This window comes from Cyclopterus lumpus, chromosome 7, assembly GCF_009769545.1.
Source record: "Cyclopterus lumpus isolate fCycLum1 chromosome 7, fCycLum1.pri, whole genome shotgun sequence".
Classification (NCBI taxonomy): Eukaryota; Metazoa; Chordata; class Actinopteri; order Perciformes; family Cyclopteridae; genus Cyclopterus; species Cyclopterus lumpus.
The window spans coordinates 10,446,398-10,549,607 of NC_046972.1; the positions used below are offsets into that span (position 1 = coordinate 10,446,398).

Consider the following 103,210-nt stretch of genomic DNA (forward strand, 5'->3'; position numbering starts at 1 on the left):
TTCTTATAGTTTATATATACTGTATATATATTGTTCCACCCCAAACTGTGAATGCTTTGTGAATCTTTCACAAAGGTATGTAACAACTGTTATTTCCTTTGCTGAGACTTAGTTGGTCTGTTATCACAAACACAGGCCATGTTATTTGAAGTTTCACTGACTTCATTTTACAAATTGTGAGTCAGATTAGTAGAAGTTGTTGGAGAGGTTTATGTGTAGTCATACACTCTGAAAGTTACTCTGTGTATTTCTTGTTCATTTGTATCATCAACTGTAACCACTTTTTAAAGTAGAATCTTTATGTCAAAGCAATGAAACTGAAAGATCTTACCTCAAAGTCCACTTAGTAGCATTTTTTCTGAGCAAACTCCATCTTCTAAGTCAGACCAAGAGAGCTTTACTTTACATAGCATGGCCTGATAAAGCACTGTCTCTTCACGGCAAAGAAATAAATAAGGAAAATGGCATTATGTTTATTAAAAGCAGGTTGATCCATTCAGACATCCTAAGCAACGTAGGTACGTACACTGACCATCTCATGCCAAACAGCAGCTAAACAGTATTTTACTAGATAGTAAAATACAATCCCTACTTTTTAATAAGCTACGTTAGAAATGTCAGTAATCTCTGCCACGTGTACTGTATTACAATGCGCATCATGAAGACTTAGGAGAAAGGCATGTTGTTTCTGAGACCAAAACGCCCACAAATATAATCTAAAAAGTAACAAAAGTGAAAAATCTCAACAAAGCATACAGTAAGGTCAGTTATTCATAAATTATAGCATGAGTGAGCCAAAATACAATGCAAATAAATAGAGGAAAATAAATAAAACTCTCTTCAATCATAATAACATGGATAATAATCATAAGACTTAAGGCTCATTTGGGACCTGAGGATTTCATACATACAGTGAACAACAATGCGGCTCAAAATGCTTAGCGTGCCAGACTTATCATGGATGAGGGAGGAAGGTAAGACATCAATTAATCAACACAAGGCTGCTGTTTATAATGGAAGCCATATTGGGTGTGTAGGTGCTGCATTTTCTCACAATGATACAACAGGTGGTATTGAACCAAGTCGGCTTTACCTTTGGTTACAGTTTCATGGCAACTGAGCTTTCGATGTAATGTGGTGTAACATAAAAGCATGAATAAAATCCATATAAAGTTACAAAGCTCCCAAATTCTGGTTTGTCATAAAGCAATGAGGTTTAGCTCAGGGATTAGTAACAGTTGGTTTCCCTTCAACAGGTCAGGAAGCTTTCCAAAGACTATCGTCTCCAGAGAGGAGGGAAATTACTTCATCCATTGCTCGTCTTGAACCGAACATAAATATAACTTCACTCACATAAATATGAACTATGTCCGGTCTCCTCCAACCCCAGTTTAGATCAAATCCCAGCATCCAAGAAAAGTCCAGAGCTACATACAATATCTGTTTAAAAGAAGCAGCACAGTCCCACAGAGAAAAACATATACACATCCTATTGTGCATCACACATTGCTGGGCCTCCAAGGTTAAAACCAAGTGAGAATATCCACTGGTCAGAAAATGGCAAAGAAAGAAACATCTTCAAAGAGACTGCAGTCGAGTCACGGTTTCCTTTCACTGCCATACATACTTCTGAAAGAGCCAGTTCCTTTCAATAACTCTTAGAAAGATGGAGGGACAGATTCTTCCTCACAAAGAGATCTTTGTAGAAAAAATAGGAAATACACAGTAGGATAGGGAAGGGAGCAGGTGGAAATGTGGCTGCCAGCCTCTTGTTGTCTCTGACCTGCTGTTTCTCCTTTTTCAGTGATGAGCAGCTTTAGTGCCTGGTTGATGCAGGTGTTTGTCATAGTACCGTCCTGGCTGTGAGGATTAACGCTGCAAGGTTGACCAATGGAAATGCAGAAGACCCTGGGGCTGCTCCTTTGGCTATGGAGCCTGAAATACAAAAAAAAAAAATGGCTACAAATGTTGCTCTTTAAACGTGGTTAAAGTTGACGTGAAGGTCTCGCATTAATTATCACAGTAAAGAAATACAGCAGGCAAAATATGAAATGCATTCAGTACAAATAACTATAGTGTTGTGTGAGTACACAGATATGTCAATAGATGGCACTGGTACGCTGCGCTCAATTTTGGCTTCCGAGACGATGGCTGTAGCTACTGCCAATATTCTCTACATGTCTCAGCCCATTTTGTTGTTGATGACATGTGTATTGCTCAGACTGTTATTTTACAGCGGAGACAACTGTAAACAAAACATTCATACTTAGCTTCAAAGATAAAAGGCTTATTTGAAGACTGACCATTTTGCGGCCACATTTAATGGTCGGGAAAATACCTCATCTAAATGTCAGGGATACTAATTTATCTAAAGACAAGCCGCCTAAAAAGACCATAAAGCAATGCAGCTACAGAAAATGCTGTTTACAGTGCATATTTTTACATTCACAGACTGGTCTTTCAAGTCAGAGAGTAGCACGCAATATATTATTTAGCGTGCTCAAAACACCAGTTTATGGGTATCTGCAGTTACATTTTTCATTAAATCTCAAAACTAATAAACGGAACTGATGCCTCACAAACAGACACAGGGTTCATTTTCATGTTTCATGTCTCTGTCCCAACCTGCTATCTTGGGGATGGTAATCTGGCGGCTGCTGCTGCCTTCCCCTCCCTCGCTGAAGGGTTTAATCTGGATAACGTAGTCCTGGTTGACCGGTAGTGACAACTCCAAGGAGGTGGTGTTGGTCTCCACCACGCTGGGATGGCTGTGTTTGTCCTGGCTGTACATCACCTGCAGAGAGGTACAGATGACGACAGCGTGAGGGATGGCATGAAACCACTTGAGAAACAATGAATCATATGAGGGGTTTCAGAGCGTGCTAGTTGGTGCACTGACAAGAAAATCTAAGTTCCAGCTTGTGTTTCTTTCAGACAGCTCTGTGAGATGTAATGCGCAACCACTGAAACTAACAAGATGAATCTTACTGGAGATAGCTGCACATGTCTGTGATGGACCACCAGAGTAGAGGGTGCAGCAAAGATAAGGGGAGTGTGGAGATGCATCAATCCAGTCAGCTGCAGCGTGACACTGGGCTGCGGATGAATCTACCCATTGTACTATACAATCAGCCCCCCACTCAGGAGACCCCCTTGCATGTGGTGAGAATAATGTGCAGCGACCGCTTTTGATATTCTCAACCCATAAAACTGCAAATTTATGTGTGAACTTTCTTTTTTGAAGTAATCATTAAAATATGTACTAGGCTTTTAATACTGCCATGACAAGTCAAATGTCCCAATCTGGGAAGATGGCAGTCAATGCAATGACTCCTCTCTTGAGAAACAATCAGAAACGCTGTGGATCTTTGTCTGTTGATGAAATTATGTGGCAAAAAAGAATAGGATGTGGGCGTTGTGGCTATCAAGGGATTATTATTTTAGGAAAGTAGGCAATTTGTGAAGATCTTCACAAATTAAATGAATATGCAGCTACACATCACAGCACCCCAACTAACTTTCATATGAAATAGTTAGAGGCTAGCTGCACTTCCAAATTTAATGCGGTTAACTTTGACGGTAAGAAGTTTAGATGCCTCCTTAGTTATCAGAGTATCGTATCCATACATAACTGCATTCAAAACTGGAATTTACAAAAAAAAAGGTGTACCGGTACTCATATAATACCTACTCTATAATACCATTCACTCATCAGAGAGGTCCAGTTAAAGCACTCTCTCGTGGAGAAGAGGAAAACTCTCCACTTCTTACCTTATATCCTGTGACTTCTGACTCATTCTCCAGAGCGTGTACTTGGTCCCACCTCAGGATGACCTTGGAGTTGGAAGTGTTCCACATTATTTTGACCGGGGCTTGACTGGGCGCTGGAGGAAAAGAGGAAGAGGAGGCAGTAAAACAACATGCCCTCTGGTCGATAAACGGTAAAGTCCGAAATCAACTCAGCATGAAGGAGTTTTCTCATCAGTCTATCATCCCACTGTTAGGAGTGAGCAGTGACTCTAGGAATACTGTATGTGTGTGGGACTGACGGTACTGACGGAGGTGGTTGGGGAGAATGAAGAAGAGACATGCGAGTGTGAAACAAATGAAACTGTGATATTATTTCATTAACCTATTTGAATGTATGGTGCTCATCGGTCGGAGCTCTGCTCTGCAAGCGCGCACACAGGTGTACGTTCATTGACATGCAGGTGACTTATAGAAAGAAAAGTGTGGAACAATATAACGAGGAGTTAACTAATGTTTATAGGAAACCTGTCAGCGGGGAACAACATCATTTTCCAGCGAGGCCTGCATGTCAAATCACAGTGTGACCGTGAATTAAACAGGCACTTACATCAGAGATTTACCATGTCAATCAAATGACAAGTGAGTGCTATATGTTGTCCCTCAGTTTCACATTATTCATGTTTGGAAGACGGGGAGAGAGAGAGAGAGAGAGAGAGAGAGAGAGAGAGAGAGAGAGAGATGCGTATGACGATCAACAAGGGTTCCCCGGCCAGGACTCGATCCGCGGGGTCAGGCAGTAAAATAAATAATGCACTTTATGGTGCTCTTGTGTAGTGACTATTCTCTACTTTCACTCCAATTGGTAAAACATTATTTCTGAAATTATATATATACCAAATGGACCGTGCACCTTTCGCCAGAGGTAACAAACATGCACAAAAAGACAGTCAGTCCCCACACTGAGTTGAGAGCCCTTACGTGGTTTCTTGGTTGTGACATTGACGATGATGCTCTGCGGACCCACTCCAGCACTGTTGTAGGCGCGCAGAGACATGTAATAGGTACTGCTGCCCTCCAGATCCCTGACGAGTACAGACGTTTTATTCCCTACTGTCCTGATCACACTGGCTGTGTCCTGCTTCTTCCTCTCACCCCAGTACTGCAACTAAAACCACACAACAATACACATATTATACTTTAACAGCTTGCATCTGATTTGTTACTCAATACTTCCATCTGTAACTGCACCAGTGTGTTCATGAAGCCTGGGGGGCTTCATCATGCTCATCTACGGTGGTTAACTTCATGCACGAACAATCATACAGACACTAATACAAAAAGGTTATTGTATTGTTATCCAAGATATGCCACGAGCTGTTGGCAATGTCCACTACATTTAAACAACTCCTATTGTGGGGGTGTGGGGGGGTGTTGGTTTGACCTCATATCCCAGGATGCGTCTGCGGTTGTTGCTCCAGGCCAGCGGCTTCCAGGTGACCTCTGCCTCGGACGCTGAAACACTCTTTGCCCTCAGCTTCCCTGGAGCTCTGCTGGGCTCTGAAAGGCACGTGTGCAGGATAGTCAGGATAAGGAAGAAGGCACAGATTCACAACACCCACGTCTAAGAATGACTTATTGAGTATAATACAGCTCCATCCAATCTATCTGTATCCCTGTGTGAGGAGGAGGGAGTGTTCCAACATTAAGTCCTGGAAAGTCCACCACTGAATAGAACATTACAGCCCCTAAAAACTTAAGTCTTTAAGTATTTCTCTACAGATAAATCTCATGTATTTCTCTGTAATATTACATTTTCATGAATAAATGCCCAACAACTTTAAGGTTTTATCCTATCAAGTTGTTAAGGAACAGGATTGTATGCTACATAGAACATTTTCCAGAGTTCACTTTTAGTGAAAGTTGTTTGAAATTGACAAATGTTAACAGTTGTTGGCCCACTTGCTCTTCATGCATGGCTTTGAGGCAGTAGGTGTTTAAAATGCAAATGACTAAAAGTGCAATCAAAATAAAAACTGATCTGAAATGACTAAGTGCAGCACATTCCCGGAGTCAAGCTGAAGTTGTAATAGTACGCACCTTCCTCCGCTGAGTAGATGGTGGTCACTGGACTAAAAGGGCCTTCTCCCTTGTTGTTGTAAACCCCGACTTTGACTTGGTAAGGGGAAAAGGGAGGGATGCTCTCATTCTTGAAGACATATCTAGAGGCGTCCGGAGACGTGACAGCAGCCTGCATCCAGCCTTGCGCCCCAAGTGGGCGGAAAGCCACCACGTAGCCAAAGCCCGGACCACTCTGCAGCTCCTCTGGAACAGGCTATGGAGATATGAGTCAGAGGAATGACTCAAGATGACTGATCTTACAGATAGAACATTAATACCGAAAAGAAATGCAGCTATGCACGGATTAGTGAAGCAATACTGCTGAGGGCGGTAATGTTCTTGCAAGCCTTGCATGAACTCCTCTCTCTGTCTAGTTAAGTGGTTTTATACCGAGGAAAAATAAAATAAAATCATGACTGTATGTTTAATTTAACATGAATAAGAAATATACAAACATTAAGTCTATTATCGAAATGTTTAATATGTGTGTGTGTTTGTGCAAATATATAAATAAAAAATATATAAATACAAGTTTACCTCCCAAGTGATGACCAGCTCTGAACGTCCCCCACCGCCGCCGTTCACTCTTGACGGAGTCACCCTGGGAACTAACATATCAACCACAGTGTTTAATTAATTACCTGCAATAAGAAATGACAATGTGGAGTATTCTGCTGCTCACCAATAAATAACATGAGTTAGAGGTATTGATAGATAGATATATACTTTATTCATCCCCAGTGGAGAATTTGGTTGTAGCAGCAGCAAGCAAGGTTACAGAGTAAACATAAAATATTGAGCATGTTCAACGTTTTCAAGAATTAGACATTTCTTAATAAATTTAGACTGCTCCATCCTTGAGCTGCTAGCCTCAAGCAGATATAAGGAGTGGGCTACAGCGGTCTGGTGATCTCACCTCTTTCTAACTTCACACCAACATTTATTTTTCCTATTCAAACTTGTAGTCTTTAGCCCCAACCAATTGTTCACAGTGGCATCACTTAAGCCTTAAGGCAATGTAATAGATTTAGTGCAGCCTCTGGACCCACACAACGGTTTATACTTTTTTTCCCTTCCCGTTACCAGACTTTGTATAAAATCAGAATTTGCCTTTTGATGTGCAGCAGAGTGGATACAACAACTTTAATTTCAAACATCTTATGAAGCCTTAAAGGACTGCCCTGCTCTTGGTTAGAGGGTCTTTTTATTGGTTTGTCATTACGAGACAATATATTGCTGTATGTTTTTATATTTATCCATATAAGTGTTTTTTAGTATATGTGTACTTATATATTCATCTGTATACGTAGGTGTATGTACCTGCAGTTGTGTATAACAACTCTGTATGTATGGTCACTAATTTACAAATTCAGGGTGATTAATTTAATTGTATTTTTTTGTATTTGACAATCTCTTTTTAATCTACTCTGTTGTCTAGATTTGATTCATTTTGGTTCTGAACCAAAGATACTGTATCTATTAGTATTTTCTATGCACTGCCCGTTCTCCACACAGACATGGATGACACAGACGAGAGCTGCAAGGCATCAACATATTTATTGTGTACTTAATTAATTCATGTGTGGCCCTGAAGAAGCAAATAATTCTCTGAAATGCAGTCGTACAATAAAGTTCTTTGGAGGAATCTAATTGCCGTCCTGGGCATAATTTGCAAACAATTTGTGGCACTGTTGGCAGCGGAGGAAATGTAAGGAGCTTCTGATACATACGCATTTCTTTGGTGCGGGCCTTTTTGGATGGTTTGCTGGGCTCTCCTGTTCCTATGCTGTTTGTTGCCAGGACTCTGAACTCGTACTCCACCCATGGACTCAAGTCAATGACAGAGGATGACAGCTGCTTCCCCCCAAGAAGCTCAGGAACTGAGAGACATCACAGAAATAACCTTTCATCAAAACCCTGCAAGAGCTGTCTTTGAAAGTTAAGCTAGCTGATGATGTGTTATTTACCCACTTCATGTGTGGCATTTAAAAAGGACACCAGTCACATCCCCTTGCCCCTTTTTTTAATCTAATAACTTCACATTCACTCAACCCACAGTCAGACTTGTCAGATGAAACCAGCCTACCGGTGGTAACGGTTTGCCACCCGAGAGAGAAGGGAGTTCTGGCCTGGATGGTGTAGCTGGTGATGGGGCTGTGATTGTCCATCCCGGGTCCCCAGAACAGAGAGGCAGTGGTCTCGGTCATCGCAGTCACCTGGCAGTCAACAGGGGGGCCCGGGGGACCTGGAAGGATAATTAGTGAGAGTGTATTTGCACAGGAAGATATATACTGTAGAGATTAATGAAGACAAGAGGCGGAACCGAGATACATAATTGGTGAGCCATAATTAGAGCAGATGTTACAAACTGATTAGAGAGCGAGTATTAGGATTAGTATTAGTGCAAAACCGAACTACCACCAGTCCAAAAATGACATTGTTTACCCTAGTAGCAGAAAATAACAAACAGTCTAAACAGGGGAACAAAAGAACACCATTTTTTCTGAAGTGCAGTTTATTGCAATACAATTAAGAACATCAAAAAAGATCATAACCTGCCCTCCGGCAGGGGTTCCCCACGTGGCGGTTTGCAAGGTTAATCAGAGAGGGTTATTAGGATATGAAGAAAGAAAAAAAATACCTAAAAACATTTGTTATTCACGTTTTCTAAAGATTAAAAAGGAAATAGTCGAAGGATACTGCAAGGGAAACGCACAAATCCTGAACATATGTCAACTTTTATAAGGGGTCATATATTAAATATTATATATAAGTAAAAAGGTTGGGAACTAATGCCAGAGGCTTATGTGGAATCTTACTGTGTGTCTGCATCGTGGTGCATGGTGGTCCCACAAACGTTGCCTCCAACATGGGAATTATATGTACAGGCTATAACCATATATCACACAGGGACTTTATTCATGTTCTTTTGTTTACTTTATGATATACAGAAAAGTGTTAAAGTGAAGGTGTGTTTGTTTCACTAAGAGACGATTGCCATTCAGTTACTATGACATTCTTTGCTAGCAGGGAGTTAGCAGTATAAATGGATTTGCTAAATGTAGCTACATATAGCGATGTTGCGTGTAAATACTGAGGTTGTGACATCGACAACAAATCTGACTTTCAGGTTTGGTTCATTTATTTTAAATATTTGAGTTTGGGGGGCATCCTTACCTCTGACAACCACATCAGTGGCAATAGACACACTGTCCACCTTGGTCTGAACAGCACACGTATATTTCCCAGCATGCCTCAGTTGAATGTTCCGGATCATGATGTCACCAGCCGAGCGCTGTCAGTGCACAAGTTAGGAAAAAAAAGAGTAAGAAAGTAGAGTAGAAGGTCAGTAAAATGTTGCGAAATGAAGAAAAGAACTGCAGAATGTCAGTGATTTATTTTGGCATTCAATTTATTACATCATGAGAGAAGAGAAAGGGAAAACACAAGTCCAGGGATGAAGCAAATGACTGAATGAAGTGTTTTTTTGATCATTTATGAGGATAGCTTTTTGCTGGAAATTAAAAAGCTCTTCTTTCTTCTTTCAGCTCGTTCCCTTTTATTCCTTCTGATTCAATTTAATCTACAGACAACCATTCAATGCCAAGTGCATTATTAGCTTTGAACTTTAACGTTACATTGATGGCTTATCTATGAAAGTAAGAGACTGTGAAACAAAATTAGACTCTATAATTACTTTGATGTATAATCAGGGACATTTTATGAAGATAAAAATTCAGTTGCTGCAAGTCATTCACTCTTTAAAACTCCCTGCCATCATTAAAATAATATAGCTGGGGATGGAGCGGGTCACAGATCTCTCACTCTGGCAAATTTGAGATACAGCAGGAAAACATAACCTCGAAGCATACTTATTAAATTAAGTGAGACAGTAAAAAGGCTTTGAGAGCTTCTCTCTCCATTGCGGGTAAAGTCTGTATCTAAAAGGCAGTGATATTGCTTTCTGTCAATGCTGACATCATTTATGGGGTGTTGGGTTACATAAAACATTTTTTTTATAATTACAAAGATGTACAGTAACATTCAGTTTTTTTAAATATTTTTCAACTCAATACTGAACACGCCTCCCTTTCATCTTAAGTAATATAACATATCAGACCAAAGATATTCAGCATCTTATTTCTGCTGCAAAGTATATTTCACTGGTGTTCTTAAAAACGTATTTCAATTCCAGATATGAGTCCCATCATTTTATTAATCCCAGCCACTGCAATAGTGCGACAGCAGCTCTGGCAGCAGCACTACGCTCCACAACATGCAAGGAGCACATCTCTATTTGGAACTGTAAAATGTTGGAGTTGCTGTTATCAATAAACCCTGATGATAAGCAGCCCACGGACTGAAGCTACCTTGCCCGGACAAGGGAAACCGGGGCACCCTCCCGGAGCCAGACCCAGGAGGGGAGCTCGTCGGCGAGCGTCTGGTGGCCGGGCTTTCGCCCATGGGGCCCGGTCGGGCTCAGCCCGAAAAAACATCATGGAGCAGCAGTCACCCTATGGACCCACCACCCGCAGGGAGAATTATCGGGGTCGGGTGCTATGTAGACCGGGCAGCGGGTCAGGCGGGAGACCTGGGCGGGCCGATCGCTGGCGGCATAGACTAGCTCTAGGGACGTGGAACGTCACCTCACTAGCGGGGAAAGAGCCGGAGCTGGTGCAGGAGGTGGAGCGGTACCAGCTAGATATAGTTGGGCTCACCTCCACGCACAGCATGGGCTCTGGAACTAAGCTCCTGGAGAAGGGTTGGACTTTGTCCTTTTCTGGAGTTGCCCAGGGTGAGAGGCGCCGGGCGGGAGTGGGGATACTCACGAGCCCCCGGCTGAGCGCCGCTGTGTTGGAGTTTTCCCCGGGGAACGAGAGGGTCGCCTCCCTGCGCCTACGGGTTGCGGGGAGTAAGGCTCTGACTGTTGTTTGTGCTTATGCACCGAACAGCATTTCGGAGTATCCGGCCTTCTTGGAGTCGGTGGGAGGGGTCCTGGAATGGGCGTCGCCTGCCGACTCCATAGTTCTCCTGGGAGACTTCAACGCTCACGTGGGCAATGACAGAGAAACCTGGCGGGGCGTGATTGGGAGGAACGGATTGCCCGATCTGAACCTGAATGGTGTTTTGTTGTTGGACTTCTGTGCTAGCCACAGTTTGTCCATAACGAACACCATGTTCGAACATAAGGTGGCTCATAAGTGTACCTGGTACCAGAACACCTTAGGCCGGAGATCAATGATCGACTTTGTAATCGTATCATCTGATCTGCGGCCGTATGTCTTGGACACTCGGGTGAAGAGAGGAGCAGAGCTGTCAACTGATCACCACCTGGTGGTGAGTTGGATCAGATGGCGGGGGACTCGGCTAGAAAGACCTGGCAAGCCCAAACGTGTAGTGAGGGTGAACTGGGAACGTCTGGCAGAGGATCCTGTCCGGGAGGTCTTCAACTCCCACCTCCGGAAGAACTTCTCACAAATCCCGAGGGAGGCTGGGGACATGGAATCCGAGTGGACCTTGTTCAAAGCCTCTATTGTGGACGCGGCTGCTCGGGGCTGTGGCCGGAAGGTCATCGGTGCCTGTCGTGGCGGCAACCCGAGAACCCCGTGGTGGACACCGGGGGTGAGGGAAGCCGTCAAACTGAAGAAGGAGGCCTTTCGGGCCTGGCTGGCCCAGGGGTCTCCTGAAGCAGCTGACGGTTACCGGTGGGGCAGAAGGGCTGCAGCGGCGATGGTCGCGCAGGCTAAAACTCGGGCATGGGAGTTCGGGGAGGCCATGGAGAAGGACTTTCGGTTGGCCTCAAGGAAGTTTTGGCAAACCATCCGACGGCTCAGGAAGGGAAAGCAGGGTCTACCCCAGGCTGTTCTCAGCAGGGGGGGGGAACTGCTGACCCGGACTGGGGACATCGTCGGGCGGTGGAAAGAGCACTTTGAGGAACTCCTAAACTCGGCCAACATGTCCCCCGGAAAGGGGGCAGCGCCAGAAGACCCATATCCCTGGCAGAGGTCGCTAAGGTAGTCAAAAAGCTCCTTGGTGGCAAGGCGCCAGGGGTGGATGAGATCCGCCCTGAGATGCTGAAAGCGCTGGACATTGTTGGGCTGTCTTGGTTGACACGCCTTTTCAGTGTTGCATGGGGGTCGGGAACAGTGCCCATGGACTGGCAGACCGGGGTGGTGGTTCCCATCTTCAAGAAGGGGGACCGGAGAGTGTGCTCGAACTATCGTGGTATCATACTGCTCAGCCTCCCGGGAAAAGCTTATGCCAGGGTGCTGGAGAGGAGGCTCTGACCGCTTGTCGAACCTCAGATTCAAGACGAACAGTGCGGATTCCGTCCCAGTCGTGGAACAGTGGACCAGCTCTTTACCCTCGCAAGATTACTGGAGGGGTCCTGGGAGTTTGCCCAACCAGTTTACATGTGCTTTGTAGACCTGGAGAAGGCTTTCGACTGGGTCCCTCTGGGGTTTTTGTGGGGGGTGCTGCGGGAGTATGGGGTGCCGGACCCGTTGGCACGGGCCATCCGGTCTCTGTACGCCTGCAGTAGGAGCTGTGTTCGTCTCCTCGGTAGTAAATCAGACACGTTCCCGGTGGGTGTTGGCCTCCGCCAGGGCTGCCCTTTATCACCGGTCCTGTTCGTGACCTTCATGGACAGGATATCTAGGCGCAGCCAGGGGGCGGAGAGGATCCGGTTCGGGAGTCTAGGGATCGCCTCTCTGCTGTTTGCGGATGATGTGGTCCTGTTTGCCTCCTCGGACCGTGACCTCCAGCATTCACTGGGGCATTTTGCAGCCGAGTGCGAAGCGGCAGGGATGAGAGTTAGCACCTCCAAATCTGAGGCCATGATGCTCTGCCGGAAACCGGCGGATTGTTCCCTCCAGGTGGGGGCAAACTGCCTACCCCAAGCGAAGGAGTTCAAGTATCTCGGGGTCTTGTTCACGAGTGAGGGTAAGGTGGAGCGGGAGATCGACAGGCGGATCGGTGCGGCTGCAGCAGTAAAACAGGCACTGTACCGGTCCGTCTTGGTGAAGAGGGAGCTGAGCCGGAAGGCAAAGCTCTCCATTTACTGGTCGGTCTACGTTCCAACCCTCACCTATGGTCACGAACTCTGGGTCGTGACCGAAAGAACGAGATCTCGGATACAAGCGGCCGAAATGAGCTTCCTCCGTAGGGTGGCCGGGCTCAGCCTTAGAGATAGGGTAAGGAGCTCGGACATCAGGGGGGAGCTTGGAGTCGAGTCGCTGCTCCTTCGTGTCGAAAGGAGTCAGCTGAGGTGGTTCGGGCATCTAGTCAGGATGCCTCCTGGACGCCTCCCATTAGAGGTTTTCCGGGCACGTCCAACTGGTAGGAGGCCCCGGGGAAGACCGAGGACACGCTGGAGGGATTATATCTCCCGGCTGGCCTTGGAACGCCTCGTGATCCCCCAGAATGAGCTGGAAAGTGTTGCGGGTGAGAGGGAAGCCTGGGTCGGCCTGCTGAACCTGCTGCCACCGCGACCCGACCCCGGATAAGCGGGTGATAATGGATGGATGGATGGATGGAAAATGCTGGAGGCATATCATGTTCATATTCAACACTTGCAGGATACAGTAAATTATCTACCAGCAGACTTCAATTAGGTTTGTTGCAGGCTTTTTCAACATTACTACTCTGTCTTCATTTTAATAGTACATTTGAAAATAACATAAGCCCATGATATATACTGTAATTGTGCCAAATCTGTTTCAATTTCTGAGCCATCAAGTTTATGTTTGATGTTTTCTGAAGTTATAAAATTACAATATTACAAGGTATTAGGGTATGACTCACTCACCTTCTTAAAATGTATATTCTTTTACTTGTTTACTCTGTGTTGGATAGAAAAGGCTTATTCCATCTGTATTTGCAACTGATATCTGAACATTTAGAAAATGTTACAAAGGGTGTAAATATTCAACGATAATGCTTCCCCCTAAACACATAAACCAATGACTCACCGCTATTGTATGTTCCATGCTTTTAAGTTCACAGCAGACTATCAGCGTAGTGAAAAGCATGACAGTCCACTTCAAAAGAAACTATTTGTACAATGTTGTATTACCCACAACGTTTCCATATAGATCAGAAAGCTATCAGTAATGTGACCTACTATCAATATCTGCGAAGGAGTCAAGTGTTTAGATGAACTGCAGAGCTAAATGCAATTAGAAAGCTCTTGTTGTCGTTATCGTGCCAAATGCAAACAAAAATTGCTTTTACTAATTAAAAGAGAAAAAATATATTTGGTGTTCGATGATCAAATGGAATGCATGGCTGGACGTTGCATAATTAATTCCTTGGTTGCTGCATTTGTCAATGGAGGAAGTGTTATTAACAAGCAAAACAGGCGAGTACTTCTTGCTCATTCAAAAAGAAAATCTAATCTGTATGATTCATCATGAAGTGTTCAATACTTTGCCTCTTGAAAGATGAAGCTGAAATTAAGCTGTGGAGGAATGAGACGTAAATGTGTTAGCGATTATTGTAATAGGTTTCAAATAGCTTACTTCCTTATGAGTCACTTTAAACCAGATGGTGTTAAAAAATAAGGCCCCAGGGCCAGAACCAGCCCACCAAAAGGGCCAATCCGGCCCAATAAATGACTTTGCAAAGTGTAACAATTGCATTAATTACAATTTTCTGATATTTATTCACTGGGTGTCCTAATAAGAGCAGCAGGCCCTATTTTAGATGCCACATGCTTAAATACAGGCTATGTAACACAACACCATCAAGACGAGGCTACTGGTCATGCAGGTGCCGCCAGTGAAAATAGGTGTCAAAAAGGAGAAACGTGTACTCAGTGGGGTTTTCCCGAGAATAAGAATATAATATTCGGGGCCACTATCAGACTCATCATGGCGAGACGTACAAGAACTTGCAGGGATCAATGAGTCCAGAGAAAGATTACTCGTTGTCAGGTTTGAGGTGAGAGCCGTCTGTTGTTAGTCGAAGACGAGAGATCAGCGAGACGTCTCAGGTCGCTCATCATCTGCTTTGCAAATGGATTGTTTATTAATTGTGAATGTTATCAGAATGTACTTGTACTTGTAAAACTAAAAGAAAGTGGGGTTGTTACTTATAGGTTATAATGCAATGGTTGTACTGGTCTGGCCCGCTTAAGATTAACTGGGCTCAATGTGGCTCATGAACAAAAATTACTTTGACACCCTTGATTTAAACTACTGTATATATGTACAATTATATGTAACTGTTTGCATATGGCTTTGCTTTAAGCCTGCCTTCAGATGCAGGGCACTTTTTTAAGTCATAAGCAAAGAGTCACCGTGTTCAAATAGAAAGGTTGTCAAGAAAATATAGAAGTGTGTGTATTTTTTTTTATCCCAGGAAATGTTACTTGGCCAACAAAAGAATCTGGTGCTTCAAATGCCATTTCTAGTTCATAATGAAGTGTTCAAAGGTACTTTAACCTTTTAAGCCCCAAGCTATTTTCTAGGTTTCTGCTCAAAATAACTTGTTACTGGTTAAGAGTAAATAAAGATGAAAGACAGCAAAAGTTGAATTTCCAGGTTTGCCTAGAAAAAAAAGCACTTTCAGGGTGATTATCTCTTGGAAGGATGTACAGAAACAGAAAAGCACATCAGATATCAGAGCACAATATGGGACCAGTCTCTCTGTAAAGTTTGACTTTGAAAAAGTAAAGCAGAACAAAGTTAGAGAGGTTTTAGTACAGATTAATTAGGCGAAATGGGCATTTGGGCAATTTGAATTTTCTCATGTACTAAACCATATAATTCACTTGTATATTACATATGGTGTTCAATGCATCCAAATATAGCAGTCTTTGTTGATTAGAAGAAGAAAAAGTTTTTTGTTTTTTTTAAAAAGCCAAAAATAAGCAAAATTTGTGACTGTAAGCGCTAAATCGATTAATGTTGCTGTGTTCTTTGGCTCATATCTCGGTGATGCTTTGGTGCAGAAGGATTTTGAAAAGATATTTAGAATCTGTGAGGAGTCCTCTTGCTTTTTGCTATCTGATAGCAGCGAGCTACGGGTTGCTAGTTCCGGAAACGTGCTGAGTGGGCTGACTCCTCACAAAATGATGATTATGATATTTTCATAATTCTTTCAGTTGGTGTTTGAGGTGTGTGGAAATGGCTTACTGATTCTTGTAGCAAGTTCTCTTGTTTAATTTGATGTACAACATCAATATATTTACTCATGTTTATTGTAAGGTTTTACACAGTCTAACTATAATGTGTAAATCGGCGCCGTGGGGCTTAAAAGGAACTCAACAACAATATTTCTGTACCGGTAGCTCACAGTTGCAACATATCACATTCCCTCTAATGATGACATTATTGCACTTACTCCACCAACTTTTTCAAAATACGCCCAGTGGCTTCCAAAGTGGATGAGTTGCTCGTTGAAGAACCAGGTAAACTTGAGGTCCAGCGTGGGGTCATGAGACACCTGGCAGGGCAGCACGATGCTCTCCCCCACGGTCACGTCCAAATGACCTGCTGGACTGGTGATCCCTGTTGGCTCTGTAAACAGAGAGCACCGAGTTAGAAAGGTGGCCATGCAACAGCATAGATATACCTTTTTCACACAGTCTAGACTCTAGACTGTGTTCTGTATGTATCGTAATACACAAGTTTGTTTTATACTGCGTTATGTTCCCTGAACATTGAGAAATAATTGCAAAAACATGCCACACTCAACAACAAATCCTGCCCTTTGTCAAATCCTGTCCTGGATGTTAAAATAAACAAGATACATTATTTTCCATTCAGCCAGTGAGCTTATATTGCATCTCTTTCTTTGAGTATAATAAATCAGAGTATGGTCTGATGTATCACTGAACAACGACAGAGTGAAATAAACAAACAAAAGGAAAAACTCAACCATTACGGCAGGTCAGAGCCGAGTCTATAATTTGGCTGTTTGTGCCGAGACAAAAAGCCATCCTATTTCATCCTCAGTGTGGTGCGCATCAACATAATCTTTGGCTGTATGTCTCATTCAACAGAATATAGCACAGGCTGAGAGGCCCATACACTAGTCCACTGTGAATTATGCATGCATGTCATAAGCAACTAATGGACAGGAAAGCCAATGCAGCATGTCAGAGGGAGTAAAGGTCTATATTCAGCTCTGTCAAAACAAGCCAGCTTGTTTATCTCGCACCCCGGATGGAGAGCCGACTGGTCATGGAAGAGCATTCCAGGTGAGTCTTAAGGAAGTTTGGCACCAGATGCAAAATGAGAGGGGAAAACTTTCTGCTTCCGATTACTAAGCTGTCACGCTCATTTCGTGTTATGACTGGAAGGAAAATCACAAATTGGCTCCCTCGTTACTACCTTCAGTATATTCCGAGCATGGCCCTGCTTTTTATTGTATGGATACATGCAGGATTTTAATATTTCCAAATGAATTAGCATATGAATTTCTGGAATGTGTTGCTATGCCTATATACCTGAAATATATTAAATACTTGATTAAAATTGCAAAAAAAGTAAAAGTATGAAACAATTGTTGTCTTACATTTTTCTTATCAATTTAATCAAATTCAATAATTACCGGCTTATTAAACTTGAAAAAGTCCTGCTTTAGTCTGTTTAATGGTACTGTTGTAAAAACAAAATGCAACCTTGGGCTGTAGGACATTGTGATGACTAAACAATTCAGCAATTAATTGAAAGTAATCAAGAATGCAAAATATTCTTTAGTTATTGTTAATAATGTTTCCTTTCAATTCTAATGATTAACATTATGAATACACTGATATGTAAACAGTAAGTAGCATCATGGTGGCGAGATCAAATTCACAATGACTAATATTTTAGGAGATCTTTGTGTTTTTCTTACAATGTAATATGCTTTTGCAGTTCCTTGAATTCATACTTAAGGACAGTACCAATTATATTAATAGATAGACATACAAATATACAGTACACTGTATAACAGTACAGTAAATGTACAGTAAGGCATCGTTGCATGGGAAAAGATTGAAATTGTGCTTCTATGCAAACTAATTTGCAATTCAAAAACACTTGTGAAGAGGAATCACCAAAAGGCATTTTAATATAGAGTACTGTTGTTGACTCTGCTCTTTAGAAAGACCTAGAAAAATGCATTGCTCTGCAGAAGTGTGTGATTTAAATGGATTGAAATCTTAAACAAACCGAGCATGGCTATGAGCCATGGAGCAAACTGAATTAAACATAGAGGCGCATGAGAGCAATGAGCTTCATGTCTCGCTTCCAACTAATTGGACTGTATATCTGTCAGGTAAAAAGAGGGCAGTCGTGCTTGGACATCAAGTGTGCAGTAAGGGTCAGTGTTGGTTAATCTTGAATGCAGCACTGGGCGCTCTTTTGTTTAGTGTCCCCCCAAAATACTGACAAATGTAAATTAGGGTTAGTGTATTAAACGGGCTGGATACGTCCTGATGTTCAAATGGATTATATAACACTTTTTAACAAATAACCACCAATCCCATTTCTAGAATACATGACAACAAGCAGACCAGCCGTTAATGTTTAACAGTAATTGTACTGTTTCATATAATAGCAATATTATCTTAATAGAGGGACATTGTTGCTGTAATATTTGTCATCTAAGAACACCAATGAAACAGCTATTGGGGATAACAAACAATAAACAAGCAATATCTAGCTGCCTTTTACAGTAAACCAACAAGGGCAGATATTTGAAGCCAAAGTAAAAAAAATAAATATATATTTTACCTTTAACCAAAAGGCTGCCAGCACTGCTCGCTACTCCAAACTGGTTTCTGGCTACACACGTGTAGAGTCCAGCATCCATTTTAGTAACATTGGAAATCCGTAGGCTGCCATTATCCAACACAGTAACTCTGTGGGTAAAAAGAAGAAGAAAGTTTAATATATATATATATATATATATATATATATATATATATATATATATATATATATATATATATATATATACATACACATATATGTATATATATACATACATACATATCACTGTATCAGGCCAACTGACAGTACACCAGTGTTGGGTTGATATATAATTTTATCTATTCAAAATGCACAAACAATATATCTAAATGAGAGAGTCCAGTGTTCTAAAGCATTTCTACTTTTGCCTCAATTTATTTCAGTGAATTTGAATTGTGTTCCTGTGCTTTAGCGTGACATAAGGAGAAACTCTTACAGTTTGATTTCTCAGCACCAAGTTGACAAGAAGGGTGCACTTTGTGGGAGGAAAGTCTCCTTCCTTCTAAAAAACTGAATGTTATAGATCTACTCACACTGTATAAGTCTTACATGTTACGTTGGAAATATTGCTTCAGCACTAAAAACATCAAAATGCAATGAAAACATTTAATTACCTAAAGAAACGCTGGTTGTCACATAGGCTGTACTACATACAAAGGTGTTCATTTGAACGCAGTTCCTTCAGGTTTCTTGCATACGGTGCAACATGAGCTCGCTCCTCCGGGTGCCCAACACCAAGACCACCGGGCCTGCAGTGCCGCGCGTAAGGGCAACACTCTGGTCAACCTCCTTGACCCCACTTGTCCCCCTCCTCCTTCCACCCTTCTACCCTTCTACCAAGCCACTTCGTCGACTACTTTACAAACAAGATAGATGACATACGCTCCTCCTTTACTAATCCATCTTCTATCGCTACACGTCCATCAACTTCTTCTTCATCCTCTTCGCTTTCCCCTTTCACCCCACTGTCTCCTAATCAAGTTCCTACCTTGGTAATCTCCGCCCGCCCGCTCGCCCGCCCTGCTGCCCCCTTGACCTCACCCCGTCTCACATTCTCCAGGCTATTGCTCCTGACCTTCTTACCTCACCCATCTTATTAACAGCTCCCTCTCAACCGTCTGTTTCCCTAACTCTCTGAAGGAGGCGAGAGTTATGCTGCGTTCACACAACAACAATTATTATTATTATTATTTAAGACACCTTACTCTAAATACACCATTAAGAAAAGAGGTAGGTGCAGCATAATACTCAGCTAAAGTGCAGACAAGTACCACTACTAAGATCCAACCTAAATAGTTGGATTTAAACCAAAAGAGTCTTTCATGCCAGTAAAATGTCACCAGCAGAGCAACAAGCTGGACCGCTTGTTGTGTGGTTACAAGTTGAACCACGCTTACAGATTGCACCAGACTCTCATTTCATCTATTGGTGTCATTAGTGAAGCCAGACAGATTTCCTCCGACAGAGAAAGTACTGCTTCTACTTCACCAGCCAACAAGGTGCCTGAGTGACGTAAAGCCAAATATGAAAGATAGGTCAGCAACAAGGCACCGCTTGAACAAAGTGCTTATGCTTCCAGTCTTCCATGTTTAGATTCCATCTGAAGACTATTATTTCATCTCAGAGCATCAATCAAATTCATACATGAGTGTAGTTTTTTTTCTCCTTTCACTTAATTGAACTCAATCAAACATTTGAGCTAAAATACAATACTTTGCAAATGATGATGGCCACCGTTGACAATTTGGAGGGGGATGAATCCTTAAAAAGCATATCAGCAAGGTCTTGAATAAAGTGTGTACAAACAAACACGTGCAAAAAGAACACATAAGGAAAACTACATGACATTAATGTTGCACTCTGCAATCTGTCAAGGATGGAGGATAAAAGAAGAACGTCAATAAAGTGAAAGTAGTTTGGTGAGAGCCACAAACACCTAGTTTATAAAAGGGAAATTAATGGCAGAGTCACAGGTGACTGAGGCAACAAAACATTAAAATAAATGGTTTGATTAATTCTATTTACTGTAATGCCAAAAAAGCATTCCCTCGCTTTAGTGGAAAACTGAACACAGCTGTCACGCTGCACAGAATGCTTTGATTAAAAGCTAAAAGGATTTATTCAAGCAACAGATCCATTCATTTTAAACCCTTAATTTATCAAGTAATGATCAGCTATAAACAATATTAGCTGGTTGTATTGTATCACAAAAGGATTTATCTTTGATACCTGCTCAGGTTTGATCCTTTTGTCTTTCTTGTTATCAAAGCATTTCTGCTTGTTTAGAAAACACGTTTTCCTACTTCTTTCTATTTTGTCTCTGTAAATACTGGATGCTTACATCCTAAACTCTCCTCCTGTTTCCCAGCTTCTATCTGGCTTTGTGTTGGCAGTAATCATTGCTTTTCCATTATCTTGTTTGTCAAAGTAAACAGAAATTAATGTCTGAAATTAATACTGACTTAATATGTTTGTCCTGATAAAGAGGTGTCAGAACTGAGCTTTAACTGTGTATGATCAAGCTACATTTGCTTTGTTAACTGTACTAATTATAGCTGAAGTAGCCATCTTGATGTGGCTTATCTGTCAACCTGAATGGGGTTACAGAAGAAAGGTCCTATAATGTCTCTTTCAAATCTCTAGAGAATATCAAGAATTAGAGAGGCTAGTTGTTACTGAGCTCATCCTCCAGTCGTCACTATGAAGTCAATAATCTGTTTTGCCGAGATGTCCTAAAGCAACACGGAGCCTTTACTAGCTCTTTATCTCCCCAGAGGGGGCGGGGCATGAGAAACATCCCCTGCAGGGATCAAGGAATACCACAGTGTTCGACATGAATTCCCTAGAGCTAACAGGACAGCCAGTGCTCGTTGAGCTCATAATTAATTTGGCCTTGTGTTATCAAAGTTATTACAAACAAGCAATAATCATTAAGTCTCATTTGCACAGATATGTGATGATGGGAAACAGTTGTGACAGACTTACATTGTGATGCCACGGTTTAACAGACAAAGGGAGGATATTCATGATCATTGCCATATGATTTCTGTCTTGAAGCGCTGGGTAAACATTCAATGCTCGTGGGAGAAATGTGTTATTGACTTTTTTTCATGAATGCAAAGCACAAAGAGCTTTACCTCTTTTAGAGAGTCGAGCCACAATAGAAAATCTATCAGCAGTTAATTTCTTTGGTCAGAAAATCCGTGCCAGTTGATCGACTTGTATTCCCCCAGTCTGTTGATACAGCCTGTCAATCGAGGCTGTACAGTGGAACAATTTCCTGACCACATTGGACTCCGAAGATTTAATTACCTACTTGATAAATGCTTTGCCCTGCAAATCCGCACTAGAAGCTCCCATCTCATCTTCTGAACTGCACAACAGTGTAATGAGGTTCAGCCGGTGTTTCAAACATAACTGCTTTCAAAGTAGAACTTAAACCCTTTTTTTCTTAAAGATCCCTTGAAGGCAGCCCCTGGACCTCGTCTTAAAAGCTGGAAGAATTAAATATAACCCTGTGGAGCCAGGGGTATATTCTCCTAACTGAACTAAGGGCCTTCTTTTGTAATGGGCTATAACAAAGAGTTATGGATATGGATATGGCACCGGGATAAGACTTGCCATTAAACTGTGCGGTAGCCTATGTCAAGCTTCCTCCCCACCAAAGCAAAATTTGGGACAGTGCAAGATAAAGATGTAAGGTGCATTATCTGTCTGAAATGATATCACTGTGTTCCCTTTTCTTTCAAATGTTGCCCTGGAGCAATTAAGATATTGGGGGAATTTGTGGGGTGCATTAAACTTTAGCGGTGTGATATAGTAAACAAGCACTTTACCTCAACCTTATTGGCCTATTGAGCTATTGGCTGTAATCTAAAAGCCTTCTCTGCCTCTCCATGGTGTAACAAAAAACTAAGAGGCCAGGCCGTAAAGGAAAAAACATTATTTGACCACTTGAGAGGGATTGCATAATTAACTCAGTATATTACGAGGAACTGCTTATTTAATTCGCTAGGAATGCACGTTCTGTATTGGCAACACATCCAGAAAGCTCTTGCTGTGTTAGGAGCAGGATTACAAATTGATTCACATTACATGATGACGCAATACATACTGTTCCGCGTAACAATCTTAAACACAGTGGTTCAATCCAAAGGTAATATTCCTAAGTGCTATTTCCTATATCCGATTTACAATTGCTGGCATCGGTCAGCAGAGAAATTAAATTAGGGTAAGCGCTTTATCGTTAACCTCATAGCTCCCTGCATAAGTGCACAGTAACCCTGTAATAAGGCAATCTTGTTTTACCTGCCTGGTATATGAGCTGATATAGGTATCACCGCAACGTGATTTCATTAACTAATCAGATCCTGCTATGTTCTTAGTTGATTTGTTCTCCCCTGCTCCAGATCCTTGAAAACATTATCCCTGGAAGATTAGAAGGAATTATGGGTATTTTAGTTGAGCCAGTGGGATGGATTAGTGTTGTGCCACCGCTTTAATAGCATTGGTAGCAGCCCCATTACGATATGGAGGGAAGTAAATGCTAACGGGCCAGGAACGGGGGAATAGGTTTGTGGGAGATGCTGCGATAATGTCAAAGTCTAACATCTTGTATGCAGCTCACCCACTTCAGGGTAGAGCTGCGACGTTAAATCTCTAATGGGAAATCTCACCTTTATGAGCGCGATTGATATTGCACATTGCGGTCTGGATGCGTTTTCCTTTCAATAGTCAAGAGGATGATAAATCTGCAAGATGAGTCCAACATTTAGCAGGCGTTTGCAATACACAGTCTTTATGCAGAGTCCACCTCAAACAAACATCTCTCTCCATTAACCAAATAGTCTGGGCCTGGCACCTTCACTCACAATTACACCGCACCTTTAGTTTGCTAAACATAATGTTTGACAGGGGGAGTTGGGACTAAACTAAACCTGCTGGAGTCCCACTGTGTTGGTTATGGATATCCCAGAGGTTAGGTATAGAAAAGCTGCTGAGCCAGTTTAACAATTAATCCCATATCAAATGAGGAACCTGAATGTGCACGCAGGTGGGCTCTGCCTCCTGCTGGTACATTCCTGCACACAATGAAGACGTTATCAAACAGAATATGGAGATGCATCATTGAGTGATTTGTGAAGACAACACTGGGTGTTATACAAATGACATCATTTGAAAGCACACTAGAAAGTTAAAGCTCTCCCAGCAACTAAAAGTGCAAAAGCACATCAGGGCATGTTTGGCTCTTCCACTTTTAAACTTGTTGAATGTTTCAAACGTGTGAGAACTGCAACAGTGCAAATATCATCAAATGGCGACATTTCAGAAAAATGGCAACAGAGGTATCACATTCTATTTTCTTTAATTGGTCGTTTGTGCATTTGAAGCTGAGCAAACATTTATGTCCAATTCCCTTCCAGCAATGCTAAAGATATAAAGGACATGTTGTTTGAAGGTGCATTCTACCGTCACTGCGTATTTCCGTGAAACATAAATCCTGATCAATCACTGACATCCTCCTGGTGCTTTGACCAGCATTGTTGCTTCGGGGGAGGTGGGGGTGGAGTAGGTTTTCCTTTTCTGATTAACATTTGTTTTTCCTTTTTCTTCTCCTCTCCAGAGCACAGAGGCATTGCATTGATCTGCACTGAACCTGATTTCTAAATAAACAAGGTGTCCAGCTAGTTTCCCTGGTGTCACCACAACTATCACACGAGAATGTATGTTGTTCAGCGGCTGGCCATTGATCAGTCCTTTTGGGGATTTCACCTGTTTCTTCCTTGTCTCATCGACTGCCTCGCGCTCTAATGACCCTCCATACGCCTAATGAGCTGATGGATCAGCGCATTGATCCAAGTGCCGCAGTCTAGGAACGGCCAATTACCTCAAGTAAACAGCACCGAAAACCAGCTCTGAGCACAGCCGGGGGAAAAAAAGGACAATGGAGGGCACAAATGTAGATAGCAGGAGCAAAGTGGTGGAGTGCAGAACGTGTTATGCAATTCAAATTGTATTGTGTGACACTGTGGTTCTGTTCTTTGCTGTTGGTCGCCATGAATACAAAGTAGGAAAAAATTACAAAACAAGTCGATGAAATACGATTCTGCAAGTAAAGCAAACAAAACTAAACAATTGTGGTCCCACACACACACTTGAGCTTACTGCTCTACACAAAGAAACATGTGGTACCTGTGGCTCTCTCTCAGGGCTTCCTTCCCCTTCCTCCAAGAAATGACACCCCGAGGAGACATCCTAGGCTTGCATTCTATCAGAACGTCGCCACCCTGTCGGGCCAGAGTTTGAGTCTTCAACAAGTTTTGGGAGAAGTCTGGAGCGATGGCTGAGTGCAAAGAGATGAGTGTAAGTATAGTGAGGGAGACAGGAGCAGAAGAAAAACAACAAATTAGCCAGAAAGAGCATCCTAAAAACATACAGGTCACTGCATCCATTAGGCAGTCAGCTCTCACGTCCTCTTCTTTCTCCAACACATATGCACGCGTTTGCACACACACACAGACGGTTGCAGGAGAACACACATGGTACATCATTTTGAAAAAGACATTTTATTTGAAAGACAGTGTTTCTTTTCAATTCCGTGAATTTTCCTTAGGAGGACGTTATCCATTAAGAATTGAGACGTGGGGCTCCGAGGCACAAATGAGAGAATGTAAAACAAGAGGGAGGCTTTGTTGCTGCTCCTCTAGGCCTTAATTACCACGGCGCCGCCGTCTGGAGCTGTTTTGTATGCGTACCGACTCAGCAGAAAGCTCTTTAAAGTGAACACACAGCCTGGCGCCAGTGACATGGCTGAGCACCTGCCAACGTATCCAAATGCACGTCAATACACAGCAATACACACCATGATACATATGGAATAAAACGCACATGGCATCTGACAATTATGTCTTGACACTGTGTGAAATGCCAGGGTTTTCCTCTAACAGGACAGGGATGTCGTATGTGTACAGATTGTAAAGCCCTCTGAGGCAAATTTGTAATTTGTGATATTGGGCTATACAAAATAAACTGAATTGAATTGAATTAACAACAGACATTTGTCTTCTCATAACACAAGAGTGGAATTTATATGAACTCATATTTTAAAGCAGACTTGGAGGAGTTGTAGTTTCAATAAGATCGGTTTCTCCTCATGTATATTACATGAATGTGGTAAACAGATCCTCTAGTCTGTAGGGGACCATGTCAACAAAGTAAGACATTTATACCATGTATTCTTTTTTATTTATGTTTTCACAACTGTATAATAAAGAGGTATCATGATGGTGGCATATACGAGGATGGGAATTTGAATAGTTCAGCAACACTGACAATAATAATAACACTAAAGCTATTAAGATGTCACCTAAATCATAATGGGCATATTTCACCATTTTGACTGTGTTTTGGTCTTAATCTCTAGCAGGTAGATTGTCTTCTAATACAGAACAGAATATCATTGTGAGGAGGTAAACATTTAGTAAACCATGAGGAGTAATGTAGCCGACTGATAGATTGACAGAAAAATAATCGAAAAACCTTTTGATAATTGATTAAAAAGTAATTATTTCTCTAGCAGTCACTAACATGGTGTCATAATGAGTTGTGTCTTAGTTTAAAATTGTTTATGATGTACAGGCTTGTGACCTTTGCCATTTCATTTGCTTTTGCATACAACAACTTTGTGTCAAGCTGCAAATCAGAGTTTCTAAAGCTACTGTGTCAAGAAGTGAAGTGGATTAGACAGACTCCTAATACTTGCCATTATGCAAAACTGCCACAGCAAAGTGCATATACAAGGATATATGTTTTTTTTCCATTACCTGGTTGTACAAAATACATTAGAAACTGTGTAGAAGAAGCTAGTGCCTAAATGAATTCAGTGACAGATGGACTCAACTCACAACTCTCCTTGCTCAGATAGTAGCATCTCAGCCTTTAGTGTTACCTGTTAGTCCGACTACATGTTATCTGTTTGCCAATTCTTTAGTATTAAACTACTTTTACTGTAATTCTACATGCTGACATTTTTTTTCTTGTTTCAGTTATCTACAAGGTGATCTGAAATACATTTATGTTATGGTTAGTAACTCTAAGAATGAATAAACACTTGAAAATATAGAAGCTTTGCTGAAGATTTTCTTGGTGCCATTCTGGATCCATTAAGTTTCATAACAAAAGTTGTATATGGAAATTAAAACTAATGGTATCTAAAATCTATTCACTAATAGTGAATAGATGGCCCTAACTTGATCACGAGAGACACTCAGTCTGCTCAACAAAGAGGCATGAGGAGAAACAAACTTTGCTCACTTTAACTTCATCCATTAGCCTTTTTTTGGGCAAAATTACAAAATCAATTAGCATTAATGGTAACATGTAATTGTAAAATGATCTTGGTGATCCAACTTGCACAATTGCAGACTAAAAGAAGAACATGTGTTGCAAATGATCTGCCAATAAGACTGTTGGGGGAGAAGGTATGGACTTTAATGGGGATCTTTAATCATAGCGCCCCCACCGGGCTGACTGGTATGGTATTTATTTTGGCAGCTTTTACACATTAATCATCTTGCCAAATTATAGTATCATGTACCATCTAACAGTAGTTTAGGAGATGGCATGAGGACAACTCCACTGAATGTATTTAGCATTATCAACAGTCTTGTGTGTCACATTGGTCTTACCTATGACTCGGAGCTCCGCGTTGGTGAAGATTCGGCCATGCTTGTTCTCTGCCACACACTGGTACATGCCGATGTCAGCCAGATCCAAGCTACTGATCGTCAGCACTCCATTATTCACCTGAACCCTGTCCTGCTAGAGACACACACACACACACAGAGACACACATTTAGCACCAGAATTGAAAATGGAATAGGCTGTGCTAACCTGTCAACAAACACTTAACAGGCTTAGACAAGCTGAAGAGTCAGCAGGAGGCTTGCCATCAAATACAGCCCAAGGTTTACAATCAGAACGTCACACACACACACACACACACACACACACACACACTTTCTGGCCACCTGGATCCATTGGCACAAGCCAATTTTCTCTATGTAATATGTATAATATGTAACTCTTTCAAATTATGTCTAAAGCCTGAAAATGAAACACTCATGTCAATATAATAAACTAAACATTTAGCTGTTAAAATGTCTTATTGGTAAACATTTAGGATGATGATAGTTTCCAGCAATTACATAGCAATTGCAGTGGTGAGGCAAAGGTTGACTCGTTTTATGTTTGCCCTTTGTAAAAAGAAAAAGGGTTACCATTGCTTTTTTAATGTTTTTATTATTATTGTCCTATTGTTTTCTAAAAGGTTACATATGGTAAAACAGGTGACTGTAAACGCTGTTACTTAACAGTTTATCTTGCACGCAGCTGGATTCTCGAGATCACACAAAGATCTTTTCAGGCTTTACCGGACCCATCAGCGTCCTGTGAGGAGCTACTGAAAGCTACAGTGTGGCTTTGGTGTGTGTGACGACACACAGTGGCGACTGTTTGTTCAAAACAACAATAGTAGTTGCTGAAGAGGGGAACGTAGATACTCCAATAGAGTGTTTCTTAATTGCAAAGAGCGACCCTGAAGGCTTTTCTCCATGGAAAATATGTTTTCACTCTTGTCCAGACTTCTTTTTGCAGCAATTTAATTGACAGATGGTTTATTCAATAATCTGCCTCTCCTTTTTCAAACAATTTCCAATGACAACTTCTGCGGGTCAGGTTAGTATTACATGAGCTTTTTCATATGTCTAGTTTGGAACAGCATCTGGAGCGTTCAACTTAATTTAGAGCACACTAAAAGCCACGGTTTATCTAGTACTGTTGAGTCATAAACCATTAAACATATCAACATATTTTTCTCTTTGTTCTTTTTGAGACTTACCTTTAACTTTATATTTAAAAATAATTTGTGGAGAATCTGCTTTAAGGATAGCTTATAAACACTGCAATTAGTGCCACGACAGCATCATATACTAGGTGCTAATATGAGAATGCTGGACTAAAAAACCTTTGAGGTGGGTAATTAGGGCTATATTTGGACATGTTAAGTACCACGATGCCTGCTGCGTTCATTCTGATGAATGACCTGATCTAATTCAAGCTTTAGCCACAGTTTCTCTCCTCAAGGGGGTTGATAATTGAAACACTGCTAATTTTCTGTGGTCTTAATAGCCCCGCAGTGACTAGATGTAACCACCCTCTGCTTAACATAGCACTAAGACATTATCAAACGGTGGTTGACATTAAACCTCGGAGGTATTAGTTAGGAATAAGGTGCAGCAAGCTGCTGGGTTGTACTGCAGCAAGTTTCACGGAGGGTTCGGGAAAACATATTCTGCATGAGATGGTGTTTGTTTAAAAATAAATGCATACAAATTTGAAAAAGCCTACAAAGAGTACAAATAATAATTACACCCAAACAAAGTACTTTTCTCCCCACTGCTTCTTTTGACCTTTGCAAGGATTGGCACTACTTTATGCTCCCTTTTTATAGTTGTGTCAATTTAAGTGTGGCAGCACTCATTGTTCTTGCCCTTGATCTTTTCCATTGAGTGTAGCCAGACCTTTTAATGTCACTGACAAAGTAGTCCAGAGGGTCCTGCCGCCAGTCTTTCTGTCGTCTGGAATCATTAGAGCACTGCCACTTGAAAAGACAAGGACTGTCCCTTAACATCAGTCAGAGACACTGTTGAGGATCTTCAAATAGGGCTCTCTATGAGGCCCGGACACACGAAGGACACATGGCTGACCTGGCGCTAAACCCACCGCCAGAGGGGGTCCTGGGTGAGGATGTATGCAGCAGATTCCAAGTCCCTTGGTTTTTACTGGATGCTTATGTGTTCAATGGGATGACAGAGAGCAAGACGGAGGGAGACATAGCGACTTTGAATAGACGATAGATGGTCCTTTTTAGTTTACGCAGTGCAAGGGCCCAGGGGGGGAGAAAGAGATGAAAGAGATCTGTGTAAGTGCATGGGTTGGTGCCACACTACGCTAATCTGTACCCAGTGCCCTGTTGAAAAGGCCTCACAAACTCAGTGGTGGCTCAATCACAATCTTTTTATGACTGGAGACAAATGGTGGCATTTCTCTGCTTTTACGGCATCATTAATTATCCTCGACTTTTCTCTGATACCAGCACTGTTTCAAATTGAGCGGTGAAAAGGCAAATCACATGCGCTTTGTTGTATGCTGTAATGATCCTATTCCTGATTGCAGGTGCACTGAATGTGTGACAGTGACTTCTCAGGAGGCAGCTCCCTGACTTTGGAGGTCAAAGGTAGAAAGAATCGCAAAAACACACACTCATTTATGGAACTGAAAGGGGAGCTGGTGGTAGAGTGTAAAGAAATACAAGCATGAGTGGCTCCTTGTTTCACCGGTATGACATTTTAAAGTGACAGCCCTCCCTCTGCGGCATTTAATTCCCATGGAGGTGGCCCAAAATGAGTTGGAGAGGGGGAAAAGATGAAGAAAAAAAAGCTTGAAAGAGAGTGTAAGAAAAAGAAAGAGCACCAGAGATGAAGAGGAAGAGCGAGAGAGAGAGAGAGAGAGAGAGAGAGAAGGAGGAATGATCCATTCTAATGAGGAATAACAAATGGCCCCCTTGGCCTTCCTCTCCTTCTCTCTCCACATCGCTGACCTTTGGGTTTAGAAATTGATTTACTGTTGCCGCTGTTGATGGTGGCATTTTGAAAATGGTAACACCCCACCTCATTAATATAGCCACATGTACAGAGAAAATGTTCCCTTGGCCACCCGCCAAAGGAATTTATACAATGTTATTTACAAATCAATACTTTAGATGCACAGGTGGAGTGATAAGGGGTTTCTGTGGTTCATGGTGTGTGGCAAATAGAAGAGGTGATCTTTGTCACTCAACAGCCACAAATGACAGAGAGAAGAAATGTTTCATGACAATGAGGCTTATTTGTACGGATTAAATTTCACTTGCTGCAGACACAGGATTTATAGATAACTACTTCTGTGCCATAATGGCAAACTATTTATAGTGCAAAACACTGCAATCTTTCAATTGTGATTCATCTCTTTAATTGAAATGCTCTAAGTTTCACATATTACCTCAGCTTTCAATTCAAGTAACAGCAAACTAAACCCACCATCCCCCATTAAAGACATGTTAAAACGAAACAGCAACAGTCTGGTTTTAGTGCTCATTGCCCACTCGACACTCCAAATATTAGAACAAAAGTTAATTTTAGGCAAAATGTACGCTCACTACAGCAGCACAATAAAACAAAAAAGGCAAATTGCCTGAATGTGAAATGTATTTTGGAGGATAAGGCATCTTCACCCTCCCCAGAGAGAAGAGACTTGATCACAAAATTGAGAGAAGCAGATAGGACGGATTGAGCGCTAAATTGTTGAGTCCCTGGTTGATGAAATGCAGAAAATGGCATCAGTTTGGCATCTTTGCAAAACACATACAAATCCTCCTCCACACACACTTTTAATGCCAAATGTAGTCCCAAATTAATACAACCATTTCAAAGTAACATGTTCTTGCCAAGTATAAACCTTTGAGTTGTGACCATTATGTGTTCCTCAGCAAAAAGGATCCAGCAAACAGTGCCGTCACACTGCATCCTTTAAGTAAGATGCTGCTGAATCTACTGTCATCTTATCTACACATTATGTTCATCTACATCCACTCAACTGCCTAAGGGCTGTTGTAATGAAAACAAATACTGACACTTAATTACAATACAATATTAAAACAAGCCCGTCAGGCGGAGCTTTGGAGATTTCAGCAACTTGAACGTGTTAGTTGTCAAAAGAAACCTAGAAACTGGGTGATTGGGTGTTGATTAAAGTCGGAGAGCACAAAATAATACCTTTTGCATCTGTTGTTTTTATACCAAGCAAAGGTCTCACGGTACCAAATATAAGATATCTTAAAGGTAGACGCGTTTGTCTGGGAAATAACATGGTGTATTCTGGCTTAAATGTGGATCAAATGTCCAGACCAATTCAAAGTAGGGGCTGCAGTTCAAACATAGTATTACAGTGCAGTGAGAGAGAATCCCAGAGGTGAAGCTTTGGCTGCAGGTGATTTTCACAGCCATCATTTGAAGTAGTTGTCTGGTTTGAAAATATAGTCAATACTTGATTATTGTACCAGACATACTTCATTATCTGGTGTGGACTGGGGAATGCTATTGACTGATTATTTGACGGGGTTTCTTTCTTTCCTTGTTGTGCGAGTTGTGTGTGTGTTTGGTGCTGCATGGTCGGGGGAACTGTGGATCATTCCCACATTCATATTGTTTATATTTTTGTTTTTGTCATTCTTTTCTTTCTTTTTTACTCTGATTGAAAAGAACGACTTACCTCTATGGGGTCCAGAGGCTCTCCATTCTTCAGCCATCGGTATGAGGGTTTGGGCTTTGCACTGGCTTTGCACTCCCACACCAGAGTATCATCAATGGTCTTCTGAACATCTTGAGGCTTCTCAGTCAAGTGAGGTGCAGCTGTGAGGTCACATACCACATACTGTAAATGAACACTTTCACGCTAACCCCACGCTTGAGTATTTCCACTACGTAGCAGTTTTAGAATAAATCAATGAACCAACCAAGCGGGCAATTAGTTCATTAAAGAGGCATCCAAGGGTACAAATCATAAATCCACTTCCAATTAACCCAAAGCTCACCTCTAGTTGAAAAATATATCAATTAAAACAACTGCATAAACTTAACACGTGAAAGGATCAATAGGTCAATTTAACCCATTCACTGTAAGAGTAACAGCTAAAATATATCTATTGGATTTACTACAACCTGCTTGAATAAGTTATACTGATGAACATATTTTACAAGAATCGGGGGTACTGACTAATATATGTGATGCATACAGTACAATGGAAGGGTTGTATTTGTTAGCAATGCTGACAATAAAAGAGATTATATTCCATTTGTGACTTTTGAAACATCTGAAATATATAAAGAAAATGCCTCTGTATGTATGATAGTGGTCCTGTGGCACATAAATGACCGTATCGCTAGCGAAGATTTATGGCCCTTGTGAATAACCCACATAAATACAGGATGCCATGCCAGGGTCAAGGGGAACATGGAAGTTAAATATCTCTGTCTAATGGCCAAGCAGTGTTACTTTGATAATAATAATAATAATAATAATAATAATAATAATAATAATAATAATCATCATCATCATAATGAAATAGCCTTCATTCAGAGTCAAGGACCTTTTAGCCGGGAAAATACTCACCCACACACAAGGTATTAAACCAAGAGTTTTCCATGCAAAATACAGTCTCTCGCATCACTAGGTCATATTGTGGCTGGTCAGGTGTGAGTTTAAATCGGTTATTACATTACAGGTTATGATGTGTGTGGCAGTGGGGTGTGGTTAGACTCAGCTGTAGAGTGGGTGGATGTGCCGTATGTTGCTGTATTTTACAGTTTTTTCTAAGTAACCGCAACTATGTCATGGCACGTATATTCCTGAGGACCAAAATGAGGGCAGTGTTGAGGGTGAAGTTGTTTGGATGAGTGGTTGCAAGCAGCGATACAACAGGTGAAGCATATAGGCTGTTCTGTATAACCTTGGTCTCATTTCCATCGAATATCACTACAAAAAGCCTTCTATCATCTCAAAACAATGCCGCCCCTCTCTCCCTCTCCTTCTCAGCTTCTGAAACGCTCATCATACTTCATCATCTCACAACTTGACAACTGCAATCGCGTCCTGCGCTGCACATCCACGAAAATCCTGAAAAAGTCCCAATACATGCAAAACTCAGCTGCCTGTCTGCTTACCTACTCCATGCACCAGAGATCACCCCAGTCCATCCAAACCTCCATCGCCTGCCCATTCAGCAAATAATCCAGTTAGAAATGCTCCTCATCACCTACAAATCCCTGACAAACCTAGCCCCCTACTACTCCGACATACTACCTCCCACAACCTCAGATCCACAACCTACCTCCTCACCCCTCTCACCCGGTCCAAGCATTGGACCTGGGGAGATAGGGTCTTCTCCATTGCTTCCCCAATTGCTGGATCTCTTTCCCCCAAAACATCCGACAACCAAGTTAACGTTCAGGGTCTCAGATCTTCAGAATCCCAATTGTAATTTAAGGTGCAGGAGTAGGTTGGCTACAATGTACCCAGGGTCAGACCCAACCGGCTCCACATTTAGTCAAGAGCCAGGCAACCTCAGTCACATGTTCTGGGCATGTCATATTAACTCCATCCTAGACATTTTCTTTATTTTTATTTTTTTTCACCAAAAATCTCTGACTTCTATCTTTGGTGTAGCGCCTGACAAGATGCAATTACTCTATCAACAAATCAGGCAGAGATACATATTCTTTAACAGAATTGGCATGATGACAAACTATTATTAGTTGGAAGAATGCACCGCCATCTCATAAATGCAGGGTGGAGGAGGTAATGACATACCTCAATCTTGAGCACCTTAAAACACATCATCCAGGGCTCGTCTTGAAAGTTCTTCAAGGTCTGGCAGCGATTTCTTTTTCATTTTGAACACAAATTCCTTCCTTCTTAGTATTGAATAAAAAAAAAGCCAACATAGAGGAAGTGTTTGGCAGCCCCATATGAGAAGTGAGATAATATTTTGTCTAACAAAACCACATAATACGTTTGGAAATGAGCAAGCTGTCCTGAATGGAAAATACATCACTATACAGAAACAAACATTATTGTGCATGACACCCAGTTAACAATATTACAAATGAGACTGTCAGAGATAACATAATGGAAGGGAAGACATGATGCAAGCGGCTTCCATACAAAGTAAATCTGATCGTGTCTAACCTCATTCAAATGCAGTCATCTGCTAAACCATGATCTAATTTCATAAATCCCCTGGAACTACAGAAGGACAATTAAGTGGGGAATCGAAAGAGAGGCCACCCCTTATTGTTTCTGTGCCCACATTGGTTGGGTGTTGCAAACACCACATCCCCATATTGATTCTCCTTTTCTTCTATAGAGCTGATGGATGTCCCACAAGCTCCTGTCTATGAGAGTTTAAAATGAGATTACAGATTTTTATCACCTGGCGGCTGGCCAGTCTGCGAGGCTTTGAGATGAGACAGGCCTTAAATCTTACAAGGAGAAACATGACTTCCACACAACTACAGCAAAGAAAATGTGCAGAGGCAATGCAACACAGTACCAAGACAGTGATAGCTGCAGGTTGAAATCGTATGAACTTGTTATCAACATGATTATGGCATTTTCCTTTGTTTTAGGGCCTCTAAGTGATCAAGAGCCAATGGTGTCATGCTACACTGCTCTATAAATAGGCACATTACTTTAAAGTAAAACATGTTTAATTCTGAGCCAACCTACAGGTACTGTGAGCATTTCATCTTACCCACAGGTGCCGCAAAAAACTACATACTACGGCATTATCATATCAAAGGAACCCTTCTTCACAGGAAAGAAAAATCTGGATTGTATGATTTCACTCAAGCACATCACTGCAGGGCCTTGTGGGCAGACATCATCAATGCATAAACTGCAAAATAATGGAGATAGAAACCATAAAAATCCTTCATCAAGGGCCATTAAAAGCTTTCTCAGACTATGGGCCATAAGTCCAGTGTTGGTGGGGAGAAAAATCACCTCTCCCTAAAAGGTAGTATAAATCTGTGTGCGCACCAGGCCTGTGTTGGCCGCTGGCACAATAAAGAGCTTGTCAGACATGAACTACTGGTAATAGGTTAATTTATTACTACATCCTACTATATGATGCGGTTATATATGGATTCTAATAAAAGCTACAGATTGCATGACAACAAGTAAAACTTTTTTGTTCGAATCACACCAAAGCTATACGTTTTATTCTGCAAGATTTTCAATCAAGCTCAGCTGCAGAGGGTATGAATCGATAGGTAGAACGATTTAGTGAAAGTCTATAAATGCACATGATATGTTAGGAAGAAGACAGAGAGGTTATAGGCATAAGATATTATTTGTTCCCAAGACAAGAGGTGTGAAGTCAAATCAGTTTTAGATCAAAGACAGCGAAATCCTCCTCCTACTCACCATAGAAAGAGAGCTTTCCTTTCGCAGAGTTTCTTCCTCTGCTGTTCTCAGCCACACATTCATATATTCCTGCATCCTCCTGCTGGAAGTAAGGGATTTCTAATACTCCGCTGGCTTTATTTATGTCCACCTTCCTGCCAAAAGAAGCTCCATCCACTCTTCTCCAGCTGATGGTTGGCACTGGGCTAAAGGCAGGAAAAAAATAACACACAGCAAGACCACAAAATGAAAAATACTCCTGAAGATAGTATTATCGACAAATGTAGCTCAAGCTAATACATTTATATGATAGCAGTGAACACTTACAAACACTTATAAAGCATATCAATGTTTAATCAATCTGAAACATTAACTGGTGAATGTCTCTGGGTGTACAGCACAAGTAGGAGTCGTTAAAATGTGAAATCCTTTGCTCTCAAAATCACTTCCGAGGCTCCTTACACATTAGGATGCAGCTTAGAATGATACAGTAAACAACAAATGGCTGTGGTATAATAATACACAGTGGGACGTACTTTCCAAGTGCAAAACATTCCAGTTTGACAGTTGAGCTCTTAGCAACAGGGACAACTTCAGGGAACTGCACTTCGATCTTTGGCTCATATTCACCCATCACACCTGGATTTAAAAAGAGAAACGTAGAAATAATGCAATGCATGCCTGGAGGAAATTATTTCAGCTCAAAGCTTTAAACATGTTTTGTTCATGACTGTCATCGCCAAAATATATTAAAGTTCTTTCAATGGACACTAAACTGTGTCCAACGGCTGAGGGAAGTATATCTAATTAAAACTCCTCCGACTAGTGGCCACTATTGCAATGCTATGCTATAAATCACACCCCGTTCCTGTAGTGGTGGTCTACAGATCATCAAACATCTACAAATCATAATTACAAACCTGTCTTGTTTCATCATGAGACAAAAAAATGTATCCCTCTTCTCCTACTTTATACTCTATTTATAGTAAGTAGAGTAAAACTGTCATACCATCAACCCGCAGCACTAGGGGAGTTGGTGGTCCCTGAACACTGCTTTTGGTGACTGTATTGGTGACTACACACGTGTAGTTGCCCACATCAGAGCGTTCCACTTTGGCGATGTATAGGTTGCCCGTCTTCTGGGACACAAATCGCCGTGTGTCCTGGATGACAAACGATGGGTACTCGTTGAAGATCCACGTGAAGGAAAGTTCTGAGAATAAAGTCAGGCGCATAGGGCACAAGTCAAAAACACATACTGTATTTATGCATCATCTATACCCATGTAAAGATAATGTGTACTGCATCAGCAGTCCTATAACTTCAGTGTGTGTGTGTGCCTTCAGGGATAACGTAATTAGTGGATGAGACTGAGAGCCAGCCTTCTATGATTAAAAACACAACATATAATGGAGGAGCAATTACTCTTACTCACTGTCGGATAAATGCCCTTAATATGATAAAGGTTTAACACGTTGACAATGTTGAACTGATGGTGCCAAGGATATGAAAGATTGACTTCTCAGGGAAGTACATATTTACATTCACTGCAGAGATGTTGAGGTCTTTATGTGTTAAGATGAGGAGTGTGGTGGTGATTTAATGACTAACACTTGTCCCTTTTTTTAAAAACAAACAGCTCACCCTTGTCCAAGGCATTTAAGTCCCATTTGTTCCAGTATTGCCGCTTAGTGACATCCAGGAAAATGCCACGTTCACGCTGACATTCATTTCAATGACACCACTGCCTTCATACAGTCACGGTCCAGAAGTAGAGTGCAACAGCAAAAGTGAAACACAAGGTTGTCTGAAACAATTGAACCTGGCGGTCACACGTTATCCAGCAAATACACTGCAGTCAAGCACGGACATGATTGCATGAACAATGATCGCAATGGAGGACTTTGATTGCCCATGTGATAACTTTCCAGAGTTGTAAAAAAAGACTTAGCACTTTCCAGTGTTTTGTAATCTGGTGAGCCTTCCAACACTTGGATGTTATACTAAAATCCAAATCCCTGGATCATATTATCATATATGGATCTGTTACCTGAAGACAGCTAAAGGCTGTGAGCATTTCCAGGTAAATGTGAGGAGAACTCTAACTCTCAAACTCACCTTGTGTAAATTAAACCGGAAATTGTCTGTAATTGTATTACCCCTGCATCATTCAATAAAATATTTAGTTTGATCTACTTTACGTTTTTCCTTTTCCGTTCTTGGAATTTATTCCATAATATGAATATATTTGAAAAAGACAGAGAGAGGTGTACATGAAAAAAACAACAACAACGTCTCCCTTGTGGCTGTCATGTAGCAGCAGAGGACCTTAAATCAACCCTAACGCTGCAGATCCTGCATGGGAAACTATATAATGCCCAATAAAACTATAAAACAATATATTACAGATCATGTTATTCAGTATGGTTCCACCTGGTCTACTATTCATCATCCTTGATAACGAACTTCTGGGACTATCAACCAAATGGAGTGCAGTCAGAAAGGCTTTGTACTAACAATGAACCGCATTTTAAAAAAAGAATGATGATGTTTTGACATATTGACACAAGGATAGATTGCTCTGGACCATATTGCATCCCTGTCCCAAAAGCAATCTTGGCCGTTGGTAAAAAACTTGTTTAAGCGATGACTCTGCACTATGGTACAGGGAATAATTGAGATATGAGTTGGACACTCATCTTCTGACTCAGTGTACTTCACTTTTGCTCTTTCGGGGGCAAGAGGATGTGTGGGCTTTGACATATCACTGCAAAACTTGCAAATCACCACGTGGCACGGAATCTTGAGATGTCGTGATGCACATGTTAAAAATGCGTACAAGTACGGAGTGGGTGTTATTATGTGGGTTGGACTGGTAGAGGTGACCTTGTGATCATCCCAAGAACACAACATGAGATTCAAACTTGGACCACACAGTGTAATCACATCTGTCTGTCTGTTTCGTGCCAATGTTGTTTTCTGCTTTCCACATTTTGAAAGTTATTATTTGTACAATAACTGCACGGTAAATACAATCTAATGCAGCTTTTAGATTCATACGTCTGCTGAATTAGTTTTTTGGCTGGAAGCAGTAACTTCCTTAGGGGTTGTTGTCACCCTGCAGTTGCCAGACAACAATCAGAAAACTCCTGTTGAAAATGTTTTTTAATTGTTCACTTTAGCCATTGTACAAATTGAACAAGCAAAACTAAAAAAGGAATTCTCTAGTTGCTTTAATTTAAATGTTTTATTTAGTTTTATCTTTGGATAGAGACAGACTGTGTCCAGCCTTTATGCTGAGCTGAGCTAAGCTAACAGTCAAATTGAGAGTTGTATCGATCCCGTCCTCTAATTCTTTGCAAGAAGGTGAATATGTGTTTCCAAAAGAGTTTCTTTTGATGACTTACATAGACTGATATGAGACATGTATTGAGAGGAGTGGCATTTCAATTGCAATGTTCATCTCTTGTGGTTTCTACTGCTTTGTAGATCATTTTAGCCTCCGTCATTTGTATCAACCATACCGTCCTGGTTCGATCCATTCAACCCACAGAGAGAACCGTTGTAATATCTTCTCCCCTAAATAATATATCCCAGCTTTCATCCTCACAAGGTCATTTATATTTAATGTCTGTTTTTGAAACAATATCTTCCAAAAAGGTGCAGGGCATGACAAACTGGAACAACAGCAAATAAGAGGTTACTAATTGTCCAGTTAAAGATTCATGATCAGAAACAGGAAGCAGGAAATAGGAAGAGGAAAGTACCAATGGTTGTCCTTGATGTTCTGACTTGAGAGCCTCCTGCGGATGGGCAGTAATGGAATAATGCAATCATGACTGACAGTGAGTGGCAGATTTTCATTGTGGTTCCATTTAGCCGTCGTATAATGAACAGGCAGCATCAATTCCCCCTTAATGATCTGGGACGAGGGAAGAGAAATGCAACATGACAGGCCAAGGACATACTGAATCCAGAGTGGGTTTTTGTACATGTGTGTATTGTAGCAAAAAAAGAGTATATGCACATGTGTGTCAAAGTTGCACTCCCAAGTCAGAAACTAACATCCATTAACCAGGGCTACCTATCTGTATTCATAACACACAACAAGTTCACTCTATGAAAAGGCTTAGGTCACGCAGATGGGAAAGAATCCCTGCAAGCTATGTGTGTTACTGGCCAGCGAGCAGCCTCTGTTTTGAGGTATATACCCTGCAAATAGAGAACAAGTGATTTCAGCCTCGAGTGAATCTAAAAAGCCTGTTTCCATTAACGAAAGGAGGTCAGATGCATTAAGTCCTGCACTACCACAGTCATTCAGACCCTCTCAAAGCAGATCATGACACAGACTGACATTGAATGCAAATACACTACATTGCAGTGGAACAACACCGCTGGAGCTCCTCTTGGCACTTGGCAATATGTTGGTCAGTCTTTAAGTGCAACTTCACACTGCCGTGCAGTTTCAAAGCATCCTGGCTGCACCAAACTACTTCCTGCAGCTTTCGTGAGGCTTTTGAAGCATCGTTAAAATGAAATAATGGCTTCCTGAATCATGCATGGGATACTGAAATCTTTTAAATGGGAGATGAGGCAGATCCTTGTCTAAGGCAGTGTTACGCTGATCAGGAATTTTGTCACATTTTATTTTATATTTCTCACTTTCCAAATACAGAGTCTATTCAAATGACAGACAGGCTTTTCTGTGTTTCAAATGTGCAACAATACATTCATAGTGCTGTAATTTACATGTCATAAATTTGACAAAACCTTCTTATGTTTCCATATTTCTTTCATGAATGTATGAAAAGACTAAACTTGGTTGTTAAACTAAAAGACATATGGAGACAAATTTGGCTGCCAATTGAGACTTCCTTCTACTTTTTTAAAACCTTTCCTATCATTCATACAACAATATTATATTTTATATATGTATATTTACTTTTCAGTTTTTACAGGGCTAGTTGATCAACGGAAAACAAATACATCAACATGAAAATTGATTAATCAAGTATTTTTGAAAGCAAAAAAAGCTACTAGTTTCAGCCACTCAAATGTGAACATTCTAATATGTTATTACTCTTCTGTGATAATAAACATGTTTTCTTTTTTAGTTTGGACTGTTGCTTGGATAAAACAATTACATATTTAAATGTCATCATTGGGTATGGGATTTTGATGAATCAATAAAGAAAATAATCAGCAGTTGCAGCCCTACACTTAAAAAAACCTCTGTGGATAAAGAAAGAAAGGTACACATTTATTGATCCCTGTGGGGAAATTCTTCTCTGCATTTGTCCCATCTTTAGTTATTAAGGAGCAGTGGGCTTCAGTGTCTTGCTCAAGGACACTTCAACATGCAACTATGGGGAAAGCGGGGATCGAACCGGGTACCTTGTGGTTACTGTAAATAATAAAGAGACCAAATGCAGTAGATCCATTCATCTTTGTAGTCTAGGAATGCAGCTTTAGGACCATAGAATGTGATTTTTTAAGTGTGTGGGTATAGGTATAAATATGTGAGCATGTCACTAAAACTAGACGTGTTATTTTATTACCATAGCAGATATGGTCAGGCTAGCCTTCCAGCAAAGATGTTAGACAATTTGAGATAATTCATCCTATTGCATATCTCAGCATCCAAAACATCTCTATCAATAAGCATGATCTAAGATGACAGCCGTCAGAAAATGGATCATTGCAAGCACAATGCCAGGGTCTCCAGAGAAAAACTATGATCCACAAGAAGGAAGTGAGGGGCGCTTGGTATAAACAAAAGCAGTCTGTACATCACTGGTCGGTCAGACATGCTCTGTATGTGTTTATGTGTTATGAGAAAAGCAGCAGAGAAGCAAACTGACCTAGTTTGACTGAATTTGACCGAGATTAGCAATTAATCTCCCCAAGAAAAGAATAATTGTTGACAGTTTGATTGCATCGATAATGCATAAAATTACTAGCACTCCGTTTCCGTGACATAACTCGCTCGTCGTTTTACAGAATATTAAAATAACTGACTTGGAAATACTTTAAATAATCAGCTTGACTTTTCCCCAAAACAGATCTCATTATATTTTCCAAAATATTTCCAAGGAAAATATATAAAAATATCAGGTTTGTTTATCTTTTGCATTATTGATGGTTTTAGTTTGTTGATGTGGGTTGAGTTTTCCCAAGATAAGCAACGTTTTACAAGTAAATAAAAACTCTTTAGTCCTGCCTCCCACGGCACAGTGAGGCACCAGTTAGCACTTTCACCTCACATCAACAGGGACTCAAGTTCAAACCCCCTGGCTGGGCCCTTTCATGTGGAGTTTGCATGTTCTCCCCATGTTAATGTAGCTTTTCTCCAGATTCTCCGGCTTCCTCCCACAGTCCAAAGATGAAGGTTAGGTTAAGGGATGACTCTAGATTGCCCCTTGTGTGAATGTGAGCGTGATTGGTTGTTGGCCCTGTGGTAGCCTGGCAATCAGTCCAAGGGCTCTGCCTTTGCCTAAAGTCAGCTGATGATGACAAAAATGTGCGACTGTGGGTCAGTGGTTAGCAGCTCCGGCTTTCATTCAGAGGATCGGCGGTTCGATCCCCGCTCACGACCCGCCCTAGTTGATGTGTCCTTGAGCAAGACACTTAACCACAAATTGCTCCCTGTAGCTGTGACTACGGTGGATGATTGTAAGTCGCGTTGGATAAAAGTGTCAGCTAAATGTAGTGTAAAAAAACATTTAACAATTCAACAGATTTTATATTAGCGCCAATGTAGTTATCAATCCTAAGAGCAGGTAGTGGCTCTGTATGAGACTGGGTGTGACAGATATGGGCCAGGTGCTATGTAACAGTGCTGGTTACTGACAACAACCCCTCCAGGACCCGAGTCCCAAATGATCAGAGTCATGTTGGAGGGAGGTCCAGAGGGAGTTTGGAGTCTAAATAAAAAGTAGCACGTTTTTGTAACAAATGACAGACAAGATGAACATGAATTATTGAAGAGAATTATTGAATAAGTCTATTAACATTTCCCTGCAGACAAAAACAACAAGACCCAGATAGCATATCTCCAATGATTGAGTCACATTTTTACCCAAACACACTGTGGCATACATCTTAGTAAACATCTGTGAAGTGTGATGCTGTCAAATATGCAAGACCGCAGTCAAAACAAAGCAGCTGGACTTTTTGAGCAAAGCACAAACATCAGAAGCTATGGGAGTCTCCTGACTCCTGAACATTTGTTTATAAAGAGAGATGTTACATTCGTAATGCTAATTTAAATAAAATGGTGTCCTGATATCCCCTTATTGCATGAAAGTATAGCAATGAAAGATATGCTCCTGCTGGTTGAACCATCTGTTAGTTAAAAGGTCACGCAATACATTTCATCACCGATGAAGGGAAAAAAAGAAGAAGCTGTGCCGTTGACAGAGTAATACACTACATGTGTGGAAGAAAAAAAAAAAACATGGAGAATATTCACATGATTAGAGGAGGTGAGTTTCAAAGGTGTGATGTTTCTCACAGGGGTGAAGCTCCCACCTGCTGTTAACATGAATAGAATGAGATTAATCATCAGATGCTATAAAATGAAGGTGGGGTTTTTACTCATCCGACACTTCCAGTCCTTTCCTGAGCCGAGCAGCAGCAATAATTCAAGCTTTTAAACCTGTGACTCTCTTTGCCTACTTTGTTTGTAAGTTACGTTTTATAAACAGTACGTAGCAATGAATCAAATGGTATACCCTACAGTAGCCTGACTTCAGCATTCATCAACACGCAAACAAGAGACTCATTAAACTGCATTTTCAAGTGAATAAAGGAATGCTTGGGTACCGAACATCTCCCCCTTTTTCAGGCTGGCTTGCAAACAGCGCTTCCAGCCTGTTTGTGTGTGTGTGTGCAAATTACCCCAAACATTTTGGAACATGTAATGTTTCCGAGGAGAAGTCAGTCAATGTCGAATCATTTCTGCTCTCGCCGCTAAAACCCCAAAAGATTGGCTGGGGAGTGCCGTGCTCCCTCTCAATGCAGTCACGTAAAGGGAGCAATCTTCCTCTCCCAAATCACAAACATGACCCTGGTGCCTGCACGCTTGCCTTCACAACAGACAATGCATTAAGTTTCTAAAAATAATTCAGCATAATGGGACATTGCCGTGACTAAACTTGTGCTGTTTCCCTACGAATAATGAATAAACTACTGAATTTAAATTGTTATTGTCAAAATCTTTCAAAAGTATATTTGTGGACACCGTCATGACACTGCTACTACAGCCCAATACTCCTGACAATGCTGCTGTTTTGTTTTTAGCTGGCTGGAGTGCCTGTTGGCATTTGGACACCTTCCACTGGGCGATGTGTCTAAAAAAAACAACTAAAAATCCATTACACTACGAGGCTCATTGTCCCGGCTTTGCTTGTCAACACAAGGTGAGATGTCTCTTTATAACATATACAGAACAAAGCACTACAAATGTGAGCCTACGCTTAGGTTTGCAAGTGATTGTGTGATAATGCTAAAAAAACTAAAGCATCTCATCCTTTTGTCAAACGTACAGCATTCGTTTTGCACAGTATAAATTGGTGGAATAAAGTTCCCCTAAACGACACCAACAATCATTTGTTTATGTTAGAAATAACATCAAGCAGCAGAAGCTTAACAGACTTTGTATAGTATTATTTAAGGCATGCCCTTATTGGGCTGGGCAAATGCAAAAATCAACATCACAGCATTAAAAAGTGTGACTGTGGTTAGCAGGTCCGTCTTTCAATCAGAGGATCAGCGGTTCGATCCCCGACTCCGCTAGCCCCCGTCGATGTGTCCTTGAGCAAGACCCGAATTGCTCCCCCGTAGCTGTGTCTACAGTTTATGAATGTGAGTCGCTTTGGATAAAAGCGTCAGCAAAATGTAATGTAAAGGTACATTTGAAATTCATAGTATTAATAGAGCAGCAAACAACTATTTGTTATGTAAAGACATAATAGAGTCTGTGCTTTGTTGACATAGCCTGTCCGGCTGTGCGTGCATGTGAGTCCTACTGGCAAACGAATCGCTGACAACACCATCTTGAACATAAATGTATGAAGAGAACTGGATGTAGAGTTGGACTGGGGTTCATCAAAGTTGCTAATTAGCGCATGAAGCATAAAAAGTCAGACTTCCAAGTGTAAAATTCAGATAAAATGACCCGGATAGAGCAAACGCACCTTTAACCTCACCTCCCATCCATCTGGCCAGCCTTGTTCTTGGGCTTATTCAAATGAACGGAGGAAGGAAAATAACTCTGGATACTACTATTAGTGCATTTTTTTTACTTTTAGGACCTCATGATTTAAAATAAAAATAAAAATGTTAAATTCAAAATCAAATCAAATTGTCATGATTCCACCAGGATAATATTGAATACTTTCCCATAAAACACAAAACATATCACATTAGGAGTCTGGAAATACGAGTATGTTGAGTTTTAACACAATTTCCTTTTCACATCCCATAAGAGATTGCCACTATATATATATATATATATATATATATATATATATATATATATATACGTTTTTAAAAGAAAAATATAATGTAGAAGGATCGTTTGGACTAAGCCAGTCTATAAACACTATCCAACGCTGATCTTTAGAAATAATGGCTGACCCCACCCACCCCCCCCATCCAGATTTTACAACAGAATTCCATTCAGCTTGCTCGCTGGTGGAATAAAGCCCATCTCCAGACCCCTATGTAGGAGCTAATAGCACTGGATGCTAACTCCCAATGATAATGTCATGGACGCAAAGGGCTGATGTGAAGCACACAAAGCACCTTCAGAGATAAGCTCTATTACTCAGCCTGGCAGGGCCAGAGTCACCGACAGCCTTTCCAGTCTGCAAGCCAAAGTTTTTCCTCGCCCCCATTGAAAATCAAACTGACAGGCCAGAGTGTCCCAAAGTAGAAATTACTCACTCCACTGACCTCAACAACACAAACAAACAGCCAGGAGATCTGAGGGGGAGAGCACAAATGTGCGTGACTTCCACTTTGTCCAGATAAACAGGAAGCAGATCAGTCCTCACTGATGCTAAGTTGTTGTTGAGCAGCAGTGCAAATGACTGAATGTGTAAGGTAGTAAATAAAATGAAAAACTTGACAAGATAAAGAACTTTGAGATAAGGCCGTCTTACCTCCAGAGTGGTGTGGTGGGCCACACAGGAGGACCACTCCTTGACCTTCACGAACCCTCACTGGACTTCTCCTCTGGGTCTTGAAGTTCTCCAAGTCTATTATCCACAACACAAAAGCAGCACAGCTAAATAATCAATTAATTATTCTCAAAAGCCAGAAGCACACACGACATGCTGTTGTTGTTTACAAAGGTAAAAATGCACGACAGGTCATATCTGTGGCTGCTCAATAATTTCATATCTGGTTAGAACAGAGCTACAGATCGGAGTTCAACAGTGCCATATGATGCAGAACTTTTGCATATTTCCATAAGGCACGCTATATGTTTGCATAAATGTGCCGTAAAGACCTAAACACTTCTGACTGGAGCAGAAAGCAATTCCTCAAGTATAAGTCACACATGAGTGAATTTAATTGGAACTGTGAATTGTTATCACTTTCTGTGTTTCATCCACTGCACACAGACCAGTAACAATTAAATGACTAAGACTGAAACATAATTTGTATGTAGACCGATTACTTGTTGACAACCTGCTGAGAAAAAGCAAATAAAGACAGCAATCCTTGAACATTCTGCCTTTTCTTGCCTGCCGTGGCTCTTGAAGATATCGCAAGCAGTGGAGCCAAATGTGTGGCTGCCATATAATGACATAATCAAGACTGAATACAAAAACAGGGAGAAAGAATGCAAAACTGACACCTCCTGTGTACGAGCACAGCAGGATGCGCCGCTGCATAATAAATACAGTACGTGATCTTTGCAGACCTTGTGAGTAATGGAAACTGCATTTGGCAGAACAGTGAGTACATTATCGAAATTGAAAGCAGGTTTTTTTGGGGGTTCACAAATGATTTAGCGGAAAGCTTCTGTAGGACTTCAAAAATTAACAAGTAGATCATTAAGTTCCTTTAATATTTGGTGCAGACAGATTGTGCGGATGCTTCAGTGGCCAATTCTAAATCTATGGCTGGTCCATGGGTAACAATAGCATGAAGCCTCTCAGTGGATGAACAGATTGAGCACAGTCGGTTCCCTCCGGACCAGCCACCCATCTTTACTGCAGATTCCGCTAAATAAATCCAAAGTGAATGTGAGAAATGTATTAATTTATCAATAAATATGAATGTATCAAAACATTTCTCAATTTTTATTTCATGCTTTGTATGTGGGAAATGCTAATCAATGCATTACTTTTCAGGCCTCTGCTGATGTTCATGTTCGTCGTTGTGTCTTAATGTAACAATAGCGAGTTAACCACTTTAATTTAATCTTGCTTTCACAGAGAAACTTCAAACTGAACTCAAATTGAAGCAGAGACTGTCCAACACTTAGTAAAAACCATTGCTCGCAGATATTTATAACCAGCATTGGAATCCCAGAGCGGCAGCGATAACATCGTCTTTCTGTTGGCTGATGAAAACATTTAAGTTTCATCTTAATTCATCCGTTTTATTTTAATATATGTAGACTAACCAACAGGTTATAAGCAATGCTAACAGCCACGCCAGCTGCAATGTGATTCTGCACTTTGAGTGCTTTGTCGGTTGCATAGTCAGAAACTACATTCTAGTTTCAGCAGTTCTATTATCTCTTCCATTACTTTAATAGATCTGTAGGCCGGCTTGTGTTATTTCTACTAGTATAAGTCATGTCGTTCACATATCGTCAATTAAATAACATTTCAATTAATGTTTTGCATTCAAATTTATTATATTGGTTATTTGTTCAATTTCAAGCAACACTTTTGCATGAACTCCCAGGTAATCCATATAGCTCATCATGGGTCAATAAATAACGTTAACAATCATACTCATGCTGGCATTCAGGACCCTGAAACGGAGGCAGGTGAATGGAATTCAGTCATCATTTATTTGAGTATTTAAATCTGTGTTTTTCTGACTGTGACATATGTCATGCTGTGAAAAGGGCCTATGTTGTTGGGACATTTCACTCAAAACCACAAATGTCAACCTGCATGTGGTGCTGGAGAAAAATACAAGGGATCAGTAAAGTCTGAAGGATTCACCCTCTGGGGACCATGAATATATGTGCAACATGTCAGAACAATCCAATGCAATGGTGGAACAGCCCAAATGACTGACACACTGACATTGCCATTGATCTGTGCGTCTCAAAATGAGGCCTTTAAGTTTAGCTGCACTCATTTGGCTTTGTGAGGAGGCAAACAGAATATCTGATAACATATTAAACTATAGCTGCTCTGGCAGGGCCACTACCTGCTGAGTCAGACTGTATGTCCCAGCAGCTGCAGCAGCACTGCCTCTGAATGGTTTGATGTTATGAATCGTTTTGTTTGAGGTAATATTCTGCACACTGTTGTCATCTGAATGCTGATAAGAAATAATACACTATCCACCGTCGGTCGTCTGTGGTTTCAGATTGGCTGCAAAAATGTTATGTAACAATTTGTGTGTACAATATGTGTGTTTCCTGAGACAGAAAATAGGTTTGTGTTTGTCTTTTGGCTTCAGGAGTCTGCAGAGTTTATGTTTTAATGTTTAACGTTAAACATTTGAATGTAATAAATTAGCAATAACAAAGTGCCTTACAAATAAAACAGGCTTTTAATTTAATGTCAGTTTACCAACTGCACAGTTAAAGAAAGTTCTCAGCTTTGAAAAAAAGAACAGACTTCATTCACAGATGAAACGGTCTCCTCTGATTAAACTGTTTGCACGGTTACCATGCAACAACTCCTCTTATCCACTCTTTACCACAAAGTGAAACAGCTCACATGAGCCATCTGCTCAAAACAAGCATCTGTGTGTGTAGCTTCTGTAGGGAGCACGACGTTGGGTTTGAAAAACAGTGTATCAAATAAAATATGTAACCAGAAATACAGAGAAATACAGGGCCAGATATTGGGTGCCTTGCACCATTCCCCTGCCCATCAGTAGGCACAGTATACAGGACCAGATTTAACTATTTAACTTATACATTAGAAAATAGAAGAGTTGCTCAACTCACACAGAGAGTAAAGCTCTCCTGATCAATATTCCTTTGGAGTATGGTGGAGCGTAAATGAGCTAGACACACTAAAAGCCAACAATGCCTGACAACCCAAGCTGTTCTGCACCCCGTGGATCATCTTATCAAGCCCATCACGGCTCTGCACCTCCATGTGCTTCTCCATGGCAGGGTTCAGGCTATTTTGAGTGCTTTCAGATCCATGAAATTGGATGTGAATTTGCATTTTTGTGCTAGCTTTATCAATGTGACCCACTGTAATGAATGAGAGGTGATGGCAAATGTAAGCCATTCTGTTAGTGTGAGAGCTTGAGTGCAATTTACGATATGGTTACATGCGTCACCTAACCATTGGACAAAAGGCATAAAGAGTTTAAAAAACTTTCCAAAATGGGCTTTATATGAACTTCTCCAGCTATGGTATAATTTGCCTTTATTTGGGGGTTATTCCGTATTTCGTGTGCTGACCAGTTTGTATGTTATATACACAAAGCTAAATAAATAATAATAGTGAAATACAAACTCTTAGGCTTTCATCCAGACAATTACATGGACGGCCAACTGACATTGCCATCCTTACAGTAATGAATAAAAGAAAACTACATAGACATAGAAAAATGCTAAAAACATGATTCAAAACAGCAACCTCCCTTTTCTTACCAAACCACAGTTGTGTCATCTATCACTCTATTTTGTGTTGGATTTTACGCTTGTTTATTGTTTTTTGTTGTTGTTTCTATCACCTTTGAATGGTGTTTTTGTGTGATAGTCTTTTAATGTCATCTCCCTGAACTGGAAAGCTACTGGTGCACTTTGCTTGAAAAGTGATGTTTTTTATTATCATGACTAGATCCCTTTGGGTCTTTTTTTATTAGGCTAGATCATGATTTATGTAAATTCAGAAAGATGTTGCTGAACTTTATTCATCAATGAAATTTCTACTTTCTCATTGAAACAAACACACATTTAACATCAAAGACAGAATTTGGTTTGGGTAGGAAATGCAACACATTTTCATTCAGTCCTAATAGAAAACTCTGACAGGCAGCCAAGCACAAAAGTCAAAAGCTTTTAATTTCGTGAGAATTAAAAAAAAAAAGATGAAGGGGGAAGGGTTACTAATTACTAAGTAAAGCTAAGTAAACTTAATTACCGGTAAAATGCAAGTCACCAAAAAGTTGCAATCAACAACTTGTCATATGTTGTAATCATAAAGGTAAAACAAATAAATGGATAACTTCATCTATGTCTGCTTCTCGTCTTCCCTCAGCTCACCTCTCATCTGTTGTCATAGAAACATCATGCAGTGAACAGTGAGATTTGAGGATTGATAAACATCAAAGGAGCATAATCCGTAAAGAGCACTACTGCTGATGTCTTGTGACAATTACAACACTGTTGTGAAGTGCTGGATCCAGAATATGCCCACTGCCATCCTCCCTTAAAGAGGATGTGAAGCCCAGATTGAGCACCTAGCATCACAGTGTTGCCATTGTCCCTTCCTCGGATGCTCTCCAGTTCAAAACAGACTTCATTTTCACCCCAGGCAAAAGCAAACAACTGATGGAAATGAGAGAGGCCAGAAAAAAAAAGAAAGAAAAACGCAATAGAAATCTTGCAAAGTAATTATACAGATAAGTCAGTTAGTTTAGACTAGTAAGAAAATAATGCAAATTGGGTGCAATTACAGGACTGAATTTGATAGCAGAAATCATGAGAACCAAGATACAAGGGAGTCCCATCCTGCATTGCTTTCATAAATACAGCTATTTCACCCTCCATTAAACACTCCGTTACCCTTGTGGCTCAATAAGCAGCACAACATTTAGGCTGTAGCATGTTCCCTCTTCAGGTCAGGCATCTTATACACTTCTACACTGCCTATATGGCAGACCTTGGGATCTGTTGTGTTGCATCTTGCGTCAGTGAAAATCCAAAGATATCCCTCGGAGATTAGAAAATTCAATCTGGCTCAATAACCAACTAGATTATTCCTTCCAGCACTGCCAGCAGGCGAGCAGAACCTTTTCAACATTTAAGTCTGTATTGTCAACAGAACCTTTATATGTTTAGAGCTTTAAACTCCTACCAGATGGCAACAGACACTGTTATATCATCCATCCTCCAGAGGATTAAACATGTAGGCTGTGCACTACACATCCATGAAATACAAATCTGATATGTGACATCAGTTGTGACATGTTTGTGCAAATCCTAGACATTGATATTTCTGCCATATCAGCAAGGACTTCCATGAATAAACCCCCAGATATAGATAACACTGTTAAAGTGGTGTTTGATAATGAGCATGCTGTCATCACTGTTCGGCATTTGTTTTTAGCAGCAGTGCCCAAGCGCCTTAGCCTTAGACTACCAGCGCTAATGGGATTAACCTCTACACATTATTGTAGATCCTTATGTTTATGGCCTTTACTTTGGCCTTTGTCTCACACAGTGAGAGGTGCAAGCCTCTTCGTGTTTGAAAAGAGCATATTGAGCTACTCTGAGTTAGGATCTGTTACAAATGACATAGTACTGACTCTCATAACAGGCTGCTCTTCCATGACCTGAGAACCGCTCAATCATGGAGCAGAATTAATTAAGTCAAGAGCAATAAATAAGATGCATGACATATCAGCACTGATGTTTGTCCTCATCTGTTGAAAGCAGCAGGTCTCAGGTCAGGCCCAGGAAATGGATAAGACTAATCAAAATTACATACAGTTCAGGAAATGTGAATATGATAAACAGCTCAGCTCAGGGCACCGATTTGCACGATATGCCGAAGATTCAATGTTGCTTGGTGACAAAGAAGCACCAAGTTGTGGCGAGATGGATACCTCAGTGCTCTCCCTGCCAAGGATCATTTCTGCGTCTGCTATGGCAGAGAAACAGACATCAGAATTCAATCTAGCTGCACCATCTGTTCACAGATATCAGGGCTGTCATTTCATATGGGTTGCCCATCAAGAGTGGAGGCCTCAAGTTCACCTTGCCATCAGAGATGCCTTAGACTTATAAAATGTGATGGATGAAGGCTGTAAAGCATCAACTATACTGGTATGTCAAGGCCCACAACACACTCATCACAGGGGTGTGAGAAGTTTAATAGAGTAAACACCAGCACGGGAGCTTTAATCAGGGTTAAAGAATAAAAGCATGACAGGAACATCGGCAGTTAATGTGGGTTTTCTCATTAGTAACTTTAACGGTATCGGCCTACTGTAAGAGTCTCTAGTTGCTGGCTGTTTTTTTGTTAGAAAAGATCAAGTCTGACAACAAACAATTTCCAGAGAATCCTACTGGGTCATTATACTTTCAGTGAACCAGAACTTCTGATGTTTAATGAAACCTTTACTTTCCAAGGCAAACAAAGACTCAGATGATCTCAAAAGAACCGCAGTTGAATTGAGGTGAACTAAAATGAAGTGAAATAACAAAACTGAAAATAAAACAAAATGCTCAAGACAATCAAAGAAAACTATTCTAATGTTGCATTTTTGTTTTTGGTTATTAAAAATCATCGACGCATTACCGCATGGGCAAAGTGGGAACTTGCCGAGAGCCTTGAGAAGCCCTTAATTGGTCTTGTGATTAATTATTATCTTTTATATATTATCGTATAAGTATTTTTGTTTTTAAGATATTGGCGCAGACATTATTTTAAAGATGTTGTATTTCAGTGTGTCGGTTAACTCACATAATGACGTAGAGGTGACTTGATCAATGACTTTTCTTCGAAGAAGGCCAGAAGAAAGCCGGTGGTCTTCTTCACTGTGGTTTGTTGTGTTGGTTTCATTTAAATAAAGGTGTCTTTTCAGATGTTAACATATACTTTGCTGTACGTGGCATGTATAGAACTACGGGCCACAAATAAATAATACATTTCAAGTAAAAATAAATAAAAATAAAGGCAATATTGGGGTTGGTGTGTGGCATGTTGCTATTGTACAACCAAACTATACTTGGGGAGGGCACCGGTGCTGACTTTTTGTCCAGGGCCTGTGGTCATGATCATCCGTGTCATGTTACAAATCATTTTGATATGACACATTGTTTGGTGAAAAATAATATGGACTTACATGCAATGTGCAGACTGGCCTCCCTGCTGACGATGGTGCCAAAAGAGTTTGATGCCAGGCACTGATAGATGCCAACATCTTCCTCTTTATTCAGATGGCTGATGTGTAAGTTCCCTCCCATGAGAGAGTAACGTGACCCTGGTCTGGGCAGGATGAAAGAGTCATTGAGCTTCCACCTGTGAATGTAAGCATGAGATACACAACAAAACATCCTTAATACAGAGAATAAAGATGGCCTGTATTTTGTTTTACCTATTGTTCAGACTAACTGATGCTGTTGCAAAAAGTCCAATTAATGTCAAATAGAGGAACCCAGTAGCCAAGCTGTGACCAAACAGCCCTATTTTGGATAAAGCAGACAGAAATAACACAGTCTGATGTGTGTTGCAGCAAAACCCAAATTAATAGAACTAAAAGGATAAGCAATCAGAAACAATCATTTCAAAAGACTGTTCATTTCTTTTTTCAGGCATTTTCTCACTTCAAACACATCTCTTGCTCACCAATCAAATGCTCTATATTCCTCTGACATTTCCCTTGTTTTTTCAGCCCGTTTCTCCATCAATGACAACAACATGAGTGAGGCTCTTTCACAACAAATCAAAATCCTCCCCTCCAATCATAGTGATTATCAGACAGGGGGGCCAGATTCACCCAACTCTGTGCAGATTCACCACTGAAACTATGTGTGCACGAAGACAGAAACATCCATCCGCGTTCTTTTCATCAGATTCATAAAGCTTGATGATTCTGCATTATTAATCTCAATCTTTGTGGAACTGCGTCCAAGTGTACAAACCTCATTTCCACACTCTCAGTTAGCCGTAAATGGATGTAGAAACACTCATCTGCATATCCATAATTAGACATGTCGATGCGAAATATGGCAGAGAAAGTGCAATTTCACCGACTGTGTCACATTGGCGAGTTTCTCCAATAGCCTATTACACACAGCTGTTGCTATTTGTAGCATCAATACTGATTATTCATCACATTTCTACAAACCATCATTGTAGTAATGATTCATTCATAGCGCTCAGAATGACAGAGACTTTACTAATTGCTTCATTATAAAAAAAATCAACAGGGATATGTAAATAAAAATAAAAAGTAAATGCATCTCTCATAAATAGTTTCAAATGTTTGTAAATGCACCTTCGATTTACTTTTTCAAGAGATATATATATATATATATATATATATATATATATAGAGAGAGAGAGAGAGAGCACGGTATAATGGTGCTTTTTGATTTTGAATAATATGAGTTCAGCAAGTGTGCGAGGAAGAGAGAGAACAGCAAGATGCATTTGCTAACAATTAGCTTTTAACTGTACAAGATGTCCGTGTGGCTTGATTTAGGAGATTTAACGTTGTTCACTTTGCATAATTAAAGCTTATGGTCTCAGAAAACCTGCTGAGTTGTTGATACCAGTTCAACCGAATAAAGCATTTGATCATATTAATCTCCTCACTGATTATGGAGACTAGAAGACTGTTACAGACTATACAATGGAAAACCCCAAAAGAATTAGGCATATTTTGCAGAAATAGGTTGTTGAAATTGTCTGTATTGTACCCAGGAAAATGACAAATGGCACTTTCATTTTCAAACCAAATCACAGTCAATGGTAAAGAAAATGAGGAGAAAAAAGTAGAGAGTAAACAAAGACAAACCAGAAAAATTACACTCTCAAGAAAAAGCTTTTCTTTGGAGGAAATTAGGCACACATTAAGTTGAATGTTAGCTCCTTGGTCTTGATTAGATTTTCAAAGCTCTTTGAGAACTTGGGGTTTTCTATTTCTGACCTTCTTCCTCCTCCTTCAGTGGGTAGGATTAAGACAAAGACAGCGTCAGGCAGGGTTGAAGGGAGGGAATGGAGGGACATATGCAGCAGAGCGGTGCTCAACGGCAGATTGGCTGATTAGATTGATTTAGTGATTTGGTGTTGCAGCTGGAACTAGTCCAAGAGCTCCAGATGAGACAAATCAAGGGTGCATGGTGACAACTTGGAGTGGGGGCTTCATGTGGTAGGCGTCATTGGGTAGTCTTGGGCAAATTTATTTGTCCTTGGCGACTCTGAAATAGACCCGCCTTCAAAGGAAGCAGTGAAGAGCCACTCAGCATGTGGTGTCCTGCTGCTGAACCTCAAAAAGATCCTCCACTCCTTACAAAATCTGGTGACCTTTGGTCAGAAAAAGGAAATTGCAAAGGCGATGACAGCCCTATGATGTATGCCGACTGAACTAACAACACAGCATTATGTCCATCTGAATATCAGGCCATCATTAAAGCTTGTGATCAATCTGAAAACCTCTTCTTAATGTGCTATATCAGTTGCCACAGTTTGTGGCACTGCAGTAATTAAAGAGCTCATTAAAGCAAAGTTTGATTTGATATGGAGTCGGACAAGCTCTGAGAACTTGAACTCAGAAGGGCAAAGAAACTTGCAAATATGAACTCATGAACTGGTTTTCATTTTAAAAAGTAGGACTACCCAGATGGTGAAATAGCGACTGATTGCTTAATAAGTATTCCAGTCGATTCCAGTGATAAGATTGTGAACATTCATTTCAATTTGTGCCCATTAGGCATAACACCAAGGATCTTCAAGCTACATTAACGGCTGCATATGCTGATATTATGAAGGATCGTTTCAACCTATTACACATTAAATGCTTGGCTTTGCAATTTGCATTTAATTACACTGACAGGAGTACAACAGCTATGTGGCCTCATTTGATAGATTATAAATTAATAGCTTATGCGCTCAATACACTTTAAAGCAAAATATTGTTTGTCATTTGTTATCATTTTAGCAGCAGAGGAAGTGGGTACCAACTTCTTTTCTAACACAATTGAGTACCGAGCAAGCACAATGACGAGCATTAGTTTCTGTGCACCTTAGTCCATCAAGTGCTTTGAATCGTGTAGAGATAACCTCATCAGCATCATCAGATGCCCTTTGGCAATCTAGGTGCAGCCGTGGGCAGTGATGCTGCACATAAAATGTAACTATAGCTGTCCTGAGGCTGTGATATGGTAGAGCATCTTCTGCTTCATCATCTCTGGTATGTGAAATACACTCCACTGGTGTTTTCCTCCACACTCAATCTCTGTCATGACAGCAGCAGAGTTTGGGTGCATGATGCTCTTGGGTCACTTGAGCTTTCCAATGGTCAGTGATACTGATGACAGGAAGCTCTAAAAGGGAAGTCTACAGCGGATCAATGTCTCCCCCCCCCCCTCCGCCAAGGCGAATATACAATAAACCAACAAGTGAGCCCAATTAATTCATCATTCTCAAATTAACCATGACTGACAGGGACGCCAAGTGCTGCAGGCAGTGAGCAGCAGCGAGCAGCGAGCCATAAGGTCCACAAATCTCCACTTTTCCTAGGGCAATAAATCCAATCTCACTTGTTTTTTTTTGTAAAAGATCTGCACTTGAAAACTCTGCAATGCCTGGTGATGTTACCTGTAGAAGGGTGGCGGGTGTCCCTGGGCCTCACAGCTAAACACCACATCTCTGCGATTCTCACCAGGTTGAAGGGGAAAGACCACACTGCCGGGTTGTTTGGTGAACACAGGCCTCAGCAAGACTTCGCTTCCTGGGTGGAGAACCAACAAAAATACATCAGCTTTGATGTCCTGGTGAGCATGAAAAACATTTGTTCTGCTGGCAAGTAGATATTGCAGGATTAGACAGGAAGGAAGCAAGTGGGAAAACAGTGCAGCACAAGGAAAGGTTAAATCACTACAAAATGTCTGTATAGCGGAGATCCATGTGAGCAGAGCCCATGAGCATTTTTCATATTAGTAAAAAGCTGTGAGATCCCCCAAGAACTGCATAATCAGCTGGTAACCATCATAAAACTTTAATGCAAACATCTTAATGTACAGACTTGTCACCATCTTCCCAGGGGATGTCATTCAATAGGAAATTTGAAATAAAATGCCAGAACAAAAGCAGAGTAATATGGTCTCATTTCAAAGCGTCCCCTCTCATCTGAGCCATTCCCATGGTGCCCTGTGTGACTCAGAAGCAAATAATTACCAACATTTTAGGAAAATACTTGAGCGAAGGGTTGTTATTCTTCCTATAATACAAAATCAAAACCAACTCTTGTACTCTTACCAAATAGTTTATATTTCACTTCAAACTGACTTTATTCTAAATTTCATCCAAACCTCCTATAATTATTTATAATACACTTCTATGACACTCATGTCTATAATGCAATAAAAATACACTTATACTACATTAGTATTACATTATAATCTACTTAGAGCATGTTCTTGTTGATGCAAGGATCATATATTATATTTCCCACACTTGTATATGCATTATAACTATAACAATGTGATTATAACTCACTATGAGAGGTAATTGTATGCTAAATATAAAGTATGTATGTGGTGTTCTTGCGTAGATTTAATTATATGAAACAATGACTTTTAATCTGATATAATGCAGTAAAACAGTGGAATTAGTATAATGTATTAAAGATGTGTGAATTATAATACACTATTATCAGTGAGTGACCAGCAATTATGACATATAATCATACTTTGCCTAATAAGTCATTATAAAATGTTTTCTAATGTCTTTGGATTATTGTTATTACATTATTATTCATATTTTAAGAGTATTGGCAACTCGAATTATACAGTACATTATACAAAGCAGATTCTAATACATTATACAATCTTTATAATGCATTACAAACATGGTTTTATTTATACAACATGGTTTTATTTAATTATACAACAAATCACCAGTGCAGCTGGCAAATACCTTTGAATGATACTTAAACTGTATTTCTGCATACATGCCATGTGTTTACACAGAGTTTTTATTATCATATAAATATACAATATAGCACAGCAAATAGATTAGTACCATAACTCCAAATGTGAGGGATACATAACATTTTCTTTGTAACAACAAAAACATCAAAGACAGCAAGCAGCATGTCTAGTTTGACATTTGTGTCCTTTATTAATTACCGAGGCTCAAGAGTGAATGCATGTTGTGAAAGCAAAACCCACAGTAACAGTGGCCCATGGGGTAGTCAACTCTTCACAGAAGTAAACATTTCTTTCGGAGAAGGAAGAGACTTCATTTGGATTTGTCAGAATACATTTGTGTTTCTGTAATGACAAAGAAGTGGGAAGAGTCTGTAGGTAAGTTATATGAGAGGCAGGTATCCTTTTCAAGTCTCTGGTCGCCATGGGAGTACAAGTTTATCCCAAAATAACTCTCTGAGAGGGTGGGGATGTTTGACGAGGGACCTTGTACACCGATTGTTCCTCTCCACAAGGATAAACCTCTCAGAAAGTTACACAGAATAAAAGGCCGCCTAATTATAATCTTTGTTAGATGAAGTGTGTCCCTCGAAACAGCTTTGAGAGATGATTGATTACCAGACACAAACACAAACATTCACACTTGTTGTACACAAACTAGGAAGAATGATAAAGCCTGCAATAAATATGAGATGAATCACTCTTCCCTATAACATTGATAAATGAGTCAAACATTTACATTCGGTATCATTTTTTAAACATGCTTAAAATTCAGCTGGGAGCCCCAACACATTATCCAGCTATTTAGTTATGAATTAACACTTTAAGTCGCATCTATTCAAAAGTCAGAACCCAAAGACAAATTTTGAGATTAAACATGTATATTTCATATCCCAAATTAAATGTAGATTACAGGGAATAATGTCAAAGACTGATATTGTCACAATCCCAATGAAAGGTATTACGCCATACATTGTAAAGGAGTTAAATTATACTGTATATACTGTATGGAACAATTGTTGAAATATACTGTTCAAGTGTAACAACTTTGGTTAATGAAAGTCATCATATTGTAATAAATGTATTGTAAACAATTGCCATAGTGTTGTGTTTTGTATGACCAGTTGTTTTATTATTCTGGGTTGCTACAGAAGTTGTGTGTGCCAACAACTCAATGAATGCATGGAAACTGTAAAAAGAAAATGCTGCTTTGTCCCTGCTCTGGCTCATCCTCAATGCATTTTCATGACCACCTGATTAAGAATGGTGTTTGAGAACAGTGAGTAATTCATGGTGCTTATCTAATGTGTTGGATCTCGCACTTAACACTTGCGCCCTGCTGTTGCTATGCTTTCAACACAAACACCCGTTCCGTTACTCTTAAGACAACCTAATCGTGCTGAACCGTGTCTGTCAGAACATGTTTGCCTTGGTGTGCATCGCACTAACAATCAATCCCTAAAACGACTGCAATGCAAAAAACTAACTCAATATTCAACAAGAAAGGTGCACTCAAGAGTGCAGATCTCCGCCAGGTGAGTAACCCCAACCACGAGAGGTCCATGAACATGCAGCCATAACTGGCCATTCAAAATATTGTGCAGCATGCTGCACAATATTGTCGCAAGAATTGTCGTGGACAGACATAAAAGATGCACGCTTGCTCATTCAAAGACGTACGGACGCACACAGGCACACACACAACAACTGAAGACATAACCTCTCCCCAGGCTCCAATACGAATGTGACCAACGTAGATATTTGGTTGCAGCCTGTACTTTTGGTTATGGCAGCACTGAACTGACATGATCTTTGGTACCACCATGGCAGCTCATAGCCTATAATAATGGTGACTAAGTGTCAGAATAATGAGAAAGGATTGAGCTCCGCAGGCTGTGCCTGGGGGGCTCAGCTCAAACTGATGCAAACTCTATGAAACTCCTTTGTTGCCTTCATAGAAGGCAATGTAAGATGCAGCAGGAAAAAGCAGAATAATTTTCAAGCCCGCTTTTTGGTAATCAAACACAGAGGTGCGACACACTACACCAGACTGGGATCTACAGGTATGGGACATTGAGAGGATTTATTTTATTTTTTTCCAGGAAGATCTTAATTTGTTGCCATACCAGTTGGCTTAACCAGACCGTAGATGCATACTGGAAAGGAATCTGGTAAACGTTTAACGTTTTAAATCAACATGGACACTCCAATTGACAGATTGGAGGGAATCAAGACATTATGTTGAGAGCAGAATATCAGAATCTAATGTCAAATCCAATACCGAGCAGCCCAGAGCACAGGCAGCAACATAATGGGAAAAACTCTATCAGTGGAGTATACTAATCAAGAATCACAACAGGAAGTTGACTGCCCAATGCTGCAGGACAGAGATTGAGGTCATTATGAAAGGGTCTTTAAAAAAGAAAAGTGGGCCGCCTACTCTCATATCTGTCACCTGCTGCCAGATGCAGCCGTTTTTTGAAGGCTCTTCAGACAACACAAGACTCAGCATCGAAGTACAAGTGCAAGGCAGAGGGAGCTGTTTAGGAGGCTGAAATAAAAACTAATCTCAAATTCAATACTAGCTGACAGCAAATGAATTCCTCCAGCTTACCTCAGCATGAATAAACAGGCACATGGGGAGTCGGGTGTGGGGGAGGTATCGGTCGTTTGTGAGGTCCCAAATCCATTCGTTTCAGCTCAGGGTTTTATGCATCAAATAAAAAAAAGCCAATCTTGCTTTTTAAAAGCATCTTCCCCCTCTGTCCAGGCCGATAAGGTACACCTTTAAGGTCTCCAATTCAGGGGCAGCAAATGTTACTCCAGAGCAGAAGGATAGTAGAAGTTGTTTTGAGTAAAGTATAGATTCAATCCCACTCCTTCACATATTTGGAATATTGGTGGAACTTGTTTTTTTCAAGGCCCTTGAAATATAGCAACATGGCGCTATAAGTAATACAACCATTAATATTGTAACATTTCATCAGTAAAATTAAGAAAAAGGTTTAATAATTATTGGAGATGGACACATTTGTGTGATTCCAGTCCTAAAGAAGTAGTGGGAAGATATATTAGAAACATACAAAAGAAATAGCACAAGAGTCAAACTAATACATAATGTTTCAGTCCAGTCTTTACTTCTATGACTATCAGGCTGTGTGTACTGTACTGTTGTGCAGACCTCACTAATTTAATTAATTACATTTACAGCAACAGAGTCTGTAAGGAAAGGAATGCGGCCAACACATTCCCAACCAATATCCAACTGTGTCACACCATTCTCAAGCTAATCAGAGCTAGTGCATCTGAAATTCAATAAGACCCTTGTAGTATCCAATGCTATGTTCACTGGGGAAACACAGAATTGATTAGGTCCAACTACATTTATGGCAAAGGCAAAATAAAGCTATTTCTTGTTGTTGTTCTCTGTTGAATGACGACATAAACCCATAAACATATTTCTTCAGAGAAATGCCCTTTGTCTAATTGTCGTAATATTGCAACAGTTTCCTCCTTCATGGTTGAGAACTGTACCATGTTTCCTGACATAAAATGCTTGTTTTGACCAGTAATGGTTTCTTTCTCGAATATGCTGTTTGGATTCCTGTACTACGGCTACAACTAATGATTATTTGTATTACTTTTTATTGCCTATTATTCTATGAATTAATTAATGAATTAATCAATTGGTATAAAATGTCAGAAAATAGTGAAAAATGTCTACCCCAGTTTCTCTAAGTCCAAAGTGGTGTCTTTAAATGTCTTGTTTTGTCTGTTCAAATCCCCAAGCTATTCAGTTTATTATCATCTAAAACAAAACAGCAGTAAATATAATTTTTTTACGCTGAAAACAGCATTTTCTGCCATTTTTGCATTAAAGATTAATTTAACGATAAATCAAAAGTAGTTGTCACTTTCTGTCGATCGACTAATCCATCAGTCGGCTAGTCGTTCCTCCACTGTAAATATCTCTTATCCAATGTAACATAAATCTGTCCAAAATATAACCACCACAACACACTCTAATTGAGATACTGTGAGTGTGAGTGATTAGGGTGACGCTGAAAATAAACGTTTAATGCTTTCTGATTAATATAAATCTTGGGAGTGTCTTGTTCCTGCTCACATATAAGATAACACAGGTATAATGTTCACATTAATGATGAGCAATCTTTACAGACTAGTAACGTCAGCATCAGAAGACACTGACATGTGTCAGTAAAAGCAGCTCACAGCAGTCTTCCAGGCTAATGGGATGTATCCTGACACTAATATGTCGTATGTGTACAGATTGTAAAGCCCTCTGAGGCAAATTCATAATTTGTGATATAAAATAAACTGAATTGAATAGAATAAATAGTGTATATACGGTACTGCTGTTTAATTAATAGTGATGTAAAAATACACAGTACATATTAATTATCATATATCTATAATTAAAAGCATTTAAATTGGATGATTTTTCAACCCTGGTTGAAGTGAAAATACAGCCAGCTATGAGAGGAAGATTCACTGGGGAATATTCCTCATCTTCACATAAACAGAACTTCAAAGACGGAATAAAATCCTTGCTTAAGGATTCTTAAAAGGCTTTGCCATATTCTGATGAATCAATGAGGTAAGTCAATATTTGAAACTCCAGCCGACTCTGGGATGCACACAGAGAAAAGTAAAAGTAGTTCCCAGAGATTATAAAGCACCCCTTCATTTGAATGAACAGTGGGTTGGTACAATTCTAAGTCATGTCTCGTTAGTATTTATTTGGGGTGACCACTGTCTGTGTCATATTAAAAGGATAGCTTCACATTTATTTATTTACAAGTCAATCCTAAAACTATACTTGTATAAGTACATATTTTGCTCTCTGTGATCGTCCCTCCTAAAATAGTCGTCCTGATGTTCATACTGGCTGTGAAAAGATCCAACATACAAATGCTATTTCAATGAGTTTCAAAGTGATGGGGGACACAATTCTCCAGTCCTCTTTTCTGTGTCACAATGCATCCCACCACTTAACCAAAGCTATTACGAGAGTACACCAGTTGAAATTAGACTAATCCAGGAAGTATCTTGCATAGTTAGTACTATTTTCTGTAACAGTGCCTTCCTGCAACTCAGCACGGAAACAGTCCGGGACAGTTCCGAAGGCTCATATATAAGCTTCAAAATATATTTGAATCAGAACAAACACATTTTGTCCTACATTCATTTATATTACTTTAATTAAGGACATTTATTAAGTGTAAATCATAGCTTTAGCCTGATTTATTTTAGAACTACCTTGGTAGAAGAGAAGTTCAGACTATCCTTTGCACTTGATGCAAAATGAATCAGTAATCGTAATTTGTTTTTGTCCCATGTGTTATGTTACAATTGTTAAGATATTTCACAACCAGCATGGACACTTATAGTAGAGAGTGACTAATAAAGCATATAATGTACACGTAGACATGTCAGTATTGTATTAAGGTAGAATTATAAAATGAGAACGGATCCTTTAAGGCTTACAGGAAGCCAGTTGCACAACCACAAACTCAACTCTTTCAATGAAAGTCATACAAGCGTTTTTTAGTTTAGTTTTTGTGACTGTGGCGCAATAAAGACTCATTACTGCTTTGTTGAATACTTAGTTCTGATTGGCCAATAAACACTGCCTGGGGTTTCTTTCTCAACACTGGACATCTGCTAATCATAGCACTCCACTTTTTAAAGTTAAATATTGTGTTGATTTTTCTTCAAATTAAACAGCAATAAGCATTACTTCTCTGAAACGGTTGATATTCACTCAACTCACAATGGAAGATTTTTCCCACATTAATTCTGAAAGCACACAACATTTGATTGCCGGTTAGACCCTTAGCACTAATCTTACTGGAATTGTTTGCATTTGTGTCGCTAAATTGTAGCCCTTCAATGCAAACTACAGATGTTTCTTGGACTGTACTCCTGCAAATGCTTGTAAATCCAGTGAGCTTGTAGTAAAATGTTTTGAAATCAATATGTGTTTCATCAAATTATTACAGTTTTTGGCAAGTGGTTGTGTAGTAAAAGGGAATATGTACAGCAAGCTTAAGAGCAGGGGCTTATTTTTTTCTTAATGAACACATTGTTGTAAGCTGTCTCTTTGATTAAATATATATATATATATATATATATATATATATATACATATTATTTTTTTAATTTTTCAATATTGCAGTGTCAATTGAACAGAAATCAAATAATTTCTCGACAGTCTTTAAAGACAATGAGTTACTTTCTAAGAATATAAGGAGCCTTCTTGGTTATACACCTTTGTGAGCAAGCTCCACCAACCGGGTTGACAAAACCACTTCTGTCAGAGGGAGACTGTTGAGTGCTGGAAGTGGCTTTCTGTGTGACGGTTAGCTGTGTGTGTGTACGGGGGGGAGGGGGGAAACCGCATCCAGCTGTACCTCAATGCCTCTTCTCTGCTCCCTCACTCTTTCACTTACCCGCACATTTATGCAAACATACAACCGGAGCACACCCCGGCCTCAGGCCGATCAGACCCTCTGGGAGCAATGGGGGGGCTGGTTAACTTCACATGAACTCGCTATGGGAGTGACTTCCTCTTGGCCCCATTGCTCTTCCACACAGCCAATGCCTACTGAAAAAAGCACGCGTCCACGAAGCACCTCGCTAACTTGCTCACACAAGCTCTCTCTCTCCCCAGCATACTAAAAATGCTTATCAAGAACACAGAGGCTTTCGCTATCTATCGCTATATTGCACCACACTTGTCTTGCAAGCAGAGCATATGTAATGTAACCACTTACTGAATATTAATGCTAAGTTACTCTTTTATACCGACTGTGAGTGTGAACCTCAAGAGTGAGGCAAGGGCTGTGCAACACATTGCTTTTCAGAAACCATTTAACCTCCGCTCCTTTGTTAAGCACTAATTTGCCTTGAATAAATCACCCTGAATGCAGATTTAATTTTAAACATGGTGGGTGCAAGTGTATGTTTTATGGCTTGGATCATTGGTACAGACTGCAAACTTGAATTGTGTCTTCGAGGCTGCCTGTCTGAGATCAAAACTCTGATGAAATGTGAATTCCATCGGTGTTGAAGATATTCTCTTGTCTATATATTTGATCCAGACCTGAGTTCCTAATCCTATATAGTGAGGCATATGGAGCCAAATCCAGGCCAATAGTTTTGCTTGTTTGAAAAAAAGATTTTAACCTGAAAATTCAAGTTTTGGTCTTGAACATTGAAAAATCCAACAATGTATTTGAAATAAAAATGACTGTATGAACATTTTTGTTGGTTTAAATATAATTTAGATTCAGTTGTGTTTTTTTTCTTCAAATAAAATATATACTCTCACGAGAGCGAGGCATCCGTCGATTTTAGAGCCAGGCGCCGCAGGAGCTCTCCATCGACTGCGTGGCCCAGTGCATGATGGGAAACGCCTGGCTGTCGCCACATCAGAGAGCTGATTGGCTCTTAGATCTGACAGCAAACACCACGTGTTGTAGAAAATCCAGGGCAAATTGTAAGTCTCTCTGTGTGCATTTACAATTATTGAGACTGATCTGACCCCATATGTTACAGTATGTTGTTCTATTGAGTGTGTTCATGTTTTAAACATGCAGGTGTTTAAAACATATAGTATGTTTACTTCGTTACACAATTGTTATTATAAAATGAATAATACGTTAAACAAAGGTAACAGTCCAGTGTGAGAACATATTTTGGATTATATATTTATTTTGTATTTCTCCTCATACATTTAAGAGAGAGACAGTTTCTGTTCATTTCATTTATTTTATTCACATGTATTTAAATCCACTATACAATCACTGTTTCATTGTACCACTGTACTAGTGTATTCAAAATGGTTAATCCTCAGAGCAAACCAGGATTCACGAATAGACAGAGCATGCGCTGTTGCCCACACGAGATGACCGTACTATGTTGGCCTTTGTCATGAATGCAGATGTGGAATAAACTGCTGTTACCACAAGCCTGGCCAGCTCCATGAGATTCATTTGGCCAGGAGACATCTCAGAGGTTGCACATGCCTGGAGGTTAAGAGAGGTATTGCTCTGTGCATACAGTTATTTTTATTTCAAATACATTGTTGAATTTTTCAATGTTCAAACTTGAATTTTCAGGTTAAAATCTTTTTTTCAAACAAGCAAAACTATTGGCCTGGATTTGGCGCCATAGAGGCACAGTTCCCTGAGGAAAGCTGTGTTAGACTTTCAATGATTTAGTGATAAGTGATGCTAATTGCCATGTCGGCAAATTTAGGTGCCGACGTGCTGTTGTGCATTTAAAAAGAGAGACACATGCACAAAAGAATTTGTGGCAGTTTCAAGCACACACACACACACACACTAATTATTTTAGGCCCCAGCTGTAAGGAGGGGCTGCTGATTTGGAGAAAGGCAACATGAAAGATTACTCATTCCTCAAGATACTGTGCTCATGCGACAAAGCCCCGATTCATCTTGTTCTCATCTTCAGACTTTGACATCCTGAAGAGAACTAGCATTTGACCCTGAACATTTGTTAAGAGAGGAAAATTAGGTATCTCATTAAAAAGCAAGATCAATGACAAGATGTCTGCACTACTGCCAGTGCAATCTCAATTAGGGGTAACATGACGACACATTCAACTGCTAGATAGGGACCGTCTTTCCGAGACAGAGACCTGGCTTATTCTTCTTCCATCAGGATTTACTGTCGCTGGGAGAAGAACAAAAAGAGAGATAGCTGCTATGCAAAACTGAAGGAGTGTTGATTTGCTGCCTCTTGCTGACAACAAGGTGAATCTTTCCCACCGATTGTAAAATTGTCGGGAAAGCTTTGGGCACTCTTTGCCATCAAATATATTCGTTTTCAATGTCACTTTTAAGTGCCATCTGTTCTGTATGCCTCACAAAATAAATATATATAAATAACAATTCATAACCCCTATACTAACAATATAGAAAAGTGCATGTTTGGGAGGCTTACCTGCCAGACACTCCACCAATGACAGCAGAAGTATAGGTTTCCATAGCAACTCCATTTTAATAGCCCAGGTCAATACAGGCTCACAGGTGTGTAGAATCCTGGCTTTGTCTTTTCCAGCACTTTTACCGTTCTTCTGTCAAATGAAAAGAAAGGGAGGGGGAAGCCATTAGTCACAACAGTTGTGGACAGTAATTGTCCATGTTTGCTCGGAAATTACTTGTTTGATATGAAACACAAAAGGATGGTACAGAAAAAAAAGATCTTATCTAATAACAATTAATCTTTGCAAACACTTTTCATGTCAGGGTGACAGTTGACAATATCAGCTCTATTGTGAATTGCAGAGACATATAGGGCAATGTATATTTGTAAGTATAATCAAGAAACCGCTCTGTCTCCCGCAAACACATAAAATGATTTGTCCAAGCCAAGCACTTACAAAACACTTGTGCAGTAGCGCTTGCTTAAGTGTGCTTAACATTGCATAAGAGGGATCATGTCTGCAAGAGAAACATAAAAGGGATTGCTTGTACTCAAACCTGCTGAGACAAAACAAAAAGCAAGCTGCTTGTCAGACACTTCCCTGGCATGTAATAAAGCACTGTCCCGGCTCCTCGAATTCATCTGAGCTGGAGGGATTATGTATTTCTGACATGAAGAGATGACTGAAGGCAGGGCAAACCCATTTTCACTCCCCCGGGACACTCACACAATTGATTTTCTCAAGGACTAAAGCGTAATTTATCCCTTCTTAGGCTCAAATGAAGTCCTGAAAAAAAGTTGTGAAATGATAATGAGACGGATTCCTCCCGTCACTGATACAGGGATGTATTTTTTTGTCTAAATACTCACACTCCCCCGACATGATGATAGCGATTATCCTTTCTGATAAAGCAGCAGATAAATGTTTGCGTACGATAGGCTGGTTATGGAGTGAGACAGGATGAAGAGAGGAAATTAGCCAGCGTCTTTGCTCACACTGACTCTGGTACATTTAACTGACTGATGGCAGTTTCCTCTGACTACACACCACCAGCATGCTGAAATTAATGAGGAAAGAATTACTCACAACATACAGTATAGTCTATCAAAAGCCAAGTGCCAAAAAAAAGCAAAGACAACTGAGAGATTACACTTTCATAGTTTCCCAGTTATCTTTACGGCGCTTATCTTCGCACCACTGAAAGGCATGACGGAGCATACTGATGCTTATGTAAATATATCAACTGCGTCGCTGACACATTCGCCAACACTCCTCTTCCTTTTGCATGTACTAAACTAAAAAAAGGAAACACTTTTCCCCTATAAATCTCATCAAGAAGATTTGATTTACTGTGTCACCTTAGTTACCAACCTATCTCGCCGTTATTAGGATGCAAATGTCATGCGTAAATGTTAGCTTTTAATAATAAAAGACAGAGTGACTTCTAATCCCTTCTTGTGCTCCTGGATATTGTTGGAGTGTTCCTCCTTTGAGGAATTAATTGTGAATAAATTACTCGGCAAAATTACTTTAACAGAAATAGAGGAGCCTGGAATTTCAACAAAGGTTTCTGCTCCAATTTCAAACATAGCATGTTATTTAAATGTATGGTTAATGCCTAACATTTCTATGACTCTAAATTAGACACTTCAAGTTTAAATTTGACTTGAATGCAAGCTGCAGATTGCTGTTGCTGTAATTTGACACTCAATGCTTTATGTTTTTAAAAACTTCAGTAATTGTTTTCTCAACTAAGCTTGTAAAGCTTGCTTTCAATGAGAGTCCTTGGTATTGGCAGTCTAGAAAGTGTCCAAGGCACTCTGATTATAAGTAAAATATTCTGTATTGACACATAACCAAAACTTACTTTAATTCAACGTCACCAACACTATGTTTCGTGATTAGGTGCAGCACTAATTGTTTGGTCAGTCATGTTAATGTTTGACTATCTGTTTGACTCTAACATTGAATCGGTTTTGACAAGCGAACACAGCCAGAACATGTGAACCACTGACACCCCCCCAAAGCAGCTTTCTGTTGGCCTGTGACAGCAATCTCTTGATCTCCATTACTCAGCAAACCCTGAGACACAAGACGTGAGACATCAGACGACGGGTTAGTGAGGGTTAAAGGAGCGCCTTTTGATCCAGAGAAACGCAGCACTCCGCCGGGGAGTGTCCATGGCCGTATTTGACTTCCTCTTCAGTACAAATTAATTACCCATGTGACCTTAAGTGGTAGTGACAAGGCCAATGACTTACTTTCATCCCAAATTGATTATCTCATTTGTTTGCTGTATATGAGATGAAAGTTAATGAAAGGGATGGCGTTCAAACTTAGTCTTTCAAGTTTCACTCTTTCATGTCTCTGGAAAAAGTCTACAGTTGAAAAATGAAATAAGATCAAGGCTAGAATGACAGTCCTGGACTAAACATTTCCTGTACCAATTTACAGAAAATCAGCTGCATTTAAATTCAGCCTCTCATTTCACAAATGACATATCACAATGCAATAAATGATACACATTTACTTTCTCCGGGGTAGTGATTTAACCACTGTGATGGGCATGCTGCATACAGCATTATCCCTGTCAAGTGCCTCATATATATTCTTACCTATGAAACTGACATTTAAAGTACTTACACAAATGTGTCAATTTCTGGAGGAAATATAAATGGTATCTGGCCAATTCAATCGCTTTGACACTGGTTTTCAGCGATACATTTTAATTAGAAGTCGTGATGATGAGTGGAGATCAGCAACATGTCAGGTGCAGCTCAGCGATGTCATGTCTGACTTCATGATCTGTGGGTGAAATTTCCCATAACAATCATTATGTAAAATGCCCAAATGTTACATTACCATAATAACCAACATCCCAGGTGGTGTCTCGTCGTATATGAAGACATCAATATTACAGCACATTTTCCTCAACAACAATTTAAAAGTTATTTATCAAGCGGTCAAAATGCCAGGCATTCTGTCATTCAGGCTCGTCAAATGTGAGGATTTGTGGCTTTTCTCGGTTTTATTTGATTGATTGTAAATTGAATACGTTTCAGATTTGGACTGTTGGTCAAACAGAAGACCTCACTTTAGGTTACCTTTGCTTTGGGAAATGTTCAGAAATGTCATACTCAACAATTTAACAATTAATCAGTTCCTTGTAGCGTACACTGTATTTCAGAGAGACAGTCATGGTTCGTACCTCAGTGCACTATTTGGACACATTCACATCAAAATAATGCCATGTATTGGAACCGCAGAAAGCTGGGATATAGAACATGATTTGACTTTTGAGGAAATGCAGCTGCTTTGAGGGAAGCCTCCGATTTGTGGAGACAAAGCGCTCCTCCACATTTCAGTGTTGTCAAAGTGACACTTCTTTTCCTCTCCTTCTCTGACAGCACCAGCTGGAGTTGGTTAAACCACAGTTTGTAGTTCAGTCAGCCAGAGAAGCTGACATTGATGTCAGCTGATTCAACCCTCTCCACTACACCCAATCCCTCCGCTGCCATCAACATTTCAGGGCTCAAAAACATATTAATAGAGGGGTACTCCAGATCCCTTTGGTTGAAGAATCCAGATAAAAATAAAACTCACACTAAAATATATGACAACATACACACACACACACACACGCTCTGAATCATGAATGAGACCAGACTCTCACACTCTGCAGGAATGAGACAAGACCAGGAAAATAGCATACAATGCTGCATCTTTAATCACCTGAGCTGCCTGTGACTTGATCTGCAGACACCAGCTCGATCAGTGTGTTCCTGCATCCGAGGCTCATCTCACGGCTATGAGTGCCTCCAGTTATTTAAAATTCATTTTCTGCTGGTGCTCGAAATGAGACTCGTAGTAGTAGGGAACGTGAAATTTCTTCCTAATCCTGCACACTTTGATTCACCACACACATGAATCAAAGATGTACCAAATCTGTGAAGGAGTGGCGCTTGAAATTATATTATTGAGTCCTCATCAAATAATAGTAGTTTTATTTTTTTACGCCATAGAAATTCAATTATTGAACCAAAAATACCGAGGCTATACTGCTTTTCATTTGAAGGTTTGCAAATGTTTCAATTTGTCCTCATCAAAATGGCACGGTCCTTGCTACGTGTCAGCGTTATATCTGTTCAACCCAAAACAACTTCCTGCATAACATAAAATAAGACAGTACTACCTCCAAGAGGTATTTTTAAAAATGTGCTTACTTCTTCTTGGGCTCAATGTAAACATTGAACTCAAGGAATTTACAAAGTTGCACAAATGTGGAAAAAGCCACAAAACAACCTCAACTTCCCTCCGCCAGTCTCGTTCTTCAAGAATCTATGCGCATATAACCAATGAGCTCAAAGCTTTCTCGTAGCTTTCATGTGTGCCAACCAACGTTTTTTTCTCCCCCCTCTGAAATGGCACATCACGGGAGTCAAGGAAGCGCCAACATATTCCCTCGCCGAGATTCTACCTCAAATAGTGGCACAAGACAAAGAGACTAATGGTGTTTTGATAAGCACACAAGCCACAGGCATGACATAACACATGCCAGCTTCTTGATTTCTCCAGACCACACCAGGGGCGCTCCACAACAGCGCTCCTCCCAATCTCCTCTGTGACACAAGCAACTGAGCATGTTGAAAGGTTCTCCCCGCTTGTACGCATGCTCCAAGCCCAAGTTTTGAGCACAGTATATGGTAATATTTGTCACACCATTATAGAGCTATGCATCTAACTTCAGTTAAAATTTCTGAGCATCCTTTACTTAAGTATTATTGTGTGAATGTTTGAACCTCAAGAAATGCACTCATTGTAAATAGCCTAACATGTGTAATAGATTAGGTGAACTGATAAATCACTGTGCTGTTTTATTTGATTGAATATAAACTAAATGTAACTGGAGTGGCCTAGATTCTAAATTACTCTAATTAGGCACCTGCAGCAAACATTGTGTATAAATTGTCTTACAATTGATGCCACTGCAAATTAAGTATCCCATTAGGATTTAAGAGCCTGCCAAATTAATAGTTCCTTAAATACACAGAGTTTAAGGTCTTTGGTAAAACACTTTGGTTGGTGGAAGCCAGCAGTTCTCATGGGATGCAATTTTAAGCCCATGACCAAGAAAGCGTATTCTGTTATTGCTGTGAGGAATGATAGAACATCTTATTAAAAAAAAACACATCTGGGAGCAAAACTGAGAGAATGCCGATCACAAAATAATCTGAAGGTTGATATGGAAAAACAAATCCAAAGTGCATAGTGTATATGGGCTAATGTTAATGTTACATTTATTTGCCAGTTACAACACAAGAAAGTAATTAATAACAAATATCAGATGTGCATATCATTCAAACTGCAACTTGAGAATGCTCTTTTCATTTTCAAAAGGGAAAACTTCATAACAACCAACAGTGTTTTTCCTGTTTACTCCCTTACTTTGGTGCTTTCTGTGCTGGGAAACTTCCAGCTGCAACGTCCATTAACAGCACATTTAAAATTTGAGAAATTCCGTCACTTATATATATATATATATATATATATATATATATATATATATATATATATATATATATACACACACACACACACAAATAAATATAACATTACTGGAACAGCAGCATATTACAAATATACACATTGTGTGAGGAGAGAGGGAATCATTTTTTCTGTGATTTACATAATATATTTATCTTCCAGCAGAAAAAGATGTGTATGGATGGTCTGGAGATGTCACTGACTCACAAAGTGGAGGAGGTTGTAATGTGTACTTTATAGACTGCATACTACCCCCACTGAGCTGGTCTGCATGAGAAATGGCAAAAAATAGCAACACATAGCAAGAGACTGAGTAAGGACTGATATCTGGTGCAAGAAAAAGGATCTGCAGTCTGATTAGTACAAATTGGGGTTGTAACATTTAAAAGGTAATAGGTTCAGTTTTGTGTTGGTGCTGTTCCACTTAAATATTGTATCAAATAACTGTAAAGAGTCACAAAAGACACACGTTAAAATGCTGGAAAACCCTTCTTCCACCTCTCAGAATGCACATCATTGTGCCCGCATCAACCTTCATCAGTCTTGGTGCTGTTTTTCTACTTCTTATGCAGACCAGGCTCTGCTCAGTGGGGAACGATGAACTTCATGTTCCACCCTCCTCCTCTTTCTGAGCCAGTGACATCATCAGAAACGTGTCCAACCATAAGCACACTTCCCCAAGGAGATCTGTAGTAGATCTACTATTCCAACCACTTGGATACTAAAAGCTAAGAAGAGTAACTGCACTCCAAAGTAGTGTTTGTGTCGGGAATTGAACCACAGCTGTTGGTAGAAACTGTTTGCAGGGCACATCCAGCTGGCATTATAATATCAACATGAAACAAAAGGAAGTGCTCACAACACAGAGACGTTCCTGCTAACAAAAGGGGTGAATGACACAAACTGTAAACATGTTGGAAGAGAGAGGAGTAACTTGTCAGAAGAACCACCTCCCGAGCCACCTCTAATTTACTGAACAGCAGAGTCATGATGTGCAAGGCAGCTTCCCTCTCAAACATATGGACACTTGATTGCAAGAGGAGTGTTTTCCAACCGAGTCGCCATAGGACTTTAGACAATCTGAACTGCAATCAGGCTCGGCGCTGGATGCAATCAAAGAAAAGAGAAAGATGATGAGACTAGACTGAGTCCAATCCCCGTTGACCGCTGACAACAAATGAGTACATGCCAGAGGTTTTTACATTTGGAAGAATGAATAGGTGGATTCGTTTCCCTCTTACAGAAAACGTGCATGGTATAAATGATGGTCATGGCAATTAGAAGACACATATAATGTGATTATCTCTAATAGGTTGTGTGCAAATGGAAGAATTTAATTGGGAATTGGTATGTCAAAGGTGTTAGTCGTCTAGGTTGGACACAGTATATGGCTTGACGTGCAATTTTGACAGCCCATAGTAGGCAGCGCACACATACATGTCCAGGATGTGAGAAATAAAAATGTCCCAAAAATGAGCACAGTCTGGAAAACACAGGGCACGACAGGTGATGTCGATACGTCTCAGCGAATGTCTGAAAGATTCGGTTATACACGTTTGACTTATTTATCTTCGACGCCAGAAGTGGAAGTTTCTGTCGGCGGAGGGCTGAGAGCAGCCTGATGAGTGCACGGACCGAAACATACATGTAGGCAGGAGTGTGTTGGGAATATCGAAAATGAGAGTTTACACAGAAAATAGAGAAACAGAAAAAAATCGCGGTCGTAATTTACCTGAGTGGATTTCGTTCCCTGCGGTGTTCTCTGCTGTTTGCCCCGTCTCGGATATCCATGTTACACCGCGCATCGATTCACTCCTTCGGCCACGCAGCTGCCGGCATCGCGTCGACGGCGACAGTGAAGTTGATCTCTTTAAAGTGCGGATTTTGTGCTCTCGTAGAAATGGACCCCCCCCCCCCACCACCAACAAAAAAAAACTCTTGTTCTGCTCTGCTCGTGTCGCCTCTTCGGAGACAGACTCGCCTGAACGCTGGCGTCCCCTCCTTCCACCTTCCGTGTTTAGTTTCTTTTCAAGAGTCCCGAGTAGTTGCTCGGAAGCTCGGTCCTCGGCTCTCCACAGTCCCGGGTCCCCAGCACGTTCACGTCGGTCGGTCCTTCTCGCCCCGCCGCCGCCGCCGCCAACATGAGACGGACTCGACGAGGAGGTCTGCAGTGTGGAGTTTTTTTGTTGTTGTTTTTTTTTTTTCAATTGACGGTGTATGAATTTAATTTTAGGAGCAGAAAGTGTTTCGCGTCGGGTTGGTCCACCGGATGGGGGCTGTAGTTGCATGCGCGTGCGGCGGCAGTGGCACATGGGGCATCAGAGAAAGGTGTACAGTATAAGGCTACCGTAGGTGTACTGCAGGTTCACAGTGCGTTCTCCTCATTGTCCCTCAATGGGTATTTTTCTTCCTCCGGAATTTAAATATAAGCATGAAAACATGTTTCATTTCAGAGTATTGGGATGTTTTTTTTTTTTTTTTTACAAATACCAATGTGGATAAATATGCTCCAAGTAAAAGCCGTGCATTGGAAATATAACTCACGTGGAAAGTAAACGTCAATATTATTATGAAATGTCAAAAAGTAAAACAGTTATTGCCTCCACACCTATAGCCCACATGCAGGGGTTTTCACTTATGTTGTCTAATTAGAGCTCCTGTCGGGACTGTGTTGGCAGGTACACACTGTACGTGATTGACATAGTGCTCGCCCCTGTTGTGTTGCATCTGGACCAAGTTATCAGTTGTCTGATCAGTTTAGGGACATAGTGTGACCCAACAACATACTCCTGCAGGATTGATCAGCCGGAGTGATTGAAAACACCTTTGTAAGTGTGCAGCGCCTTTAATTAGAAAGTAACTGGTAAGCAGCTGTCAAGCCAATGCTGTAGAGTTAGAAGTCGTAAGCCTCGAACATGGAAATATCTAAAGTACAGGTATACCTCAACATTTTACTCAGTACTTTTTTTTTTATTTATCAGTCATTCTCAATCCACTGTCAAATACCTAAAATTGTAACAACTAAATCCCCATCTATGAGGTTTCAGTCAGTAGCATCTTTACACTATGCATATGTGTTATTGTGCAGAAAGTAACTAAGCAGCATACTTTATTTGAGTAAAACATTTTGAGGTACTTGCACTTTTTACTTCTCCAAAGCACTCAAAAAAAGGTGATGACTAAGCTATTCCACTTTAAATAACCTGTACCTTTTGTAGCAAACATTATTCACAGCAATTTTTCATGAGGTGCATGTGGTATGGCATAGTACCACACAATTAGAAAGAAACAGATCGGTATAATTGGTGTTCATGATCGTGCATTTGTTTCTGTCATTTTCTACTTCTACTCAACAAAACTGCCAGCTCATGAAGTTAAAACAGCCAGAACTTGTTACATGCACTATGCCCGTGGCTCATAATCCACTCATAATATTGAGTGGGATTTAAGAGAATCTACTTCGGCTTGAGCCAATGGGAGAGTGATAATTACAGCAGAAATCACTGAATGCCCCGCTGAGCGTTGGAAAGGCAAAGGGGGAAAAGAGTATTTGGATTAACCCACTGAATGAACATTTAGTATAGTCACCCAAACACACAACTAATAATGGTGCATCAAACCTCCAAGGAACACTTATAGCCATCCTAAACACAAATAACTGCCATTGGGTTTGAATATTTCATGAATTCATTAATGCTCAAGACTGGAGGGAAATGTTCTTATCATTTTACTGTGATTATTTCAACCAAAAGGAAAGCTAACCTACCTCATGCAGCTTTACTCGTTTCCTCTGCTCTGCAGAGACTGTGTGCATGCGACCATCCCGATGCGACAATGAGCTTTTCATTGTTGTTTGGAAGATGTCATTTAAATACATGAATTACGTTTGTCCTGTGGCTATAAATGAGATGCTGAAATGAAGAACTTGTCAACACCGCCAGGAGTCAGAAAGACAAGCATGTCTCTCCGAAAGCGAGAGAGGGCAGATGATTCTCTGTAAAGGTGTCACTGCCACACGCTCTTTTAGACACATTTAAACCGGTGATCTTATGTTTTCTTTAATCTCAGACATTTTCCCTAACTTGATCGTGTCATGCTGTTGTATGTCAAGCTCCTTTTACAATTAGCCTCTTAAGAAGGCTCCAGTTACTTAAATCTATAAATCCTAAATTAACTAATAGAGAGAAATATGTAATTCTTAATCCTCCATTTATCTATCTCTTAATTTAATTGTCGACTCAAAAATAGACTGACTGACTCATTTCAGAATAAGTGTCAGTCTTTGTGGAGACTTATTTGGAGGCAGGAACTTGTCTTTAACCAAAAAGCTAAGTATAGCCTGCAAATACCTGGCTCTTGACTCACTAGTTGCTTCTCCAGAGTATAAGCAGCTGAATTTACATTTTGAAGATTACTCATGTTCTGTAGCACAGTAAAATAAAAACGTTGTTTTTCACTTCAGAATCTTACATTTTTCTTTCTGCGTTTCCAGTGGTACTGGTTTAATTGGTGGTTGTGAGAAGCAACTGAGGTGAACGGCCTCTTAGAGCAATGTTTTTTGGCACAGTCTGGGTGTGCATTGACTGAGTCAGGGCATTCCTCCATGCCCTTGTCTCTGCATGGTGTCATTCTGTTCTAATCAAATGAAGGACAGTCAACAGCTCAGTAGCCTGCTCAGCAATGCAGACAGCACACTGGAGCTTATCCTGGGGACGGGAGGATGCGGTGTGAAACCAGCGGCTGACGCCTGTGGTGAGTATACTTTACTGACCTGCACAACTGGTCCAGAAATGACACCAATATCTTTGAGCTGCAGTGGCCAGGACATCCACTATTGATCTTTCATTTTGGCTTTTGATTGGACACATTTCATGTTCATTTAATGCTGCTGATGACAGCCAACATGCTATTATGTCAAACATGAAGTAAAAATGGGACTTGGTTAAGGCCTCACTTGGTTTAATAATCTGTTTACATGAATACATATAGGAAAAATCATATGAGATTGAGATTCAATTTTGCACTAAACCACTAATTTCAATGATTAAACTGATGGATTCCTGTCTACCGAATATCTCAAAAGCAAGAAAAAAACAAATTGAAAGTGCCATGTCCTGCCATGTTTTATAGCAGACACTAAAATGAATCCATGTAATAGACTAAGAAGAAGTAGGAGGAATATGTTTACATCAACACAACCCATTTAATATCAAAGTGGGGCAGACATGTCACCAAGGTGCTGAAATGATTTGTAGATTAATTGATTAGTTGCTTGTTCCATCTTCTGAAATGTAGTTATTTGCCGCTTTATAGCATTTTTATAGCATTGTAAATTCAATGCCTTGGGGTTTTGGGCTGCTGGTTGGACCGCATACGCAATCTAAAGACATCATCTCGGGCCCCGGGAGCTTGTGTTGATCATTTTTCACTGTTTGCCGACATTTTATAGACTCACAGATTAGTTAATTAATCAAAATAACAATTAAGTAATCGTTAGTTTCAAATCTTCATTCCCTATAGAGTGAATTATCTTCTCCACAGTTCACATACAAGTGTGTTCATCTTCAAGGGTCGTTGAGTGATAGATTTTAGCAGCTGACGCTCACAAGACAAGTGTTGTTCATAAACTAAAGAAGCTTGATGGACACATTAGGACATACAATCACAGATGTTCAGCGTGTAGACTCTTGTGCTTGAAGCCTGGGATTTGACAGGTCAGCCTGTCACGAAGTCCGATATCCACCTACCCATTGAGGGAGCAGTGTCGAGCTGTCGTGTGGCAGGTCCAGAATAATATCGTTGAAAGCAGAGGTGATGATAATCTAGGAATACAAAGCAGATATTATAAATGGAAGTGTAGATTATGCCATCACCAAATATATTTGAAGGAATCTCAAGCACTGTTTAGGTTCATTGGAGGTATTGAGTGATAAAGAGGTGAGGTTACCAGACCTTGAAGCTACAATTGTTGCTCTCTGTAGCCGACGACTCCTGAACCTCCAACCAAACTGTCAGCGGTCAGGTTGCATGACATGGAATACAAATTATGTCATCTCTTGTTCTGCTGCATCGATATCATCCATTCGCTTTACATTTTGAGTTCAACAAAAAGATATTGTTGAGAAAACAAATACTTCTTTTTTTTTTGCAGAAACATTGAGTAGGAACATCTTTTGATAGCAGTGAACAGTTTACATGTGTGTTCTACTGCAAATGGTTCCTTGTTATGTTGATACTAAACATCATCTGGGTGGCAGTACATGCCCTATAAACCACATTTGCTGAGCGAAGTTTATTGTTTTCAGGAGGGGTTAGAAATGTGGGTCAGCGACTCGTCTCAATTTTCTTTTCTTTTTTTAAAGAGTCTTACCTTCCCAAAAGTGAAGCATCATTAAACTGCTCATGAAAAGAGAGACACATCATGGATGTATGCACACCTTCAATACACCCAATGGTCAAATTGAGGTAATAGATCTGAGTATTCTATTATGAAAGATTAATACGTCTCTCTTTTGTATCAGCAGGGGATTTACTTTAATTTAGTAAGAGTTGAGACGTACAGTTCTCCCTTGCCCACCCTCCCAATATTTTGTCAGTATGAGATGTAATTTACACGCCTGATACCGACATGTCTTCTAATAATATTTGGATAAGATTAAACTTTTTGTAACTGCATTATCTTCTACAATCCTACCATACAACTGATCATGTGATGGGGATACCTGAACACTTTTAAATAACTGCACGCCATGAAGCATTAGTTAAGTATGAGTAAACACTTAATTCAAAATTTGTAAAGCATCGTTCACACTTTATAAATGATGGATTCACCTTTTGTAACTGAAGTATTATATAATGCTTTATAGCGTGCAGTTATTATGAAGTGTTACCTGCCAGTTGTCAAAAATACAAATAAAATCTCCAGAGATCAGTATAATTTTTCACGAATGCAGCTTGACTGACATGAGCTTAATTAAGCAAAACAAGTATTTTGACAGAGATACCCGTTATCTAATGGCACAGGTGTAATACCAAGTAAGCTCTCGGAAAGAAGACTTAACTCCGTTCTCCTAATTACTCATGTTAGTTTTAAATAGTCGCAACATCAGGGCTTTAATATTCACTTGCAACTACTGGCTCCACGGGCAAAATTATCTGTGTCTGAGATATCTCACAGAAAATCAAGAGTTTTTTCTCTTTCCACAAGCCTTCGCTTGCTGCACACTAATGACAGTCTAGCCAAAGCATTTAACCTTGAGCCCATCTGTCTTCTCACTTAGAAAAGCTGAGTTCTTGAACCATGAAATGGAGGTACTTGTCCCTCTGAAAAAAGGTTACAACTCAGACTACTTCAAGATTAATCAATTATTGCTATTATTGAAGTTGTCATTTAGTTATTTCAATCAGCTATTTATGTGAAGTGTCACAATAAATTCCCAACGTATCATTTTCAAACACTGGACACACGACACATGGGCGGTATTAGTCAGGGTGGTATACCTACCCAAACACAGCAAATGTGATGACAAAAAAGCAGAATTAATTTGTCAAACTCATCCTGATCCAAAGTATTTCTGCTGCCAGTAAATGTATTTATGAAAGTGTGGGTATAATCCAGTGCCTATGTATCCAGCTGTCTCAATGCGACCAGAGAGCAATGTGAAAGGGGATGAATGCATCACAATCAAAGCAAAACCTGCATCAAGAAATTCCCTCTGAGTTTTGATTTGTGAGTTTGTGTGTGTTGGCACCAATGCAAATTAAAAATATTCTGAAACACGTCACACTTCTGAAAGAGAATCTGAAATACAGATTTCTATGATACATATCCCCTGCAGTCTTAGGCACGATGGTATTTAAGAAATATTCCAGATTTGAAGCGACAGCTACTTCTTCAAAGAACAAACTGACAGTGACAAAATGACAACCTTTGTTGTGCATTCAAATCAAAAAAAGTTGTGTGTTGTGTGTTGCAGAGTGTGTCTGCAAATGTGTGAGTAAATGCATGCCCTTGAGGTGCTTTCACTAATTTGTATAGAAGAGCTGTATGGGAGGTTTGCTGTTATTTTGCTATATTTTTCATATATTGTTGTGAATGTCTATTTCTTGGAGCATACGAAGGCCAACTACTTGAGAGTACATTTTGTTTTCGCAACATGGTTAATAGATTCATATATTTAGCCTGAACTCGATGAGCTTGGGTAAATAAAAATCTTCTTTTACTGTTGTGTCGATCAGTAATGAATGTGCTTTAATACGTTGCTTTTTATTACATTCCTCGCTCTCATCTCAGAGCTTGAGAGTGAAATGCAAATGCAAATTTGCTGTAATGACACCTCCATTCAGTGAACAATCCTTCACGAACATCGGAGGAAATCTGGGTATATATTTGCACATTCAAAATCATGAATTTCAAGAACCAGCAGAACCTTGGAACAGCCATGTTACCGAACTGAACAGTGATATAACAGCAAGGGCAACTTCCCTTCCCTTTCTCACCAGTTAAAATAGTGTTTGTTGCTGATGGGTCACGCATACTGCAGTTCCTCACATAAAGATGGTCTGAAGCCTCACACGTGTAAACAAGTCAGACTTAATTGTTAGAAATGATTCATGGGGAAATCATGTTATGCTCGTGATTGCCTGTCCACTTTTTCCCTTGTCCACATTCAGTCATGCAGTAATTAGTATTTGCATGTGATTATGTGTACAGTGGTTATAATTACACATTAGCAAACCAGAAAGTGCTGCAGGCCTGCCACAGGAAAGGCCTTTGCCCTTGTTTCCATTGCATACAGGTTTACGGTACCATCAGAGGCCGTATTGTACCTGCTCCAACAGAAGAGGTGAGAGAAAAGCTAAACACCGGGAATTGCAGCACTTGTGCTCTGAGATCTAAGGAGTGATATGGTGAAGCTTTCGTATTCTTTGTCTCCAGTACACCTCTGCAGTGGCAGCAATTGTGTCTCTCCTGTCTAATGAATAATGCACACTGAGACATCCTGAGTTATCAAAAACCAAGTCCCTCTTATCCCTGTTTGAGTGCATTGATTTCCTAGCTCTCACCAGCATCTGCAGAGGCTCAAACGCTGCTCCTGTGTGTGTGGTATGGGGATAAAAGAATAACAACAAGGCCAGCATCACGCTTGTAGTGCACTCGTGGAGACTCTGGAGTTCACTACCTGGAGCTCAGATGAAAGCAGAGGCCACGTCATCACGGTGCGTATGATATCTGTCATTAGATATTGCGTTGAACCTGATCTGTGGAGAGTGTGTCGACTTTACTGTGATCACCTACAAAACAGGTAGCTGACACTTGGCCTTGATGAGGCTTACCTTATTTCAAGGCGAGGTATTACAGTAAATCCTTTGTATTTATCTACTGGCACAAGGAGAGAGCTTTTAATGAGCTGCGGACGAGGAAGCTGAAACAGCCTCTGTACTAAAGTTGCACCAACCAATTCTTATTTTTCACAATTGGTAAGACCACTCCCCCAAGAGAAATGATTATATGAAACACCTATTGTAATCACAACCGCATATTAGTGAGGATGAGAGCAGCAATGGTTTATTAATTTGTAAAGTATTAGAGGAAAACAACATGCATTCACACAGACATTTATTTGAGATCATCAAGTCGTACACCTTTTGCTGTAGTCCCCTGGGTGCAAGCAGTTTATCTTATTATAGTACATTTTGCAGGAGCAGCATAGATATTTTCCAGTTTTAATGTTGCACGATAAATTATTGGTCTCACAGTGTAAAGAGGTACGAGAGGTGTACAACGGTTATTTCTCGCTCAGCTTTAGACCCCAGATGCCACGTCTCTATGCAGAAAAGAAGACACACAAAAAAGAATCCCAGTATATTATAGACAACGGTTTAGAATTCAAGGTCTTTCTACTGTCACCATCTGTCCCATATTTAACAATTTCAGATTAAATCAATATTAATCTTCTGCTGACCAAAAGGGACTTCACTCTCATTTAAATAAACCAATTCAATTTGATAAGGAGACAAACTATTTGGATAAGCATGGCAGGCAAATCAGCATGAGATACTCTCTTGGAGATTGTCTATTTTCTCCCCTTCCTTGATTGCTTAAAGGATTTAGCACACTGGAAAGTAAGTTTAGTGGAGTTTTATCACTGCCAGGGACAAGTGGTTTCACAAAGGCTTGCAGAATACTCAAAAAACTCAACCATTGAAAGGCCACCGGAGCAAAGTATACGGTATAATCTCACCTCTTGAGTCAAAATATCAGAGGAATGAACGCCCCATATAATCCAACTCAAGGGAAAAATGTTCACTGCATTCCAAAATGCATAGAAATCAATATTCAATCTGCACCAACTATTGGAAAATCCACAAAAGAGCCCAAGATACTAAAAGCTAGACTGTCAATGGAATGACTAATCTTTTAGAATGGATTAGAAATAAACGATGGCATCGCTGTTGCATTAAGTGGATATCACATTGTGTTTACAGTCAAACTCAACAACCTCAGGGGGCAAAATAAGTTTACCCTTGACAGTCACTGGATTCTTCACTGTTAATTGATGAATAGGCGTTTGCAGGGGATAAGAAATACATTTCATGGCTAGAACAAAGCATCACCCATGCAGACACAGAACCTTGTTGTCTTGTTGAAGGTGACCTCAGCACTAGACAGAACAATACGCTTGCATGACATTGCGGCTGATGTGGGTATGATCAAGATGGTAATTCATGCCTGCATTGTACAATGTCTTGTCTGCCTGAAAAGGGTGTGTGTGTGTGTGTGTGTGTGTTCACAGTCTGAGGGATATGTCTTATGCTTGTTCTAATAGGCTTTGCTCCAGTGAGTGCTGGGCTTACAGGTGTATTGCTTCCTACACACACACACACATACACACACACGCACACACACACACACACACACACACACACACACACACCCATAGGGTAACATTACATTTCAGGAGTCATCTCACCTTTCTACTTTGCATGCCACGTAGTGTGTCCCTGCCTCTAAGGGAAAGCTGTTTTCACATTACTAATCCGCTATTCTTTATTTTCCAATGCAGCGACTTTTCAGGAACTATACGGAAACATGCGCCATATTGTTTGTGATTTCACTGAAGTAATGCCACTGATCACATTTCATATAATTAAGTGTAATAACTATTTTGGAGGAATATCGATGAGCTAAATTTGATAAAAGACTAAATGAGCTAATACATTGTGCTGAGGGGTCCCTAAACACAGACACAACCAGACAATTGCATTAGTTACTACTGGCCCATTCAAATCTGCATCTACACTTTAATTGCGGCTTTAGCATTTGCTTGATAATACTCTTTGTGACATCTCTGGGCCTGAGCCTGGTCACCAACTGGGACACCTGGCAATCCACCTGTCACGAATGTGTCACACACCTCTTGGACTCGATAACAGAGAGGACACATGATCCCAGAGCACGGAGCTAGGACCGCCTAGCAGGGGCTCCCATCTCTGACAACAGGTACATCTGTTCCTCATGCTTTGTCCCAGAAAGGACCTAACAAAGTAGTTACAACGTCAGCATAAACAAGATTATGTTTCCACAAAGAGGTCTCAATTTTCTTGCGGTTCTTAAAACATTTGGTTTAATTATGAAAGATGTTGTCATAATAACTCAATGACTGCGTTGTCTATTTTTTAAAGACTATATCAGAAATAAAAGAATGTGTTGGCAACATTTCCAGGCCGGTCTCTTAAAGAAAAGGGCCCAGTGAGGGACGGACAGCCGGCCTCACAGTTGGTCACAGTATCATCTTGCCAAGGTTAGGAAAGGTCAAAGTCACCACATGCCTCCTAACCAGAGCCATATCACTGATGTTCCACTATGAGAAGCATAAACAAAAAGAAGAAGAACATGTTGTGTTGCTCGGCGTTGAGACCAAATATAAACTTTGTGTCCGGAATTTGAGCAACAATAATGGTGATGTCGGACTTACTTGTGTAGTAATGTGTTACAAATCATCAAGAAAATAAGTTTTAGCATACAAAAACACGCTGCCAATGAACATGTAGGGTGACAAATTCACAAAAGACGCAAAGCATTAATACTTGAAACAGTCTGCAGGAGACTTGCTCCGAGCACAGCTCTGTCCTGATGAACACTTAAGCCCCCACTCTGTGACAGCTTGTCGCTAATAGACCATGGATTAATATTTCATGCATATTTGGGCCCTTAAATTACAAAGTCTCTGTAATTTACATTATTATTATGAAAGAACATTCAGAAGGTTTCATTTTTATTGAGTTAACATTGTATGTAAATACAGTAGTTATTGCCTCTGCATTAAAATAATTAGAATATGTTTATAACATTTTTATTTGAATAATAAAAAGGCAGTTCATCCACTAGTTTATGAAACCACCAAAAATGCAGAGACCTGATTGGTCGAAGATGAATAAGCAGCAGCTCCACAAGGCGTTGTCATCAAAGCTTTGAGTGTCACCAGTGGTTACCGAGAGAGGACCCAAATGCCGACAACGGTGCAAGTTGCTTTATTCTTCTCAAAAGGAGGAGCTCTAAACAGGAAGATCAGCAGGGATCTAAACAGACAAACCGACACTGGGGCAGGAGACAAACAGGGTTTAGATACACTGGGAAGGTGCAGGTGATTAGACAGGAGGAAACAATCAGGGACAGGGCAGACAATCACAGGGACAGGAAGTGCAGGGAAACAGAGGACACGAGAGACAAGGACTTCAAGATAAAGAAAATAAAGAAACAAAAACCCAAGATGTGACATTGAGTCCACATAATGTATTGCCTACTCACTAAATCCTCTTTTCTGCAAGACATGCCACTGCCCACCATCTATTGACACAAAATATGTATTCATTCATGTAATTTGCCTACTTTGAATGAGTAGAGCTTTGAGCTGCATCCCCAAAGTACCAATCCTCCCATCTATCTTATTCAGGCTTCAATGCCCCGCTGTAAATGTAAAATGTAAACTATTTCTCAGTTGTTTAAATCCCTGTGCAGGGCTTTTCTAAAAATGTAAAAGAAAAGAAACAATAATGTATCCTTTTTTATTTCACGTGTTCCCAGCAATTAGTGGTGTAAGTGTCACCCGAGCACTAACTTCTAATAAAAATAAATGCCCCACGATGTCTTCTTGCCCCAACAATCTCCCAGCTAATGCATGCTGTTCTGAAAAGCAGAGCGGACAGGGAAGGGAATTGGGTGTGTGATTCACTGGAGCTGAAGTTCATACTGCGAGCATACAAACGTGGGTCAGCACATAGATCCACTCAGGAGAAGAGCCCCCCGCAGGCTACAACATGCAGCTAAAGGTAGCGCGCTCATTGAGGAACATTATAATGATGTTTGTCACTGCCAATGATTCTGCTTGAGTAGAGAACAAGAGGGGCGCGAGTGGCTTTGTACCCAATGAAGCAGAAGAATAGCTGAGAGAGGTGGGTATGATGGTGGGGGAGGCGGGGGTTGATAAGACAGGGTGGTACACTGAGCTGGCCAACGCTGGCTGTAAAGTGTAATTGTGTGGTGAGAGAAGGTATGTATTATGCAGTATGACCTCAGTATATGAAGATCAGCTAATTATTTAATGGTATGCAATTAAACAGATGTGTGTGAATGTATAGTGCATTGGTCGGAGACTCCAGTGCTGCTGTGGCATACTGGTTGGCATGGATTTGTGTCTAGCTGTGGGAAATGTCAGATGCATCCTATTATGCTTCCTGTTCAGCTGCAGCCACAGTGTAGCCATAGGTCACACTACAGCGCAGACAAAAGGCCGTAGCTTGACTTTGATTCGGTGTTCATCCCAATAACCTCACTTTTTGACCCCATTCAGTCCCATCAACTGTCAGCTAACCCAGACTTGGGGATGGATTGCCCCAAGGCATTGTTGTGGATCAGTGGCTTGACCCAACAATATCGTAGTGAACAATACTTTTTCTGACCCACTGTAAATCCTCTGACCCCACATTAGACCTAAACCTTAAACATGAAGTAACTGACAGCGAAACAATGAGCTGAAAGCCAATGGGGAGCTGCATGTTTGGACGATAATTCTCTGCAGATTCATCAACCCCTTTCACATTGACATTTGATACATTATTATAAAAATATAGATTACAGCCGCCCTAACCTTGCTGCAAATTATCTGACGTATAAACCCTCGTGAAATAGGTTATCAGAGAGAAGTAAGAGGAAAAGGTCTCCTGCATGTCAGTGTAACTGCTGCAATAGCCAGCCACAAAATTTCAAAGAGGAAAAATTGGATTGCTGATTTGATGTTTTCAGCCCCGGAGTGTGAAAAAGCAGAATAATCTGTTGCATATGATTGTAGTGTTGGTGAGAACACAGTGATTGGAGGGCTGTTGTGTTCGCTACTCTGAAGTTGCTGCACCTGGCCACTTGAATTGGCCGGGCTTGAGGGGTAGACACACGGAGAAGGAAAGTAGGATCAAACACCGAATGATAAAAAACATCACAGAAGGTTGTGGAAGTGCTCCCTTGAGAGGTTAGTGTGTGTGTGTGTGTGTGTGTGTGTGTGTGTGGTCCAAGTGTCTGTGCGCTTGTATGTGTGTCTTGTTGAGAATCATCATCACACCTCACCAGCTGTTTTTGGTTTACTTGTCTCCAACATCTCGACACAACAGCTCCATTAGTTTCCGAATGGAAAGCTGTTGGACAACATGTTGTTTTGCCGTTCGCCACAGATTGACCAGTGTTTCTCTTGAAAATGACTTTACAGCAGTGCGATTCAACGTGGCCACCAGTTTCCATCTGTTCCTCTGTGCGGTTAAAATCAGTGAAGCATGGCTAATGCGGAATTTGATTTGAATTTATATTTGTTCTTCTGCAGGCAATAATTGTGGGTGTTACCGTTGACTAAATGAGGTGAAGCTCACTTGTTAAAGTGAAATGAGTTATTCTGGGACTTTACCTTTGTCTGTCTCCACCATCAGCTTAATCAAGAATAATTTGGTAGAACTATCCTCAAGTTTAACACGTGAGGATATTTCATTGTGTTCAATTTCAGATAAAATCAATTGCCTCTTTTCACAGTCTGGGAGCCAAAGGAACTGTATTTGACTCATCTTGACCAGAATGCTCCTCACACTGTGGTGCAGTCTGGGACTGGAGGCGGCAACAGCGTGTTCTACTTTCATTCAACGTTTGAGTGTTTTCTTGTGATAGTTAAGAGCAATCCTTCCCTTTAATTTATCCAATTCCATGACACTAAACTATTAAAGCCATATTTTCAAAACACTGTGTTACGATAAATGTGTTTCAGCTAAATATAGCTACATGTATGTATATTCACACAATTAGCTATTAATTAGAAATCAGTCAATTTGTACTTGAATACATTGAACACATTTAACTGTGAATAAGACAATTACAGAATTACAACATATTGTGGCATTATAGTGATAATTGCTAATTTGTTAAATTAATGAATATTTGATATTGAATTTGAATGTGTTTGTCTTGCTTATAGTCTATATGCACTTAATACCTTTGCTGCATATGCTGCTTTGTAAATTAACATTGCCGTCTCAATTGCTTCTTAATCCAGTGGAAAATAAGTTAGAAGCAAAGCAACATAACATAAGTATGTGATTTCCTATGAGCAGTTATTTACTCAACAGAAAGCTGAATACTCCCTAATGAAATGGTTAATAATTGTCAATTGTCCTATTTACCTCTTAAAAGTCTGAGGTATAAAATGCAGATGAACTAGACTATAAAGACAGCTGCAAAGAATACTGTCTCATTTGTGCATGTCTGGCGGCTCAGTCAACACTATCTTTTTTTAGACATATTACTTTCCCTAAAGTTGTCTGCCTTTTGATGGATTGGTGAGGACTCGGCTCCAGAGTTTTAGATTGCAGAATATACTAAAATCAAATGAATTCTCAAGACAGCGTGACCATTTCGGAAGATGCTCCATCACATATGTTCAGCCAGTCAGGGCCGACTGGGGTCCGGCCAATCTGAAGTGTGTGTGGATGACAAGGAGTGTATTGTTTACCAGAAGAAATACGGGGGAAACGTTGACAGACGGTATATTCTACAGACTCATCTACATCAGCTTTATGTCACACAAATAATGTTCATATGAAATTATTATTCATTAGAATATTTTTGGGGAGTTTTAGGAAAAACAAGAGAATGTTTACTACCAACATCCTTTAAATATCTGTATGTGGAAACTTAAATATAAGACATGGATAATGTTAGGTAACCACAACTCATTTGTTGAAAGAAATTCCATAGAATGAAAACGTGTGATGACGAGTCAAAGTAAAGCACATTTTCTCTCTTTATTATTCTGTGTTAAATCAACTCCAAAACACATTGGATTGGACACACATTGGAGCTACAGACACAGCCTCACTTTCCAGATCAGCAACATTGACCCTGCTTTAATGTAATGTGATGATGCCTATTTATTGCTTTTTAAGGTTATTAAATGATATGATGAGACACAAAACTGGGCTGCCAGCTTTGAAAGTAAATGCTTATTGACCCTTCCGCCACCTTGACCTTTGCACCCTTATTTTCACCGCACTACTTCCTACATTGGGTTTGACAGCTGCCGGTGAACATAAATAACTAATGTATAATAGCTGCATATTTGAAGTGTAGTGGTACCTTCATATTGGACATGTTGCTTGCTTTTTTGTTTCTGTACTTTTCTTACACTCAAGAGGACTCAAATGTTAATAAATAGAAAAGCAAACAGTAAACAAAGGCACGATTCATTCTTGAAATATACTTATTGCCTTTAATACAAGCGCTTATCATTTTAAATTTGCTACATTTGTGCGAGGAAATCATTTATGGGTATTGCTGATGTCAATTTAAAATCAATTTGGGAGGAGCAGGGCATCTTGCATGTGGATGAGGACCTGGAATACAAAAATTACATTACATGTCATTTAGCTGAAGCTTTTATCCAAAGCGACTTACAATAAGTGCATTAAACCATGAGTCCAAACTCAGAACAACAAGAATCAAGCGAGTACAATGTCTTCAATAAAGTTAAACTACAAAGTGCTATCAGTAAGAGCCATTTAAGTGCTACCAAAGTGCTACTACGGCGCTACCTTCCCTATTCAAGGTATAGTCGAAAAAGATGTGTTTTTAGTTTGCGACGGAAGGTGTAGAGACTTACTGCTGTCCTGATGTCAATGGGGAGCTCATTCACCAAAAAATAACTCCTTATATGCCTTTCGAAAGACTGCTATGGAGACAGAGAAGCAGTTTATTTGATTCCTAGATCACTGGGACAGACGGTAAGACAGGGGAAGCATGTGTGCAGGTCACAAAAAAAAGAAGAAAAAAGTTATATTACTGACATAAATAAAAAAGGAAGGAAGCATTAGTCAGACATGCACCACTATTACAGATCAGCAGTGATGTTTCCAACAGAGCTTGGAATGGCTAAATTGCTCCATACTTAGAGATGATAACACTGCACTGCAAGTTCCAAAAGTCATCTTGGCCTGTGAGAGTTTTTGTCAAAGTCACAAGCACTGAGGAGCCACATGGTCCTGTAATGCTTACAACTGAGTGAAGATACTTCAGATAGAAGTACAGATCCATTTACAGGGATAGAATACTGGCTCTAAAAAGTACCTAATCATAGTACTACCAAAAACTAACAATATGATATCCATACACATTACAATGTGTGTGGCCAGTATACCACTCCTAAGCCAAGTTCCCATCCAAATGTACAACTGTAATGGAAATATTTAGATGGAAGAAGACGACCACGATAACTTTGAGACACATTTTGCTTCTTAGATAAACCAACTTTTACACCTCACTCAGTCTTTTTGTTATTGCAATATGCACACTAAGCACAAATTAAAAATGATGTCTTTGCAAGGTAGACGTGCATAACAAAGTAGACTTTCATAGTAGGGCTTTTTATAAAACTGACAGCTGTTCTAGCAACATTCTTCCAGAAAACTGCAAAGCATGGACTTTACAAGTACAATATATCCTGCAATCAGTTGTATTAGATTTTAAATAAAGTAGCGATATTGCAATATTTTAATTGATTTGCGTTGACAAAATGTTTGTTTTTAGAAAAGAAGTTCCAACCAAAATATCTGAGGACATTTCTAAAGTATATATATATATACGTATATATATATATATATATATATATATATATATATATATATATATATATATATATATATATATATACGTATATATATATACATATATATATATATATATATATATATATATATATATATATATATATATATATATATATATATATCAGCCTCGTACTAACAACATGTCAAGTTCTGTATTTGTATTTGTATTCTTTTAACTGAAAACAAAGAATAACCTGACACCATACAGGTGTCACCTCCACATCTATATGATCACTTGCACCGTATAACTGTATATGTGCAAAGGGCTCTTAGATCCCACTGATATGATTCACCAGAGTCTGCTTCACATAGACTTCAGTGTATTCCCAGCACAGACCTGGCAGTGTTGGAGAATGCCTTGTGATGCGTGTCAGGTTCCTGACGCGTTGCTTTGATACGGATACACCCTCATGGGTGGCACCGGAAGGAGTCCTCCTACAACGCACAACAAACAAACTAACAAAAGCATCGCAAATGACAGTCGTGACATAATGAGGACAATGAGAGCACGTCGCTTACAACGGAAACCACTGAATGCCGTCTGTGTCCGTGAGACGCGGTCGCAGGGTTCGAATTGTATCCCTCGCCTTTGTAGCAAAGGACACAAAACAAGGTGTATTGACAGAATCCTGGCTCAGATCTTTATATATAATCAAATCAAGATCAACTTAACCATGATGGATAATCGCAACCTGGACCTGCTCCAGTGCCAATTAAATGAGCATTTATGTGGACAATGACTACATTAAGGTGCCGCCTCAGCGCTCCTGTCTGCTGTTGTGAAATAGGATTCCTATGGTATAAACCCTCAAAACATTCCACAACACTGTAAAGTCAGAAATTCATAGTCTGGGGAACAGCTCCTGTGTGTGTCTATATCAATCACCTGTTTGGTTCTGGCATCTGAAAAATGTCTTTGAATTCACGAGTATAAAGCTGTCCATAATAATTGGAAACATACTGCATGTAAAATTTCATGACAATCCTTTTCTAGTTATATTTTATGTATCCTGTGATACAATAATATAACACAATTGCACCTCTCTCAGGCTGCAAAGTTGTGTTTGTACAGGTTAATTGTTAGGCAGCATATTCGTGAAGAGCATATAAAGAGTTACATTAAAACCAATGCTATTGAGTGGATTTTAGCTTTCTTATTAGAATATGTGATGTAGTGACAGCACAGCTTTCAATCCGCTACTCCAAAGGTTAAAATGTTGAAGTGCACAAGGGCAACAGTGCATGAATCAAACAACCAGGCCTTTATTAAAATTGATTGAGTAATAATGATCCTTAGCAAAAGCCATTGTTCAGCGGGCAGTCTTCTCCCACACGGGCGCCCCATCGTCTCGATTCACTCGCCCACCCAGACAGCCTCGATCACATGAGACTGGGCCAGATGGCAGTGAAGGGCTACTTTTTAACTTCAAAATGGGCAACATGTGTATCAATTAAAGGATAATTCCAAACATACATTTATGAAAATAAGTTTCAGGTTGTATAAATTAACGTAATTAAAACCCATCTGAAAACCTTGTTTTTGCAGACCACTGGTTCAACTCGTCACCTTGCTGCTGCGATGTAAAAGGGTACTCCAGAGTGTGGTAGAAGGGTAACCTTTAGCAAGTTAGTGTCTCAAAAACAACCTTTTTTTCAAAAATGGATATTCTTAATATATAAGTATATATATTTGTATATTTGCTGAAATGTTGCCCAACAAAATAAAGTAAGAACAACAAACAAAATATAGCTATTACAATATAAAAGATAAAAGTCATTCTCTGATTTCCACTGTCTTCCCTCTTACTGAAAAAGCCCGTAATGATAGCACAGTAGCATTTTACAGATGTGTTATGTTATGTTATCTTGTTGGTTCAGTTTAATGCAAATGTGAATATTACATTTCCAAAACAATGTTTCAACACAATTTATAAAGAAATGTAAGATAGTGAATATTGAGAAAACAAAAATCTTAATTTAAGATTGCCTGTCATTTTCTGAACTATTGTAAAAATAAAATGAGGCTGAATCTGGTGGTATGGAGGAGTAAAAAAACTCATCCAACCATGACTGGATCTTCTCAAACGCATATCCTTGCACCAAGCATCGAGTGTTTGTGAGCTCGTGAATTGGGATTTTACAAGGCACTGTGTTTTGGGTTAAAGCTCAATAAGGCAGCATTTTATGTGGAGTTACAGGAGGGAGGTGGAAGAGCAGCAGTGTGAAAATGATGTTGTCATGGAGGAGAACAATTGGAAAGGACAGGGGAGGCACAGAAGATAAGAAGCACAACAAAAAGCCCCACGTGTCTGTCAGGATGCCTCGCTGTAAGGCCCCACTAATATGTATTGGTTTTTCTCACGTTTCATTTCTGGGAGCAGAAGTAAGGCAGCAGAGCGGAAGGGCAACATAGAGCAACACCCGTGCGTGGTGTTGACACCTCCAAATAACTTTTTCTCTCCGTATTGACATCTGTGATTTTATCATGGAACACTCCCAAGGGTGCAGCAAAAAACACCGATGAGCTGCAACATATACATTTATGCTGCCTATTATTACACCCTCACTTTATTAAAAATATATCTGCACTCGTGCATCTTTCTGATTTAGTACCCAACTCAACCTAATCTTTATCCACAACTGCCATCATTAAAACCTCCAACCGAGCCCACATGAGACCACTTGATTGGATTGAAGTGGTGATGTCAGTTTTGGTTTCAAGGGAGGATGTCTCGACTTTGTGTAGGGCAAATTGATGTCAGGAATGGTGGAAGGAGGGGGCAGTGGTGGAGGGGTCTCCTGATGCATGCTAAAGTGCCAGTGAGTGGACTGGCATCTATTATTTATCTCCCCTACCCACCATCAAGCCTGTAATGAGCTGGTTTAATTCACTGGGCAAACAGGCTTACAGCAGTCATGTATCAATACATGTTAATTATCCTGGCTCCTGGTCACGTCTCGGAGTGCCCCAACGCTGCAGTCCTGGTCTGATTGCTCCAGCATGGAATCCAATATGTTAGATGTCAATGACACATCAAATGAGGAATGTGGTGTGTGTTGTTTAGACAATTAGGGCTCCCCTCCCTAGTCCTTGGTTTGGAATAATGAAGCAAGCCCTCTCCGGCTACAGCAATGCGGGCTCATTGGATTCTCTTTCAGAAAGGCTCTTGATTTATAAGTCATAATATCTGTCATTGTCTTCATGCACTGAATTATGGATCAGGTATTTTGAATACCATACTACGAATCCATGAATCGCTGGTCGAAGGGTGAAACATTGACAAAAACGTACATTTCTAAAAAGTTTAGTTTCTAAAAGGGATTTGTAGGCAGTGACATTGAGCATTCAAACTGCAGTGTATAGAATGTAGTGCCATCTAGTGTTGCCGTTGCAGATTGCATCCAAGTGAATACCCCTCCGCTCACCCCTCCCTCTGCGAGCGTTTCTACGGTGGTCTTCAGGAAGTGTAAAAACACAAAAGTTTCTCTCTAGAGCCGGTGTTGCGTTTGTCCCCTCTGGGCTGCTGTAGAAAAGTGACGGTGCAACAGGGTGGACTCCATGAAGTGGACTCAATCGCTAGGGCTCCTTCTAAGCTAACGAAAATCAAACATATCTTGATTGTACACTTACGCAAACATAGTTATGAATACTATATTCCATTTATGCCAATGAACACCCTTACATCCTACACACTGGTCCTTTAAGCTGCTTATTAAAATGCTAAGAGATCCTTTTTATTTTACAGTATGCTAATCTATGACATAACACAGTGTGAATTACAATACAATCCACTGCTTTTGATAAAACCCGATGTTTTCATACGAGGTGCTCAGAATATTTAATCTTTAAACTGAACTCACTATACTGAAACACCATTGACACTTTTTGAAGCCTTGGAGCTCCCCTCTGCTAAAATAAGCTAACCAGCTGCTGGCTGGCGCCCGTTGAACTACTTCTTGTAGGCCTATGTGTAATTTCTTTGTCTCATTGAGAATTGAGTATTGCAATGACTATTACGTCCTAATCTAAACATGTAAACAAGTTTCCCTCCATGAAACCGTACAGAGAGACAATACAATAACCTTACGTGGAAAACAATAAATCTAACTCTCAGCAGTCCAATGAGAGGACTCGGCTCCTGACGCAGTAAAGATGTACAGCTCAGGCCGCCACAGATCACCTGCCTCCGATTTATTCAGTTACATGTCATTTAGTTTAAAAAGAACAATGCCGTCTTCACTTTGGGTGAAGACTGAATGTAGCAATGTGTCACTTCTGAAACAGAATGTGATAAATCTGCGCCCATTTTGCCTCTGTCAGGTTGAATCAGTGAGGGTGGCTGTGAAGAAAAAAACAACAATGTTTGGGATTAAGATTTACTTCAGAAAGAATAACATTACTAAAAAGGCAAGCATATCCTTTTGGACTATATTGCCAGTGGCCCAGCATCACAGCACTTTAATCTCTCTCTCTCTCTCTCTCACTCTCTCTCACACATACACACACACACACACACACACAGTTTTCTTAAGGCATGTTTTGGTTCAGCTGGTCGTGGCTCTAGTGCATTTTCCCAGTTCAAGCACAGTTCAGTCCCCTTATCTCCTCACCCTTTCCCGGGGTTCATCTAGTGAGCAACGCGTGACGTGATTAATGGGCAACAGAGGTGGTTGATGGGTGAAAAAGAAACACAGCATTAGGAGAAATAATAGATGAGGCTAGATGAACAAGTAGAAAGTCCAGGTGAAAATATCCCTCAGTACATTTGTACGATCGCCAATAAGTTTTAAAATGGGACTTTTCACTGTAATTTTTTGGAATAATAAAAATGTATTATTTTAATCAAACATGGCTGGTTCTTTGAGTGGTTCTAATAATAATGGTTCTAATAATATTATAATATATATAATAATATATATATAAGGCAAAATGGCAGTCAGGTCCTGGATAGTACTGTTGCATAAGAAATGAGTTGTTTAAAGCTATTCGGTTGCTGAAGTAGCTACGTTATATCTGATAAATGTCTCGGACGTCAGCATCAGTTGGTGCTGAAGAGTACTGAGGGGTCTTCTGTGATGCGCTACTCATCTCTGCTTGAGCTCACGGCTCAAGGCTACATCAACCACTTCTAGCATGGTGGAGTTGCATTGTGGGTAATACGCATTAGGTTTTGACAAGAAAGAAGATTGCGTGGATTAAAAAAAAGACAATATCTCTGGTTCTGCTGCATCGACTTTGATTTCAACTGTCTATCACAAAACAATGCCATACTGTTGTACTATCCTATAATATGGTTAGGGGTCGGCAATTACAACACTCACAGTTGATGAAACCATGATAATGACATGCTGAACTCCGGTCAGACCCGGATTGGCACCCAGTGTTTGCATTGGATTGTGAGGCGTGAAATAATCCATTATGGATTTCATTCCTATGGAGATACCGAGCTGGTTTGGAGCTGCTTTGTGTTGTTGATAAAAATCTAACGCTTTGCTGTGTTGTGTTGCACCTGACTTTCTGACAATGGCACTGCAGACCACCTCTCTTACCTCAGTGGATAACACCGAGTTCACCTTACTTGATCAGTAGATGAAAATTAGGAAAAAAGGGAAGGTAGCACCGTTGTAGCACTTTAGTAGCACTTAAATGGCTTTTACTGATAGCACTTTGTAATTTCACTTTATTGAAGAAATTGTTACTTTCTCGATTCTTGTTGTTCTGAGTTTGTACTCATGGTTGAATGCACTTATTGTAAGTCGCTTTGGATAAAAGCGTCAGCTAAATGACATGTAATGTAAAACAAACTCACAAACATGACATCAAATGCCTCATTATCCTCGGTGTAATCTAAACCAGCAGTCACCATATTAAGAGAGCCACATCTCCAGCACAAATACACAGTATATGCTTTAAATGGAGGATATCTCCTCTGAGAGATAATGAAATAAAATATTTTTCCTGTGTTTCCTGAAAACAAGCCGACACCAACAACAAGCTGGTGGTGGAAGAGGAGTTACGGGTCATTTCAGTGGCCACCTGTGGATGATGTACAGTGTTCACACTGACTTGTCACCGTTGTTGCATTATGTGTGTCTGTTTGTGTGTGTGTCTGTGGATGTATGTGTGTGTGTGTTATATGACAGAGAGAAAGGGACACAGGCAGACAAAATGTGCCCCTCTAGCCTTTGTAATTATCTGCCAATTTTCTCTCCGTCAGTTGCCTTTATCATCCCTTTCAGATCTCACCTAGGGGTCGGAGACTGTCACTCTGCGGCACCTCCATCTCTCAATGTTTGCCGGATGAAATGTAGAAGTCCTCCCATTGACCTCTGCCTGCCAGCTCTCCCCTTATTTGTTTCCTCGTAACGGGAGACATTTGGAGATAAGGATAATTATCAATCAGGAATCTCAGCAGCTATTTATGCAGCCACTGAAAAGGAGGCAGTGGATGGGTGTTACTTTCTGACACCGACTCAAGATGGGATGATAAATTGTCTCTTTTTTTGGGGGGGCCATTAGGACCAAACAGAATAATACGATTGCAGTTTCTTTCCACATTAAGAAAAGCATGTGATGGCTAATTTAATAAAAAATCAATGCCAAACAGTTATGTTGCAGTTTACATCCACATCTGTCCAGAATATCATTAATAAAATAAAGAAATCTAACAACTGTGAAAGTATTTTATTACATTTTTTAAATTCGTCAAGTAACTTGACATTTTGCAGGCAGACGCTTTAGACCAGGGGTCTCAAACTCAACTTACCTGGGGGCCGATGGAACTGGGTAAGTATTCCAAAAAAAGTACAACTGATCCAATCTTCTCAATCTTTATTAATAACAATTCAGAACATTACATGTCATCTAGCTGATGCTTTTATCCAAAGCGACTTACAACCATGAACACACCGTAGACACAGCTACAGGGAACAATTCAGGGTTAAGTGTCTTGCTCAAGGACACATCAACTAGGGTGGGGATTAAACCACCAACCCCCTGGTTGAAAGACGGACCTGCTATTCACTGACCCACAGTCGCCATAAATGGTTCTTCAGAACATGAACGGTTGAACGGCTTCTTCAGAACATGAACGGGTTCTTCCAAACATGAACGGTTCTTCAGAACATGAACGGGTTCTTCCAAACATGAACGGTTCTTCAGAACATGAACGGACATGAATGATTCTTCAGAACATGAACGGTTCTTCAGAACATGAACGGGTTCTTCCGAACATGAACGGTTCTTCAGAACATGAACGGGTTCTTCAGAACATGAACGGACATGAATGATTCTTCAGAACATAGGCTTCTCTTGTCTACTCCTTGCTGCCACAGACCTGGCAGTGCCTCCTCTCACACAGCTGAGCCACATTGGGCTTGAGGAAGGAAGCAGTGGAGACCCTCAGTCTGGCTTGAAGATGCTCATCAGTGAGTTTGGACCTGGACTTTGACTTATTAAAGTTCATGTTGGAAGAAGAGCTTTTCACACAGGTATGTGCTCCCAGAAAAGGCACATGGTCCGCTTGAACATCCTGGAAAGCTCAGGGAAGGTGGGGGCTTGTCTGCTCGTCCACTCACCTCCCTGAACTTGGCTTTGAGTTCAGAGTTGCTGTGCAGATCCATGAGCTCCATCTGAAGCACAGGACGGCATCTTGCACATCGAAGGAGAAGGTCAGCAAACATCTGAAAAGTGTCTCTGTGTGTCTTTAAGTCTGCACACCTGTGATCAAATTCCTCCTGTAGCTTTACTTTGGCATCAGCATTAGTCGGCTGTAGCTCAGTGGGGAATAATGGGGTGAGCACAGCTTTCCTTCCCACCATGCAACTTAGGGTCAAACATGAGGACGCACAACTACTCTAAGTCTTAATCGTCCGACATCCCTCCTTTTAAAATGTCACAACTTCATTGTGCACAAAACATTTCTGTCAGCCAAAGGGGACATGGCATAATTAGAAAATATGTTCAAGCTCAACACATGATTGAGCTAAGATGCCTCTCGAGGTTTTCAGCTTCACTTGTTTTCCAAGACACAGTCAGGGAAGAATATCTTTTAAGCAGCAGTTAATTTTAGGAGTGGTTCATCTGGTTTATTTAGCTTTGTTCCCCTTTTGAAAACATACCAAAGTGTAATACAATCGAGGATTCATCTTAGCTTAAAGTGAGACAAGTAGTGGCTTTCTTGGTAACAGACATTGACATCCCAATTAGGTCAGCTTCGCTGCAAGGTCAACCAAATGTGCCCCAACTGTCCCAATTAGTACACATTGATTTCTGATTTAGCTGAATAGAAAGAACAATTGAGCTTAATAGTTTGTTGTTGTTGTTATAGTTTTCAGACGACAAAGGCAGTAATCCATATCATATAATAACCACTGGCCATCAATCCTCTCATTTCTATATGCGGTATAGAATAAAATATTATATTTAGTCTAATTGCATTAAAATAGCCTAATGCAGATGTCAAGTGATGGAAAAAGTCTCTTTTTTTACGAGCGATTCTGACAATAATGTGAAATTTATATTCATCATGTTCAAAGTGTCCGGGGATATCTTGAAAGTCTGCAAGTTAATGATGCAGTGTCAACTAAAACATATTCAAATTAAGTGTCACACTTTTAACTATTTTGCTCTTCTAACTTTCAAAGACAAGTTGAATGCTTGAATAGCCGGGTTTCAGTGGAATGGGTTATTAAAAGGCTTGCTGCCTTTCAGGTAGAAATGCCTGCCTCTGCACTGAGACAAGCCAGCAGGGGTTTTGACAGTTTGGATTACAATGGGTTGGTGAGTGTAGTCCATGCAGAGAGGTGGTATTATTACAACCAATGTTAGAGCCTCATCCACCTACTGAATGTCAAATCGGGGGGACAAACTCCAGACGGCAGAACTGTGGGTTTTAATTTAGTGTAAACAAGTTTGTTGAAGGAAAGTAGCGACATAACTTTCTATACACGTAACTTTAGGTAAACGAGAGCTTTTTAATCAAGAGACGAGTTTTAGACTCAATTATGCACTCTCCGATTTATGTTTGTGTGTGAATGCTGCTTCTAATTTGGTAATAAAATCATTGCTTTTAACTCCTGTCTCGTGAACCTGAATGGTGTGGGTCAATTCCAACACGACGCTGTAACCTGTCGTAGAGCGACAGCATGCAGCTCTCTGTTGCCTCCACGTTGTGTCATCGCCATCTGTCTTTACATCTGGAACCCCATTTCCCCATAGAAAAGCTGTCAAACATTATCTTGCCTATAGTTAGTAGGGCTAATATCAACTGGTGTTGACATTCCCTTCGCTCATTACACTGTTATCACAACCTTGCAACCTTTGAATTAATTAGTTGCTGCAAGTCAATTAGCTTCCTCTGCAAACGCACCCTGCCTGTCAAAACACCCTTCAAACCTCCGAGCTCCAAAGAGTTTAAAATAATTACTGAGGGGTTGATCTTGGAAACACTTTTAGTTTTTTTTAATGAAATACTTATTAATGATTCCAACAGAATAGGTTAGAAATCGGTATGTTCAGAGTAGATTTTGCATCACCGTGCAGGATGCATTTAAAACATAGTCCCTTGTTTCGATATGAACACCCCTGCTGTGAACGTGCAGCTTCAACTGCAGTAAACTTTCCCTCGGAGGACTCCTCAGGTGTCCAGCTGTCTCCTCTGGCACCGCTGTTCAAGAAGGTGCACAGCAATTACCCAATTTCTCTGCTGCTAATAAAAGACTCAGGAGTTTTTTTTACCCCCAGCAGACCACGCTTCATCCTGCATGTTTACACTGGCTTCAAAAACACTCTTTGAAAAGGTTCCCAGTGAAAACAGCATCATTTATATATTTAACTGTGTCAAGGACAGGCTTCCTTTGTGGTTTTCCCACACTGTTTTTCATCCCATATGTTGGACGTAATCACACGACCCAACGGGGCCACTTGTTAAAGTCAGCATCATGAGGTGACTTTACCCATTGGAATTGGAGAGTCGCGTATTGACCTTGGAAGTAATTAGCAATTGGTAAAAAATTGTTTTTGCAGTTTCAAAGTACAACAAACAGCCTTCTCGGCTTCTCGCCACACAGAGAGGTGAAACTCAAATAATAAAGTCCCAACCCAAATATAGTTTCTCCAGGATCTTTTAGAGGCACTGAGTGACTGCTTTGGGTTTCAGGTCATGCTTGCGATGGATTTTTCTGTCTGTTACAGTCACTGAGAACATGCCGCGACTGCCAAGAGCTGGATGAGAAATGGAGCTATTTCACCTACAACAGTATAAAACAACTATTTATTATATCACCACTGGTTTCACAGCTGGATTTATGATTCTTTTAACCTGTCTCTCCAGAAGGCAGCGCTGTCTGAAGCCCAGACATTGTAAAACCCAATTATACTCTGCTGGATTCTCAAAAGTTTGGGATGGGCACAGAAAGTATATACAATCTTTAGCAGTCTGCCATGGTACTTATATTACTGAATAATCTATTGGCAGTGTAACTTGAATGTGTTCATTATCAGTTTTATAGTTAGTAAAATATGCATATTAGTATATCTTAATGTCAGTAATCATTTACCATTATGGTGAGGCTATATTATGACTCTCACTACCTTCTAATTCTTTTTTCTCTTTCAGTGGAAGAATGTAACCAAGACCATGTACTTAAGTACTGTTCCTAAGTACAAAATAAATGTACATGTTCACTTTTACTCCGTTTCCATTGTTTGACAGTTTTAGCTACTAGTTACTTCATGAATTAAGATAAAAAAACATATGAAGAGGTTATAAAATATGGTGCTTTGTAAACTACCCAACAGAAGACACAACTGAAGCTAAAACAATTAGTAAAAGGAAAATGAATTCTTCATGCAAAAATGCCAAATATTGAACTGTTCCACCTTCTCAAATGTGAGGGTTCGCTGCTTTTTTCCTTGTAATTATTTTTGATAGTTTTAGTTTTACATATCCCACTATTTTATAATATGACAATAGATTTATAAAGAAATAGTATCCAAATGAAGATTATTTGTTTATAACAGATACTGTTTTTCTGCATTGAGTACTTGTACTTTTAATATGCATTTTAGATTTTCCCAATTATCTTTACAGGCTATTTTGACATCATTGTATTAGTTTTTTTAAGTAAAGGATGTAAATACTCTCTTTTTATCAGGCTTTGCAGATTTTTCAGTGTAGAAATACGAAGCAACATAATATACTTTTGATACTTAAGTGCTTCTGTTTAATTTATTTACCTACTACACTTTTATTTCCCTGAACTGAATCTGAGGCAACTTATTACTGCAGTGTAAGTACATTATATCTGCATATCTGGTCTATAAATGTTGTCATTTTCTGCTAAATAATGGTTTTATTTTCAGGTTTGAATGTTGTTCTGATGCATTTCTTCTCCCCAGGTAAAGCACTTTGAATTGCCTCTAAGGTGCTCTACAAATAAGTGTTCCTTCCCACACCGTACACATAGTTTATTACTTAGGCCCTACTTAGACCTGGCATTAACAAGCTTCTTGGGGGATCCAGTCACAAATGGACCGCTCCAAGTACAGGTGTGAATGCACACAAGACGCGTTGGAGGTATTGATATCCGATTGCTCCGAGTAAGTGTAAAGTATAGTGTGGAAAAATGTAGTGAGAGTGACAGACAGTTAAAGGTATTGATATGCCTCCCAGCGAGAGCTACAATAAATCTTGATGTACCTGTCAAAACAGAAATGCTTGTCTTTCCACTGACATGGGCTTTTACAGAGAATCATAGACATAGAGAATTGAAGTTAAATTGATACAAAATTGTGGATGGTTGTTTGATCCAAGAGGCTTTTTTTCACAGCAGCCATTTTGACATGCCATTGCAGGCTAAACACAGGTGTAATTAACTAAATGTATTCTGGTCCCATTCTATTTAGTGTGTCACAGTCCTTCCATTGAGCCAGCATGCACAATACCAGCCCCGGCTCATCCGAATGGAACAGGTCCATTATTAATTACGCTTGTGTTTACCCTGCAAGGACATGTCAAAATGGCTGCTGGGAAAAGGGCATATTCAATATTTGTATGGTTTGGTGCTTGTCAGAAGTAAGCTTCCCAACTACAGTAGACTCGTCTGTGTGCATGCATTTCTCGGGCTCACACCTCATGCTGCTTTTAATAGAAGACATTGTCATTTGAGATTCATATCCATTCCCTTCCCACACTACCAGGTGCTATCTAAATGTCTCCTTTGTATAAACAGCTAATCTTAATCCTGGAATATAGATCAAAACTGGGAGAATGCAAACGCACACTGATGAAAAAATGGCACGGGAAAAGAGATGGATTTAGTCATGAATTTGAAATGTGGAGGGAAATGGCACAGGCTAATAACAGGGATAAATCATATCTTCCTCACAGCTTGGGGCTGTGGCTTGTCGATCCTTGTGTGTCGTTAGTCATCCACTCTCAAAGACCTGACAAATACAAACGCATCAATAGAGGAGACAAAAATCTCTGGAATTCTGACCTTGCATCTCACAAATTCAGATGAACAAAGTGGCTCAGGTTCAAAAGCAGACAGAGTAAAGGCGTTTAGCTCATATCCTCACACCACTTTTGTTTGTGTTCAGTTCTGTTTCTGTCAGTTTTCATGTTTTAGTTTATTTCTGCACGGCAAAATGGGGTACTCATAATGAATACAATGTATTCAAGAAAAATATGTTTTGGTCTTATTCATGAGAACTGCTATTTTTGTGAGGGAATAACAACAAAAGGAGCTTTCTTTCTGCCCCCAAATCCACGTTGA

The 103,210-nt window shown here is 40.2% G+C and overlaps 1 protein-coding gene across 2 annotated transcripts; it reads right to left on the minus strand.

The window, feature by feature from the left end:
• Positions 1 to 457: 457 nt before the first annotated feature.
• cntn3a.1 (contactin 3a, tandem duplicate 1) lies at positions 458 to 74,629 on the minus strand. Of its 2 annotated transcripts, none has more exons than XM_034538195.1 (23): positions 73,971 to 74,629; positions 66,712 to 66,844; positions 56,390 to 56,522; positions 52,911 to 53,086; positions 45,839 to 45,934; positions 36,682 to 36,885; positions 36,209 to 36,311; positions 35,694 to 35,878; positions 31,980 to 32,119; positions 27,299 to 27,428; positions 24,804 to 24,954; positions 18,594 to 18,721; positions 16,213 to 16,388; positions 9,046 to 9,163; positions 7,955 to 8,113; positions 7,599 to 7,748; positions 6,406 to 6,476; positions 5,848 to 6,082; positions 5,192 to 5,307; positions 4,729 to 4,915; positions 3,772 to 3,884; positions 2,626 to 2,794; positions 458 to 1,935 (listed from the first exon to the last, which is right to left on the minus strand). In XM_034538195.1, exons 2-23 carry the CDS (start codon positions 66,764 to 66,766, stop codon positions 1,844 to 1,846), a joined length of 3,087 nt encoding a protein of 1,028 aa, XP_034394086.1. In that variant the 5' UTR covers positions 66,767 to 66,844; positions 73,971 to 74,629; the 3' UTR covers positions 458 to 1,843. The 2 variants fall into 2 exon arrangements, with proteins under 2 accessions (XP_034394086.1, XP_034394085.1); XM_034538194.1 differs by having other exon boundaries at positions 478 to 1,935; positions 27,299 to 27,431; positions 73,971 to 74,143.
• Positions 74,630 to 103,210: the final 28,581 nt, after the last annotated feature.

Excerpts from the sequence above, each read along its gene's own strand:
- cntn3a.1 (XM_034538194.1), bottom strand. The coding sequence starts at position 66,766 with ATGGAGTTGCTATGGAAACCTATACTTCTGCTGTCATTGGTGGAGTGT. Across the intron at positions 56,523-66,711 it reads ATTGGTGGAGTGTCTGGCAG|GAAGCGAAGTCTTGCTGAGG; the intron begins GTAAGCCTCCCA and ends TTCTCCACCCAG. Across the intron at positions 1,936-2,625 it reads TACCATCCCCAAGATAGCAG|GCTCCATAGCCAAAGGAGCA; the intron begins GTTGGGACAGAG and ends TTTGTATTTCAG.